This window comes from Camponotus floridanus, unplaced genomic scaffold (genome assembly GCF_003227725.1).
Source record: "Camponotus floridanus strain SB8 unplaced genomic scaffold, Cflo_v7.5 scaffold10, whole genome shotgun sequence".
In the NCBI taxonomy this organism is placed as follows: Eukaryota; Metazoa; Arthropoda; class Insecta; order Hymenoptera; family Formicidae; genus Camponotus; species Camponotus floridanus.
The window spans coordinates 2,405,808-2,518,875 of record NW_020229215.1 but is presented as its reverse complement, the minus strand read 5'-3'; the positions used below and the strand labels follow the sequence as shown (position 1 = coordinate 2,518,875).

At 32.3% G+C, this 113,068-nt stretch overlaps 7 protein-coding genes across 15 annotated transcripts; 5 read left to right on the top strand and 2 right to left on the bottom strand.

Annotated features, from left to right (window-relative positions):
- Positions 1-4,532: 4,532 nt before the first annotated feature.
- On the bottom strand, positions 4,533-6,496 carry LOC105248613. Its single transcript, XM_011253495.3, has 6 exons — positions 6,320-6,496; positions 5,684-5,778; positions 5,445-5,544; positions 4,978-5,165; positions 4,849-4,899; positions 4,533-4,748 (listed from the first exon to the last, which is right to left on the bottom strand). The coding sequence occupies exons 2-6, from the start codon at positions 5,768-5,770 to the stop codon at positions 4,665-4,667; spliced, it is 510 nt and encodes a 169-aa protein (XP_011251797.1). The 5' UTR covers positions 5,771-5,778; positions 6,320-6,496; the 3' UTR covers positions 4,533-4,664.
- A 4,088-nt stretch (positions 6,497-10,584) lies between these two features.
- Positions 10,585-68,893, top strand: LOC105248614 (rho guanine nucleotide exchange factor 17). 5 transcript variants are annotated; one of them, XM_011253498.3, is made up of 26 exons: positions 13,201-14,536; positions 26,260-26,443; positions 27,867-28,502; positions 30,380-30,616; positions 31,819-32,335; positions 35,144-35,602; positions 37,154-37,457; positions 37,777-38,080; positions 51,323-51,400; positions 54,986-55,063; positions 55,939-56,043; positions 56,520-56,636; positions 57,258-57,544; positions 58,421-58,558; positions 58,937-59,031; positions 59,105-59,327; positions 59,831-59,922; positions 60,399-60,666; positions 60,779-60,886; positions 61,026-61,265; positions 61,381-61,448; positions 61,779-62,105; positions 62,568-62,741; positions 63,603-63,886; positions 64,192-64,218; positions 65,052-68,893. In XM_011253498.3, exons 2-24 carry the CDS (start codon positions 26,279-26,281, stop codon positions 63,863-63,865), a joined length of 5,283 nt encoding a protein of 1,760 aa, XP_011251800.2. In that variant the 5' UTR covers positions 13,201-14,536; positions 26,260-26,278; the 3' UTR covers positions 63,866-63,886; positions 64,192-64,218; positions 65,052-68,893. The 5 variants fall into 5 exon arrangements, with proteins under 5 accessions (XP_011251799.2, XP_011251800.2, XP_011251798.2 ...); XM_011253497.3 differs by lacking the exons at positions 13,201-14,536; positions 64,192-64,218 and adding an exon at positions 10,585-10,637; XM_011253496.3 differs by lacking the exon at positions 64,192-64,218.
- A 255-nt stretch (positions 68,894-69,148) lies between these two features.
- LOC105248615 (prostaglandin E2 receptor EP3 subtype) lies at positions 69,149-75,459 on the bottom strand. 3 transcript variants are annotated; one of them, XM_011253502.3, is made up of 6 exons: positions 74,879-75,459; positions 74,172-74,411; positions 71,241-71,418; positions 70,807-71,048; positions 69,969-70,197; positions 69,149-69,660 (listed from the first exon to the last, which is right to left on the bottom strand). In XM_011253502.3, the coding sequence occupies exons 1-6, from the start codon at positions 75,068-75,070 to the stop codon at positions 69,551-69,553; spliced, it is 1,191 nt and encodes a 396-aa protein (XP_011251804.1). In that variant the 5' UTR covers positions 75,071-75,459; the 3' UTR covers positions 69,149-69,550. The 3 variants fall into 3 exon arrangements, with proteins under 3 accessions (XP_011251804.1, XP_011251803.1, XP_011251802.1); XM_011253501.3 differs by having other exon boundaries at positions 69,169-69,669; positions 71,241-71,415; XM_011253500.3 differs by having other exon boundaries at positions 69,170-69,669.
- A 5,171-nt stretch (positions 75,460-80,630) lies between these two features.
- On the top strand, positions 80,631-94,177 carry LOC105257091 (golgin subfamily A member 4). Its single transcript, XM_025409045.1, has 6 exons — positions 80,631-80,820; positions 81,809-81,911; positions 82,043-86,786; positions 91,479-91,578; positions 92,579-92,681; positions 92,830-94,177. The coding sequence occupies exons 1-6, from the start codon at positions 80,800-80,802 to the stop codon at positions 93,966-93,968; spliced, it is 6,210 nt and encodes a 2,069-aa protein (XP_025264830.1). The 5' UTR covers positions 80,631-80,799; the 3' UTR covers positions 93,969-94,177.
- Positions 94,178-94,636: 459 nt separating this feature from the next.
- Positions 94,637-98,683, top strand: LOC112638132. Of its 3 annotated transcripts, XM_025409228.1 has the most exons (4): positions 94,637-94,837; positions 95,738-96,016; positions 96,138-96,455; positions 97,121-98,683. In XM_025409228.1, the coding sequence occupies exons 3-4, from the start codon at positions 96,191-96,193 to the stop codon at positions 98,554-98,556; spliced, it is 1,701 nt and encodes a 566-aa protein (XP_025265013.1). In that variant the 5' UTR covers positions 94,637-94,837; positions 95,738-96,016; positions 96,138-96,190; the 3' UTR covers positions 98,557-98,683. The 3 variants fall into 3 exon arrangements, with proteins under 3 accessions (XP_025265013.1, XP_025265016.1, XP_025265015.1); XM_025409231.1 differs by lacking the exon at positions 96,138-96,455; XM_025409230.1 differs by lacking the exons at positions 94,637-94,837; positions 95,738-96,016 and having other exon boundaries at positions 96,085-96,455.
- Positions 98,684-102,510: 3,827 nt separating this feature from the next.
- On the top strand, positions 102,511-108,282 carry LOC112638130 (uncharacterized protein PFB0765w-like). Its single transcript, XM_025409224.1, has 4 exons — positions 102,511-102,664; positions 103,616-103,718; positions 103,803-103,905; positions 104,037-108,282. The coding sequence occupies exon 4, from the start codon at positions 104,054-104,056 to the stop codon at positions 108,164-108,166; it is 4,113 nt and encodes a 1,370-aa protein (XP_025265009.1). The 5' UTR covers positions 102,511-102,664; positions 103,616-103,718; positions 103,803-103,905; positions 104,037-104,053; the 3' UTR covers positions 108,167-108,282.
- Positions 108,283-110,533: 2,251 nt separating this feature from the next.
- Positions 110,534-112,848, top strand: LOC112638137. The gene is made up of 3 exons (XM_025409244.1): positions 110,534-110,659; positions 111,534-112,514; positions 112,662-112,848. The coding sequence occupies exon 2, from the start codon at positions 111,565-111,567 to the stop codon at positions 112,330-112,332; it is 768 nt and encodes a 255-aa protein (XP_025265029.1). The 5' UTR covers positions 110,534-110,659; positions 111,534-111,564; the 3' UTR covers positions 112,333-112,514; positions 112,662-112,848.
- The last annotated feature ends 220 nt before the right edge of the window (positions 112,849-113,068 follow it).

The following is a 113,068-nucleotide window of genomic DNA, read 5'->3' as shown; positions in this document are numbered from 1 at the left end:
ACACGCACACACATACACATACACGATGTCTCCGCAAACGTATTGTGGTTTCCAAGGCGCTTATTTATGCGCGGCCCGGCGTTTCCGCCCTTTCCGCTTGACGTTTAGGGCCGTTGACTCGCCTGACTTGGTCGTCGTCGTTCGATGAAGCCTCTCTGTCGTCGCTCTTGTGCCGATGCACTGCCGTCACTTTCTCGATCTTCGCGAATTTTTATCGCGAGCAAATCTCTCAGACGCGCGACTTTATAATACTAATATTATTAATTTAAAAAGAAACGGAATTATGGCGAATATAGTGAATTTTATTCCATTTGCCATGAAAAATGTTTGCAATCTGTCAATGCAAAAATAAGATTGTGCCAGAAAAATTCTAATATATTTGCTATGAAAAATATATGCATAAAAATGTCTGCCTAATAAAAATAAAAATAAGATCGTACAAAAAGAATTCGAATATGCATACATAAGAACAAAGAGAAAATAAATACGATGAAATAAGAAAGCGTATTATGGGATAGTGTAATCTTTCAGATTGCGTGCTTTGTACGAGCCTCTAGAGGAACATTCTTCTCTTGCGTTATCAGTACAAGAAGAATGTCCCATTCATACTTTTACACACCGTTTATGGACGCGTTATGCGCCGTATCAGTCTTATCAGCACTTCTAAGCCGCCTGCAATTTAATGCATGCGTATGCGCGTGTAGAGCTATCGGTAGAGGAAAGATTGTGGGCGCAGAAAGCGCTACTTGCGGTGCAACAGCCGCATGAACCTTGAGAATTCGATAGAACTTCCATCAATTATAAGCAAAGCAGAATAAATAGAAATTATTTCAGATCAATATTATTCGATGTATATAGATGTCCGCGATAATTCTTAATATTACATACTTATTAATTAAAATTAAAAGGCTGAAATAATATATAATCGTTCTTCTTCCCACACATTTATCTTGCGCCGTCATCCGCAAGAGTAGAAACGGATCTATTCCGCTGATTGTGTACATCCGAAGTGAAGACAAACGATAACGACTATCGTTGCGAAATATCATATGTTTCAAAACGCTGCCAGAGGCGACGATGTGGACACGCGCGCCGTTATTCGGCGGGAATTTGTCAAGTCCATGAGCTCTCTCCGCGACAGGCGGCGTCGCTAATTAGATGCAAGATACGAAGCTACGTTTTACTAGGACGAATCCATTAATATCGCCTTCGACAGATGGGCACGTGTCCGCAAACCCGGTGGTCTCGAGGAGAGGGAGGATTTCTCGCGCCGTGTCATTAATCATTGAAACAGGAACAGCGGAGCTCGGATCGCTTAGAAAGCGCCTGATTTCTCGCAAAGACATCGATTCGTCCCGAGAATCCGCAATTTTCGTATATCGTTAATCCTGCGATGGATGATATCTTCTACGAGAATTACATATTTATGATATAAAACTTGTACGCGATTTCATTAGTTTGCACGTTGTTGCGGCGAGGATCCATATCGCGCATTGAAATCTCTCGATTGCGCGTAAATCGCGCGACTACTCCATTCAATTTTCATTTTTTCCGATATATATAAAAAAAATAATATGTAAATATAACTTTTACACGTTAATAAGAAAAGAAATTAATTATTTTACGCACATTATTAGTATCTTTTATTTTTCTTCTTATTATACATATTATTATTTTAATAATTTCTTACAAATCATGATCTCTCTATAATAATTCTTCATATATAGTAATACTATCTTTTTTTTAAATATTACTACGTTATATGGTTCATTTTATATATATCTCAATATAATGTAATAACATTTAAAAAATTATTAATGGAATAATGTAAGAAATATAGTATTATGTATAAATGATTAATTATTACGAAATTGTAAATATTTTCTATTATTATAAAATTTATTTTTTATTATATTTATTACACGATTTATCATCCATAGATAAAGTGACTTTTTGATTGACTCTTTTACTTGAATCAAAAAGAAGCCTGAGAGCGGCCATGCCTCCGATTTAAATGGAACTCGTATTTGAAGCGCCTCTATATCCACAAAATGTGGATATTGAATTACATAGTCATGTCCATGAAACTTCTCAAAGTGGTTCTGTTCCGTGCTATGTGCACAAAGTGCCGGTGTTAGGAATGCAAGACAAGTTATATGTATACATATACACAGAGAGAAGCCTCTTTGATATACATATATGTATACATGGAGATTTATATGGAAAATAGCTATATACAATATATAGAAATTTATTCATTATATGATTATATCACCTGAAAATAAGATATTTTTTATCAGACTATTAATAAATAATTTATATATTAGGAGCAGAGAATAAATACTATTTCTGTTCTTATTTCCTGTTGCCTAGCATTGTGCAAGGGTTAGTTTAGGTTTAATTTATTGCGATACTTTGCGATATTTTGGGACGCAGGTTAATATTAATTATCTAGGTATAGTTTAAGATTAATTACTTTGCGATATTTTACAATATCTTGCGATATTTGTAGCGCAGAGTATTAAATCGATGATGATGAGTGGAAATAAAAACTGATGATGATGAGTAGATGAGTAGTTCTGTATCAAAGGGTAGTTTAGGTTTAATTTATTATGATACTTTGCGATATTTTGGGCCGCAGAGTATTATTTTGTACCTAGAGATAGTTTAGGTTTAATTTGTTGCGATATTTTGCGATGTTTGGTATCGCAGAATTATATTCGTTATTTAGGGATAGTTGAGGAATAATTACATTGTGATATTTTACAATATTTTGCGATATCTTGGGGTGCAGACTATTATTCTGTACTTAGGAGTATAGTTTAGGTTTATTTATATTGCGATATTGTGCGATATTTGGAGACGCAATGTAATATTAATTACCTATAGATAGTAGGTTTAATTACAATGCGATATTTTGTGATATTTTGCGATATCTTGGAGCGCAGATTATTATTCTGTGTTTAGGAGTTGTTTAGGAGTTGTTTATTTATATTGCGATATTTGTGGGCGCAGTGTAATATTAATTATCTACAGATAGTATAGGTTTAATTACAATATAATGGGAACACGAAATAAAACAATTGAATTATAATGTAAATAATTAATATAACGAAAGATTTCATGATGAATAGTTTAATAAATAATCAATTAATCTTAATCAATAAATTAAAATACTTCTATAATTTAATATTCCTCGCGCAAATATTTTATATTACAGAAAATATTTCGGCAAAGAGAAAATTATCAATAATATCGTATTCGATCTTCATAAACAGTATCGCGCTATTATTAATATGTTACATGGCTTTATTATCATTCGCACAGTGGTTCTTGAGTAGACGTGAAAGACATTTTACATACCATCAAATTCTTTCTTTATATATTCAACCTTGGCGATAAACAGTATCGCGATTATTCGCTCAGTGGTTCTTGTGCAGTGAAATAGTTCAAATAATTGACATTTATGTAGCGATCAATTTATTATGCAATCGGTAATCTCCCGCATGATAAAAAGATTACGGGTTCCACCTAAATCGGGAGCATGGTCGCTTTCAGACTTCTCTCTGCTTGAATAAAGTGAATCGTTGTGCCATCTATGGCATAACATGAGCAATTGTGTGTGTTAAATATGAAAATTGATAAAAGCATTTTTGTTAGCAATAAACATGCATTTGCAGTTGAAGACTTAAATCATTTAATTGTTATTATATGTTCAGTAGTGTGCGATTTTTGTTACAAAAAAAATAATATACAGAATTATATACTATTTATAATAGTAGGATTAAAATGATTTTGAAAATTCGTTCAATGTTGGTATAATATAAATAGAAATTTATTTTTACATCAAATATTTATTTTTTACATATATTATTTATTTAATGATATAGAAAATATAACTTCTAGAAAAATTGTATAATCTCTATAAAATCACCAGAAAAAACAATAGCCGTATAAAGAAACTTCTAACTGAATTTAACGTGATGCTATTATAATTATTTTAACTTATTTATTAAACGAGATTCTAAGCTTGCAAATAACTTGTAGTTTGTTGCGGTTTGGACGGATATTTCAAAAGGCTTCTCTCAGTCTTTTATTACATTATAAAATCTTATCATTGGCTAATTAATCGTACGTTAATTTGTACATTAAAACTTAAAGTAGATTAAAACTTAATAGAATAGCGATAAGTAGAAAAGCGACACGATTAATGTTAATTGAATTTATATAAATGTAATCGCGCGTTACGTTTGATGCAGCATAAAATTGCTTTTAGAATTGCGATTTTTTAAAGCGTTATAAATATGCTAAAAGCGACGCGTATATTAAAAATATATACATTACGTAAATCTATATATAAAAGTTTGTAAAAGTATATGAGAATTGATAATAAAAAGGCAAAGTTTGTCTGTTAGATAACTATCGAGAGAAACTTTTAAATTATATTATTATTTTAGTTTATATTATTAAAGATAATACGAAATTATCTTATTATTAAAGATAATTTCGTATTATCTTTAATATATCTTTAATAATTTTTAATAGATTCATGTTTTTTTATAGACTATTTGAGTAAATCTAAATGGAGATTCTCTTTTACGTTTCTTCTTGATAACTTTAATGTATACGTATCTTGCTCTTTCGCTTTTATATTGTACTTCCCTTTAAGGCCACAAAAGTTCTATGTTGGGAGACTGCATCTTTGCGAATATTTTGTACATTGATAAAACAACTAGCCAACAATATATCTGGAAAAAAAACAAGGATGCATTTTACCAGAATAAATTACCAGAAATAATTTTAATAATGCATATAAACATTATAAATACACACAAAATACACACTTACATTATAACCCATCCAAAGCCAGTTGCACAACGTCGCGAACACAGAGTCCAACTAAGACAAAAAACATACGCGATATGATTGCGTTTATAAAAGAAGAATTATCATCAAAGAAGAAAAATAAAGACTCACATAAATATAATAACCGCCTAAAAGCCACAGTCCGAAGACGAATTGGAACAAGCAAACAATAAACCATGCAGTAAGCCATGGCAATAACCATCCACGTACGCCTTCTTTTACGCCGTAAACCATGAATAAGGCGCATACGATTAACAGAAACAGATAGAAGATGAGGAAGCCTCCAACAATTTGCATGGCTAAAAATGAGCATTCTTATTTTCTCTTTTTAAAAATATGATAATAAAATTATCGTAAAAACTAAAAGTCATATAAGACACGGATTTTCAAAACCAATTTTCTTGAAACCAAAGACTTGAACAAAAAAAAAATTATTTCACAACTTGGATTTACTTTTACACGAGAAGTCACATTTTGCATTAAAAACGATGCAAGTATATCGAAAGTATCTCCATCAAAAAACAAAATATCATGTATTTATATTTTTACATCTATCACATGACCTGTGTTGTACTTACACAATCTTATATCAGCCTCAAATAATGGATTGTATAATTGCGTGGACTCGCCTCCAGCCATTTGATAGGCTATTAACGTAATTAACACTATAGAAATTGCCTGAAAGAAATTAGAAATCGATTATATCCATATTAAATTCCACATTTTTTAAATTTTGTTCCCTGCTAGATATACTCGAACACTATCAATGCTTCTAATTTTATGAAACTCCTTAATTACAATCAATTAAGGTTCTTACCACAGTATAAAACGCTATAGCATTGCAGCCAGTTTTAACACTGTTGGACCAAACGCATGGTGTCCAAAAAGATTCCACGATCGGCATCTTTCACGCTGAAATGAAAATGAAAATTTAAGGAAACATAAAAAAAACGCGCGCTTCAATTAACAACGGTGATCATTACGAGCGGTTGTTATAAAATTTGGGCGTCGACATGCGTCAGAGTTACCAACATAAATACGTATCGAGAAAATTGCGATTAACCGTAAAATTAAATAGTTTGCAAAATCGTTAACTCGCAAAATTTGACATCTAAACAATTATATTATTGTTTATTTCCGATCAATTTTGAAAATGCGATAAAAATGCGCCAATAATTAACATCCCATGCTACAAGAAGCGAAACGTTTAGAAGACACAGATTGGATTTCTCGCTGCATAAATTGGACGAATATTTCGTTCGATGAAATTAAAAAAATATTCACACTTTATAAACAGATACGTCACTTCTCACTCGAAACAATATCGATAATTTTAACTTGAGGTACAGCTCGCATGTTTTTCAATGCCATGACACACGATGCGGTGACACAGTTGATTCATATGGCATGCCCAGGAATTTTTGAAAGTCGCTCGTTTTTCGATGTTACTTACGATTTTTGTAAGACAAAGTAATTTCAATTGATTTTTTTTATCGTAAGCACGGATCACCGCCACGATCGCCGAGATTCGAGTATTCGAATCGTTTCGAAGTAATAGAGAAACAGGAAAATAATGCCATGCACGCATCGATGGACGCACAATTAATGGCGTCGTGGTCACCATTGATGATCCCCTCCACTTTACGAGCAAGTTACAACGCCGACTATCTCTCTTTTTCTAAAACATGTAACTCTGCGTCGATTTACCGCTTTAAGCTGCGGATAACTACGAATATCATGTATTATAATAGTGTAATTGCAATTATATTTAATATGTAATTAAGTCATCTATGAAAACATTTGTTTTCGAGATTTTAGTAATATTTTTTTTGGACATAATATCGAATTTTATTTTAATTACATATTTAATTTATTTCTCTTTCTTACATATATTTTACATATATTTTAATTACATATTTAATTTATTTCTCTTTTTATATCTCTTTCTTTTTCCAGAAAGAGAGAATCCTTATATATTCTAGTTAATCTTCAATCTTAAAAAAAATTATAAAGTAAAATCTATGATATATTGACATATTTGATATGTAATATAGAATTCTCCCTTTTTTTCAATATTAAAGTAGATGTGACATATTTTCAACATAAGAAATGAAAAACGTAATCTTATTTTTTATCGAAGTCTTATAAATTTTGATAAAAAATTAATCTATTTTTTCTTTATCAAACAATTAAATTTAATAAAATATTGAGACTACAGTGAATAGGTCCGTCAGCTGGTAATAGTGCGGCTGATGATCAAATAGAATTAGGCATCACTAAATGTAGTGTCTTTGCGGCGCTAAATTTAAAATAAAAATCATTTATATGCTTTATTGGATTCTTATAAATTTAAATTTTAAAATAATTGTATTTTGACATAATATATAAATTTAATATTTTTTTAAATAAAAAATTTTACGTTTTAAAAAATTTAATATATGAAATTTTTTAGAAAATTGAAGAGAGAGCGATCATATCTGTAAGAAAATTATTTATAATTACAAATATTAAATATTGAAAGTTATAAGAGCCAGACGTGAATGATCGTGAGGCAGTTTTACAGAAAATTAATTTTTCTGTGAAACTGATTAATGTGCACAGGGCATGGATTTTTCTTGATTAAACTAAGTCAATTTAATCAATTCGAGATACTGTCTTATCCCTCCCCCCTGAGAAAAATTCTCGAATTAAGATTAAATTGATTCATGCCCTAAGCACATTAATCAGTTTAAAAAAATTAATTTTCTATGGATTTAACGCACGACCATCTGCTCTTATAACTTTCGATATTTAATATTTGTAAAATTATTTATTTTTTAATAATGTATTTATTTTTCAATAATGTATTTATAATTTGAACATTATTTTATGAAAAAACTACAACATTTTAAACAGCACACATGTCCAAAAGATGTCTAAAAGACAATTTAAAGTACTTGTCTTTAACACGTCTTTAAGATGTCTTTTAACCTTTCTGTGCTATCTGGGATTTATTTTATATAAAATGAAGATTTTTCTGAAATATTATTTTTAGAGAGAAATTAATATTAGAATTTATAAATATATATATCCTTCCACAAGCATCAGTGACGAATTCAATATAACAGCGTTATCAATCAGTATTTGCAAAGAGATTTACTGTCTATTAATATCGCAGTACAAGGTCAGCTTGGATAGAAATAGAAATGGCCACATTTATATCTTCTATTAAGCTGTGCGTTTGAAAAGTAGCACGGGGGTTGCTTTGTAATTTGCAACGTATTTCAAAGGAAGCTTATAAAGCCTAGTGTCAAGCAAGTGATCATTTCCATGATCTTTATGCGATTATATTCCATGATGCAAAATACTCTTTTTTTAAAAAAAAAGCATAAAAATGGAATCATACAATATTATTGACTATATTTTTAAATATTTTCATAAAAATAGAGCACTGAATAAAAAAAAAAAGAATTGAAGGGCATTTTGACATTATGGTAATATTTTTTTTTCATAAGCACAAGAATAGAACAACGTACAAGTTATAAACATACACAAGTTATTGATTATTTTTAAAATATTTTTATAAAAATAGAGTAATGGGAAAAAAGGAATCGAAGAATTTTTCTCTTGAAATAGTTCACTGTTACCCTCATGTATTACTCAGGCAGTCATGATTAATCTGCGGAAAATGTAGTGCAACGGTTTCGAATTACCTGGCCGCAATGTGCCTCAAAGAAAAAAAAAACAAGCCACCTGAGAGATCGACTTGAGATTTATCGGTGATAAGTCGATGATAAAAATTCAGCTGGGATGATGCAGGAAACGTCCGTGTCCCGTTGGGGAGATCGCTTTATGCGTGTTTCGTGCTTTCACGTTGAGAAACGACGTAATTCAGTCGGGGTAAAATAAGCCAAAAGTGACGTGAGGAAGAAATCGTTGTCAAGGAATCGCGCGAAGAATCTGGACGGACACGTCCGCGAGTTTTTCTTTATAATCGACATAACACGACGATCACAGAATGGTTTGTTGATTGGCCGTCATTGTCGGTCGGCCGTGAGGAATTTCACGGGCCTCTACGAAACGATAAAACCCATTCACCCCGGGGAGGACAGTGTCTACACGCGTCTATAAATCCTCGCAGTCATCGGCAACAACTAACAGCGTAATGGATCCAGACATTCCACGGGATAGCGGTGCTCTAAGGCGCCGTAGATCATCGACATGCAGGATTAACGTCATCGGGATTAGCAATATTATAAGACGCAAGGATATTTCCAGTTGGAAAACGACGCGAAACGGCCAACAAGAAACTGATGATATCGAATAGTCGTAATGGCGAGATTACCGTTGAATACGGTTAAGCAATTCTCGTAATGCAACACTAGTTTCCATAATAATCGCTGTATTTATCGCTTCAGATGTAGGTAATAAAAGTCGCGAATAAATTCTTCCCGGTGATCCTTGGACGATTCTTTCTATCTAAAGAAACTAAACTAAATTATCTCAAGAGACTGAGCTATCTAAACTATTTGAGGAAATAAATATAGTGTTTTCATAAAAATTAATACTAGAGTATAAACCAAAGAGACGATCCGAATGAAGAGATCTATTCACGCACTGAGAAAAATCATTTGATTGTATCAACAAGACTATGATTGAAGGCATTTTGGTTAAATCAAACAAGAATTTCTAGTTATCATGATAAGACTCGATTTTTTATAACTTGAACGTTTAATAAATTTTATTATAAGGATTTGGTTAGTATTTTCCGGTTGGATCTATAAAATTTCTTGTTACATTAATTTCTTTGCTTGCTTCTTAACTTAATTCGTATTCAATATTTGCCATGAAATGTATATAAAGAACTAGTATTAACATTAAATCCAAAGTATATTTTTTTTCTCTTAGCAGTAGTGCCAGAAAGAGGACACTAGCTCTCTGATTGTGTGTGTTTGAGCAGCATCCTCTTCCTGCATCGCTGTTTATCAGTTTAATTTCTAACAAACTGAACTTAAAATAATTTATTCAATAATCTTGATTGAATTTATGCAATAATTGTGTTAGAATTTAAAATATTGAACAGACTTTTGATTAGATGGGAAAAATTTCAGACGATTTGATGCTAGCAAATTTAGTATTATTAACCAGAAAATTTGATAAATTTAACAGAAAGAAATTAATCAGATTTATCTAGTAATTTCTACAAGAATTCTGATTCGTCCATTTCCCAACAGACATACTGGTTGAATCTACCAGAATTCTAATTAATGCAACCAGATTTTTTTCTCAGTGCGTCAGCATTCGATTCAAGTTTCCATTAACCCCGTGATAATCAACGTCAAGAGCAAGAGATGCGTCCTGTAGTCTTTCGATGCCGGCTAGTCGAGAACCTATAAATACATAGTGTGTATAATAGATACACATCCGTTCTCCAGTCTTCCGTACAATTTTCTATGATCGCCCGCTGCCATATCGGTTGCCTGCCGGCAGCGCTAAGCTTCTTAGCATCCGGTGGACCACTGTAAACTGCCTCTCGATTTAGGTGTTGGAGCACCATGCCAGCTGCACGACGCTGTCAACGTTGCCGTCTCGTCGAGGAGGCATCAATGGTTGGAACCAAGACAAGCGATTGCTGGCAACGCCGCGGAATCTTCGACCAATATATCCGGCACGTGGCTCTTTTCATACCTCGATCAAATCGAGCAGATCGGAGTAATCAGTAAGCCCGACAGAGCCGTTCGGTCGCGCCGCTTCTGCAGCAGATGAACGTGGACGGTCTCGAATGCACGGATGTATGTATCGCGCACGATTGCTTACTGTTTATCGAATTAAATTCCCTCGGATAATGCTGCGTTTGATCGCAAACAATATAAACGTCGTCTGGCATAAACATGTCGGGAGGAGGTATAAGCATTAGAAGACGCTACATCATCTCGTTAAATTATAATTATGAAAAGAGAGAGGTTTAACGCTGAATGTTTAACGGATCATGGTACATATAAATGCAATTACTGCAGGTGGAATTCAGACGTTGCATCGTAATGAGAGCGTTTATGACAACTTTAAGATGATTATCTTCGTGATAAGCTGTTATCGCGCTGTCCGCGTCTCGGTTGTTTAATTTTGCAATCAGCTGCTTTCCCTAAAATATTTCGGCGGCGCACATATAGTATCTTTTGACGCAGGAATGTGTTATTTGTTTGATTAGCCGAGCCGAATTTTCGAGTAATATCTCTTGTGTTTACAACTGCTCGAGTGAGCTCGACGTACTTGGTGTACTAGAGCCATTCAAGTTGAACGAAGCGAATAACAGCGTCAAAAAGAGATGGAGAGAAGGAGGGAGAGAGGACAGAGAGATGATTGAGATATGCTGCGTTCGCGATAACTCCAATAACAAGTCAGTCTTGACTTAATCTTTTCGAGATTTAATCTTCATTAAACGTGTAAAAATACAAATATATTAATGTATTTGTGTAAATTAATTTATACACAAGATAAGGAGTTGAAAAAAAATTTTTCTCCAAAATATTCTGTAACGCGAATTCTCAGTTAACGTGAATTATCTGTGAGTTTAAAACTCGGCTCTTTGCATGTTTAGTCGACGACGAAAAGATACGCAGTTTGAATCGAACTGATAACGGGATAAGATTCGCAAGATTCTGCAAACATCAACTTTGTTTCGCGAAATTCAAATTTAAGGCTTAAGGTTGGAATTTGGTTTGGGTAAAGTACTTTTATAAGTTAATAACAATGTTAGTTTTAATAATTAATCATATTACTCCAATATTATGGAGAAAATTGTCTACTGAATATATTGTTAAAATTAATTTTTACAAGTGACATTTTGCAATTATATGCGTCTGGAAAAATATTAAGTTAAAATGTCATTTGATAGGAATTAGAGAAAGCAGCCGGATAATTACTTCTCCGTTAGTGAATCGCAATTGTTAATAAAAGAAAGCGTGTATGTATCAGAACCAAGACTGAAATATCTATTGCGTGTTCTGGATATTCGAATCACGTGCTCCAAGATCGCGTGAAAATCAGTTTCGGAATAGTGACGGCGGTCAGTTACGTGACTAATATCTTAATATATATATCGCGAAATATTTAGCCGGCGTAACGAGAGCAACCACGCGATGAGATGTTTGAATCCGAGATTTCTCCCGCCTAAGCGAAATAAGAACCTCGACTAAGGAACTTATAGACGCACGATCGCGCTGGATTTCTCGGTAGTACCATATACAATTTTAAATAAAATTTAAAAAAAAGTATATTTCCATCAAATAAAGAATATCGAAAATAAAAGTCTAGAGAAAATTAAATGCTCACCTGTATAAAACGTAATTAAAACCTCAAATTAAAACCTTCTTAAGGATGTTTTGTATGTACAATCCCAGCTAAAAATCAATATTGATGAATATATCCACCTTTGGTGTATTTTGAGTAAGAAATTGTGAGGAATATTACAATTCGATAGCTACAGTGCAGAGATGTATTTTTTAATATTTATTGCGTTTTTACTGAAATATTTCGAATTTTGTGAATCGAAATGATTAGCTTTTGGCAGAGAATTTTGCCATGTGACAGATACATGTGATGGTTAATTTCATTGAATCATATTTAACATCTTTTTAACCAGTTAATACTTGTATAATATTATTTGAGCAAATATTTCCTCCGTATTTAAACTTTTGCAAATTTTAAACAAATTCTGAATATTATTTCCATGTGTTTTTGTCATTTGAATCGACGTGGTTATACGTTTCCCATAAGAACACATGTTAATTCGGTGCAAATTAAAATCCTTACAACTTGTGAACGCTTTAGTGAATCGATTTAAAAATTGTACTGAAGATTCTAAACATATGTAAGGACATTCTGTACAATTTTCATTAAATTCTCAATATTTTGAAAATAGATACAAAACATCCTTAAGACAAATGATAGACAAAGAGAGAAAGAGGAATGTGGAGATGCTTATATTAATTAAATTGATAATAAAACATTAATTGTATTAATTTAATTCATATATAATACAACCGATTAAGGAGGGTAAAATTTTCTTTATTAACGAAATTAATATCCCCCTGCCAGCGTGCCTCGTCGGCAAGGACAATCTCGGCCGTAGAATCTCCTTTCGCCGAGGGGGAGTTAGCGCGAAGGAGGCATGGGGGCCCCTCCGGTCAGATTAGGCCCCGTCGGACCCCTCTTGCTCGCTCTCCCGCGCCGTCGAAGCCGTTCCATCGTGCCGGTCTGTGTTCGCCTTGCCTTGCCTTGCCTCGTGCATTCGCGCCATGGTCACTCGCGTCTCGGGCCAGCTGGATCCGGGCAGTCTTACGTCGGTCCCGTCGTCGTCGTCCTCGTCGTCGTCGTCGTCGTGAACGACGTGAACCGACTCTTCGTAACTCTCTGATGTAACTCCCTCCTCTCTGCACCCGTGAAACCGCATCGCGGCCGCCTTGTATCGCCGCGATTACGCACACGGACGGATCGCGCACACACGCGCACGCACGCACGCACGCCTGCGAGAGAGTCGCGCCGAGAGCGGACCCAACGATCCCGTAGATCGCCCGCGAACGCCTGCGACGCGTCCTCGCGCGCGCCGGGACCGATCCGCGCTGATTTCGCGAGAGTGCGGCTTTTGTCGAGGTTCACCCTTGTCGGGGATGAAGGACGTGGGAATCGGCAGGACCTGTGACCTGTGTCTCGCGGATCCTGCTCTGATAGCGACTCGTTGGGTTCATCAAGAATTGACTCCAACCCAAGTTTTAAGTGTGTTATTGTTCTCTTGTGGAAACCGTGAGATCTTCTCTTCTGTGTATGTGTGTGTATGTGTCAAGCTTTGCTTTCGAAGCATGGGAGATTGAGAAAATCTGAATGATAGACTAAGAAGAAAATGTCGTTGATCATCTATTTGTCCTGATAGGCGATGGTTCCTTGGGATGATGATCGAGAGAAGAATGTAAGAACAGAGTCAGGACAGGATTGAAGCAAAGTGGGAAAGTGCAAGCTGCGATTTACCATCGCGAAATAGCTCCCTCGATATGACCAAGTAACGACATTGCTCCGATATATGGATCGGTTCGCGGATCATAACTCACGCTGCAGCATCGTTTCTCTTTGATTCGCCAGACACGTAGAATATTGGCGCAATAAAACTTTCCAGACAATCGGACGGATCACTTTGCGAACTGAACGTTCTCCATTAAGCTGATCGTAAAAGGCAAAATATTGCGGATTTTTGGCGGCGACGATCTGTCGAACCGGAAAGAAACCAAGCTCGTCGGAAGGATCCGAAGGGAAGGAGCGAGATTGGGAGGAAGTGAGAGATATCTAGATTTGTAGAACGGCTTGTGCGTCGAGCTCTGATGTGTGCCACGGATCTATCTCGTGCCAGTGCTCGCGTTTGAGCAAGATCGTCTCCCCGGATCTTTCCATGGTGAATCGAGATCGCCGATCTTCTCATGCGATTGACGCGAACGACGCGCGACGTACCGAGAACGATGCGGTGAGTGCGGACGCACTTGACTCGAGAGAATTCGCGGGCTCGCGGGGCCGCTCAGCTGGCGATACATCTCGCTGACGGATATTGGATCATGGATCTGCGCGTTGTCGTTCAGCGACCGTACTTTCTCAGGTGGAATCGCGCGGAGGACATCGGCGAAAGTATCTTCGATCGTTCACAGAAGTAAGTCTGACTATTGTCCTACAACCGGGACGCGTCGGGTGTACGATTCAAAGATTACGGGAGATGATAGCCCGATTTTATGGATGTCACGAGAGATAAGTTTCTTCAAGAATTTGGAAACGAGCCGGATCCTTAAACGCGGTGAAACGTGAGAGGTTTAAGAAGTGGGATCTTTATATGATGACGATTTTAGAATCCCGAGATTTTAGATTTCTATGAATTCTCAGACGCCAACACATCACGAAAGAAAGAATAGAGTTGGAGGTGCGACCCCGAGATCTCATCAAATGACTCGGATTTTGTATATTTTTAAAATCTTCCCTCATCCTTAATGAAAAATGCAATCTCCGCATTCAATAATTTTCAGAATCAAATATCAAGGCGCCAATATATGTATGGTATTAAGGGTTAAGTCTCTGCTCGAATTTAGACATTTGCGTGAATCCTGAAGACTTGAGGTGTGACAGCTGGCACGAGGCAGATGATAAGAATTTAATATCGCCAAAAATTGGCAGGAATACGCTTTCTTTCGACGAACCCCTCGCGCTTGCGACTCAGCGCGCCTTCTTGGCCCTGAAGCCGGAGCGACGTTCGCCAGTACGTCCTTGATTTTCTCTCGATTAGTATCCATGCGCGCGGCGGATCGCCCGTTATTGAAGGAGGAAAAAGTGCCGGGCGTCGTTCCGGTTGGCCGTTTCGGTTCAACGGCCCGCGCTCTGAAACGGCCTGTATCAACGGCCCGTGCAACCGCCGTTGATACAGGCCGTTGACGCGAGCACACAATGCCGATTCTTTGCACGTTACGTACGACGAGCGTGGCTTCCGGGATTGCTTAGGATTACCTACGCTGAACTTTCACCGATCGGCAAAAAATCGCCATGTTTTCCGCTCGAACAACGCCACGGGACGAGGGAACGTTATATTTATAAATGCCGACGTGATCTTCCCATTGTGCTTTGTATCCGCGATCTGCGATTTTTTCCCGTCCTATCTTTCTCCCCCTGCAGCCAATGTTCGGTATAAAAATAATTCTCTGTACGTATTATTAATTAATTTTATTAATTAATTTTTTAATTCATTTTATTAATTAATTTTTTTAATATTATATTTTTATTAGATATTATATATATATTACTCTTTTTCTCTCTCTTTCTATTTGATTTATCAAATTTATTCTTCGTGAATTTTTTTTTTCAACAATTTATCTCCACAAGATTTCGGGTAGAAGTTAAAAATTTATCTCGTGTATATCTTAATTCGTTCTAATTTTAGCAGAGACCGGTATGTAGATTATCAGGTTGACTGAAAAGAACGCTCTACTCTGTGGAATTTCTAATGTTTGCCACGCTTATCGAATGTTTGCTTTCTTTCCTCAAATTAATTATCGAAACCTACGATGCCGTCGAGCGTGAAGTACGAATCGTCTTGAGAGGAACGGGAGGGTAAACAAGAAGAAATTCCATCGGGCGGCCTACTGCTTCTGGCAGTTGATTATACAAATGGCACAAGTCTTATTTTCTTTTCACTGGGCTTATTGTATTTGTAGTTACGTAAGCGTTCAAGAAATTTTGCGCACAAAACGCGACAGTCAGGTTAATCACCTGATATCTACACTTGTATTAAGACAGGTGCGAAAGCGTGCAATTCAGATTTCCTCCGCTGCAGAATTTTCTTTTTCGTCGTTCGAAAATGATAACGTGACAATCCTTTTCCTTTTTTTTTTATTTTATTACGATATGGCAGCCATATGAATTATTATTATTAATATTAGTGATAAATAAATTTTGAAATTATTTTTAAAAATTTTAACAAACTTTTTGTTTTATATTATACGATGAACATGTCTTTTTTGCAAAATTCAATGCGTATGAGAATTAATTTATAATTTCATGTATTTTATTATTAAAGTCTATATTTTGTATAGAATTAATAATAAAATTATAAATTAATTGATATATATTAAATTTTTCGTAGAATATGCTAGGCATTAATAACGTTTTAATTATATATTTAATTAATTAGTGAAAATTTAAGAGAGAACTTCTACGACATAAACTTCAAACTCTCTTGGATAGTAATAGCTCATTAATATTAATTCCGCTTTAGAGAGTACTTTAACAAAATCCCGAAAAAATATAAGTCTATTAGAGAAAATTACAAGCACACACAAATAGCTAAAGTTGAATATAAAGAAGGAAAAACGGATAAAAGTTTCTTCCAAAACAAGATACAAATTTGTCGACGTAGCGGTAGGACCGACACAGGTACACCGTAATTACTTATCGAAAGGTACGACTGCGTTGCAAAACGACAAAATAAATCCAGGGACGAAAGATCAGATTAGATCTCGCAGTAATCTCTACCACCCAAGAAATGCACGGTGGAACGATGTAACTGAAGAGTAAACCGGGGACAGTTTCGCTCGATGCAGCTGATTAACCCGCGTTTCTCTCTCCCTCTTTCTCCCTCTTCCTTTCCGATCTTATTGCCGATGAGGCTGTTAATTCCTGTTGCGGCGCGCCCTGCGAATTCCAGCGGGCAGTCGAAGAGAATCAATGGCATCCGGTGCGTTTCGTCCGCGGACACGAAGAGGGATGTTCCTGGTCGCGGCCACTGGTTCTCCAAAGGCACGACGTATAAATACCGCTTGGTCGCGAACCCTCCCCCCCCTCCTCCTCCTCCGCCATCGTCTCCTTTCGTCGTCTCCTCTCCTGCTTCTTCCCTCCTTGGCCCGTGGTGTCTATTTAGATAATCTTCCGCTTGGCGGGAGCGGCACTCGATGCCGTAGGGGAGCCTCTCTTCCTCGCGGTGGCTTCTATCAAGGTGGCATCGTGTTCCTCGTTTGTGGATCGGCGATTGTCCCCTCTCGCCCCTCCTTCACCTCCCGTTCCTTTCGCGATCGCCGTTAGTTCCCGGTGAAGCTTTTTGGCATCCGCCACGCCCGTGCGCGAATTCAGATCTCGTGATCCGTGCGACGGCCTTGGGGAGAATCCCGAGGAAAATCTCGAGGAAAATCCCGAACGTGGTGCCGCCGAGAGCACCGAAGAGAACTCGAGAAGAAATCTCGAAGGGAGGTGACGTCTCGATGAAAATGTCGAGGACGCTCTCAAGAGGCGTCTTGAAGAAGAACTTTGAACAACATCTTGAGGAAAAGCACGTGAAATATTTGGACAAGTTTTTAGGAGAAATATCTCTGCATTATTTTTCCGAAATAGAAATATCGATGACAAGAACTTGGAGTCAAATGTAAAAGGAAAGCCATGTAATTTGTAGAAATAATCTTGACATACAATAGCGCACACGGTATATGATTTTAAAGTAAATCTAGCAGAAGAATTAGAGGATTCTTGACAAGAAGTCTTGATAGTAGATCGAAAGGGACTCTCTTTGCTTCTTTCTTCCTCTTAAATACTACTCGAGCCTGACGTGATATCGGGAGTTTTCGAAAAACAATACGGTGAGCATCGAAGCATACGGAATGAGAAGAGATGCTTTAGTTAGCGACTACAGTGCTGATGGCGACGGAGATCGCTGATGCCGACGAATTTATTCTGGGAGGGTATGTACCTGGTGTGCCGACCGTTGACTGACTCGTAAGTTGTTTGTTTGGCGTGAGGCCGATAGGAATATTTGCATATTGTGAAGATAAACGGAACAGTAGCTTCGGCTACTGTTCATAAACTATAGTTTCTCTCTTTATGATTTCGCTCCAGGTTCGCTTCAACTCATTTGATGGAGCAGCTCGTATCTCTCGTGAAATTTTTCACATATTTTCTATTTTTGTACAAACATTGAAACTAAATGGATTGATATTTACTTTCACGATATCGATATTTTTCATACATCGATGCAATTCAATTTAATTCGCATCAATTTTCTTTATATACCTTTCTAGTTAAACATATTTTATAGAGATTTTATAAGATACGTTTCTATGTCAATTTATCTATTTTAATTTTATATATCTCTCAATAAGTTGCATTAACTGCATTAATAAAAATGCTAACTTTCTTAGCGATATGCAAAAAGCATAATGAAAAATAATAATAGACATTTATTTTCTTATTACATGAGCGCCATTTTTATGATTGCGATCAATACTACTGATCCCTATTGATGTTTCTGTAATAATTCCAAAAGAAGAAAAATAAATAGCACCTAGATCCGAGATGTCGATATTAATTGTTAACCAAATATTCGAATTCTCTCAATCGCGATACGTTATCAGGATAATGTGTTATACATGTTCAATAAAGAAGCTACCGACTTTGCGATGATATGGTTTGTCATTACATTAGCTAATTTGCCGAAGAGCAAATGCTTGTTCCATATTTTTTTTGTACTTATTTTTCTGCAAGTTTTCCCTTGTGGTTAAACTAGATTAATACGAGTTCGATACGATTCGAGTGCGTTTACATTAGATACTGCAATTTCTACAATATTAGAACGAAGAAATATAAAGGAGAATTCCTTGTAAAAATATATTTAAAAATATCCATCTAAATTAAAGTATTCCATGAAATAATGTCTTCGTAACGACTTTTTCGGGCGTTATTTAAATACAGTTATTCTTAAACAAGTATTTCATTCGTGTTACTTCCGTCGCCTGGAATGTCCCAACACGAGTCATCGAGCGGCGGCGAGTCAGATATAAATATCGCTACTTCAATTTTCTTAAGGAGAAACACAGTTACTCACCACGGCAAAAATATCATGTCACTTCTCGCATGACTTTAATAAATGATTAATTAATGACGCAATCTCATCGAAAGTGACGCGAGAGGATATAAATTAACTTTTCAGTGCAGCTGCGATCATGCATATATCGCAAACGGAGATAGATACAAGTAAAAGTATTCTCCCATCAGAATTTAAGCATTGATTTATAATGCGTTTGTTTAGACTTAGATCGCGAATTAATTTATTGATCAATGACGAATGGTCGTTAAATCATGAGGATTAGTCTGATTTAAATCGCGTTCTCTTAATTAAAGCAAATAATTGGAAATGTATTTTCAAGCTACTGTCCATTCTTTAATTTTCATTTCATAATTTTTATGGAGAATATTTTATATTTTTGTATAAATTATTTATTATACACATTTATATTTATCATGTTTATAATATTGTTTGTATACATTTATATTTATTACGATTTATTTATGCATATATTATCATATTTGTTTCGCGCGAGGCTAAAAATATTCAATGATGCATCTTGGTCTGTTATTTTTTTGCAATGCATTAATACGGGAGAAGTTTCGCGCGAGCAGATGTTCGGGACAATTAAAAATGATTGACGCGAATGTATCCGGCGCGCGAATCGCAGATTAACCCAGAACAAAATTGATCATGGAACGAGCCAGCGGCCGGGATGTTCTGTGCGAAAGGTTAATACGAGTTTTTCTATACTTAGAAATGTTTCCTCGGGAGAAAGATTTTGAAATCCTCTGGTGAGATGGGGTTTTTTTTGCTTTTCATGGAGGCAAAAAGTATTACGTTGGCGAAGAAGTATGATGTTTGACGTACAAACGAGTAGCAGGTTCGAGGCATTAGCTTACCTCGAGCATGAAAGCTCTCTGATACCTTAATAGATATGAGTATGGAATTATTATAAAAATATATATTAGGGAAATATGAAATTATTATAAAAATTCTATCTGGATAATAGTGGGATGTCATCCCACTAGAAATAATCCTGATAAAAAACAAGCAATTTATATAACAATAAAGCCTATAGGCTTATTCTAAGTGTTACATTTATTTTACTTTGAGACATTCTAATCTCTTTAATATAATTTAAACTTATTAATTTTATAATTTTTATTCATTTGATATTTCTCTCTCTTTAATAATAAAAAAATTATAAAAAAATTATATTAAATATTTCTTGTTAAAATATATATTAAACATTTTATAATTTTTTAATGAAACTACTTGAGATATGTTTGGAAATTTTCCAGTCAAATTCTACAATTATTTACACGTAGTTCTTTATAATCCTTTTACAACTTGTATTGTTAGATTTTGATAAATGTGTCAAAAATTATATATGAAAATTATTTCTATATATATATATATATATATATATATATATATATATATATAAATCATAAATATTTCATTTTTTAACTGTGCTTACACTTATAAATTAATGTACATTTAAAAAACGAAATACTTGTGATTTAAAAATAATTTTCATACATAATTTTGGAATTTACACCTCACAAATCATAGGCCTGGAATAATTAAATTTGGAACGCGACACTCTCTTTTTTTCTCTGTCGTGGAATTTTAAGAGTTTCTTTTGAGAAATGCGTCCAAGAATTCAAATTAGCAAAAGAGTAATTTCTTTTTATTTATTTTTTTTTTTTTTTCGTATCTTTTATATTTTTTTTATTAAGTATAATGTATAAGTGTCTGCACGAAATAATCTCTCTGAAAGATGTATGTATATAAAATATTATGTGTGTACATAAAATATTATTGTACATCAATATAAATTTCATTTCTTATATTAATACCTTTTTATTAAATGCGCTTTCTTTCCTCAAAGAAAGTGTTCTTTGCATCTAAAACGTTAATTTCATCTGAAGATGCCAACAGATAATCGCAACCTTTATATATATATATATATTTAGATCTTTTAATTTAAATCTTATTAACTTTGTAATTAATATGTATAAATCAAAGTTTATGGGCATCTTGACTTTATGGCTCTCATTCTTTGACATTTTGGCGACGTACTGTCGCGAGTCCGGAGCAAAATCGTCAAAATACGCGGGAATACACTTTTCACGCGGATGCTTATCGTTTCGCAAATAAACCTCACGACGTGCTGTGCCGCGTCGCGATGACAAAGCATTGCGAATGTTTATCGGTTATTAGCTCTGGGACGAGTTGCCCCCCCTTGTACAAATAATGTCCCGTGAAATGGAATGCGGTTGCTTCTCCTTATGCGACGCTTTCCTTTTTCGGAATTGAACGAGCCAGTAATGACTGCAAATTTTTGCATTACTTGCGCAAAATTATATTTAAATCCACATACATTTTCCTTGTTATAAAAATAAATTCCAATGAATGTATTATTACGGAAATAATTGGAATTATCGTTTAATATACATAAATATATTTTTAGTATTTTGTTTCATAAAATGAGAAAAAAATTCAATAAAGAGAAAATAAGAACGGGAAGATTTTATTTGCGAACGAAAATAATATGCTCCGTTCGATCGAATGTAAATCTCATTGAGTCGTTCTTTTAATCGAGCGAATTGATTCAATTGAGGAACCGAATGGTTCGCGACACGCGCGTTTATAATAGAAGCGATCCAGCTGGAGGCTGCGAGAGAGCTACGCTTTCGTTTCGGTTTTCTTACGTGCTCCGCGTGCCGGGCAAAACGTGATCTTCCTTTTCTTCGCGATCTTGATCTTACGCCGGGGCAAGAACCCCTTCGATCAAATCGCAACGTGCGAAGATGCATTGCTCGCGCGTGTTGCCCGCGACTTTGTTCTTTTTACCTTGGTAGTTCTTCTATCGCTTCTCACTCTTGCACTTCACAATTTCATTTATATAATGGATGGAAAAATATTCAATATGTGCGTTATATATAATTAATTATAAAAATTTGTTTTAATTAAATATATAAATATTTCTCTTACGCGCAATCGCAAAATACGATTTTATTTCAGTACTTTTATTATATAATTTATGTGTATGTATATGTATACAAATATTATAAAATTATAGGGAGATTTTTAACTTAAAAAAATCTTAATAAGCCTTAAAGACTTTAAAAGAGCATAAGGTATTGTATATGACTGTTTCAGAAATCGCAGTAGAGATAAATTTCGCGGGATAAATATAACGAAATTAATTTGGCCTTGGCATCCATTATTTAGTAGCGTATTTATCGATGCCTTTTAATGAACTATGCAGAATCATCACTACGTTCGATCTTGAGAATTGGCTGAATTTTCCAATCAATTATGAATAATAAATTCTTTCGATTCTTTAATTTTTAAATTTATTAAATGTTATTATTATATTATATTATATAAAAATAAAGAAACTGAAATTGAAAGAGAAACTTAATGAGACTAGAAGAGAACATGTACATCTTTCAAAGTTATTCTATATATTTTTTTTCTCATGGAAATGTTCATGATGATAAAACGCATTAATGTTAAGAATTGAAGAGTTACAAGAAACAATATCTTTCAGTTAAGTTTTCAGTAAGAAAGAAAAATAATTTTAAAATTATTATGGAAGTTAACTTTATTATTCTATAGGGTTCAACGCCGTCTTGAATATTACTCTATATTTTTCTGCCGCGAAGCAGGAGAAACTAATTAGATCAACAAGGATAAAGATAAACGCACACAGAAAACGTCAAGAATAATCTTTACTTACTCAGTATTGTGGACACTGTCGGCAAAGGTTCGCGACTGATTTTCATCGACGAAAATACATTTTCCGTCACATTAGAAAAATTCAGACGCGATGGATGAACGCCAAACGGTGTAACGTAGCTGATAAACACATTTTTCACGTCGACGCGAGGGAGGAACGATTTTTTTTCCTATATTCCATCTTTTCGCACCGCTAGAAACGAAGACAGCATCTTGGCTCGAGTTCAACGACTCGCGACATAGATCCGTCATCGATTACAGATAAAATAATGCAATGAATACCTATCTATGAGAGACTGATACTCGCTGACCTTACCTTACGGTAGCGAGGCACGTGAATAGTATGTAAAAGGCACGCTTTTAACAGACGAAAGTGATGCGCGGCTTTCCTTGAAGAATCTTTCACACATGGATCTCTGATGTCCATTAAACTTGTTGAGGATTATGATATGAAAACACTCGAAGAGATAAAGAGTGTTAAGATAGATACTTTTTTATTAATTAATTTTCTTAATTTTTTATTTTTTCTAATTTTCTTAAATATAGGGAAAATAAAATTCAAGATTCAAATAATTCTCGAACAAATTATTTTGGACAATTGTACAGTTTTATAAAAATTTGCAGTCGCAGACAAAGTTAATTTTGCGTCGGAAGTCTAGTTAGGATGAAAAAAAGCTGTTTCAAACGGAAAGAAAAAATAATTGTGTCGAATACCATTGATAGCTCGAGTAGCGGTGCAATAATGCATGACGATAACTTCCGGTTCGGCGATGTGTCCCGTTTGCTTTAACGGTAATAATAAATTTGGAACGGATGTTTTTTTTTATGCAAGGCCACACGCGCGAATTCCTGCGAATTTTCATCCATTATACCTGTCAGCCGTGGCCATGCTTATCTACTTAAACGTATGTCCATTAAACCGCGGGACTTTTGCAACTCCTCGGATATAAATCGCAATTAAATCTGTATTCTTACGTTCTCGTTGCATGCGCGATAAATTTCGTTGTTTATTTAAGTAGTTGTCAGTTAATCTTCTTAATATCGCGCGGAGGGGCAAGAACGAGGCTTATAAAATTCGAAATGTCAGCCAAGTTACATGTCTAGCATTTCTTAAATTTGAAACTTACAACGTGGATTAAAGAACGGTATGGCACAAATAAAAAATAAATATATATACGAAATGTGAAAAATAAAACCTAAATCTTTCCTGACAAAATTGTGCTTTGCTTCTAAATAAATGACATATTATAAAAGTGCGCGCGCGATCCTTCTTGATATATTTATCTCTTTCTTATATAAGAATTTTATTAGACAGCAATCACACACATACACATTATAAAGCCTCACATTGTCACTACTTGTTGTCTACTGTTCTCCATCAAATTATTTTGTAATGAAAACGTAGGAGGTGCATGTAGGTGGCAGATCGAGATTTATGTAGCTTAATTGCAGTTTTGCTTTAATTACTTGCTTATTTATCCGTGTACGATAAACGGCCAGCAGATGACCTGTGAAACTTGCGCATTGATCCGCGAAGCATCGCGACAATTATGCGTTATAACGATCAGCTGATCCGGTTCGGATTATCGCGCACATCTTCCATCGATTCCAATGGAAAATGCGCAATTGGCTCAATAACACGGGTCTCTCGAAGCATATATGAAGCGAACTTTAGAATAAAATGAAACATGCGTGTAATAAATTGTAAGAAAATATCTGAAGCATAAATAGCCTTTGTATGCAAGTCACCAGGTGTCTTTACGTGTATGTGTATATGTGTAATTTATGTTTTTACATTTAATGCTGAGTGCAATGGCTGCGTTTAAATTCTTTATTTTTGAATTCAATTTATTCAATTTTACAATATTATCAAACAAATATATAATAAGAAATCTCTTTAATGCCTTCTTTCATTTTCTATCGATTATATGATACACATATAGAAAAGAAAATTTATTTAAATAATATTACAAATACACACACACACACTGTATATAATTACATACACTTTTAATGCTAAATTATAATGTTGTGTATCATTAAATGTCTATCACTCATTATCTTGTTAAAATCCTTAATTTTGAAGTTTTAAGAGAGTTTTTAAAACAAGAAGATTAAAAAAGAATCGTACGCGCGATTTGTTGAACGAAAATGCGTGGGAGAAACTTGTGTAGGTCGGATTAAATTCGTATTCCATGTACAGAATTTGAAATTTTTTATTTTTAAATAGAAAGATTCACGAATCTTTCCATTTGAATGATCTGATAGCGACTTTGGATCATTACAAATTCGCTGGTTTAGCACGATTTTTATAGATATACACAACTACGCATTTTGAAAAATAATTTAATAATGGAGATTTTATTGGAATATGCAACATGAGAGCCTGTATGAAAAAAAATCTGCGACTGAATTTTAAATCTGGATAATGTAGGCGAAATTATATATTCCTGTGTAACATATGTTGGTATTATTCAACGAAAATAAGTAATATATTTGATTGTGCCTTATCATTAATCTCACATTTCAAAAAATAGAAACAGAAAGGAGTATAAAATAACAATTTTCTATGAATTATAGGAGCAATTCATATAAAAAGAACATTTCTGAATCGTATTACAAATGAAGGATTTGAAAAATAATCATTTGTTACTTAGCGCTTCCGCATTATTGTCCCGTTTTATTTATCCCGCAATTTATTTTAATCTGCGTGGTCCTCTCGAAATATCTCGTGGCGAAATCGTAAACCTGTTGTGAGTTCTCGCAAATTTTTTTAACGATCCACAGAAATAGGAGACCCCCCTCGGACGTCGTCCTGCTTGTTCTCGGACCTGACGAGAGCCAAGAAAGAATTTCGCGGCGGTACATCGATCTTGCAGTCGCGCCGGTGGCCTCGTCGCTTCCGGTAGCGACTTTGAATGGTTAGCGGCTCGCAAATTCCGGCGAGCTTCATTCATCGGCGATGGCGCACGATAAATAAATAAGATCGTGACCGACAGTTATTGGGGAATGCGCGAACGTTCGCAGTAATTCACGGAGTGAGCCGCATTTTGCGTACGTAAGTGCGTGACGCGTCCGTCGCGCGAATCGTTCGCTCGTAACTCAAACGGAGATCGTTAATATCTCGTATGAATCTCGAATGAGGACGATTCATGCGAACGGCGATATTTTCTCGAGCAACGCAGCGCAAGATTCATCTCGTTTTCTGCTTTATATTTATGCACCTGCCATTTTTAGATGTCAACTCTCTCGACATTTGATTACTTTTTTCATTTAGATGGTTGTCCGGATTGATTTATTCTGTATTTCAGGGTGAGGGAAGGATGAAGAATGCCCCGCGCTGGCGGAGGAGACGGGGGTAGCGGACCCCAGAGGACGGGAGGGGGTGGCTTCGGAGGATGGCTGGGGGGCGCCGCGAGGGCTATGACAGGTGGAGGCGCCGGTGGTGGATATGTCATTCTGGGTGGCACCAGATACGGCCTGCGGATCTCTCAGGTATTGTGCAATCCATTCATTAAGCATACGCTTGTCAGAACTTTTTTTAATTAAAATGTTTTAAAATAGTAAAATGAAAAATAATAATTATAATTAAATAATTTATAATTAAATAATTTATAATTAAATAATTTATATTAAATAATTTTTTTTAATGTGCAAAACAACATTATTAGAAATTAATGAATTTATATTCATTTTTAAGTCATGAAAGAAAATGTATATACATCTCTACTGTAGCTCGATCGTTTCCTAATTTAGGATTTATTTTGAAAAATAAAGTTTAATAAAATATTTTAAAATGATTTGAAATAAGGAAAATTAGATTTATAAAGTATTTTAGTCTGATTTAAAAATAAGATTAAGCGGAATTTATATTATTCCACGAGAGAAATTTGCGTCATTTTAAATTCCTTCTAATCCGGCTATTCTCTTTGAATTTGACCACCGGCAACGACCTTCGATCGAGTCGTGACAGGGACGATTCGCGACAACAAGATTAAGACGTCGAAGGACCTAAACTTAGAACCGATCGCACAAATAGAATCCGCCAGTCACTGACTCGAGCCGATTTTGCGGCGGCTCTTCACTTCTCATCTCCGCTGTTTGTTCCGACTTTACGCCTCTCTTTTCACATTTTGTCCGAAATAATAAGCATCGTTGACGTCACACTCGACACGTACGACTGACATGAATCTCATGTGACACATTCGCGCGTTATTCTCTACTGAATCCTGTCGTGATCTATATAAATCGCTTTCAATTATTTGTCGTCATCTGAATCGATGACGTCACGATAGATTCCGACCTGCTGAAAATATTATCCGGGATTGATGATATAAAAGAGATTGGCCGGGATTTAGAAACAACGCAGAGAGAAACACGCTGCATCCTCAACAATCAAATACGCAACATCTTGTCGTACGTCATTTTTTCACAAGTTTAAAAAGACGAGATGCATTTAAGACAGCGAATGTTTCTGATGTAGAATATTTCTGACTCAAAACACCGGGATATGAAGAAGAGAAATGAGAAGAAACGAGGAAAATGCTTTACCGGAGATGGAAAAATAAAATTATGTGTTTACAAAGTACAAAGAAGTAGAATAAATAACGAAAATACGAGGCACCTTGAAAAAAATTGCAAACCAAGTCTGCTCAATATATATTCCAAATTAAACTTGTAAGGGTAAACTTTCAACGAGTTCGAAATTCATAATGTCGACATTTTACCAACTACTCTTGAATATAAAAAAAAAATGTATAGTGTACTCTATTTTTAAAATATCTTATAATAAAGGACAATATTATTAGCCATATTTCTGACGGAATAAATCAAATTCAGGCAAACTGAAAAAATTCGCGGTAAATTAAGCAACGATGGGGAATCGCTTTACGAAGCAAGATCGGCCGTGTGATTCCAGGAGAGCCTGCCGCCGGCCAACTCCGGAGAGGACTCGCAGGAGCATCGGCGAAAGCGGGAGAGCGATTCGCGGGAGCGGCTGACCGAGAAGCCGGCGGAGAAGCCGCCGATCGATCTGGCCGGCATCGCCGATTGCTGCTGCATCGGGCCGCGATCGCGGCTTCCGCTCCCGCGGATCCCTCCGGCCTCGATCCCATCCTCGATCGCGTCCTCGATGACGTCCGCGACGCCTTCGTGCCCTTCGACTACCGTCGACGGCGGCTGCTCGCCGCCTCTTCCTGCTTCTATCGCGAGCGTCGCGGAGACGACGCCGACGTTCGCTAATAATAGCCACGGCGCGGTGCAAACGTCGGTGGGGAACACGAGCAGCACCAGCCAGCAGCCGCAGCAGAGGCAGCAGTCACACCACCACCAACATCATCACCACCACCACCAGCATCAGCAGCATCACTACCAACAGCAGCATTACCCGCAAGCAGCGGCAGCGGCGGTAACGTCGTCGTATCCGCCGATGACGACGCCGACTTCACCCTCGACGTCGCTCGGCTACTCGTCCGGCATCCCGACGACGACGCAGACCGTCTCGGTGCCGCGGCAGCTCGCGCAGTGGACGAAGCATCAGACGCTCAAGCTTCAGGTACTACTCGAAATCGATCGATTCGTTCTCGATTCTCTGGGTCTAATCGGCTCGTTCGGTTCATTCGACTGATGTTTCTCGGCCGTTACATCGTTCGCGAGTGGATCGTTTCTTTTTTTCCCCGCGATGGCCGTTCGATCGCGTTCACCTGGAATTTGCGCGAGGTTCGAGCTTCGTGCGTAGACTGCGCGTGAGGTGCGAAAGATCGTCGCAAGGGATACAAGGTGGAGTGGCTTAGGTCCGGAAGACTCTGTGTCAGCAGTCCCGAGGTAAGTCTCAAGGTCATCGCGAGAAATTTAATCCCCTCGTAAATACTACCGATGGCGGACGTGAAACTATGTCTTCTTGAGAAAACAGATGATTATCTTGTGTCGAAGATATTTTTTCTCAGCTCCTCCCTGTCTCTTTGACATTATGATTAAAGAAATTAATAATGTTCAATTGAAGAAAGATTCCTTAAAATAATAAAAATAATATCTTTCTTCTTTCAAAGCATTCGAGAGATCTTTCAAGTCTCCATGAGATGATGTAGAGCTGATGATGATGTAGAGCTGATGATGATGTAGAGCTTGAAAAAGTATATTTATTATTATTATTTTAAATTTGTGTGACATAATTTTTTTATGCTCGAGGGGGCTTTATGATAAAACTGCTCCCTCCATCGTGGACGAGAATCTTTTTCTCATTTTTACGAGACTGTCAGACGCATCCTCTCACTTCGCCTCGAAGCACTCGCGGTCTCTTCGTGCCAGGAAAATTCGTCGGCTCGCAAAGAGGCTGCCAAAATTCACGCTTGATCTTTCCGCGCACATATTCCCTCCGTCTCGGTTTCTTCATTTACTTTTTAAAATCGCGCACTCTCGCGCGTTCGCCCGATTTTTGGATCGCCTCACGCGCAGCGGCACGCCGCCGTTTCGAGGGGGAGAAGATAGAGGCGACGAAAATAGAATATCGCTTCTTTTTCGACTAGACACTTACGTATGCGCGCATACGAGATGTCCTGGGCCTGCCACTTCGTCGAGATTACGTCCTCTCGCAAGCACGATGCGCGTCAATCGTAGAAGCGCGATGCACGCTCTGGCTTTTGTCAGAAATTTGCACTGATTTGCTGAATAAATGTAATGTTTGTTTTGACTATTGAAAATTAGAGAGACACTAAAAAATATATTTCTTTAAATTACAATTATTTTTCTTAGAGAATTCAATCAAACAAATCGTTTTAGACAGAGTTCGAGAGTAAGATTATTTCTGATTCAACGCTAATTCAGTCTCTAAATGGAAAATATATTTTACAAACTACCAATTCAATTTCAGACAATATTGTTATGAAATTTCGTTCTTCGCGGAATTATCTGTCTAAGATTTATTTAGATTTTTCTTCAACAGCATTACGTTATTAATAAAATTAATAAGATTAGTTTAATAGTTTTGAATTAATAATTTTTTAATATCAATATCCTCTCCATTAAATGTGAATGAAAAAATATTAGAAGAAATCGTAGAAACGAAATGTTTCAATCAAAATTTTGTTCCGAAATGGAATTTATATATATTTTATTTTAAAACGATTGTCCTGCTCAATAAAACTGCAATATAGCATTACATTCCTCGAATTTTATTTCTTATAACTGAATATAAATCCAAAAAAACATGGTAAATTAATTCTGTTTCGGATAGTTTGAATTTTTGAATAATTAACGCTATTCAAAATTAAAGATTGATTAAATTAATTTTATCGAGATTTGCTGATATTGTCTCGTGTCGTTGAAAATGAATAAAAAATAAACATGATCATTTACGTGTTTCACGAGCTGATTTCGTCTGTCTACGCTTATCGAAGCTGTGAAATTTATTTGTTTTTCCCTGCCCGGCTACAGGAACCAGCCGTGATAGCGGTGGACCGACTGCACAGGTTTCGCTGGAGCGGGGGCGGAGGAGGAAGTGGCAAGAAGTCCTCTTCCGGCCCCCGCAGCGAGAAGGCCGAGCGCCTTCGTGAGCTCACCGAGAAGCTCAAGGGACCGGCACCGGTTCCGCCACCCAGAAGACCGTCGCGGGTCCAGGCTTCCTCCCCTCCTCCGGGCGGATACCAGCCGTCGTCTCAAAATTATCCACAGGTGAGGAATTCCAAACGTCACGGTGACGAGGGCATGACGCGTTCCGTTGCGCACGAACGAGCGATATTTTTCGCATCACTATTTTCTCTTTACATTTTCTCATATGTTTGCTTCAAATACACATATTGTCAAAAAAAAAAAGAAAATATCTACTGTCATCATATAAATGTTGTAAAACATTATTTTATTATGAAATTAATTATACGAGAAGTTATTTAAAAATTATAAGATTTTCCTCATAAATTGTCAAAATTATTAAGAATCAATAAATAAAAAAAAAGATAGTGATTTATTTAGTTTATAAGATTTTTTGCATCGATAAGATACTTATTTATTATTAAATTTCTTTATATTGCATTTATAGTAAGATAGTATAATTATCTTTTTTTTTAATTTTATCATTTGAGATAATTAAGAAGAATATTAAAATTAATATTAAATATTTGACTTAATATATTTGATTCTTATCATTACAAGAGAGAATAATTATATTGAGATCACTTTGACTAAGAAGTAGCCGATGTATCTACTTCTCATTAATAAATCTCAATGGCCATCTTGTCGCTCGTTCCAAGAAGAGTTTTGCTGAAGTTTACGATTCGTGAGACACCTTTGTCACGATTTCGCTGAACTCGGTGCATTCCAAGACGCGTATAATGATGATCGTTCTCTCGTAATCTACATAAGAGCACACGCACAACGAATAATATAATTGTCATGCTGCTCGTGATCATTTTCATATATTTCCTCTGTTATCCTTAAATAATTTCTTTCCATATAAGATCGTAACAATAAAACAGGACTCAATAAAACAATATAAAATCAGGTTAATTTCAGTTCAATAAGTCAACGTTTATTGAATATTATTTGCTTGACTCGATGTCATCGTTCATTAATTCTTGTTTAAACGATGTAATAACGGTATCGCTGATATCATATAGCAAGGTATTTATTAAGGGTGGCAGAGAATAATAGAGGTCAAAGGTTACCGAAATGATATTTTAATGATCACGCATCATATATAAATCATTATCTGATTTATTGCCTACGTAACATTAGACATCTAATTAAAATCCACCCACAAATGAAGTGGGCGTACCTATGTACAATGCACACGAAGAGCATCTGGGTTCCGCTAGATTTGTAACTCGACGTAATGCAAGAAGCTTGATTGTACAGAAATTTCTCTGGATCTTTGTCAGACGGACTCAAATCCAGGTCGCTACGATGGTCGTCCGTCTCATCGCAGCTTCACCTACAGCGAGGGCGGTCAACATGGTGGCAACAATCAGCAACCACAGCATCAGCAGCACCAGCAGAAGGATCATCCGAAGTCGATCGTCCGTAGTGAGAGTGTCAGTGAAGAGTGTCTCAGTGATCGGTCAGGGAACGACCCGTATCGAAAGGCCTGCCACGACTCGAGGAAGCCCTCGAGAACGGGCAGACCCGAGAGAAACAGTGGTGACGTCAGTGACCTCAGGAGCAAACAGAACGCCAACGCGGAGGCGGCGAAGCACTTGAGACAGTACAGTGATTCCGTGGTGGACAGTGCAACGAGTGTGGACGATCTGTGCGATAACCTGAACGCCGCTTCCGTTGGCGGTGAGGGGGAGGATCGGGATGCGGTAACCACGCTGGAGCCGCGTGGGTTGCTCGCCTATCACAGGACCGGCGTGCCCTACAGGAGCGCCTCCTTCGGCCAGGTGGACTTTAATCAAGGTAAGCTTCCGTGACCGGCCGAGCTCGTTAAGGACGTCCCGAGGTCTAATTAAACCAATTACGCAGAGCGAGACTGATGCAGATTATGTTTTACCGTAAGATTTACTTCGTCGTCATTGAAGTAGGAGAGAAATCGGAGAGCGTCCTCGTCCGCGATTAAGTCTTGTAAATTGTTCGTAAAAGCTTGATGGTCCTGCGTTAATATTCATTGTCGTGCTACGATTCGTTTTTCTTCTTAATCAACAATTTACGCGGATTTTTACATGATATCTCCCGCGGAATTAAAATAACGCCACGTGATAGTCTTATATTAGATTTCAACCTTGAACCAAATAATAGTTTTAGTTGCATAATGGAGGACTAAAAATAAGAGAGGCGTAAGTGCGCCTGTCAATAAAGTTCGAACTTCTAATGACAGATTCAATAACATAGTAATACGGCATCACATGTTCTTGACCCGTACATATATGCTATTTGCTTACAATTAGATCATCGTAAAACTTTTAAAATCATTTCACATGCTATTTTTATCCGATCCAAAATATCTTTGACAAAAATTTCTCGACCCAGAAAATATAGGATATTATTGAAATAAAAAAAAATGAAGGGAATTTTATATTTATTATATATTATTATTATATTTTTTATATTTTTTATATTTATTATATTTATTATATATTTTTATTAAATATTTATTAGATATTTTATTATTTATATTAGATATTTTATTATTTTTATTAGATATTTTTTATATTTATTATATATAATAAACTAATTTTATTGTTAAAATACATAAACATTATTAGAGAGGAAAAGTTTTATTATTGAAAAAGTATCATAAATTAATTCTGCGGTTAAGAAATAAATTATTAAAAAATATTATTAATCGAATAACGATGTGTAAAAGTCAGCAAAAGTCCAACACTTGAAGGCGCGAAAACATGACGTTCGGTTGGCGAGCCGGAAACACTTTACGCTTCCGAAGCAACAAATCTTTCGAGACACCTTTTACGCACGAAAGACGGCTGCTGCGAGCGCGGATAACCAGGTGCTCCTGAAATATCGTCGCCAGGATTTTCGCGCTTGCCTAACTCTCGTCTATCCGCGATTGGGCGTGTAAGCCAAATCTATTTATCTGATGCTTATACTGTTTACGTTATATGTAGGTAAAATATTATAAATCTCGTCGAATATTAACGACACGAATGTTTACATATCCGAAAGTGTCGTTTTGCAATTGACATTATTTCAATTTAAAGTTACAATTATTACTACTTTAAACGTCGCGTTCCAAGTCAACTGTCGAGCGATTTAATAAAATTATTTATCGCGAATAAAAATATATGTATCATGAAAATATAAATTAAGAAAAATGTTTTTCATTTTCTAAATAAAGAAAATACAGGAGGTTATGATTTGACTTAACGAACGAAATCTGGATAATTTCAACGAGTTTGTACTTTCGTAATTTCAAAACTTCAAAATACATAAAAATGATATGTATATATGTGAGATTGCGAAAACGACATGTACAAGATATATCTTCTAGTATTTACATAATCGAAAAACTTAGCGAAATTATATTCCACATTTCTTTATTTCTATTTCTTTATTTATTGCTCGATTTCTTTCCTCAGAGTGTGCAGAATAAAATTTCGTATTGTACACTTCCCTTTTAATCGGTCAGCGCGTTCCCCGGAACTTGGCCAACAAGACACGCGCTGTTTCGCATCTTCGAGATCTCCTCCCGTCTTGTAGATCTGTTTGTTATTATTGGAATAGTCCACACACCTCCTCGACCTAAGAGCGCTGCCAAACTTACGTGACACTCGAGGAGGTAATTAGGACTTCCTCCGATGCTCTCTCATCTCGCGGCTGAAAGACTGTGTTTGTTGCTCGGTGCAAGAGTACTCGAGTTATTATTAAAAACGATCGCGCGTAATACGCCTCTGAAATACGTCAGACGAGTAGCATCTACGGAAATCGTTTTTATACCGAATTTTATATCGTATTTATACCGTATTTATAGAAATTTGCCTTTTTTTTTAAATTCAGTCAAAATTATTAGTAAAGAGAAGAGGTTTAAGCCTCGATTGCACCAACATTATTTTGGCTTTAAGCGAGACTTAAGTATATATCTGTCTTTATTTAGTTAGAAAGAAAGATAAAGATAGACACACATATTTAAATATTAAATCTAAAATAAAGTTGGTGCAACCTGGTCCAAGTCTCTTTCCTTTTTTCGTTATTTATCTCTTAAATTTTATTATTAGTAAAAGTAAAAATTCTGTTTTACAGTTAATTTACATTGCATTGCTAGAAAAAATTTTATAGATACATATTTTTTATATACATATAAATTTAATTACAATGCATTATATTTATACTTTAAAGTTTCCGAGATAGAAAACATATTTTTTAAATATTACAATATTATTTTAATTCGGAGAAAACAATTCATATTCTCTAGATATTACAATATTAATACTTTATTCTCGTATTTTTCCAAATAATTTAAATTGAAATTGAAATTTAATTTAAATTGAGCTTTTCACAAGAAAACTTTCAATTTCTTAGTATTTTTCTTTTAATAATAAAATTATTATTAAATGTCTAAAAATATAAAAGATAATTTTCCATTTATTATTTTCTACTTTTTCATTGACATTGATATTAATATTGATTTCGATGAATATAAATCGTTCGATATTTTCTTTCAAAATCTTTCAATATTAAGAAGCTTGATAAAATAAAACACAAATGAAACAGAGAACAATCTTACTAATTTCTCATGAATTTCTGCAAAAGATGCAGATTTTACTTTCAGCACGAACCCGCACTTTCCTCTTCCAGTGACCCGACAGAAAACTCAGCCGATCGCGACGTCCAATCGCTCCGAGATCAAGGACGTTCGCGCGAGCACATTGCCCCGTCGTCGTGGCGATGTCACCCCAGGTGGTTCGACGCCCCAAAACAGCCCCAATCGACAGAGCCCGAGGACGTCGACGCCCAGCGTCGACAGCGCCGTCGGTTCTGCCGAAGGTCTAGGGGTATCTCAGCAAGGGAACCCCGAGGAGATCCGACCCAGAAGCGATGGCTCAGACAGTCTGGCAACTTCCAGCGCACTCACCAGCCCGGAACCTCTGGTCCCGGAAGTGAACGAGCCGAGGGTCGATCAAACGGACGCGGCCGCCGTCGAGTCGATTAGTCACGAATCGGTTTATCCGATTGTCGAAGGAAACACCGTGGAGGAGACCGTTCAAAAAGGTTAGACTTCAAGAATATGTGTATCGGTATCTTGTGTTTAGTTTTGAAAAAGGGCTGTTTATAGTTTGACGATATAGGGAGAATAATTGGTTTTAATATTTAGTTTTTAAAATGGGCTGAATGTTTATAGTTTTGAGGAAATAGGGAGAATAATTCTCATTTCTTATCTTGATTGTGTAGAAATATATGTCATTTATTTAATTTTAAATATTTAGAGAAGAAACTTAGCATAATACAATTATTTTATTGTTATCCTTTATGGCATAATCTGTTTTATCTCAATTGAGATTTGACTATGTTAGCAGATATCGATTTTTAACTTGCTTTAACAAGGAGCGCTCTTAGCATCTCTCGGTGTAATCTGTCGAAGGAAAGGAAAACAACGGCGGATAGTTCGGAATCCCAAAGTTGTTGGAGAGCAAAGTTTCCGCCCGTCATAGTGGATCGATTGTGTGCGTGAAAGATATCTCAGTGGGATATAAAACGGAAATACACTCGCGTGGGAGTCCGCGTGCGCGAGCAAGGGATCTGTTTGCCTGAGTGTTCGCTTGCGTTGCTCATCAACGGGGGAAACAAGCGGCAGGAAACGGACGAACAAGGCGAGGAAACGCGAGTGATCGGCATATCGTCGTCATCGGTTAAGAAATGCGCATCGGTTCATCATTTATTGTGAATAGAGAGGGAGAGAGAGAGAGAGAAAGCGCGGTTCCAGCCGCGTGAACGCGCGAGCGCACGTGAAGTCATCAATGGAGATGGCTATAACTCAATGACGCTCAAACGTCTATTTCCACTCTCTGGCACCCACCGTTCTGAAAATAGTGCCGCGCAAAATAACATGGAACTTACGTGCACCTTTGTACCCGTGCTCCTGTCGATGCACCCAAAATAGTCCTCGTTCTCTCTCTTGGCTTCTCGACTCTTGCTCCGCTTCTCGTTATCCCTCGACATCGCGAAATACATGGTCCATTCGATTCGGCCGTGAAATGAGCCCGATCGAATTCACGTCGATAAATCTCCGCGCGAATCAATCCAATCTGAATCGATTTTAATCGATAAAATGTTGAAACAATTTTGAACTTTCGTCAAATATTCTTTAATTCTTAAAGTTTGGAAAGTCGAGGAAGTAAAATGGATGGAAAAAATGCTGATTAATTTAATAAGATACCTCTTTCGTTAATTTTTATGAATTAAATTCAATTTTTACAAATTGAATGAAAGTTCGCTGATTTATATATTATTAGAAAGGGGTAAGAATTTTCTAAAGCTATCCACTTTTTAGGCTCCTAGCAGAGCGAGTGCATATCTATTCTTGCGCGTCCTAGTCTTAAAATATATATCTTAAAATATAGTTTCAAAATAAACAAATGTTTCGGAACAATCTCACTTTACGACTCTGCACAAAATAAATTTGGCTCGTTAAAAGTTTGGAGTTTGAAGCCTGACTTCGAGCCCTTCTTCAATTTCAACGCAATTATCTCTCTCTGATGAAGTATCAATTTTAGACAAGCGGTAGGCAGATAAGAATGATAAGGACACGACGACGGTTTTTAGAGACCAGAATAGAGCCGCACGAGGTGATCATCACACCACCCCCGGAGGAGCCGCGTCTGAGTCAAGCTAGCGAAGGCAGCGAGGCGCCGAGCGAGACACCCTCGGAGACGTCCTCGCCATCCGGCAAAACGAGACGAAACCGGGGCGACACCAGCAAGAGGAGGAAGGGCGTGTACATAACTCAATGGCCGGAGCCCTTGGACGCGGACAGGAACAAGCTGTCGGCTCAGAGCAGCGAGGAGAGAGACGAGCCACCTGCGACGCCCAGCGATCTGTCCGACTGCGAGGGCCACACGCCTCGAAGGTAACCGGAGAACCTACGCTCGGATCCATCGAAATAGAACGGAAGTGCGCCTGATACGCAGACGCGCAGATCTAACGTGCTCGCAAACTCGCGTTAATAATAGCCTTAACGAAATAATTACAGTTTCACGTGTAAAGTCGCGCTTCGATCTTTTGCGACTCGCCTTCTCCTCTTCCTCCAATCTTCTCTTATTTTTGAAGGAAAAGGCGTGAAATATTTATTCAAAATTTTAATTTTATTCTCTTGATTTATATACCTAGAAATATGTCAATCTTGGAATATTACAAAAAAATGATATTCTTCCTTATCTCCGACCAAGGTACAGCAAGAGACCCCTTCGCGGGCCGTACGGGCAGATGCTGGAGGCCGAGATGGCGAAGCCTCGTACCGCCGACATCGCGCTCGACGAGGGCCTTCGTCCTCGCAGGAAGATCTCGGCGAATCTCTCGTACAACGCGAGCAGCAACAACAACAGCGGCTCCGAGCCGCCCACGCCCTGCCACCACCGGACGACCTCCAGCCCGACGAAACTCGAGGGACTTCCGGGGCCGAGTCCCGAGCTGCTCGCGGAGCTCCTGAGAGGGTCCTCGGAGAGGGTGGCTCGCGCACCGGCGCATCGAAACGTGAGTCAGATTATCTCGCTTCGATATAAATTGCCGGTTACAATGCCCCGGCTACATTTCGCCCATTTTTCGCGATACGAGGGAGATAAGCGCGAGGGAGGGCCGTAAAGTATCCGCGCGGTTTGTGCCGCGCATTTGTTATCGAGACATTTGATGCATACACAATGTGCGCGGTTCCCTTGATTAATGAACGGGCAATTTTTTTCGGGAAATTGCAACTTTTTTTGTCCGCGTTGAAGAGACAATGTCGTCGCGTCTCGTGTGATATATAGCAGTTTTTTTAAATTGAACGCGATTAAAAAGAGGAGAAAAAAATCCGCTTTTGAAACCTGCACCGTGGTTTGTAACGTAATTTCTTAATTTAATTAATTACAAAAATAAAATATGCTATGGGATAAATAATCTTTCGTAATATTCTTAATAGAAAAATACTCTAATATTCATCGAGAAATCATAAACATTTAATAATAGTTAAAAAACGTGAATACTCATTTATTTAACATTCTTAATTCCGTGATATCTCTCCTTTAAGAGGACGTAAATTTATATTTATATTCCGTATTCACAAAATTAGCTGTAAATGTGACTAATTTCTCGGCATACACGACAAGCTCTCTTGGTATTAAGTAAATCCTCCGGATGACACACATTTCGCTCGAAATACGAGGCATGAATACGAGCCAAAGAATTTTGATTCTGTTCCTTCCTCGAATTTCGCTTCTCTTCTAAATACGAAAAAATGCCGATCGGGGTTATCTCGTCGTATCTCCCTGGCTCGCGCATCAGCGTTGTAACATCTGGCCGAGAGGAGCCACGCGAGGGAGGCGCCGGTCGAGACTCCGAGAGATCTCCGAACGCCAAGCGGAACGGATGGCCGCGCTTGTTCGACTCCAGCGCCGAAAACATAATCTAATAATAATGTACGGTCATATTTCTCGGATGAGTCCGTGCCTTGGCCAGTGCACTCGAGGTTGGTGTAGCGTCCCTACGCGATTCTGGCACAGCGGGGGCGTATTACACGCGGATATTCCTGGTGACTTCGGGCGTATCTGGGGACCTACGTCTTCGACGTCGACGTGATGATTCGACCGCCGCGATCATCTCGATGCAATCTTCGCGACCTTGCGCGGTACATGTGCTTATCATTGCGATTTGTGATGTTTCCCTGGGAAATTCCCACAATTCTGTTTTCATTGACTGAAAGACTGGGAAGCTTTTAGTCAATTTTTTACGCTCGCGAAAGATTTTTGGAGAAAATTTCACCTCGTATCTCTCAAATATTTTAATATTGAGTCATTCTTATAATAATTTTTATTTACCAATTTATTTTTAATTCTTTATTAAATTCGTGTTCACTTCTTGAATAAATAGAATTCAATTTATTATAAGTATGAAGATTATATGAAGATTATATAGGTATATTATTTGTTATGATATTAATTATCATTTTTTTTCATTTAATATAATCACTTCTTTTTTAAAATATGCTCAAAGTATTTGTAGCAAAAGTTTAAGGAAATTAAAAAAACTTTGGGATTTAAACTGCAAATATCGCAGGAAAAAATAGAAAACAAGACAAATATTAGAATGTTTATCAATTTGTTTGAACAGATATTATATCAAACTGAACTTAAATATTTGTTTTATATTTTAACTCTTTCGTACCTCCGGGACATATATATCCCACCTACGAAAAAAATCATAACTTTTAAACAAATAACCCTATCAACTTTTGACTATCGACCTTGGCTTGTTTTAAAAAAGAAAGTTCAAGCTACATGTAAAAGAATCGCGTACTTTGAAATGTAATATTTATAATAAAATGTAATTACCTAAACTTTTTGCAAAAAAAATTACACTTTTAGATAGTGAAGAGAAATCATATATTATGTCAAAAATTTATAAAATTGATGCTAATTATAGCATATACTTGAAGTTTTATGCGAGATCTGCAAAAAAATGTATAACAACGCCGCGAGTGTGTATGTATATTTAGAAAAAACATAATACATATTTAAAAAAATAAAATCCAAGCTTATATTTTAAATATGTCGATATTTCAGTTTTTCATGACCGCTATTTTGAATTTAAATTTTGATAATAAATTTGGAATCAGCACTATAAAATTGTTTTTATACGAAACGCATCTCTTTTGGGAAAGCCGGAGATACGAAAGGGTTAAGAAGAAGAACTTAAGAATCCAAATTTTCGCGACGAGAGATAATATTTTTCGAAATTATATATCTAACATTTTTAACAGCTAAATTATCCTTGCACCGCTTTTTTTTTGCGGCAGAATTTTATGCAATCTTAATAAGCTTATACAATGCATATATCTTTTACCGTTTATTCATCGTTTATATGCAACAAAAAACAAAGAGAGCGGTAGATTTGTTTTATTTAAGTCCTTTGTAACTTTGCAAATATGTTGCTTAAAGATGTCGCCATAACATAGTCACGTTCTCGCAAAGATGAGAGGCAGGATGGATCTTCACGACGCGATTAAAAGATTCATTTATGATCGCAGGATACTGCGCGTTAAAACATTTAGCTCTTAACGCGAATTAAATTAATCTTAGCAGCTTGAAATATTACGCAAATGATGAAACTTAATTTTTTTTTCCATGAAAGTATTTACTTACAAAATACATAGAAAAATATAAAGAGGAGAAAACATGTTGAAGAATTTATTTATGTTTCTTGCCGCAATACAAAATAATTTTCACGTAATAAAAATATCATTAAAGTAATATCTAAAGTAATATCTAAAGTAATATCTTGCTTATGCAAGATAATAAAAATATATTTGCAAATACAGTCGATTCAATTAATGAGGATGCGTTTTCCTTGGAGAAGAATTTATTTCGCGAATTTTTCTGCTGGGCTTTAAAACGAATTTCGAGGCGAGATGAAGATTAACGAGGCTATGTTCGAGGAAATTTCTATCGTATTGTGATGAAGGCACACGTAGCGGAAATTAGTCACGGTAAAAGAAAGCAAGGTAGTGTCATTGAGAGAAAGCAGAATTGTTTATGTAACGCGAGGTGAAATGCATTTTCGACGATATATCTTGGTACGCGCCAGTTAAAGTCATCGCAAGCTGGATTTTGAATTTGGCCGGATATTTTTCTCTCTTTTTGTTTTTTTACGTATGCAGACAAAAATGCGGACAAATCCTTAATGCGGTGAATACGCGACGTTTGTACGCAGTCGCGTTCCCGTCAGCGGAGCAGCGACCTATTTCTTCCGCGGATACGGGAGACCCTCTGTCGACGTCATGTTTACCACTGACGTCATTACACCCAGGCACATCGTGAATTTGCGTTCCATTCATGAAATTCCCGGACGTAGAGACTGACGTAATACTAAACTACACCTACCATCGTGTTAAGCTTACGAAAGCACGAATTCTTTCGTAAGACTCTTTCTAATTTTTCGCTTTAATAAAGTTTGCTCTTTAAACACACTGATTGCATTTTTGCATTTTCTAGTTGGAGATAAATGATTATTATGATGTAAGGGTACGTGAAAAATTTTGAAAGATAAAGTATCCAATCTCACGACCTCAGAATAGTGATATTTTTATTATGTAATGGATTTATTTATATTATTAATTTTTAAATTTATATTATTTTATGTATTGTGGCAAGAAATATAATTTTTAAATAATTTTATATAATTTTACTTTCTCTAACTATAATGTATAATTCGTAAAAAATTTATTTTGATAATACAATGCAAATTACGCACCTTAGTAATTTCAAATTTAAATTCATACAAGTCGTATACGGATTCTTTTTATTTTATATTTATTTAAATTCTTGCCCCGACATGAACCGAAATTAATATTCAAGTTGTATGACATGTAATTTATATTTCAATATTCGTGTCACTTGATCAATGATAAGCACTTCAATTATTTAATATTGAAATGCAGCAACAGCGCGTTTAATAAGTATTCTGACGACTCAATTCTTAAAGTAGTAAATTCTCCTGCAAACCGATGAAGTCGCGTAGAGATTTTTTTATTTGTTTAAATTCTTGCCGACGTAATAGACGAATATTCAAGCTGCATGACATATAATTCATATTTCAATATTCTCTTGATCAATGATAAAGACTTCAATTATTTAATGTCGAGACAACAAATGCGCGTGTAATAGGTATTCGATGGCTCGATTCTTGCGGTAGCAAATTCTCCTGTAAACGTGATGTAGCGGGAATGCAAATTTTCTGCTTTATCGGTGGAAGTTGAGAGAAACTGTGGTCCAGACAGCGGCAGAATTTCGACGCGTGCGAGAAAGCGTGTCGGGGCGAGAGATACACGCCGCGAAGTAATGAAAGGCCCTTCGGCCGGCCATAAACTTTCGAACAATAGCGTAATCGTGGTTCCATTGACTGTTAAGAGGTGCGGACGCGGCTGGGCACGTGGGTGGTATCGGTAGGTACCGGCGACTTTTATTGCCCGCCGCGCTTGTGTATCAGTCTCTCTCTCGGTAGACCGTAAAGAAATCTCGTGCACGCGCGATATTAAACGCAGTTACGTCTATACGATACAACGGTATGCAAGCTCCTCGACAAGAGCTATTTTAATATCGAAATGGCATAAAAATGTCGCAGACTCTTTCGGTGCTCTCGTACTCCTCTCACGTAGGCTCTCTAGCAAGGCTCGGTTACTTATCTCAATTTACGACTTCCCTTGAGAAAAGAGGAGCGAATAAGAGCGTGAGCCGTCACATTTTCCTTATTTTTAGATTATTATTAAACACACGCGTTTCAACGCATCTGCGATGAATCTCCAATCATGCGTCTTAGGAGAAAGCTGTCAATTTGGAGCCGGATGTTACGGAGTCTGACTTGAGTTGATTTTTCGGGGCGAACGGGAATAGGAGATCATAAATCAGGCGCTTTCGCAACATCTCGCGACATCGCATTTCGATCGGATCGAAGAACGATCGCGAAACGATGCGAGATCGTGCGCGGTGGACCAGGATGCTGGCGGATAATCTATGAATAAACCGATGAACGCAAAACAGTTGCACCATATTCGCCGCGTGCCACGTTACCGGGAAATATTTAAATATTTAACTTACACGAGAGATGCGTATATATGCATATATATTATATATATATAAACCACTTGGCCGCGACTGATGCCTACGGTTTCGCAAGCATTCTTGCCCCTCGTGTTGCGCGATATTTAATTCGATCGAATCGACCTTAAGATCGCGTGCGAGGCGATCTTCTGCTCGATGCGAGTAAACAGAATTGCATTTCCGAGTCGTTCGGACCATTGCCCGTCCCGTAAACGTACGCCCGTAACTTTATTATCGTACTACGAGCATCTATTACAAGCTACTTGTTTGCTTGTGCGATATTTTATATTGTTTATGCGCATATTTCTATAAAATTCCGAAAGCGAGTACGGTTTTACGTCGTCTAAATCCGAGACACGGACCTTCGTTTACTTAAGCTCGTTATTTTCTAAAGTGTAATATCTTATACATATATATATGTCATAATATATTTATGGATAGCAGAAAAAAATGTTGAAAAGGTTTCAAAACAAGGCACTTCCTTGGAGACTGCAAGGAATATCTTTAATTTATTATATTCTTATTAAATACCTCGTAAAATTACGTAGATAAAATAATTTCAAAAATTTTGAATGATGTAGGTATTTTTTTACATTGAAAAATAATTCATTTTATTTAATAATTATTAAATAATTCTGTAATATATATAATTTTATATAAAATTATTCTAATAAATAAAATATAATAAAATTAAAATTAAATAATTCTATAATATATATAATTTTATATAATAATTATTTAATAATTTTATAATATAATAATTAATGATTCTGTATAATTATTAAATAATTATTTAATTATTTAATATTTAATAAATATTTATTTAATAATTCATTTTATTTTTTTTTACATTAAAGATACTTAATAATTTAGAAATAATTATATATATCAAAAGAAGCTGCGTACATACATACGTAAAATTAATTTTAACAACGGCTTGAATGGAATTGAACGATGCATTCTGCAGCAACTTGACAAACTTAAATGCACGTTGGAAAAGTGCGCAGCAGATCGGGGCGCAGACTAAACAAGCGTCGTCGAAATAAATATGGGTCGTGGAATGTTGCAAAAATGCGCTCTTATAGAATAATTCAGAGAGTGTGCATGCCAAGTCCCGCAACAGCCATCGCATTCCGCGGCGTCCCGAAGAAAAATCATCGGCTTTTCAGAGACATCCATCTCGATGGCACCTACGTTGACCTTTGATGTTCCTTCCTCCATCACGTGACGTTCTTGCGATTTTTTCTACTTAATCCTTGTAATCCGCATGTGTCTTGCTTTGGGGGAGAGAAATTTCTCCTCTAAAATTTCTCATGCGGAATTAAAATGATTTAACGAAACACATGGTGTAACACATTGTGCATTTTATTAGTCTCTCGCCATTATTTTTAATTAACTTTATATTTAACAATTTATATGGAAATGTGTCGCTCTATCTTTCCCTTTATCTCTCAATTTGCATATTTATAATTTTCTTGCAGGCGAGTAGAAAATAAAAATGTTTACGGCTTTTATTATTTTTGACAATTCTCTAGACTTTTTCAATATTCGAAAAATTAAAATAAATATTGGAGTATTGAAAAATGATGGATCTCTCCTTTTCTTCTATTTCGGTAACGATTTTCATTAAAAAGCGCGGGTGGCGGAAATTGATGCTCGTTATCGAGGAGAGGAGCGTAGCCTTAATAAACGTCTGCTCGTGTATTCGAGAAATGAATTCACGGGGCTTATCGATTCTCGTTCGTTCGCCACGATGGTAAACACAAAAGCGCGTGTCCTCGTAAAAGGACAAAACCAAACCGGTCATTGTTCTCGTGCACGGTATAAATCGTGCGTTTCATTTATTTAACGGGATCCTCACGTGGACGAGTTTATTCGGGCGTAAATCTACCGCCATGTGATGAGGCGAGCAAACGTGTGAGCGAAGCTTATAAGCCAGAATGTGCTGCCCGTCTACGTTACTCGAAAGAATAAAATCACGCGCAAACGACTTAAGAGCCTTAGTCCCGCTCGAGTTTTATTGTCATAAAATCGAACCATCTGCCGATGAACGTGCGACTTAAATTTAAATGCGACCATCTGTTCGTTTAAATAGTTCGCAAACTCTTGCGATACTTGCTTCACTTGTATTAGATATTTTTTTTACATTTAATTTGAAGAAATTAAAGGTTGCCTACAATTTGCACGAATTTTTTTCAGAAACGGATACATTTTAATCAAATCTCTATCGTACAAAAATGTTGTACAATAGAGGATTCCCTCTCTCTCTTTCTTTGTACGAGGGAAAATTCAGAATGATTCCAGAATGTGGAAAATATTTTTTTCAATAAATTCCTCGGATATCCTTCTGACGTTTCGGCAAACGCCGATAATTAGTAAAAAATCAATTTCGGAGCAGTTTGTTCCTTCGCTTAAATTTGACATTAGAAACCTGTTGCATGATGGCAGGGTTCGAAAAGGCTAACCCGGCATTTCGATGCAAGGTCGCGCCGCGACAGATCCCCTCGTGGGACGAGGAGGGGGCGACAGGAACGGCGGCACCAGGATACAGGGGAGAGCGCGTGTGAAATCCACGTGAAAAGTACGCGCCGGCGTCCTGGCGCGCTCAGCTTCCGTCCTCTCCGCCGCCGCTTTCCTCTTGAGCATCGATCAGCTTCCTGGTGGCTGTGCGACGGGTCGTCAGTTTCAGGCGTTACGCCGCGTCTAGCTGTTGCTCGTCGTGGAAAAGCCGCAAGCTTGCGGAATCGCGATGCCGTCGCGATAACGTGTGTCGCTCGATAACGTGCACCTGGCGAATCGGACGTGTACGCCCGCTAATATTCCGAAAGCATTTTTTAGGTCCTTCCTCTCTTCTCTCATGACGCTAAAACCCTAGTAAACTAGTAATAATAATAATCTGTGCCGTGTGATGCTGCGACAGCAGGTAGCCCGACGCCGATCATCACGAGTGTCTTGTCTTGTCTGCCAATTTTAAAGGAGAAACACGCTTTTTCGAAATAAAATCTTTTAATCTCGATAATAAATATCGATAATAAGTGTTAATAAAAATATTAATAAAAATATAATATAATATAATTACGCGCGATGTGTGCGACACGGATTATTTCAAATTTATGACCGCAATTAAGATTGGATAAGTTATTCGTTTGGGGATATGGGGGAATATAAATGAGTCTTAAAAAGAAAGCCTCGAAATTAACTTTGGATTTTCCTCGTGCGAAATATTTTGATGCTGTTTATTTCGCGCGCATTTTAGCACGAATAATATTTCCGTCGAAAACAACGATTCTTCTGTTTACTACTTTCGCCATAATATTATACAATAGAGCAGTTAAAGTGAAATGCTCGGGAATTAAATAAAAGTCCTTCTTCTCGAATTGAAAATTCAGTTTTTAAATAAACAAAATTGTGGCACTTGTGTAAAAATATTTCGCAGAGTGAGAAAATAAAGTAGATCTCGTGTATTTTTAGCGAAATTCGAAATTGTATTTTTTTAGGAGGGTAGAAGCAAGAGACAATCATCTCGCATCCATTCTCGATCGATATAGTTGCCTCGTGCGTTAAATCATCTCTCGAGTCGTTCGATTTCCAGCGTTATGTCATCTCGATGTTATGTTATTCGTTTGTCACTTTAGGTTGAAATAACGACACGGTGGCGAATTCTTATTATTATAGGTGTAATATCTCTGTTGGAAGGAGGGTCTAAGGATACTGTGGTTTCGATTTATGCTCATCTTTCTCTTTTTCTCTCTCTCGCTCTCTTGACCAAAATTCAAGTAGCGCGGCAATTTTATATCTGTTACAGACGTGTCGCGACGCTTCCGTCGCGTGTAACAGGTTGTAATTTCATTCGAGCCTCTCGTCGACGAACAAACTCGTGTTGAAAGTGTTTACTCGCGATCGCGTGGCATTCTAGGGCGGCAGGGAGGCACGTGGATAAGTACTTGTAAGTACGTGAACGATTCTAAACAGGACAGGCCGTTAACGGTTCGATGCATTTAATGCGCCTCGTTATATTCAATCATCTATTGTATCTCATTTTTTTTTCTGCTTCAAACTTTCCTTTTTCAAAACTTTTTTTCAAATTCTTCGGCTACTTGGAGATTGATTTTTTTTTTGCTTAGGAACTTGACTCAACGTCTTTCTTCTTCTCATAATTCTGCAAATATTAAATATTAAATATTTTGTTGGTTGCAGATTTTTTTATTAAAATCCTGTTAATATATAAATAATATACAAATAATATAAATTTTATTTGATCATAAAAAAATTACAATTTTGTTATATAATATATTATACTTATATATTTGAAAGTCTATCTATTTAATTTTTCCATAACTATCAAATTATAATGCTATTTTGATAAAATTTGCTTAAAATGAAAAAGGAAAGTCTTATTTTTATCGATGAAATTTAAAAATTCATAAAATTTTCAAAGTTTGTTAATTATTCGGGACATAATTACATACTACGCATTTGAATTTAAGAAAATTTTAAGTCTATATACTATTTTCTAACAGAAAACAATTATATCATCTCTAATGATTGTGAAAAAAGAAATGCTATATTATTATCGAAACTATTATTATTAAAATAGATAATTATTGCAAAAATCGCTTGTGCAACATTTTCTGATTTTTTCTCGCTGTTACTAAAGATGGTTGCTGATAAAAGCTCTTAACCATTCCGTGCGTATAAGGGACAAATTGAATAATGTCACTTTATATCGCTTGAAGACTCTATTACGCTCGGATATTAACTTTACTCCCTTTATTTGACAAATTGAATTTAATTTTCGCGCGTATTTCAGTTCACCTCAATGATGCTGCATATAAAGCTTTAAAAATATATTAGCGTCGCCCAAGTCTAATCGAAGAGTCGTCGAAATGCGTTCGGATGCCAGGACCATCTGGTTTCTCTCTCGACACGTTCCAGTATCAGGAAACGTGTGTTTCCTCTTCTCGATGTCACGGCCACCGAGTACTTCTTCCTGACCTTGCCTCGTCGAATCTACTGAGAACCTTGCAAAATTGATCATGCCATCGCGAAGTCTTGTCGCATCTTTTACGCAGATTATTTAAATCATTTTAAAAAGTCGCATATTTCTTATCAAAAAATTAATCCACTTTCTATATAAAATAACAATGTTAATAAATAAAAATCTATAATATTCACAAGGCTTATCTCTCAAACAGCAATTATCAATGATATTATACGCACAATTAGTAATAATTAGGCAGCAAATAATTGGTTTGCGAAATTATGTTCTATTTTGGCTCGAAAATATTAATTAACAAATCTCGACAAGCTCTTCTGTCTGCAAAATATTTGCCTTTCATACATTATACACACATGCGTTTATTTATATAAAGCATTAGCTTATGTAATAGAATTACGCGAGTACGATAATAAAGCTAGTTGCAATTGTCACAAATGCGATTGGATAGCTAATAAAATATAAAATAATTGATTTTTTCTATTACACAATTATATTACACAATAGAACCTCGAGCAAAATCTCAGTTTATAATTTTATTCCGAGATAGATACGCAGGTTTGAAATTCAATCATGCTAATGAAAAAAAATTCTATGAAACTTCCAAGACTAAAGAGAAAAGTATAATAAAAAAAAATTTAATAAACAATGCAAATAAAATAAAAGAAGCGCGCAAATTTCGGGACACCTAGTGTATTGTGAAAAATTCACACATAGCTTATCCGCTGAAGGATATTGATTTTAATTACGCGCCCTCCTCTTTCCCCGATATTAACATGAAGATACCGAGTCTAAGACTACTTAGGGATGAGGATAAACCGCGGAGAACATTTATGACATAACTCCGCGTTAATTAGCAAAGGAAGTTGTGTAATTAAGCGATCGCACAGTGAATCGTTATGCTCGCACAACGGGATCAAGCAAGAAGTCATGATCGATCGCGCGCAATCGATTTTGTAATCGGGCGCAACTCGGTCGCACGAGGAAAAACCGTGGAGCGTGGAAAAAGCGAGAGAGACAGAGTGCTATGGATGAGAGCTTGCAAGCTCAATCGGCCGGGGGGAAGCGAGGGTCCTTAGTCACGGCGCTAAATATAACGGGCGGTCGGTCGGTTCGTTCGTAAACGAACGTACGTAAAAGCGTTCGACGCGCGATCGTCTTGAAAGCCCCGCTTCGCGCAAAAGCTCCACGAAGCTTTTAAAGAGGCGCTGTCGGGTTTTTTCCTCGACGCGCGCATTATCTTTGGATGCGACGCATGTACAAACTACGACGTCCTCCCCTCATTTGCAAATCTTGAGAGCGGGAATTTGTGTAACTTGCAATACTTGTCGCTGCTCGTTCGCCATGTTTTGGTTCAGAGAATCGAGAAAATCTTTCTCTCGGTTAATCTCGGTTTTCCCTAGAATTGAGAAGAATCTTTCTCTTCTTTGATTTCAATTTTTCCTAGAACATATGTTTTCTAGAATAAAAATTTCGCGAAAATTATTTATCTTGCAATTCTTGTGTTCAAAATGAAAAGTAATAATATATAAATTTTTATATGTGACGTAAATTTTTAAAATTCTTAATAATTAATATAAATTGAAGGTATAAAAAATATTTACAGAAGCATCTGTTTTTAATTTCTTAACAAATTCGTCATTAAAAATGCATTTTTACGAAAATGACTTATTTGAACATTTTTATCGATGACGAGGAATTAGAAATATGTGACAGATTGCCAAGAGTGATCACTCGTGATGATCGATATGATTTTTCTTTTAATTCTAAAAACTTGATTATTAGAAAAGTTTATAGAAATTAGAGGGAGTGAGAAAGGTGCAGTTGTAATTTATTTCGAATACTTCCAGACGTATAAAATCGATGAAACTCATGAAATTCATAAAAAGAGTGCGGACATAAATTACATAATTGCTATTCTCTCGATGCAGTTGATCGAAACGAGGAACTCTTGATCGAGGAGAAACTCGTCGGAAGAATCCGAGAATAAAACTCTTTCGAGGACGGCGCACATTTGCTTACGGAAACTGTAAGAGCTCGGCTTTGGTTTCGCCGTTTCCGCCAAACGGAGCAGCTATCGAGGCCGATAGACCGGAAACACGCGAGACGCGAGTGTGAATATTTTGCGCCGGCCGCATTTCGCGGCCCATCGATTTCGCGAGGATGCTACGCGAGTAGAGTGCACATCCGCGCTCACGAAATCTCAAGTACAGGTGGCCTACGAGGATGACAATGAACGCCGATCGCAAGCTCATCAATCAGCCGTCGGTGGACAGCGAGAATAACGAACGCGTCACCTCCGAACGCGTGGGTAGTTCTCGTTTTCGACGTTTATATAGACTAGGCAGGCAGCTAATTCTGAATGAAAAAACATTCCGAGTACCGTGAATAAGCGCGTCGAGTGTTGTTCTTTTGACGTATTTGACACGCGTCGCAAAAGTATTTCTATAAAATAAATCCCGAATGTTGTATTTAAAATCAGATAGACTTTTTCCGTCGTACTTTTTGTTAGTTCTTTCCCATACCTTTCGACGAAAAAATATATTTTGTACATTTTTAAATATATTTTATATATTTTATACATTTTTAAATTCGTAAATTAAATGATGAATTAAATGTAATGCAAGAAATATGGGAAATTTTTCGTTTGCGAATTAGAGATATAAAATACATGAAAAAAAAATTAATGTAAAAGAAAAAATTAATGTAACTAGAAAAAAGAGACTTGAAAACGTCAAAAAAGCGCTTAGGAGATAAAATGATAATGGCGGAAGATTCTGGGATGGATCGCGCGTGATTCATTACACTGTGCATCAGTAATCCTTGATTAAGTCTTTCATCGGCGTTTCTCGATGCTAAAATAATCTCGGTATCGACGCATCGTTCCTATTATCCTCCGCGATGCGTATTCCCAGGACGCAAGATCTTCCGGCTTGTCGTTCACATAACGATCATAATCGAGCCCTTCACACACACACACACGCACGTGAGGTCTTTCAGAAATGCACGTGCGAGCTTTATCGCGAAACGCGACGCAATAATCAAGTGACAGCTGTGAAGCAGCTTCCTCTCTTCCTCGCTCTGTCACTTCCTTCTCTTCGAACGGCATTCAACGATTATTTCAATAATTGTCTCCTCTTTACGTTACAGGACACGAGAACTCACGTGGTCGTGGAGCTTTACGACACGGAACGATCCTACGTAGAGGCGCTACAGATACTAGTCAATGTGAGTATTATTGATTCTAGATCAGAAAAAGGGAAATAATTCAATTCGAAATAAAATCAAATTTTTTGAAGAGAAATAAATATCGTTAAAAACTATTTTCTGTTTGATGTGCAATGTAATTAAGTTGTGAATAATAAGTTTAAAGATTTTCTTTAGCTTACGCTTAACAGAGATATTAACCCACATAATTAAATACAATCTTTAATATTTGGTGAAATTATCCAAATGTAATACAGATTTTTACTCTTCGATTATTTGATTATATTTATTACTGAATATAATATTTATAATTAAGGTTCTTTGGAATCTTTACTAGAGCATATAAAAAGGAGATAAGCACAGACAAATTGATTTTCTCTAAAAGTATTATTCTCGATTACATCGGTTAAGAAAATTGCATCGGTCTTTCCCAAGTCGTTATAACGTCAGAAGAAACGGTGTTGAATCGATACATGTCGGAAACTGTGATTCGTCCTTGCATCTTGTAAACAAACACCCCCGTCCGTTTATTACTTGCTCCGCTCGAGCGAGCTGTTGCTAGTTTGACCCAAGCGCGCCGTCTCTCCTCGGCTTGTTGTTTTCATCAAATTTCCATTCTTAACTTCATAATCATTCTTCGTTAAACACCGGAAATAGACTCGAATACCAGGTCGTGGTAAATAGTTACGGGAATCGGTCTGTTTGCATAATATTGCACTAAGACCGCATTCGCGATTATACACGTATCGTTGCTCTTAAAAAACTGAGAAGATCAGATCACATCAGATGGCGACGCAATAGTAATAAATTTTATATCGCGATAGCAATTTTTCTGCTAAAAATCGTGATCTATTGTCTAAATCCATCTTCGTCTAACTTTCTTTAATACTAAGGACAAATTTGAACGAAAAGAAAATTGTGAAAAGTCTAAATAAATCTAAAGAAAGATATGTATATATATTTATTTTATTAATTAACAAAAAAAGATGTAATTAGAATCTCTCATTCAAAATAATTGAAATAATGGAATTATGCCTCTTTACGTGAAGATTTAATGCATTTTTATTATTGCGCAAATTGTTGTTAGAAAAAAGAAATTCAATTTTTAATTTCTAATTGTGCAATCGTGAAATGATAAATTAATATTACATTAATAAACTAGTAACTAGTAATTTTTCATACTATTAAAAAATCAACACTATATGAAAAACGTTAACATAACATTCAAAATTTGCATAAATTCCTAAGAGAGAGTTCGTGACAATTAATAGTGTATTCCAAGGTGGCAATAAATGTGACACAAAATTTCGCACCTTCTTACCTCGGACTCGCAATTTGATTTTCAGCGTATTGTTTGTGTCCTTCGTTCGAATATTTCGTTTTAACGCATCTGATATTTGTTGAAGGGCGCTGCGCAAAGTTGATTACTGGACGACGTGTAGAATGAGTTTGCAAATAAATGCACATGTCAAGGTGTCGCTATCCTGCGAAATGATAATAGCGTTACTCATTTAAATCCAATTTCCGACGCGGATATTCCGCATGCGGAATAGTGTTCCAATTCACAGCTGTCTCTGCATCATCTCTTTATCTCTGACTCTACTGAAATTCAAAGCTGGAAATAAATCCCACCAATAGGATCTCATGGCTTGTGCGATTTTTCAAAATCACACAAATATCAATTTACGGCAAGACATACAGAATGACATACAGAATTGACATACAGAAGAGAACGCACACAAATGAGACAGGATTTTGCGATACAAAGATGTGATAATTAAAATAAAAATTTATATAATTATATAAAATTAATATTTATAGTTATATTTTTAAATTATATAAAATAAATATTTACATTTTGCATTTATATCACTCTGTGTAAAAAATGCATAAAACGTAAATTATAAATATATGTGATGGATTTAAAATTTATCAAATTTTAAAAAACCGTTTAATTTCCTCGAGAATATACAAAGCCTGTTACGTTGCTTTTCTCTCGATGTCTTTCGAAATTTATAAAACTCTTTCGAGCACGTGAGAGTCGCTCGTAACCGAAAGTGCGCCAGTTTAAGCACGTGTGCAGCGCAAGACGCGTGCTCCGTACAATTACATGGCCTGTAGTTGAGGTTTTAATAAAAGGTATCTGGGCAAACATTGGGTTGGAAGACCGATGTTGAAACTGATCTTTGTTTTAAATAATTAAACGTGTTATGTGCCGCGCTAATTGCATTGCTGTTTTGCAACGTGGCATAACCATTGAATCGAGCAATTACGATAATTAATACAGGCGATAAAGCTATCAGGAAATTAAATATTACTTTACTGCATGATTCGCCTCTCGTTTTGCCAATTATCAGCAATCGTTATAAAACGATCATGTTACGTAAGCTTTCAAACGAAAACATCGTTTCTCGATTCACCCCTTTGACGATAAGAAAACCTTCCGCGAAACCTTCCTCTTTCGAGAAATATGGATAAATAATTTAAAATATTTTAAAAGTACGTGTATTTTTTAAATTACACACATTTCAATATTATTCGACATTCGTTTTATATATTTCTTCTCTCGTGTATATTTTAAATTATTTTTCAATTATCATAATGAAAAAAATTTTTTTGTATAATTTTATCATTTTTAAATATTAAAGAACAAAGTTAAAAGAATTGAAAGGACAATACGCAATATTTAAAACAAGCGTTGAAATAATTACTGAGTAAATTGAATTGAATTTAAAAGTAAACAGATATGTATTTAATATGTGACAAAATATATATAAAATGTATATAATATCTAATGAAAAAGGATGTACTTATATAACAATATGTAATGAAATATATACATACATATTTTTTTTAATATTATATAAATATATAATCTGCTATCACATACATACATATATATATGAGATGTGTAGTCAAATCCAATTTATACTGCTTACATTCCCAAAGGGCGCGTGCTAGTTTACTCGAAATTCAGAGACGACTTTTTAACTTGTATTATTAGCCCATGGATTTTCAACATTATTGTAACAGCGGATACAGACCGACTTGATTGTTATATTTTATAAACAACACGGCTGTGCCGTGAACTGTTGTCGGCATGTTTGCCGATTATTTAACAATGGCCTTGGAAGCGACAAGATGCCCCGCATTTTTCTACGTCGCCGACGTAGGAAAAAATATAATGGGAATGGTGTCGGAGGAGTTGCACAAATAAACTGCGAGACATATTTCCCGCCGCAGTCGATTACGTATCATCGTGCGTTTAAAGTTCACGGGGTCTCCTTCAACTCGAAGGACGTAAGGATCAAGCCGAAGGTTTCGCGGTAAATGCGCGCGAGACTACTTTCTGATAATTTATATCCTGTTATCTCGTCATCGTTTCGTAGGAAATTTCTTTCGTTAATTGACACAATTTTTTAGCACACAAATGTGTGTGTTTTACTTCTTATTTAATTAAAAATATTATTAATTGTGAGAAAAATCTAATGTCAGAGACATATTTTTAATTTTGTTGATAGAGAATTGAATATAGAAAAATTGTTACTGCCAACGCATGTCTGTTTAAAAGACATATTATAAACGCAGTATTTGCATTGGTTACAGAAATACCTACAGCCCTTGAAGAGCCCTGAGAATGCTGGCTTGGTGGATGCCGGGACGGTCGACGAGATATTTTATCAGGTAATACGAAGTTATCATCCTACTCAAGATCAATTTTTGTTTGAAAAAAAAAATATGTTTCATCTGTTTTAAAATATCGAAAAAAAGAAATATATTATTATTTCAAATTGTGTCATATAAATGTATTATTTTTCTCAATCTTGTACATATATGCACTATTACTTTGTCAACAAAAGACATATTTGTTCCCTTCATCGCATCGTAAGTCTGTATCATTTAATTGAACGATTTAATATTCGAAAAGTTTTGAAGAATATTCTTTTCGCGCTTTTCAAGGGATTTTTAAATTATGCCGAATCATACATTAAATTTAGAACGAGATTTCAACCAATATGAAATTGGCAATCATTGATTGTAGAACGTTACTCTTAAGTCTTTGACATATGCTCGAAGCAGCAGTTAATTAGCAAATTGTTGACTGTTAATTAGCTGTTGATAAATTACGTCTCTGAAAACTAACAAATAATCAATTATCAATTGATCAATAATTTACAGCCTGGTAAATAGTTTATATATATAGACTAATATAATTAAATTGACATTTAGTTCATCGAATACTGGTATTTGGAGTTAATAAAAGATGCATGAAAAATATGTCTATTATGTTAGACTTTTATAAAAGAAATATTAAAGAAATATTAAAATTATAAAATTATCTATTTTTCTTTTATCTTTTTTTAATATCTGCATTAAATCGATAACTCACAGTAAAATTCACAAAAGTTACGGCACTTTGCTTGTCAAATTCGATGCGTTGCATTTTGAATAATCGAAAATTAACTCGTATTTTTTATTCGACCTCGTATAAAGCATTATTGAATCTCGCGTCATTTGATTAATGAAGTTGTCGAAGGGAAATGCTTACGTTTTTTCAGATTCCTGCGCTTCTCAGCCATCACGAGGTATTCTTGGAGGAGCTGCGTAGGCGACTGGACACCTGGGAACTCAAGCAGACGATCGGCGATGTCTTCCTCGATGTGGTCAGTTTACATTGTTACTAGGCGCGCAAATATCTTCGGGCTATGTGTGTGATAGATTAAGCGCATAACAATATATTCGTTTCTTTCCTGCCGTTTAAGATTCTAAAATACTAATTAAAAATCGACAGATCCGCTGCATTAATTTGCGTCCCCCTATTCGGTCCTCCTTAATAAATTAATTTATATGCCCCGTAGCCATATCGTCCGCTTTACGTAAACACATGGGATGTTTCGCAGCCCTTGAAATGCGATTGTTTGCGCTCTGCATATTTTCCCCGTATTATGTAACGAATATAAATTCGCGATGACAATTTTGCGACGTAATCGTGTATTTCAGCCTTAACTCATGAATGCTTAAATAATGAGTTAGCTGGAAATAACGTATTTACTTGGAGAATTGCGTTTTATCTACGGAATATATTTTCATTGACACGCAGAGGGATAAACATAAAGGGACCTTGTGCTGTGTTTTGCAGTTCACGAAACCGGTGGTGCTGGAGACCTACACTCTGTTCCTGGACAATTGGAAATCCGCGAGGAAGGCGATAAAAACAACGTGCCAAGCGAAACCGGCCTTTGCACGATTTCTCGAGGTACTATCGCTGTAATTCCTTCTCTTTTTTCTTTCTCTCCTCTTTATATAACTCGACAGTTATTATTAAATATACGAGACTTTTTTTATTCCACTCTCTCTTTTTAATCGCGATCTTGATTGTTTGCACAATTTTATTGATACAATTTAATTTGTTACTTTGATGGTCAGTATCACTTTCGTCTATTTACCGCATAGAATCTCTCAAGACTACATCTTTGACATACTCGGTAACTTAGGTCTTGGAATGCGGATTGTCAACCACTTTAAACGCTAAACTGCACTTAGCATTTTTCAAGAAAGAATTTATAATTTTTTACTCTATTAAATTAATAAAATCCAATATGTTTTTGAAAACATTACATGAAATTATAGTCAACGAAAGACTATTTATTAAGCTAGTAAATTAGTTTAATAAAGTAAAAGTACAAAGGAATAGATATTTGGTATAATTTAATCCTCGAAATTATCTTGCTCTCACGATATTATTATAATTATTACCGCTTAAAATATCTAAATTGCGTGTCAAGATAAATTTTCTCTAACCCGGGGTATAATTTTACCCGAGGTAAATTATAAAAAAGTCTTGAGTGGTTATAGATTGACACTTTGTTATAATTAGACGATGGAGCGCGAGCACAAGGGTAAACTGGGCCTGGACCAGCTGCTGATCAAACCCGTGCAAAAGATCCCGCGGTATGAGCTGCTGATACAGAGATTGCTAAAGCACACAGACCCTACGCATCCCGATTACGAGTTGCTGCAGGCCGCGCAGAAAGAGGTACACGAGCTGGTCGTGAAAATCAACTGCACGGAAAGGGAGTCACTCGAGTGGGAACAACAGCAGACAACGTTAAGGGAGGTCCAGGCCCTCGTCGAAGGCCTCGCCGGGATCGTAACGAACGACAGGTATTAATGGCCAACGAGTTTTATTTACGATTTTTGTGACAGTCGAGGATGATCTTTACTGATAGCAAACTGACTGATCTGAACGATTTTTAACAGAACAATATATTTGATCACCTGGTTCCGATGGCTGATCTCGAATTTACCTTCGATTTACAATCATTTTTCAGCATAATATTTTTGCGTCAATAAAACGCATCTACTACAAATTATTTTTTTAATTAATTAATTTCCAGCAAAGTGCGGAAAAATAATAGAGTGAGAGTAGTCTTGATTAAGATGTGGAAATTGTAATTAATTTTGTTCAATTTATAGAACGTACTCAAAATCATATTTTGTCATATTTTTCAACTCATATTTTCCTGGTTTCTAAATATTTGAGCATCAAGTGTTTATTTCGAGCTATATAATAATGAAATATATAGATTGCGGTTGATATTTAACACAGCATTGTGTAATTTAATAAACTAAAGTATATTTTAGTTTCATAATTTAATTAAATGATATAAAAATGTTGTTACAGTCTGCTGTCGTTATATCAATCTTTTAGAATAGCCGTTTCAAAGCAAATGTTTAAAGGCGTAAATGATCGGGAGAAAATGCATGTATCATAAGTGATTGAGAAACTGTCTCGTCGCAGTAACATTTTCCAATAAATTGTCGGTTATTGCTGTGACAGAAACATCGTTCCACTTCACGCGCTTTTCTGTGCCAATCGCGTCGCACGCGTTACATCGTTTTTCCACCGGACTTATTTAGCCGTCGGAATCGGGGTATCGATTATCAATAATAATGTGTTGTGGTGGAAACTGGCCGCGACGCGACAAAAAGATTCATCGAATTTATCGTGTGACACGTTATCCGTTTTTCCTCCCGTAGAGCTTTCGTACGACACGATCTGGTCACCATAGCATCGAATCAGGGCACGCGGAAGGAACGGGCTTTATTTTTGTTCTCCGATCTCCTCGTCATCACCAGCATCAAGCGCAGAAGCGGCACGATAAGAAAACCGTCAACGTACGTATCCTTGACAAGAATATCTGAAATATATTCAAATGAAAAACATAGTATAAAATATTGCGAATTTTCTCTATCAAATAAGGATTTTTCAAATTTATTTTTTTTTAATTTAACTAGATTTTATTCGGCAGATAACATTTTTCGAATAAAATGCGGATGTTGTGGCAATATTTGTAGAAATTTTTTAAAACTTATTTAGAATCAATTTATTTTAATTTTGACATTTTTATTAAAGATATGAAATATTTTTAATTTAAAATTGTATAAATTATATAAATTTTACATTACATGTTTTGATTCGTAAAAGTAAATAATTTAATTTAAAAAATAAAAGAGAAAATTTTTGTGACAATAATAAAGGATAAAAATTCGCAGGAGCACGTGTCCAAACAGCCTGGTTGGTCTACTTGACGCGAACAAATACAAAATGCTGATGCGAATTTCACTGGATGATCTCGAAGTGATGAAAGGTATGATAGAGACACCGATTTACCGAATTACTCGTCATTTTGGAATGAAACTATCTTAAAATCGATTTTCCAGCCAAAGACGAGAATTTAAGGCGAATGGCGCGCGAAGTAGACTATCTTCGAGAAGACTGCACGAAATTAACTCAACTTCAGGAACTCGCCGCGACTTTGCATGGTGCCAAGCAGCAGTTGGAGGATCTTATCAAGGATATGCTGAGTCAGGCTCAACGACAACTAGCAGAAAGAAATGCGGCGCATTCGCAGTTGGCTTGCTTGGAACTAACACTCAATACTCAGTAAGCACACGAGAGAAATTTTATTTTATTTTATTTATTTGGATTTTCGACAAATCATCTCTCGAGAATTAAATGAGAGAGAGAGAGCGCCTAAAATATTAATTAAGATCTGACACACTCAGGTCTTTATTTGTTGCATATTTCGAGAAATTATAATCTTTGCATGAATACAAAATAAATTCTGATATGGAGAATCAATCTGCGATTGGACATACATTTATTTATATGTTTGTTGTTTTATAATTATGCATGAGATACAAAATAAACTAGAAAATTTATGATTAAATCGATTCAACCGATTAAATTTAGCTTGGTTGATAATCAGTTGAGGATAGCTAATTTTGCAAGATTATCGCTCGAAATCCCTTAATCTCTGCCGCGTTTTCCGAGAATCGTTTTCGATCACGTTTCCGCTACGTATACGTGTTGAGAATTTCTAGATCATGATAATTTGATCATGATTGCAACGTGACTCATGTTGTACTTGCGTACTTTATTTACAGAGCCGGAATTGAGAATATATCTGTTATGTTCGCGAAACCTGACAAACGTGCGAGTTGGGAAGAGAGTTTCAACGAAGCCAAACAGAAACTCGGTGAGTAGCTTTACGTCGAGCTTTTCATATTTAGAAAGTCACTCTTAATGAGAAATTTCAAATTAATGTATATGTATATGTGCTTTAAAAATTAATATACACTTTGAAAATAATATTTTTTCGATTTTTTTTAAACAACATTCAGTAGCAATATAGTAAAAGAATATCGAATATTACTTTCTAAATGAATCATTTAATCAATCATAACGTCTCTTGAGAGAATTTTCACAAACAATATCTGTTAAAAATAAAAATTTGAATGAAGGTAATTAAATAAATAGTACGTTACAGATTAAATTACGATCCTAAAATAAACATGACATTTTGTTTATTAAGATTCAACGTTGCCACGCGTATCAACTTGTAAAATCTTGCTATACACATATGTAAAATCTCTATTTTTTATCCTTTCAATTTTTGAATCATAAGCTCACAAGTTGGAGAACATTTTAACCATCTTGCTATTTCACGTGCAGCGCTGTCGGCTGACAGGAGGCCGTGTCCCGAATTCGTGGGACCTCTGCCGATCAGGAAAACGCGAGCTGGCCTCCAGTTCACGTGTGCGGCACCGACGTTGGTGAACGGACAGGGATCGAGGGACGTCTGGGTCTGCAACAGCGATGGTTACGTCGGTCAGGTGTGCGTTCTCAGTCTGAGCCCGGAACCACCGCAGGTCACGTCGTGCAACGGGGTCTGCAACGCCAGGATACTCTGCGTCGCCGGGATACCTGCCTGCACGCCTGGGTAAGATCAACGAGATGAAATTTTAGGCGAGGAGTTGACGAGAGATAATTTCGAGCACAGCTTATGCGGTCGAGGTATCGAAGACACGAGTTTAAAAACGTTGTCTTTTCAGCTCCAACTCGTGCACGTCGAACAACAGTCCGTTCATCAACAGCAAGAGCGGTATAAGCATATCGGTGCAAGACGTGGATGCCAGTGGCGGTAACATACAGTTAGACAGGTAATTTTGTTCCCTCTCTTCATTTAAATGTAACATCTCCAGTTTTATTCAGATGAAGAATCAATTTGATTCAATTTTTATTAAAATATGGGATAATTCATGTGCATCGGTTTAACACATTTATCTTTACCTTTTGCAGTAGCTCGAGCTCCGACGACTCGGACTCGGACGACATTCCATGCGCAGATACGGGCAGCGTGACATTGAGCGGTGACGTGTCGAGTATTGACAATACTACGACGGAGGAGGACGCGAATCAGCCCACGATGTGGCTGGGAACCGAGGACGGTTGCATCCACGTGTACAACTGCAACGACAATATCCGGATCAAGAAGAACAAGGTGAAGATCCAGCACGGCAGCAGCGTGCACTGCATCATGTAAGAACCTTCTCCTAACTTTATTATTATTATTATTATTATTATTATTTTCCATTGATAGTAAATGACTTTTAATGATCTCCATCTCTTACGTAATGCAATAATAATGTTTCAGATACTTGGATAACAAAGTGTTCGTCTCTCTCGCCAATGGAGACATCACTGTTTACGTTCGGGACCATAGTACGTATTGCGATATTTTTCTAATAATGTTTTTTTGGATTTATAATAAAAAATGATGTTTAAAAAATTATCTTATTATATTATTTAAATTTTTATTAAATTATGAAATTTATTTAAATTATTATTAAATTATTAAATTTTTATTTAAAAAATTATTAAATTTATTATATTATTATATTAATTTATTATATTATTCTTATTTTATTTTATTATTATATCGTTATTATATATTATTATATTATTATATTATTATTATAATGTTATTATATTATTATATTAATTTATTATATTGTCAATTATAAATCTGCTTCATTTTCCATTGTATCGCAGCCGGTGGATGGAACACACCGGATCCGACGACGGTATCCGTTGGGACGGTGGCGTCGCCGGTGACCAAGATGCTATCCGTTTCCGGGAAACTTTGGTGCGGCTGTCACAATAGCGTTAAAGTTTTAAACACTCACACCCTGGACATCGAGCACACGTTCACGGTTAGCAGTGACACGAGCCGCGCCGTTTCTTGCATGGCGAATTCCGGGGGCTTAGGCGTCTGGATATCCTTACACAATAGCGCTGTGCTGAGGCTCTTCCATTCCGGTAGCTATGAATGCCTAACGGATATCAATATCGCGCCGGCTGTCACCAAAATGCTTGCCAGTAAGTCTCAACTCTCGAACAACTGAATATCCCCATCATTGTCTTAAGCATCCTCTTAATTATTTCTATTATTTCTATTATTTCGTATATTGCAAGATTTCCACACTTCTTCTTCATAAAATGAATTAAGTTAGAAAAGATAAATTTTAAGATAATAAATATAGTGGGTAATTTTTTATATATTTACCTAATTGTTATAGCTTCTGAGAAATCAAGCTGGTTTAAAATCGATCGGCAAAAATTCTATTAATTTAAAACTGTCCCTTTTCTCTAATCTTGCCTAATAAAAATGTTTGCCATTAAAAGATACAATCAAAATGCATATAACAAATTTATCTTTCACAAGTTTGTTGAAAAATAAAATCGTGTTTTATTCTAATTCGCTTGATCGACGGCAACGGGGCTTCAGGGCCTTAAGGGCGAGATTCGGCATTTATTTTAACGGAAGCGTTAAATTTGCTGCAGGTTGCGATGACATAATTCGGCAGCACAAGGCCGCGTGTCTCAGGGTTACCGCACTGTTGGCTTGCAACGAGCTGCTCTGGATCGGTACGAGCGCCGGCGTGCTGCTCACCGTGCCAATTCCCCATATAAAGCCATCCACTCAGAGGATGTCGCAGCCACCGATCGTGACTGGTGCGTATTGACGTCACATTCTCGTCACATTCTGTCGCCGTTATTATTGCGCCGTGATATAATTAGAAAGCTGGCCGACATCCCAAATCGCGCCCGATGCCCGTCCGTGCGGAAGGATACAGAAGCGATCGATCAGTGTCAAGTTTTCTTTTTTTTCTCCTCCCCTCGGCGTAGGACGTAACACATTAATCGTCCATTTTATATACAATTAATATATCGTATATACAGGGTGTCCCATGACCGAGGGTCCATACTTTAAGGGCGTGTTGCTGATGCCATTTAGAGTAAAAAGAGTTTGATAAACATATGTCCGCAAATGCTTCCTAACAGAAATACAAGTATTGAAAGTTATAGAATATTTTAAAAAAGAAAGACATTTAGGAAAGAAAAGAAAGACATTTAATTTAATTTGTTCATTTACGAATTCTGTTCAAAATGACATCTTGCAGATTCAATACAAAGTCTTGCCTTGCATAAAAGTGATCTAACAGTTTGCTCCACCATTCCAGGAGAATTTTTAATTTGTTGCCGCATCCATAATTTTGTTAATAAGTTTATCCCTATTGTGAGATTGTTTCGCATAAACCATCGACTTCATATGCCCCCAAAGAAAGTAAATAAAAATGTAAACAATAACAGACTAATAGAAAATGTTTGTTAGGAAGCATTTGCGGGCATATGTTTATTAGACTTTTTTACTCTAAATGGCATCAGCAACACGCTCTTAAATTATGGACCTTCAGTCATGGAACACTCTGTATAGTATTTCGATAAAAAAGTTCGTTGTCGATTATTGGCGCTTACACCTGGATCCGAAATCCTTCCGATCTGTAATAAGGAATTTTACTTCGTCCCGCGCAGGAATCCCTCATGGACACACGGGACACGTGCGCTTTCTCACCTGCGTGGAAACCCCGAGCCCCTCGAAACCCGACCCTCGTCCGAAGGTGAATCGTTATTCATTGAAGTCGAGCAAAACGCAGCAGAACAATATCAATCGCGGCAAACTCCTGGTGATATCCGGCGGAGATGGTTATGAGGACTTCCGTGGACCTCAGGCATCCGCGGAGCTGCAGGCCGGTCGCGAGGACTCCACGAATCATCTGCTGTTGTGGAAAGTGTGATATAATCTCGTACGACCCGAGGTAAAGGATAAGGAAAATATTTAAAGAGAAATTTATTTAAAATATATAGATTATGCCAAAAATGTGTACATAAGCGACATTAATTATACATATTATTTTAAATGTACGTCGTTATTTGTGGAAGAGATGAAATTTATGGAATATTTATAGTCGTAGAAAAATGCAGGACTTTGTCGTTTCTACAGAAAATTTGTCACTTATTTTAAAATGTGCTTCTTTCATTATCGGATACAATCTTTTTTCTAATATTTTTATTAACACCTTATGTTAAATAATATTTTTTTATCATGTTGAACAATGTTCAGGATGATGCAGTAGCCACTTTACATCTAGTAAGTATTACACCGTGCACACACATACATACACACAAATACACATACACATATACACATACGCAGACACATTATTTTATTGAAAAATTTTAAATTTGATATCCAACTTGTCCAGTAGAATTTAGATATATATAGTTTGTCACTTATTTACGCACATATTTCCTGTAGCAACTGACTTTATTTTTTATTGTATTAATTTTTTACTATAAAATATTGTCCTTTATTGTCTTTTTTAAAAAAAAACCAGAAAACTTTCATTTCTTCAGACAGATAAGATTCTTATATTTTTTAAAAAGACTCTTTAAATAACATTTATTATATATTACTTTTGCAGGCATGCTTATATTTAATGTGACAAAATTAAAACAAAAAGATAACAATTTAATTCCATTGCAAGAAATATATTCAATGTAATTTTTATTGTATTGAAAAATTAGTTCTTTCCTGTGATTTTGGTTGACAAACACTAGTTTTAGTCTCCATTTAAATATCAACCATTTTAATATCAAAATTAGTGACTATAGATCTACAATAATTATTTATATAATTATTTTATCGATAAAATATAATTTGGAAAAAAAAGATATAGGTAAAAACAAGAAATTCGCGATAATTATCGTGATGCGAAAATACGTAACAATTATTATTAATTTTAAATAACTATTACTATATATAATTCATTATCTATTCATGCGAATGATAGTGAATGATAGTGATCAAGTTTGCTTCGGAGAGAGGCAGTTTTAGTTGAACATGCTTGATCTTGGATAGATCTATAATCACCGCGAATTATCGCGTGGAGGGACAATTTGACAAAATTGCTTGCATTGTAGGCAAGGGTCGCGGTAAACGAAAGCCGGCATGACACGCCGTGGGAATCGTTGTTGTACGCGCAGCACAAGGATGGATGCCATCGTCGTCGTCTGATCGTGGCCGATCAGGACGCGCCGACAGGCCGGGTTTTCAAGGAACGCGGTAGGATCCTCTGGCTGATACTAGCCGAATGGATTAAGGGCAAGATGCGGGAGCTGCACTACTCCCAGGATGTGAGGAAGTATCGATTATAGTTCGCGCGGGAGTTCCAACTCATCGAGGACGGTCTCGGACCATCTCTTTTTATCTCGTTTTTACGCGATCCACGAACGGATGTTGTCCGTCGTTGTTTGGCCGTCATCAGTCGCACACATTTGGTGCAGAGTCTACCAATGACAAGTGCTCGATGGCCAATTTTTTTATTATATATATATATATATTTTTCTGAATAATAATATTGTGAAACAATTGTTGCATAATATCTAGAGACTTGAATGTTTGTGTAAAAATTTTACATATATTTTCCCTCACATTGTAGATTATCAAGTTGTTAGCAATTTGTTTTATATTTATTTCGATGCTGTATTTGTAATATTTATTACGTAACATGACGAATTTCTCTGCATTGAGCACGTGTCTTTGGTAAATAAAAGCGGATACATCGCGGATATTGAATGTTATGTTGGAAACTTGATAGGATCTGATTCTAAATGTAGTTCTCGATGTCGATGTATGTTTGCCGTATATACAAAGACGGGATTTCAAGCGTGGTCCACGTGGTAAATTAACATACTCCCAAACGACACGAAAGTTGAAAAAACAAACTACAAACTTGCTACATCTTTTAAATAACGAGTGTTTTTTGAACGTTTGTGTCACTCGGGTTTGTTCTGCGAACACATGTTTTCTCTTAGTTGCACTTTTTAATATCTTATAAATCTAAAACACAGAATAAACGTACAGCTTCTAAAGGAGAGGAAGAAAGAGAAAGAGATAGAGAAAAATATATTCAAAAAATAATAAAAAGTGCAACTGATTAAAATATGTGTGTTAACGGGCTGACTTATGATCAAAAATAATTAAATCATCGACATCGATAAATCGACGATAGTGAAGTACCTGGCAGGGCGTTGAATCGAGCTTATATATGTGTATATGTATCAACACTGGCCTAAATCAATTAGCAGATATATAGAGATCTATAATTTGTTATGATTACTAAAAGTGCCAAAAAATAAAATAAAACGAAAATTTACTCCCCGTTTGTCGATCAAAAATACTGACGTACTTGATTATTTCTACATACGTTGTATAAAATGTAACTCGATGTGTTCGTGTTAATTGTTGAGGAATTTATCGGATCTATGTACATCAAAGGCGTAAAAGCTAGATTAATTTGATACAAAAATTATTTATTTATTTGAAAGGCGAGAGAAAGAAAGAGACACTTAAAGCTTTCGCTTAGAGGTGAATATTTTTACATTTTATCTGGATTTTATTACTTTTATTATTTTCTAGTTAAGATCACAAGTCAGTGAAAACAAGTTTATATACTGCAAGTCAGTATAAGTGCCAATAAACCTTTCCTGAATTTGTCATCATGTACGCGTTTTATTATATTTTATTCGTCTTTACATTGTTTATATAAAAGTTATTACAAAATTTTAGAGTCCAGTTTTAAATTTACACAAATTTAACTTAATTATAACAGATACTTAGAGGCGATTATCTTCAAATTTCTGAATTTTCCTTAATATTTAATTTATGCATGAGAAAATTGTGTTAAAAAGAGTAAGAAATGTCAACTTAATTATACATTCTTTGGTAGACAGTTTCTTACTTATTTACTCTTATATAAAAATACATCATCTAATTTATAATCGGAAAAAGTATTGTAAATCTAATAATACAAGAGAAATTTTAAAAGGTTGTGCACCACTGCTTTTGTACGATCGTGATAATTAATAATTTAGTCATTTACACTCGCTGCTTCTGCAGGAGCTCTTTGCAATCAATGTCGAATAATATAGTAATTTGGAAGCACATTTAATTCAAAATAAGAATCTGATAATAAAACTTGCAGCGCATTTAACAAGAAAATACGCGATAATTTATCGCGTCTATTAATCTTATGTGATAATATTAAATATTCGAAGAATTAATTACCATTTTAACTTTTAGCTAAAAACATGCAACATTGATTGCTATAAGTATGCAGTCGCGTGTGATTTAAATAAAGTTGACAGTCTTTAATAAAGTATACGTACGCCTGACAATAATTAAATGATAATGAACCTCGAATTATACACGAGACCAACCGAAGTTGTATGTATATAAAAGTCATCAATGTTTCTGCTTGTAACATCCTTCGTTGTTCATGAAAACAAGCGACTGTAAAAGCAACGGCCAAGTAATTATTCCAATTATCCGCGAATGTAGTGATTTACGTGGTGTTGAATTTAGTTAATATTTAATTAATGGTGAGTAAATTGCTTGCAATATTTGCAGCGAAAAAAGTATGACAAATTTATAAATTAAGTACAATGGATATTATTATATTAAACGTCAGATGAAAAATTGTGCGTAACTTAAAGTTTATTATCATCTTACGCAGCGTTTTGGCTTTCACGGTTTATCATTCGAATATATACTCAAGACAGGCAGATCTTTTTAGATAAAAAAATATAATATTTATCGTTCTACGCAATCTCTTGGTCTTTCCATTTCTAATGTTCGACGATTCTATTTATGTGTGTATGTCGATTATAATGTCTGAATCAGGATTTGGCGCACTTATTTAACGCATAAAAATCATATTTTGTCTCTCAAAAGAATATATTATGAAATTATATAAATTTTTCGAATTAAGGCAACTGAAAATACATGTATGAATGTGAACGATATGTAATCTAAGTATAACACTTCGATCTCCAAGAGATCGTTCTTGAAGCAAATATACACGGTGTAACGTTACGGAATGTAGGAAAAATGTTGAGATATTCATGCGCTTTCAGGGAATTGTAATTTAAATTAAAAGAAAAAATTGTATTAGAAATATGTTTTATTGGAAACAATACATGTCGACAATGCTAAATAAACAGAAAAATCTTTATTAGGAGTACATATGTAATATTTTAATGTCTAACAGAAACGTGATAACAGATGACATAATTTAATGCTGAAATATATATTGCATCTTTCTTTTATATTATAAATAAATTATAATATATAAGAGAGCAAAAACATATACGCAGAGAGCGCAATCAATATAACTTCTGATTGACGTTACATGCTGTATACGCACTACACAATGTATACATAAATTTTAATTAAACTTGCATTTGTGAGAAATGTATACGTTTTTCGAGCGAGACTCCGATTCTTTTTCGATAGTGAGTACATAAGTTATATTTTCAATATTGTCAGTGTCTATGGGCGAGTTATCTGCTTCGACACACGTGATTACATTTGTATCATATATAATGTCATTCGATACTTCTTTTGGTTTATTATTAATTATATCTCGCTGCGCTACATCACTTCGAATATCATAATATATAGCAGGTAGCGCGCGACGTGGGACGATACCTTAGATTCTGCACAAGGAATGCGAAGTGTATGTTTGCATTCTACCCCTTTTGTACGTGTGCGAGAGCATTTGTGGATGTGTGCTTGTTCCGGAGACCGGAATCGTGATTTAGAGAGAATTTCGAATTAACATTTATTATTCCAAAATTGTTGAACGCGCGCAAATACTATGCGAATACCGTGCGATATACGCAAGATATTAACATATATATGTATGATACTATGTACAAATAACAATGTTCGTTTAAAATAAAGCCGTTTACAAATATACTGACGACATTGCTACGCTCTACGTTGCAATGCTACGTTGAATATATATGTATAATTTTCGTATAATTTTATTTTATTTTTATTTCGTATAATTTTTTTTAATTTCGTATCATTTTTGTTGCGTTGAAAAACGTTTCGGACGCATGATATAAGAATGCTTGCTAAATGATAAAACTACATCTTTTATTTTATAAATATTCTGAATTAGAAAAAAATTTGTAAGAACATATAGCTTAAAAAAACTAGATTCCTTTCCCCTTAAAATATACTTTTCAATATTCTATTTTTTTTTAATTTCCATATTTGGAGAATACATTTTTTTCATTCAACTCTAAATGCATTGCATTTTGATTGCCTGCGTAATTAATACGCTCTATTACACAGGCAACTAATAAATCCGTCATTTATTTTATTTTATGCTTATTACTGACTAGAAGCTTACATAGACATGTATTTAAGTAAAAAATCGATTCATCATTTAAATCGATTCAAGTATATGTTTTATCTATAAACTGAAACTCTTTCTTTAAGTAATTTTGATTTTGTACGCAAAAAACTCAAATTGCACTGCGCAAAATAATATCTCCCGGTATCGAAACGATCCAAGAATTGATACGTGATTTTTCAATCGCTTTAGAAAGATCATTCGCACAGGCCGGTCTCAAAGAGATGCCGATGCCATGACGAGATGCGAATTGTGCTCCTCGCTGACAGGTGTCGATGGAGCCTCAGTAATCGGCGTGGGTGGATCACCGCTGCTACATTGATGATCTGTTGTTCCTTGCATAAAATAAGTTTCGTGACAATTATGCGAAATTTAATTTTTTTTATTTTGTCTTACCAATAATAATATCCCACATCTTTAATTACACAATATACTAGTCGCAGTTAAATATTCTATTTTTTTTATCTATACATGATACATATTAATCATGTAAATTATACTTGCTTATAATACAAGCAATTAACTTGTAATTAAAATAAAATTCACATATTTATTCAAGTATTATCATGTAAACTCTTGGCCACGATAAAAGGATATTCTCGATTCTTTGATATTCAAATTTTGGTCATCTCACCTGTAAACGAATTGGAACGGCTCCGATCCGGCCAACAGATCCTACAGAGCGGTTTTAGCAATCGAAATCTCGGTCGTGGTACTCGCAAAAGAACATAAATATACGGATCCAAGGTGAAGTGAATACATAAAAGAATGTCGGCTATGATATGGAAGATACGAATTAACTTCCGTGTAGTGATCGCTGTTTGTGGTAGCTGCATCACCAATTGAGCCAACGGAATAGAAATCTATGAGCGAAATTTAAAAAAAAAACATAAATAATTTCTAATAAACGAATGATAATTGAAAAAAAATATACATATAATAAAATATTTACAACTTTGTATTATAAAATCTTTCCTTTCAGAAAAATTTTTATAGGTGAAATATAAATTCTATGCATTTTTTAAATAACATATCTGTATATTTTTTTTATTAAATTTAATATAAGGAAGAAAAATGTTCAAATATGTTTCGAAAGCGTAGAAAAATTATTTCAATTTTTTTTCTATCAAATTGCGATTTTTCTAAACACAAAATTTTCCGTCATCTAACAAAATTGTCAACAGGATAAAATCAATTCAATGACTATCAGAATACTGGCTCGCGGATGTCTCGATGGCTCGTACGTGAAACTATTTTCAAATATTCATTATTCGTTCCTGTTGACCTTCGTCGCTTTTAAAGCGGAAACGTACGTATTTTTTATTTGTTTTGATGATATATAAATAATTACGATTATTGTTTCCGGCGAGAAGATTTGCTGTGTAAATCAATTAATTTAAAAATTCGATTCATTGTTTTCTTTTCACACAATTTTATCATAAATTAAAACTAATTGAATTCGCCAAACTTACCATATGTGGCATCCAGCAAATAACGAATGATATCGATAATACAGCCATCAATCTCGCAAATGCCTTTTCCTCAATCGTAGCAACTTCTGGTCGATTCGGAGGCCCGGCTATGGTTAGCAAGGGTTTTGCTCGCGATGAAGCTTTACAGATTCGCCTGAGAGAACCTGCGCGGCGACTTATTCTATTCAAAGCTCTAGAGACCGCCAAATTGCACCAGACAATGGACAAACATAAAACTGTACCTAAAAAGTCAAAATAATCAGTATAATATAAAGATGATGGTCTTCTAACATTCTTTTTGCTAGAAACAGAATCATAATTATGTAATTTTTCATTTATATTCAACAGTACATAAATATATATGTGTGTGCAGCTTTTTTTTAACAAGTTTTTTGCCTAATTTTGAACAAATTTTAATGAATATATTTACTGACCGAAAACAAACCATACGTAAGCATAAGCAATGTCAGTCGGCTCTGTGGCTTCCCTATAACGGACGCAACGTTCGTCTTTATAGTACAATCCAAAGCCCATAACTGGAAGACTGGTCGTCGCCAGCGCGACCAGCCAAAGACTCAACATACAACGTACAATTACCGGATACGTCACCTGCTGGAAATACATGCGTGCCATCCATTAAGATATCAAAATATTACGATGCAAGCATCGTTTTTTCGCTTGCATGACGCAATGATTAAATATTGAGATACCCGAGGAATCAGTTCGATTGACTCTACAACGTAAGATAACTTTTTTTCTCCAAATGCTTTAAACTTTAGAAGTCAAATCTAAGCACGATACACAATTTATCCCGTGACAGACAATTATGTATTAATCAGGGTCGCTAAAAGTGACAATTCTTTTGTTTGGAGCTTATACATTTTTATTGATTTATTTTCTTCTATTTTTAGTGTTCAAAAATAATCTGATCTCATCCTTAATGAAAAATTTTAATCAAAATATCTAGGGAGAGAGAGAAAGAGAAACTTCTTAAAAAAAAATTAATTTATATTTTTATGAATCAAATTTCTGTCCCAGAACTCATATTATTATCTTTTCTTCTAATGATTACTAGTGCCATAAAAATCAAGTTACCAAGCTTTGAGATCTATATGTGAGATTTTTTCTAAAGCAAACTCTCAAGACATTAAATTTATTACCTCCCAATAGTCGCGTAAATCGTTATTACTTCTTCTTCTACATGATTGGGAATTATATGCCCCTTACTCTCTGCTTCAGCAAGATCAAAAGAGGAAAAATATGAGATCTAATAAACGAGAAAAGGAGTAGTTCAATTTTGTTTCTCTATATTTTCACATGCGAGTCTCTCATTTCACATTATAATACATCGTGCTTTGCTTCGACGAATTGCGTCATTTCGGGCATTTCGAGAGTATCTTTTCTAAATTTTTACAGAATTTTTAAAAGTGATCATGCAATTTTGAGATCCGTGAAATTAATATTCGAGATCCCATATTAAAGTATGTCTTTAAAAACAGTTAAACCAATATCGATAAATTGATCGATTCTTTGACGGTTTTATATCAGTTTTATACAATCATTTTTAGGAATATCGGAAAAATCGGAAGTACTATTAGAAGCGAAAAGAAATATCACCTTTCTTAACAAATTTTTAAAATTAATCATACATTTTTTCATGAAAGATAGATATTTCATTTATACAAAGAAGCAAATTTTAAATTTCTCCTTTTCCGATTTCACGATAATATATTTATATATATTTCGGAATCAATATATAACAGATTATTAAAACAATTTTAATTTCAATCTTTTTAATTTATTTTAAATTACTATTTTCAAGAATAATGTAAAATAAAATTTAATTTAGACAAGATAATATTATAAAATTTTTAACTATTTAATAAAATGCTTTTGACTATTTAATAAACTATTTAATAAAATACTCTAACATATTATTGTAATATTGTTCATGCGTCAAATATATAGACAAGTAATATCATAAATGTTATAGCGTAGAAAAAGGAAGTAATAAAATTCTTACTTACATGTTTGTTCTTATAAGTGGTATTGATTAACGATTAAGAGACATGATGTATTGAAAATTACAGTTCAATCTATTTTTGGAACAATAAAGTGATGTGTGCTCTATACATTAAAAATCATCGATCGTGAGTTGAACAAAAAACCTATATCGAAATGTTTAAATATTCAAAGCATTATGTTGAAAATCAAAATTGAAATAAATTTAAAATTTAATATAAGTTTGAACTTTTAACTAATTTAACTTAATCTTTCTCTCCACTAATTTCTTATTAAATTTCTAATTTTTATGACTATAATACTTGTTGAATTAAATTGTTAATTTAAATTCGCGTTAATTTATCATAATTGTACTTATTAAATCAATATGAGTTGCAAATTATTACTTGATGATATTTTTGAGAAAAAATATCCCAGATTAAGTTTTTTTTAGAAAAGTTAATATCTTGATAGTAAGTGATATAAGAACAAGATTAATCATCTTCAATTAATTGCAATCTTGGGTACTGCTTCTGTAGATGATCACAGTGTATACATTGACGTTTTATTATTAGAGTATGAAAAACATCAACCTTATCTATTCTGCGTTACGATCGATACCTTCTTAATTATAGTGCTTCTATAAAAAGAAATTCTAGAAGAAATTGTTCATTTATTGAAATTTGATAATTTAAGTTAATGTTTTTGTACAAATAAATAATAATAATTTAAAATAATAATTTACGAAAATAGTTCCTACTCCGATTCGTCAATCAATTGCAAATTTTTTACGCTTTTACCTCTTCATCGTAATATCTTTGACCACTCTATAAACGTCGTAGAACTTTAAAATATTTCTACGGCACACGTGTATAAATTTTCTTACGCACGCCAGCTCATTCGCATAAAGCGAAAACATGTCATGAATTATAACGTGCAGTTTACTTTAGCGATGTGAGTAATCTTGTTAACTATAGGTTTATTAAAAGAATCTATTTTTCTAAAAAATAATTACATAGTTTTTCTGTTGATTCAATTTATTCTGTATGAAAAAAATTAAACCGTAAAGATAAATTAAATAAAGTAAAAATTTTTACTTTATTTAATTTATCTTTCTAATTTAATTTTATAACTTAAAATATTAGCAAAATAAAAAATTCCTTAGAAAGAATACAAAAGATCCGTAACAAAGATTTAATTCAGGCTTAATATTTAAAATATAAATCTCAACATATTCTTTGGATTAATTAATAATGATTTAAATTACTCGAGAAATGTCGATGGCGAAGAACAAACTGCCTCTGTGAACCTCCGTATAATTAGCTTTCCTTTAATTACGTTGATTATCCTAAAGCTAGGCTCACCTTTTGATACAAGAAGGGTCTAGTCAAAGCCAACCATCTTTCTGCTGCCATAACAATGGCAACGCAACCGCTAAAAAGTCCAAAAAGTCGCCAAACCACACGTAGAGAGCAAAATATTCTCATGGACGTTGCACCAGCTACATAAATAGTGACATACATTTGTACCAACATCCCTAATAATGCCACGAGATCGTTGGTTGCTAGACAACGCAGCATTAGCAGATGCTTACGGTTTCTTCTCTAAAATAAAATGATAAAATGAAGAAAATTAATGTAATAAATCTTTAATTTATAAAATAATTCAAAATAATTGAAAGTAATTAAAAATAAAAATTATATTTATATATTAAGCTATTCTAGAAAAGCTAAAAAGCTTTAGAAACAAAAGCTTTAAGATTTTAATAAAAAAACTTACTTGTTATCTCCGAGATTGACTTAAAAATTATTTTCCCGAATTTATAAGTCAAAATTAATTAACAAAATTTTAAGGATTATTTATTTCATAATTAATTGTGAAAGAAAGCATTTGTTACATTTCTATTATTTGTAATAAGTAATTTTTTATCTATAATATTTTTGTATTATTAAGCAAATTATTGTATTTTAAATTTAATAATAATATGACATTATAATTTATGCAATATATAAAGCATTTCATTAATTAATTAATATATGAAGAAGAAAATAATCTTATATCGTTGAATTACCTTATCTTTGTGGAACAGGATAACCAGAGCGGATATGTTGCCGATGACACCGGTTATATAAACTAATGTTAATACAAATTGCGAAACGAAAGACACGTGTCTCTTCGGTACAATGCTAGCTATTGCATCGGGCATCATCGTCGGCTTAGTAAAATTTGACAAAGTATAATTCTGCCAATTATCCGTTAACATGATTGTAATTTTTACAATAATTTCCGGGTTTAAAAATTTAGCTCTTCTCACTTAAAGTTTGCTTGTTCGAATTTGTCGCAAAATTTAAACGCGATCAAACACAATATAATAATAACAACTTGATGTTATTGTTTGCCAACTGGTTTACATAAATTGTTATAATTTGACATAAATTTCTCTTGGAGTGTCGATTAGCAATTATTATTTTCCAAACTTAACGCAATTGTTTAGAAACATCGATTAATTTAATCATTTGACGTATATATTTTTCTTTTTCTTGCTTTTGTTTTTTGATTGATTTAAGTTATAATAAATTCAAAGTAAATCCAGATAAACTTTTCTTGTCACATAAAGCATGCGAGTCATTTATATTTATATAGTTTCAATGCGTCGTATTCTTGTTTTTGTATTTTCAGATATAAATGTTACATGTTATTGCTATTCACATGCATATATTTTTAACATTTAATACAAAAAGATGCAGTAATGCTAAACGAGAAACTCAAAGTCAAATTTATGTTGAATTTTAATAAGACTAATTCTAAATCAGTGATAAAAAGATGATTTAAAGAGCTCTTAAATGATTTTAGATAGAAACTTGTTCATTAATTCTATATTGAAAGAATACTCTTTTTGAAGAAGAAATGGATGAGATATTCGAAAACAATTTCTGCGCAAAATTCGCAATAGTAATTAATTGCAAAAATATTACAAAATAATTAATGATAAAGATAATTAATTGTGAAAAGAAAATATTAAAATGAAAAATTACTCCAAATTACCAATATTAACTAGTTGAAAATAACAAGAAATCGTATATAAATTTCAAAGTATATTAATCTTAAATCAATCAATCATGCTGGAAATAAGAATTACAGAAAAACTTTACAAGATTTTTTCTTGCATTTTTATTCATTTAAGAATTTTATAAAAGAGAAGCAAAAATTTCGACGCGGCAAAAATTACGAAAATTCAGAAAATCGCGATCGTTTCTCTGCAGATTCATTCTTCGAGTCGATCACTCTGTCTCGTGATACTTAGGATTCTTCAAGACGAGGCTTGACACGATTTTACCTAAATCGTAGTTTATCGATCAAGGTTGTTGATCTGATCCTTATATCGATAAGAAACGCCGATCACTCGTCGCGCTCTTCTCGTCGCAGGTAATCCTGGAGAGTCAACGATCGACGAAATAAACCTGCGAATCTCCCGGTCAAAGCTAAACACAGAGATCTTGAATTAAAGATTTCTATAGTATCTTGAAGGGTAGAGTATTCCTTCGAGCGGAGTCGCCGTCTGACTGATTGATACCACGCGGTCGGATCTGGTTTTGTTTACTCCCGTAGGACGATTCGATCACAGCGGCGCCTGCGCGGGGTCATCAGGAGCAATCATCAATCATTTATTATTGCTAAATTCATCAAAGTTATTAGTGATGCAAATAACGGTGTACAAACAAATTTATTTTTAAAAGTATAATTATTTTCATGCGGAAAGAAGCTCACATATTATTATAATTATATAGATAGAATTTAAAACATAGGTAATTGTATTTAAAATTTGACCATAAACCGAGATTATGATTCTGTTTTAAAATTGAACTTTAAGAAGATTGTATAAACTCAAATTATTAAATTATCAAATTATATAAATAAAGTTATGCATTAGTTTTGCGTGACCAGAATTAGATATACTTTGCAATTTATGTAATATTTTATAATTTGCTAATATTTATAATTAATATTTATAATTAATATTGCCATAATAATGAAAATTAAATTAATTAAAATAATTAATTTTACACCGGTGCAAATAAATTAATGATACCGAGAGAATACATTTGCTTTTCGGTGCCTCGCAACGATTCGCGCGAATTTTAATTCGCTGGCATGTGGATGATTATGAATAATGCATACTACATGTGCTTTTCGTATACAAGACAGCACGCTGGTCGATAAGTAATTTCAAGCACGGGAAAGATAATGCGTTAAACAAACGCTCCGTTCCTTCAAGGATACAAGAACATAATGAAATGCATTCTCAGCAAGGAATGGCGATGAACTTTGTACGGATTTGTCAAGATCTGGATTTGCTATAATGATTGTGGCAAGAATAGAAAACTATCTATTTTTGATTATCGGCCAAGAATCAAATCGACCAATGAATTAATGTAAAAGAATTTATCGATCAAGTTTAGTCAGACGAATAAATGCATAAAAAATGCAGGTCGATGCAATTGTGTTGCTGCATTAAGATCGCGATACGCTTGATATGTTGAAAGGTGAACGAACTATTAAACATCTGTCGATCACGTTTTCTTAAGTCTCAATAGATGTCCAGATATTAATATAAATGTCAGATATAAATGTCCAGATATTAATATAAATGTCAGAATTTGCTTTATTTCAATATATTTTACGAAGAAATCACTTTATATTTACGTTGTAAGAAAATAATTACAAAAAAATAATTACAAATATAAATAATTTTACTTATAATCTTTATTAATCTCAAAAACCGGAAATATATATGCTATATAAATAAGGAATGTTCTGTAAATCGCGAAGAAGGAAAATTATTACGCGCGGAACAAAGCGACCATTGTTAGTATTGGTTAAGGAGAAGGTTTTTCTCTTTAATGTATGAATGCACTGACTAACTCGAATCACGTGGTTTCTGAGAGTTACGAGTATTGACCTGAAACGATAATTACACTGATGAGATTAAAGCGATACAAAGTCGACAATTATATAAATCCGGGAAATGAATATTTTTTATTCAAAGAGCGATGTGATTGGAGTTCAATGTCAAGTAAAACGATTTCAAGATTTATAAGAGAAATTCTTGGAAAACAAACTTTTAAAATTATTTCGCTAATTTTTTTTCTCATGTTTAATTTTGTTTATTTATAATTACAATTAAATTTTTAGATAAATATTATTTCTTTTTATGAATATACATATGAGATTTATATTAAATTTGTTAGCTGCCAGAAACACACATGTATTGACAATCTTTGATATGACAACATATTTTCTCTTCATCGAAACATGGATCATGGAACATGGATAATCTCTATCATTCACAAGATAATTATGAAGGAAACGTATTTATGTTGCGCAAGATTGTGCGCAGTTTGCATGAAAACGTCATGCAATATGAGCCAATTTAAACAATATCATCTATACTGAGAAATATTGATCATTTTATCGTTGTTGTTACAGAGAGATTTCGACGTCATTGCACCAGCCAATTCATTTTTCGATAAGACAAATATTGAATCTTAGATATAACCTGAAGCAATGGCGAGAAATGTATAGAGCAACATGTTATTATTATTACATGCTATAAAGAAATAGAAAATAGAACACGAATTGGAAAGCTTTTGATACAATAAAGTTTATTAAAATATATTAAAATATGTTAAAATTGATAAAAATGAAATAACGAAACATAATTTATTTAATTGTACGAAATGCATAACAGGAAGAAATTATAAAATAAAATCGTCATAACAACAGAATGAACGAACATTATTAAAAATATATTTACAATGATGTAATTTTTGTTTTTTCTTAATTTTATTATGCATTTCTTTTTTTATGCAACTGGCAATATCGAGACGCATTCCTTGGCAACACGAACGAATCATCTGTATTCCTATGAGCCAGGATGCACTGTTTAATAAAACGAAGGTCCATCTCTACATGGTGAGCTATAAACATACAATAGCCAATACCGAGGAAGCTAACGAAGCAATTAATTTAAATAATGCAGCCGCGCGATTGGCGCCATTCTTGCATAACGATTACTCGAATTGTGATGCATATGACGACTTTGCGATTCGGCGAGATCATTCCTGTCCTCTCACTGCAACATGTCAAATTAAATTCGATTATTCATTATCGAATTAATTATTATCGCAATAAATAGATGGATGATTGTCTTCTCAGGTTTCGACCCGATAGTTTACTGCTCGACAACAATGCTTATTACTTAACAGAATATGCTGCCGATACCGGCACCACAGATTGCCGTTCGAAAGGTAATGTGACTTTTGAAGCTGGATATAGCAATACAGGATCGTTAGCATGAAAAAGTAAGTGGAAATCCTTTCCAATTAATCTTCTATTCTAAAGATTAGAAATGCTGTAAGCTTAACGTAATTCGAATTAACATTCTTCGAATCTTGTATAGCATTGCGTATATTTCGCTATAGTTGTGTTTATATAGAGGTATATAATATACTATAAATTACACAGCAATGTTTTTTGTAAATTGATATCGAAAATATTTTAAGAATATCTTTATCTTGATAAGTTAGTATTTAAAAAAAATAGTTTTTACATGTGGCATCTTCTGAAATGTACATATATATGTACATGTATATATATATATATATATATATATATATATAATATTATTTTTAATTATTTCTTATTATGTGACAATTATGTGTTACAAAAATATATAAAATATATATGATAAATCGGAAAGATAAATTTTAATAAAAACTTTAACTTTCTTATAATAATTTCTTTTTTAATTAAAAAAAATAATCAATCTTATAAGAAATATTTTTAAAAGATGCTTTTAAAATAAAATTTTCTTAAAGACAATAAGAATATTAAATTTTCTTTAAATGTGTAATTATCTTAAATAGGTTAAATTGTAAATATGTTAACTTTTTTAATATAAATGTTTTCTTTTATAATTAAAATCAACACTAAGAGCAAAATGTGTGTGTGTGTGTGTGTGTAGAAAATATTTATATATAAAACATTAAAATAATATATATATATATATGTTTTTTATTATACTGTTTTAATTTCCCAATATTTACTATTATAAATTTGTATATAATAACTTTTGCTATGTATTAACACAAATGCATTTACACACTATGTGAATAAATAAATTTACTATAAATATTTTAAGCATAATTTTCTACAATCTTCTATTATTGCTCCATAGTTTTGTTTTAAGAATACAGGAAACAAAGCAATTTATTGCAGTTAACTTTTTCTTTGTATCAAGAATCATTAAAAAAATTGATAAAGAAAATTTACTTTATTATACATATACACGCATGTATATATTTTATATAAAAATATTTCTATGATATAATTTATATCATAGAAATTAAAAATATTGTCACATTCAATATAAAAAAATAAAGAAATATTATGTGCAACTAATAGAACATATTAATATATTCATAATATTGCTGTATTTCTGATCAATTATGAATGTAGCACGGACACACACCAAACGGAGATTTTACCAGTAGCATCAAAAAGTGGCTATGTAGTTCCAAACAACTGTAAAGTAGATGTAGAGACATTGCTAAGCATTTAAATGACTTATCAAAAGAGAGCCGCTTTCAAGCTTCTCTCTGATAAAATAAAAAATAAGAATATAAAATTTGATATTCGAGTATGAAAAACGACATAAGAATTACTCGAATATAAAAAATATTGAAAAGACAACTGATCTCTTAATGAATAAAAAATAAAATATCGATTGATCGATTAATTGTTTCCACTTGTAGTTTCGATAATTGGGGTGCCACTACTATCGAGTTGTTGTTATGCCTAGACACCATGTGTTTTCTTTTTTGTTTTAGGACACTGTAATGTACGTAAACGAGAAAAGCTATTGGAAATTCATTAGTTTGGTGTATAAAAATCTATCTTAAACAAAAAGAACAACACAGTAAGATCAAGATCATGGAGCAAATAGAAAATCAGGTAAGATTCGTCTAATTCAATAACAAAATTAGGTATTATATTATTAAATATTATATTATTAAGCTACATATAGCACATATTATTAAAATGAAAAAGAATTTTATAAAATATAAAATTATGGATATAATTCAGGACTAGAAATTAACGCGTTTTTTGTAATTGTTAATATTATAGTTATAAAAAAAATTTTTAATTAATTTTCGTTACAATTTTTTCTTGTTAACTGTGATCTTAATAAACTTTCAATTTTTGTACTTTATTTGTGTTATATAACGAAAAAAGTAAATATGATATATACTTTCGGCAATAAGTAACGAATACATAATTATTATTATTATTATTACTTTTCAAATTAATGCGGTAGTAATGTTTATTCATAAAAATAAATACATATGGAAAGATTCAATTCAATTAAAAATTAAAATTAATATTAACGGTATTAATATAATTTTCCAAATAATAATCGATATAATTTAACAACTATAATTTTAAATTAAATGAGAATTCTTATAAATTATTGTATATAAAAATGAATTTGATTTGTTTTCCAGAATTTATAAATTGTATAAAGTTCACAACAGAAAAGGTCATGAAACAAGAAATGATTTTCGTGAAATCTATTTAGAAAAAGCTATAATTATAAAAACATCTTTATTCTTATTTACATTTGTAGAATTTAGAAATCTTAAGAACAAATTTTTTTAATGTTCTTGAAAAAAAAATTTTAATAAAATTTTAAGAAAAATTAAAAGAAAAGAGATATTAAATAATTATTAAAGTTATTATATCAATAGGCAATAATAATATCAATATCAAATTCAATAGTAGTTTTTTATATCAGTAGCAATTTCAGTAAAATTATACGTTATATGTATAATTGTTCCTACTAATTTTAATATTAAAAAATATTTAAAAAATGTATAATATAAAATATATAAATTTTATATGTTTACATTTATATGTTATGTACATATATATTATTATATAGGATGCCTCGGAGAACGAACTCTCATTAGCATGTAAAAGAAAAATAAAAAAAAAAAGAAGTATTTCGATAAAGTTGGGCAACCTCTCATTGACATATAAAGAAGGTAAAATAATTCCATAAGTTACAAAAGTTTTTTTCCAATACATTGTAATCGCGATATTTATTTTTAAAGTTAAAATTTGCGAATTACTTTTCCCAAATAACTTGCAATATCATTTTTTATGTAAAATATAGAAGCAACGCCACAGCAAATGACAACGAACGTACAAGCAGTTGGCAGCGAGATGATCGATGACTCAAGTAAAGAGGATTATATGCACAAGTCCATTTTTAAACAGGAACCTGAAAATGTTGCTACATTGTCCGAGAAGAACGTTAAGAAAATTAAAGTTGTTCGAAAAAAATTAAAACAAAATAGAAATGAAGAGGAAATGAAAACAAAAAATAAAAAGAAATTAAAAAATATAGAAGTAATTCAACAGCAAATGACAACGAACGTAAAAGCAATTGGCGATGAGATGATCGATGATTCAAGTGAAGAGGATTATATACACTGGTCTATTTTTATAGAGGAAACTGAAAATTCTGCCACATTGTCCGAGAAGAACGTTAAGGAAATCAAAGATGTTCCAAAAAAATTGGAACAAAATAAAATTGAAGAAAAAGATGTAAAGATAGATGAAAACAAATTAAAAAATATAGAAGAAACGCAACAGCAAATGACAACGACTGTAGAAGTGTCTCACAACAATATAATTACTGAGCCAAATAAAGCTGATTGTATACGCGTACCTGTTTATATCCGGCAATCTGAAAATTTTGCCACATTGTCCGAGAAAAACGTTAAGGAAATCAAAGATGTTCCAAAAAAATTAGAACAAAATAGAAATGAAGAAAAAGATGAAAAGATAGATGAAAACAAATTAAAAAATATAGAAGAAACGCAACAGCAAATAACAACGACTGTAGAAGTGTCTCATAATGATATAATTACTGAGCCAAATAAAGTTGATTGTATACGCGTACCTGTTTATATCCGACAATCTGAAAATTTTGCCACATTGTCCGAGAAAAACGTTAAGGAAATTAAAGATGTTCGAAAAAAATTGGATCCAAATAAAAATGAAGAGAAAATGGAAAAGAAAAATAAAAAGAAATCAAAAATTATCGAAGTAACTCATCAGCAGATGACAAAGAATGTGAAAGCAGTTGGTGGCGAGATGATCGATGACTCAAGTAAAGAGGATTATATGCACAAGTCCATTTTTAAACAGGAACCTGAAAATGTTGCTACATTGTCCGAGAAGAACGTTAAGAAAATTAAAGCTGTTCGAAAAAAATTGAAACAAAATAGAAATGAAGAGGAAATAAAAACAAAAAATAAAAAGAAATTAAAAAATATAGAAGTAATTCAACAGCAAATGACAACGAACGTAAAAGCAATTGGCGATGAGATGATCGATGATTCAAGTGAAGAGGATTATATGCGCTGGTCTATTTTTATACAGGAAAATGAAAATTTTGCCACATTGTCCGATAAAAACGTTAAGGAAATCAAAGATGTTCCAAAAAAATTGGAACAAAATAAAATTGAAGAAAAAGATGTAAAGATAGATGAAAACAAATTAAAAAATATAGAAGAAACGCAACAGCAAATGACAACGACTGTAGAAGTGTCTCACAACGATATAATTACTGAGCCAAATAAAGCTGATTGTATACGCGTACCTGTTTATATCCGGCAATCTGAAAATTTTGCCACATTGTCCGAGAAGAACGTTAAGGAAATCAAAGATGTTCCAAAAAAATTAGAACAAAATAGAAATGAAGAAAAAGATGAAAAGATAGATAAAAACAAATTAAAAAATATAGAAGAAACGCAACAGCAAATAACAACGACTGTAGAAGTGTCTCATAATGATATAATTACTGAGCCAAATAAAGTTGATTGTATACGCGTACCTGTTTATATCCGACAATCTGAAAATTTTGCCACATTGTCCGAGAAAAACGTTAAGGAAATTAAAGATGTTCGAAAAAAATCGAAACAAAATAAAAATGAAGAGGAAATGGAAAATAAAAATAAAAAGAAATTAAAAAATATCGAAGTAACTCATCAGCAGATGACAAAGAATGTGAAAGCAGTTGGCGGCGAGATGAGCGATGACTCAAGTAAAGAGGATTATATGCACAAGTCCATTTTTAAACAGGAACCTGAAAATGTTGCTACATTGTCCGAGAAGAACGTTAAGAAAATTAAAGCTGTTCGAAAAAAATTGAAACAAAATAGAAATGAAGAGGAAATAAAAACAAAAAATAAAAAGAAATTAAAAAATATAGAAGTAATTCAACAGGAAATGACAACGAACGTAAAAGCAGGTGGCGATGAGATGATCGATGATTCAAGTGAAGAGGATTATATGCGCTGGTCTATTTTTATACAGGAAAATGAAAATTTTGCCACATTGTCCGATAAAAACGTTAAAGAAATTAAAGATGTTCGAAAAAAATTGAAACAAAATAAAAATGAAGAGCAAATGGAAAAGAAAAGTGAAAAGAAATTAAAAAATATCGAAGTAACTCATCAGCAGATGACAAAGAATGTGAAAGGAGTTGGCGGCGAGATGATCGATGACTCAAGTAAAGAGGATTATATGCACAAATCCATTTTTGAACAGGAACCTGAAAATGTTGCTACATTGTCCAAGAAGAACGTTAAGAAAATTAAAGATGTTCGAAAAAAATTGAAACAAAATAGAAATGAAGAGGAAATGAAAATAAAAAATAAAAAGAAATTAAAAAATATCGAACTAACTCATCAGCAGATGACAAAGAATGTGAAAGCAGTTGACGGCGAGATGATCGATGACTCAAGTAAAGAGAATTATATGCACAAGTCCATTTTTGAACAGGAACCTGAAAATGTAGCTACATTGTCCGAGAAGAACGTTAAGAAAATTAAAGCTGTTCGAAAAAAATTGAAACAAAATAAAAATGAAGAGCAAATGGAAAAGAAAAGTGAAAAGAAATTAAAAAATATAGAAGTGACTCAACAGCAAATGACAACGAACGTAAAAGCAGCTGGCGCTGAGATGATCGATGATTCAAGTGAAGAGGATTATATACACTGGTATATTTTTATACAGGAAACTGAAAATTTTGCCACATTGTCCGAGAAGAACGTTAAGGAAATCAAAGATGTTCGAAAAAAATTGGAACAAAATAAAAAGGAAAAAAAAGAAAAGATAGATAAAAACAAATTTAAAAATATAGGAGAAACGCAACAGCAAATGACAACGACTGTAGAAATGTCTCAGAACGATATAATTACTGAGCCAAATAAAGTTGATTGTATACGCGTACCTGTTTATATCCGGCAATCTGAAAATTTTGCCACATTGTCCGAGAAGAACGTTAAAAAAATCAAAGATGTTCCAAAAAAATTGGAACAAAATAAAAATGAAGAAAAAAAAAAGATAGATAAAAACAAATTTAAAAATATAGAAGAAACGCAACAGCAAATGACAACGACTGTAGAAATGTCTCAGAATGATATAATTACTGAGCCAAATAAAGTTGATTGTATACGCGTACCTGTTTATATCCGGCAATCTGAAAATTTTGCCACATTGTCCGAGAAGAACGTTAAAGAAATCAAAGATGTTCCAAAAAAATTGGAACAAAATAAAAATGAAGAGAAAGAAAAGATAGATAAAAACAAATTAAAAAATATAGAAGAAACACAACAGCAAATGACAACGATTGTAGAAGTGTCTCACAATGATATAATTACTGAGCCAAATAAAGCTGATTGTACACGCGTACCTGTTTATATCCGGCAATCTGAAAATGTTGCCACATTGTCCGAGAAGAACGTTAAGGAAATCAAAGATGTTCCAAAAAAATTGAAACAAAATAAAAATGAAGAAAAAGAAAAGATAGATAAAAACAAATTAAAAAATATAGAAGAAACGCAAATGACAACGATTGTAGAAGTGTCTCACAACGATATAATTAATGAGCCAAATAAAGCTGGTTGTATGTGCGTACCTGTTTGTATCCGGCAATCTGAAAATTTTGCCACATTGCCTGAGAAAAACGATAAGAAAATTAAATATGTTCCAGAAAAATTCGAGCAATCACCGGAACAAGTAGACAAGAACTCCCTGACAAAATTGTTGACAGATTCTGAAGAGAAAATGAATAAAATATTAAATAATGAGACCAAAGCAATAAAGTTATTAGCAGATATTGAAACGAAGGATGAATCGATTATCATAAGAAAACAAATTCGAGGTGAAGATAAAGACATTTCATCGCCAGTAATATATCGACAAGAAATGATGGAAAGTAGAGATTACAATCATATTACGTTACCGACAACGAATATCACCAATATAGAAACTGATAGAGCAGTGGACAACCAAGTAGTTCCAATGTTGACTAAAGACTTAAATAAGTTGAACGAAGCAGATGAATCACTGGAACAAATAGATAAGGAATCTCTGACCAAATTACTGATAAATGAAGAAAAGACGAATAAAATGTTAAATAATGAGACTAAAGCAATTAAGTTGTTAAAAGATATTAAAACGAACGATGAATCGATTATTATAAGGACACAAATTCGAGGTGAAGATAAAGTAACAGATGCTAAGATAGAAAATGATGATGTAAATAACAGTTGTCAAATTTCTGTAAATAATAAGAGTAAAGAACACGGATATACGTTGAACGAAATCGTCGAAAAAGTTCAAGTTATAAAGGTTGTAGAAGAAAACGAAATCAAAGAAGTTGAAAATACGGGTCCAGGTACAACTAGTATCGAAACATTATCTTATGGAAAAGTTGTAATTTTGGAAAACAATAGTAAAATGACTAATGAAACTTTGATGGTAGAAGATATATCTAACGTCGCACATAAAATTGATAAGCAAATTGTTTGGAAGAATTGGAGGACTATTTATATAGAAAACATGTTTTCACGACTATCATTCTTATTCATATTATTGTTATTATTTTTATTATTCTGTAATTGTGAGTAAACATTATTTAGATAGCACGAATGATATTTCGTTAAAGAGATCTTGGCGAAACTATTATTATAGACATTGAAAGGTAATTACACATATATATATATAGAAGTAAGGCTTCATAAATCAACATTAAAAGTAACAATCACAAGTTAAAGCTAACATTAAATTAATATCGTATTAAATTTATAGATTAATATATTTAAATAAAATACTAAAATTTAATAATTTGAATTACAAATTAGACGAATCAAACCAAAAGTGATGACTTTATATCGTTAAAATTTTAATTTTCCGATCCTACGCAGCATTTTGAATAAATCAAATTATTATTATTTTATTTGTTTTGTAAATCATGTTTTTATTATTTTAGAAAGGAAAAAAAGAAAGAAAGAAGTAAAAAATTGATTCTGGCATGTAATACGATTTTTTATATGATGATGTGAGATATCTTGGTTACTCCAATAATGTAGAATAATGAATTGCATAAAGTAATGAAATAAATTATGTTTAAGATGAAGGAACAAATATTGTTGATCAATAATATCTTTTAAGCAGTATTAGTTTGCGAAATTTCAAGATTCGTAAAAAAATCATATAACTTTTTTTTCATAATCTGATCATCTTATTGTGCATAAAAGCATGTTATTAAAAAAATAGAAATAGATATGAAATAATATTTATTTAGTAGATATTTTTTTGAAGATATTTATTCATTTACGATAACTGATTGAATATTTTCACGCTAATTCGAAACGACGATTCTGAATTAAAATATTTAATTCTTGATGATGTTTTTATAAAAATATCGATTAATCGTTAATCAGTTTGTGTAAAGAAAATGCATATAATTACATTTACATAATAATAATAATAATAAAGATCATATATCACTACATTATATTAGTTACATCTTTATCAAAGTTCTTTTTAAAGAACTTATCAATCGATTTTCTTACACAAATATAAAATATGAAACATTATAGATTATTTTTCCTAATATTTTATATTTTATACACATACTAATTGTAAGATAATCAATTTATGTTAAACAAGTTATTATTGAAATCTTTCGAAAACTTTTTCTAAAAAATTTATTGACCAATATTTGTACCTGCATGTTAATTCATTCTTTATGTCAATAGTTTTCGGAGTAATTTTATTGCAATTTCATTGCAATTTTGTCTCTCGTTTCCAACTCATATTCTTTTTGTTTCAATGATTATAATTATGTCATTGACTCAATGACTATAATTATGCCAATAATAGAAATATCTTTATATCTGTTACTTTTTTAGTTATTTAAGATGAAAAATAATAAGAATCTTATTTGAATGATGATATATTGTAAGATTTCCATTAAATGAAGATTCATAGATTTTCATTAATTAAAGATTCATAAATTTTCATTAAATGAAGATTGAATCAAATAAAACAAAAAAAAATATTAAATAAAAACTAAAATTAAATTATCTTAATGATGAATTATATGATGCATTATAAAGTTTTAAGGTTTTAAATTATATAAAGAATGCATAAAGTTTTTTAGTTACCTTCTTAAATATAGTGCAATGTGTAAAATAGTTTTATGTATGAACAAAATGCATGATATATGTATATATAACTAAGATATATTTCTATTGTGAATGATTGAAGAAAAATAAAGATTTGTAAAATTTTTTTAAGCAAATAAAAAATTCAAATTTTTTTTTCAATGATTTTCCTATTGGTTGCTCATATTATCACGACTTAATTAAGATGACAATCAGATTAATCAAATTAATCTTTTTTTATGAAATGTAGTTTAATGTTTCATAAAAAGAAATAAAATTTGACTCCTCTCTCACTCTTGATATTTGCGTGATGTAAATGTATTACTTTATTAATTTAGGTAGAATCAAATCAACAGATTGAAAGTATATGCTGTGTTCAATGAAATATGCTCTTTAATGTATCCATCGATGTATAATTTGCACGAAATACTAAATGTAAATAATATGTTCAATTTTCCTATTGAGTTTTCCTCTCTGCGAATTTACGATGTTGTTTCGCTCAAAAATCAATGCAATTGAAAATGTTATATCATTATACAGTTATATACAGGATCAAATAGTATTTTACTACAGATTTACATCTAGAAATGTAGAAACAAGATTCGATTTATTCTAATTAGAGCTTTTTCGAACAAGTATCCAGTCAGTGTGATCGATTTGGTTGTCTTTGAATGAATGAATGTCAATTCCGTTTCCAATTATCATTTCCGAGTCATCGGCATCTCGTCAGGATTATCTTGCGGCTGTGCCGCGCGTTTACACATTGAATGAGTACTTCTAATTTTATAATAAAGAAATCATTAAATAAATTCTTGTAAAATTTTCTGATAGTTTCTTTGAATATAACACATAAAATAGTGAATTAAGAAAACATATAAGGAGTAAATCAAAAGAATTGTATCTCATCTCCAAGTACTAAATTTGCAAAAGTAATGTAATATTCATATTTTATTTCAAAATATAAATAATAACAATAAAAATCAATAATAATAATCTAAAATATGAAAATAATAATTAATCAAAAACACAGACAAAAATAAATAGAAGAAGATTGGTGAGATAAAAGATGATTAGAATAATTGTTTACATATTTTATTATTATAAATGATAAAAGTCATATAATATTAAATTTTAAATAATGCATTTTTACGATATGTACAAGTTTCAGTCTTTTAGAACATTGCATTTTATATAAGACATCAGATACGTAAGGCCTGGATAATAGCCGATCCTAGAAGGCAGATGAAGTTTAAAAGTACTTGCCATATTTATGTGTTATTAATATCCATGGGATCAAGTAACCTGTGTGCTGCATGTTTTTCATCGTTCATCATTTGTGCAGCAAGAACAAACTCGATTAGCTTGCAAACAAATTCTCTTTACGATGTTCCGTCATTTCTGAGAAAAGCTGCAAATATCATGATCATCTTCATCTTTTAGAATTCTTAAGTAATTTCTCTTTTATTTGAAGAGTGACAGTTAGTTCATTTATTTCATTAGTTCAGTTAGTTCATTTATTTTTTAAAAAAGAATATATATATATGTATATGTATATGTATATGTATATTATTTAATTCTTGTATTTTTCTGAACATAGAATTGAAATTTTAAAAAATTTTATATTTAAATTGCAACTGCAAGGGTTTTGGCTTAAAAAAATAGAGATAATCACTGAGCCAAGTAAAACCAATTACGATTTTTAAAAATATTTTACTTTTTTTCTTTTCTTATTTCGATATTTTTTTAAACATTCATTTCAATAAGACTGCCGTAAACTAACCTTTTTCACTAGGGTTTTTAAATATAAGATTATCTTAAGAGCTCATTTGACTGGATTTGGTAAAGACGAAACTTAATGTAACATTCTTCGAATCTTGCTATAGTCGTGTTTTCAGTGCTTTATAATATGCTAAATTACACAGAAATGTTTTTTGTAAATTTATATATATCCTTTTCATTATATTGTTTTAATTATCTAATATTAACTATTATAAATTTGTACATAATAACTTTTACTATGTATTAAGGATGCATTTACACATTGTGTGAATCTATAAATAAATTTACTATAAATTTAAAGCATAATTTTCTATATTGCTTGATAGTTTTGTTTTAAGAGTAAAGGAAAGCAAGCAATATATTGCAGTTAACTTTATATTAAAGCATAAATCATTAAAAAAATTGATAGAGAAAATTTACTTTATTACACACACACACATACACCGGGCGCGCACATGCACACACGCGCCACGCAACACACACACACACACACACACACACACACACACACACACACACACACACACACACACATATATACGCACGTATAGATAGTATATAATATTATTTTTTTATAATATAATTGGTATCGTGTTCATGATATATAATAAAATAAAGAAATATTACATGCAGCTAATAAAACGTATTAATACATTTATAATATTTCTGTATTTCTGATTCACACAATTATGGATGTAGCACGGATACACACCAAATAGTGATTTTATCAATTTTACCAGCATCAAAAAGTGGATGTGGCTATGTAGTTCCAAACGACTGTAAAGTAGATGTAGAGACGCTGCTGAGCTAGGCATTTAAACTTATCAAAAGAGTTCCGGCAGCCAGTTTCAAGCTTCTCTCTGATAAAATAAAAAATAATAATATAAATAAAATTTAATAATATCGAGTAAGAAAAACAACATAAGAATTACTCGAATATAAAAAATATTGAAAAGACAATTGATCTCTTAATGAATAAAAAATAAAAAATCGATTGATCGATTAATTGTTCCGGCAGCCACTTTCAAGCTTCTCTCTAATAAAATAAAAAATAATAATATAAATAAAATTTAATAATATCGAATAAGAAAAACGATATAAGAATTACTCGAATATAAAAAATATTGAAAAGACAATTGATCTCTTAATGAAAAATAAAAATATAAATCGATTGATCGATTGATCGATTAATTGTTTCCACTTGTAGTTTCGATAATTGGGATGCCGCTACTATCGAGTTGCTATTATGCTTAGACCATGTGCTTTCTTTTCTGTTTCTGAACACGTGTAATGTACGTAAACGAGAGAAGCTACTAGAAATTCATTAGTTTGGTGTATAAAAATCTATCTCAAACAAGAAGAACAACACAGTAAGATCAAGATCATGGAACACATAAAAAATCAGGTGAGATGCGTCTAATTCAATCATAAAATTAGGTATTATATTATTGAATATTATACTATTAAGCTACGTATAGCACATATTATTAAACTGGAAAAGAATTTTATAAAATATAAAATCATGGAAATAAATCAGGATTATAAAAACGCATTTTTTGTAATTGTTAATATTATAGTTATTAAAAAAAATAATTTATAATTACTTCTCATTACAATTTTTTTTGTTATCTGTAATCTTAACAAACTTTCAATTTTTGTATATAACGAAAAAAGTAATTAGGATATATTTTTTCGGCAATAAGTAACGAATATTTATAATAATTATTATTATTATTCTTCAAATTAATGCGAATTTTCATAAAAATAAATACATATAAAAAGATTCAATTTTATTAAAAATTAAAATTAAAACTAATCTACTAATATCTACTAATGATAAATTAATGATATAATTTTAAAAATAATAATCAATATAATTTAACAATTATAATTTTAAATCAAATAAGAATTCTTATAAATTATTGTATATAAAAATAAATTTGATTTGTTTTCCAGAATTTATAAATTGTATAAAGTTCACAACAGAAAAGGTCAATGCATAAAACAAGAGATGATTTTGGTGAAATCTATTTAGAAAAAACTATAATTATAAAAACATCTTTATTCTTATTTACACTTGTAGAATTTAGAAGTTTTAAGAACAGATTTTTTTAATGTTCTTGAAAAAAAAATTTTAATAAAATTTTAAGAGAAAGAAAAAGAGAAGAGATTTCAAATAATTATTAAAGTTATTGTATCAATAGTTAATAATATTATCAATATCAAATTCAATAGTTCATAGTAGTTTTTTCTATCAACAGCAATTTCAGTAAAATTATATGTTATATGTATAATTGTTCCTACTAACTTTAATATTAAAAAATATTTAAAAAATGTATAATAAAATATATATAAATTTTATATGTATATATTTATGTGTTATGTACGTATATATTATTATATAGGATGTCTCAGAGGGCAAACTCTCATTAGTAAGCAAAAAAAGAACAGGAAGTAAAAGAAATGTTTCAGTAAAGATGGACAATCCCCCATTGACATGCAAAACAGGTAAAAATAATTCCAAGTTATAAAAGTTTTTTTAAAATACAAAAATTTTTTTTTAATATATTTCAATCGCAATATTTATTTTTGAAGTTAAAATTTGCGAATCATTTTTCCCAAATAATCCGTATATCATTCTGTATGTAAAATATAGAAGCAATGCAACAGCAAATGACGAACGTAAAAGCGTCTTGCGACGAGATAATCACTAAGTCGAGTAAAGCTGACTGTATATGCATACCTGTTTATACCCTGCAATCTGAAAATTTTGCCACATTGTCCGAGAAGAACGTTAAAGAGATTAAGGATGTTCGAAAACAATTGAAACAAAATAAAAATGAAAAGGAAAAAGAAAAGAAAAGTAAAAAAAAATTAAAAAATATAAGAGCAGCGCAACAGCAAATGACAACTGTAAAAATGTCTCACAATGAAATAATCATTAAGCCAAAAGCTGATTGTATACGCGTACCTGTTTATAACCTGCAATCTGAAAATTTTGCCCCATTGTTCGAGAAGAACGTTAAAGAAGTTAGAGATGTTCGAAAAAAATTGGAACAAAATAAAAATGAAGATAAAAAGGAAAAGAAAAGTAAAAAGAAATTAAAAAATATAGAAGCAGCGCAACAGCAAATGATAACGACTGTAGAAATGTCTCACAATGAAATAATCATTAAGCCAAAAGCTTGTGTACGGGTTTATACCCCGCAATCTAAAAATTTTGTCACATTGTCTGAGAAGAACGATAAGAAAATTAAATATGTTCCAGAAAAATTCGTGCAAAATAAAGAGGAATTAAAAAATGCAAAAGTAATACAAGAACAAATAACAACGAACACAAAAACGGCTGGTGTTGAAATGACTCTTGTACCGAATAAGATTGATGATAAAAAGTGCGAGCTGATGAAGCAGGACGCACACCTTCGCACTAATCGACTGTACGTAATTGAGAAGATGAAACAGAAAATGAATGAAAATGACGTATCATCTTACACAAAAAATACTTCAAAAATTTCTAAAGTTGTTAAAGTTTCTAGGAAAGATTATATTACATTACCGTCAGTAACATTGCAAATGATAAGAATGAAAGAAGAAGATTATCATATTACGCCACCACCGATAAATTTCGCCGGAAAATCAGATAAATCAATGAAATTATTGAAAAAAACTAAAGAATACGATAAAGACTCTTTGATAAATTTGATGGAAGACTTTGATAGCATAAAAAATATGATAAATAAAACTATCATTAAAATGTGGGAATTATTAGAAGATATGAAAACGAATGATTTGTGAAATCGGCTGTGTGTTGTAGAAAAATAAATTTGAGATAAAGACAAAGTAGCAGATGATAAAACAGAAGAAACTAAAGAAAAACGATATTTTTTTAAAAGAGTTTAATATTTTTACTTAAGTATCACGAGACAGTACTTTCTAATGCTACAAAAAAATCACAGCAAAGAAAATATTATCCACAAAACATATCAACGTCAACCGCTTGAGGACTATCAATTATTCGAAGATTGCTGTTTATACAAAAAAATCTGATGATGTCATTTTAACAAAAAGATAAAAATCAACTTGACATTAATAATAATAATGCGAATATAAATAAATATTTTAATTATCCAAAATATATTTTATTGTGATTTAGCTATGGATGTTCCAAAAACAAAATACAATAATACAAATGATGATGTAAATAATGAGTTTTTAAAATATAAAGCAAAGTATTCAACTTTATTTCTAAATATTAAATGCTATAAATATTAAAAGTTATTAATTATACACGAAGTAATCCCATTTTTAAGAGTTCATTGTCACTTATCTAGTCATCATTAATTGCTATTGAAATTGCATTTATCTCAATAATATATTTAAATTAATCTAAAATCTTTATTACAAAGAGATTTAATATACTATAAAATTGATATTGAATTTAAAACTGGCAGTTCTTCTTAATAATAATTTCGATAGTTTGGTCGTTAGGATGTTATAACCACGTATTTATTTTCTACTGCTTTGCTCAACACATTCGTGTGTCAAAAAGTGTAAAGGACATTCGTCAGAGTTTCGTTGGTCAATATATATCTATCACGATTAAAATAGATTGTTCTCCAGAATATCGATCAATCGAATTTGGTAAGCAACAAATAAAGAATAAGGTGAGATTCTACTTTTTTATTATTATTTGTCAGTTATTATGAACGTACATTTTATAATATTATTTGTCAGTTATTATGAACGTAGATTTTATATTATTAAACTGAGTTTTAATTTTGTGAACCGAATAGAGTTTTTATCAAATTATCTCGCATTGTCGCGATCACATTCCTGCAAGTCGTATTTCATCTCTTGATTCATGATTTGACGCCAGATAGAATATGTATAACCTCATCGTATAAAATTTTCTAATGTGGCGATAAAATATTATTTTCTGGCAAAATTTTTGAGAACTCAAATCTCTCTCTTTCTTTCTCTCTCACATAATGCTGAGATATTAGTAACAGGAACAGTCAATTGATTAATATAAAATTAATTCGTTGCAAAAAATTGAAATTTAGATTTATCGATATAATATGCTTAATCCATGCAAGGATTTTAACATCCTCACGATTTTCATTTGATTTACAATAATTTTTAATGAAGCTCAAGATAAAAATGCGTGTGCGTGAATTAATATAATTTTTTATAATATTATTGTATTCTCAACATTTTAAGCTATAATTAATAAGATAATTTTTTAAAGCATTATCTTTTCTGTTGACTACTTATTTTCTTTTAATTATTGTACTTTATGGAAAAAATAATATATAATTTAATAGAATATAAAATAATGGAAATATATTTTTTATTTTACAACAAATTATATACAAATTATAATAAATATATTAAGATATATACTTTTTTTAATTATATTTTTTAATTATATATATTTTATTTTTTAATATAATTATAATATTATAATATAATATTTTTTATATAATTATAAAATATAACAGAAAAATTTTTGTGGATAATTAATGTATAAGCATTATATTCAATTTGAATTCTATAACTTCCAGATTGCATTGTCCAGGATCTATCTTATAATACGCAATTTAAACCGCTGAATTTAACTCTGCCGAATAGTCTCAATGCAAACAAAGTAGATTATAATATATCTTAAGCATCACAAAATTTACCAGTGACAAAACGCGTTGAACAGGAAATACAGTTTTAAGGAAAGAAGTGATATTGATCCTGATCAAAATATTAGTGCGAATGGAGAACGGAAGAATATTTGCGATACATTATAAGGAGAATTGCAAACAACAAATAGCGCAAGCTTACAAGAAGAAGAGGTAAAGAAAAATATATTAAATAAAATTGATTATTATATATATCAAAATCTTATTGCGCAGCAATCTGTATATGATATCACGATGTCTCAGAAGAGTGTTAAGGAAATTAAACTTGTTTAAGAATTCGAGTGATATGAAGAAGAATTCAAATATGCAGAAGCAGCGCACCAGCAAATGTCTAAAAACATAAAAACGTCTAGTGTTGAAATATCTAATAAGAGTAAGGACGATGATGAAGAGAATGAGCTGATGAAGCAGAGTACATATATTCATCTTATGGCAACAAAGAATCATGAAGAAATTAAGAGACTCTGTCTTCATAAAACATTTTATAAAATAATACTTTGTAATAAATATAATATGTCAGATGAAGAGTTGAAAATCCCGCGCACAGATCCCGTCGAGCAGTACAAAACGGACAAATTTTTGAATTTGAAAGGTGAGCTGCCAAAATTTATCTAGAGAATCAAGAGTACATGAAGATGATTGGAAAATTGTGTTGCATCGAGAAAGACATACGTGTTAAACGACAAGAAAATGAATAGAAAAACAGTAAAAGTCAAAAGATTAAACACGAGGAATACGAGTCTGATATACACATAATGCTGCTGAGGATAATGGAATTATATACACAGGAAAAAGGACATTCTTGTTTTGAAAATATATTTAGTTTTAACATGAAAATCTTGAAATGAGATTATATCGTGTTAATTAAAGAAAAATATAATTATTATAATTGAATAATTGCTTACTCGAATGAAGCCATTTTATATAGTTCAATCAAAAAAAATATATTCTTATGATTTAAGATTTAATTTTCTTGAATGGAAAAGAAACAATGTTAGATAGAAAATAACATTTTTAAATCAAAGATTATAATTTTCTTAAAGTAGAATTAAATTTTATATTCTTGAGGTGACAATTACAATATTAAAATAAGACTATAATATTGTTAAAATTTAAAATTATTAAATTCTTCTAAGAATATTATAAATTATTGCGTATATACGAAACAATGAACGCGTTAGTTTAAGTATATAAGTTAAGTATATTAGTTTAAGTATATAAGTTTTAATTTGACACTTGTTTTTTTTCTGTGTACAGAGGCTGAATGGTTGCAGCAATGTTTTGCAAAATCTCAAAGCACGTTGGTAGCAGTGATGATCGAGAACCAGAAAAGAGAGATAGAGTCAATGAAATTGGCCGATAAAGTAACCAAGCTTCAGAATTTATGCAATTCACTCGAAAAAGAAAAAATAAATTTATTATTACAACTAAAGAATAAGAATAATAAGACATCTGGGGCGGAATCATTCAATGCCTCGACACTGCAGAAGAGTAGCCTTAAGGAAGAAAGCCAACAAACATTAGAAATAAATAACATATCGTCGAACCTGCAAAACGTGAAAAAGCAAGTGGCTGGAAAGGAAGTTCCTAAAGATTTTGACGAAGACTACATTTCATCGCCAGTAATATATCGACAAGAAATGATGGAAAGTAGAGATTACAATCATATTACGTTACCGACAACGAATATCACCAATATAGAAACGGATAGAGCAGTGGACGACCAAGTAGTTCCAATGTTGACTAAAGATAAATTGAACAAAGCAGATGAATCACTGAAACAAATAGACAAGGAATCTCTGACCAAATTACTGATAAATGAAGAAAAGACGAATAAAATGTTAAATAATGAGACTAAAGCAATTAAATTGTTAAAAGATATGAAAACGAACGATGAGTCGATTATCATAAGAAAACAAATTCGAGGTGAAGATAAAGTAACAGATGCTAAGACAGAAAATAAAAGAGACGATACAATTTTTATAAAAAAATTAATTTTTTTACTTTCGTTACGTCCTAATACTACAAAAGATCAAAAAATTATAAAAAATATTATGGACAAAGCATACCAACCGCCTGATGACTATCATTCGTTGGAATATGCTTATAAAAAGTTTATTGATGCTTGCACATCTCAACAAAGAGACAAAAATCAGCTTGGCGTTAGCGATGTAAATACACATATACGTAATCGTATAAAACATATATACTGTAACTTAGCTGAGGACATCCTAAAATTAAAATATTATGAAATGAATGATCATGTAAATAACATTTGTCAAACTACTGTAAACAATAAAAGCAAAGAACACGGATATACATTAAACGAAACTGTCGAAGAGGATCAAGTTATAAAGGTTGTAGAAGAAAACAAAATCAAAGAAGTTGAAAAGAAAACGAAATCAAAGAAGTTGAAAACGAAATCAAAGAAGTTGAAAATAGATCCAGGCACAACTAGTAATGAAACATTACTTTATGGAAAAGATGTAATTTTGGAAGACAATAGTAAAACGACTAATGAAACCTTGATGATAGAAGATATATCTAACGTCGCACATAAAATTGATAAACAAATTGATGTTTGGGAGATTTGGTGGACTGTTTATATAGAAAACATTTTCACGACTATTATTCTTATTCCTATTATTGTTATTATTCTTATTATTCTGCAATTGTGGATAAAGATCATTTAGATAGCACGAATGATATTTCGTTAAAGAGATCTTGGCGAAACTATTATTATAGACATTGAAAGGTAATTACACATATATATATAGAAGTAAGGCTTCATAAATCAACATTAAAAGTAACAATCACAAGTTAAAGCTAACATTAAATTAATATCGTATTAAATACATAGATTAATATAGTTAAATAAAATACTAAAAAAGTTTAATAATTTGAATTATAAATTAGACAAATCAAACTAGAAGATTCAAAATTTATAAATAAAATCCTATAACTTTCTTTTCATAATCTGATTGTCTTATTATGCATGTAAAAAATATATCATTAAAAAATGGAAATAGATATTAAATAATATTTATTTAATACATATTTCTCTCATATTTATTCATTTACGATAACTGATTGAATATTTTCACGATATTCTGAATTAAAATATTTAGTTTTTGATGATATTTTTATAAGAATATCGATTAATCGTTGATCAGTTTATGTAAAGAAAATGTATATAATTACATTTACATAATAATAAAGATCATATATCACTACACTATATTAGTTACTTCTTTATAAGTAGGTTGGCAGCAGTCGGGAGTAACAAAGATCTTATTAACCGATTTTCTTATACAAATATAAAATATGAAAATATATAACATTATAGATTATTCTTCGTAATATTTTTTATATTTTATATTTTATACACATACTAAGATAAACAATTTATGCTAAACGAGTTATTATTGAAATCTTTCGAAGACATTTTCTAAAAAATTTTATAGATCAATATTTGTTCTTGCATATCAATTCATTTTTTATGTCAATAGTTTTCGGAGTAATTTTAAATTGCCATTTTGTCTTTCGTCTTCAACTCATATTTTTTTTCCTTCAATGACTATAATTAATTACGTCTAAATAATCGAAAGATCTCTATATCTGTTACTTTCCTAGTTATTTAAGATGCAGACTAATGAGAATTTTATTTGAATGACGATATATTGTAAGATTTTCATTAAATAAAGATTCATAGATTTTTTATTAAATGAAGAATTTTAATGAACATTTTTATTAAATGAATAAAATAAAACAAAAAGAACATAAAAAAATAGAAACCAAAATTAAATTTTCTTAATGATGAATTATATGAAGAATTATATAAATTTTCAAATTATATGAAAAATGCGTAAAGTTATTTAGTTACTTTTTTAAATATAGTGTATGTTAATGTGTGTAGTATATTAATGTGTGTAAAATAGTTTTATATATGAAGGAAAATGCATGATATATGTATATATAATTATTAAATGATATATTTCTATTGTAGGCGATTGAAAAAAAATAAAAATTTGTAAAATTTTTTTCAGCAAATAGAAAATTCAAATTTTTTCGTCAATGATTTTCTTATTGATTGTTCATATTACTAATTGAAATTATTATTCATATTGACTGATTGTTCATATTAATGTTTCGTAAAAAGAGTAAAATTTGACTCTTCTCTCACTCTTGAGCTATGCGTGATGCAACCACTTTATTAATTTGTAGATTAAAATCAACTGAATGAAAATACATATCGCGTATAATAAAATGTGCTCTTTTAATATATCCACCGATGTATAATTTGCATAAAATACCAAATGCAAATAATATATTCAATTTTCCTATCGAATTATCTGTATTCCTATGAGCCAGAATACACTGTTTAATAAAACGAAGGTCTATCTCTACATGGTGAGCTATAAATATATAATAGCCGATATTGAGGAAACTAACGAAGAAATTAATTTAAATAATGCAGTCGCACGATTGGCGCCATACTTGCATAACGATTACTCGATTTGTGATGCACATGACTTTGCGATTCGGCGAGATCATTCCTGTCCTCTCACTGGACTAACATGTCAAATTAAATTCGATTATTCATTATCGAATTAATTATTATTGCAATAAACAGAAGGATGATTGTCTTCTCAGGTTTCGACCCGATAGTTTCCTGCTCGACAACAATGCTTATTATTTAACAGAACTGCCGATACCGGCACCACAGATTGCCGTTCGAACAAAGATGATGCGACTTTTGAAGCTGGATATAGCAATAGAGGATCGTTAGCAAGTAAGTGGAAATCCTTCCCAATATTTTATATTCTAAAGATTGGAAACGCTGTAAGCTTAATGTAACATTCTTCGAATCTTGTATAGCATTATGTATATTTCACTATAGTCATGTTTTCAGTGCTATATAATATGTTAAATTACACAGCAGTGTTTTTCGTAAATTGATATCGAAAATATGTTAAGGACGTCTTTATCTGGATAATTTAGTATTAAAAAAATTGGTCTTTGTGTGTGACATCTTCTGAAATGTACATATATATTAATGTACATGTACATATATGTATATTATATTATTTTTAATTATGTTTTATTATGTGATAATTATGCGTTACAAAAATATATAAAATATATAAAATATGATCAATCGGAAAGATAAGTAATTTTAATAGAGGCTTTAATTTTTTTTTATAATGTTTTCTTTTCCAATTAAAAAAATAATCAATCTTATAAGAATCTTATAATTTAAAAAAAATGTTTTTGTAAAATTTTCTTAAAGACAAAAAGAATATTAAATTTACTTTAAATGTGTTAACTAAAATAGATTAAATTGTAAATATGTTAACTTTTTTTACATAAATGTGTTATTTTATAATTAAAATCAACACTTAGAGCAAAATGTGTGTGTAGAAAATATATATGTATAAAACATTAAAATTATATATATATATATATATATATATATATAACATATAAATATATAAATATATATATATATATAATTTTAATGTTCGACATATATCGAAGTGCGCGTACTACACTATCGAGCATTCGCGGGACGTGTGAAATAACTAAACACTTTTAAGAACAATGTGAAACTTTCTTGCGGAACACAGAACACACATAACGACGAATTATAACAAGAAACATGATAACAATTCGTAAACGCGTCCGCTCAGCCTAACAGTTAGCTCCAGACGACGGCATGCTCCATCATTTAACTCCAAATGACGGCAGCTTCATCAACAACTGCTTGACAACGAGATCTTCTTCCCTTTACAAGACAGACTCGACTCAAACCAAGGACGTAACACTATATATATATATGCTTTTTAACATATTGTTTTAATTATCTAATATTTACTATTGTAAATTTGTATATAATAACTTTTGCCATGTATTAATGCGAATGCAATTACACGCTAATATGAATAAACAAATTTTGCTATAAAAACTTAAAGCATAATTGCTCGATAGTTTTGTTTTAAAAGTACAGGAGACAACGCAGTTTTTTATTACAGTTTACTTTTTCTTTGTATTAAAGCAAGAATCATTAAAAAAATTGATAAAGAAAATTTACTTTATTATACATATATAGGCACGTATATATTATATATAAAAATATTTCTATGATATAGTTTATATATACGTTGTCACATCCAATATAATAAAATAAAGAAATATTATGTGCAACTAATAGAACATATTAATATATTCATAATATTTCTGTATTTTTAATCCACACAATTATGGATGTAGCACGGATACACCAAATGGAAATTTTATCAATTTTACCAGCATCAAAAAGTGGATGTGACTATGTAGTTCTAAACTGCTGTAAAGTAGATGTAGAGACGCTGCTGAGCTAGGTATTTAAATGACTTATCAAAAGAGATCCGGTAGCCGCTTTCGAGCTTCTCTCTGATAAAATAAAAAATAATAATATAAATAAAATTTAATAATATTGAGTAAGAAAAACGACATAAGAATTACTCGAATATAAAAGATATTGAAAAGACAAATGATCTCTTAATGAATAAAAAATAAAAAATCGATTGATCGATTAATCGTTTCCACTTGTAGTTTCGATAATTGAGGTGCCACTACTATCGAGTTACTGTTATGCCTAGACACCATGCGCTTTCTTTTCTGTTTCAGGACACGTGTAATGTAAACGGGAGAAGACTAGAAGACTTCTACTAGAAATTCATTAGTTTGGTGTATAAAAATCTACCTCAAACAAGAAGAACAACACAGTAAGATCAAGACATAGAGCAAATAGAAAATCAGGTGAGATTCGTCTAATTCAATCACAAAATTAGATATTATATTATTAAATATTATACTATTAAGCTACATATTATTAAAATGAAGAAGAATTTCATAGAGTATAAAATCATGGAAATAAATCAGGATTAGAAATTTATGCGTTTTTTGTAATTGTTAATATTATAGTTATCAAAAAAAATTTTTTAATTACTTTTCGTTACAATTTTTCCTTATTAACTGTAATCTAAGTAAACTTTCAATTTTTGTATATAACAAAAAAGTAAATATGATATATATTTTCGGCAATAAGTAACGAATACATTCATAATTATTATTATTATTACTTTTCAAATTAATACAGTTTCTCATAAAAATAAATACATATGGAAGGATTCAATTCTATTAAAATTTAAAATTAATGATATTGATATAATTTTCAAAATAATAATCGATATAATTTAACAACTATAATTTTAAATCAAATAAGAATTCTTATAAATTATTGTATATAAAAATGAATTTGATTCGTTTCCCAGAATTTATAAATTGTATTAAGTTCATAACAGAAAAGGTCATAAAACAAGAGATAATTTTAGTGAAATCTATTTAAAAAAAAAATTATAATTATAAAAACATTTTTATTCTTATTTACACTTGTAGAATTTAGAAATCTTAAAAAATTTTTCTAATGTTCTTGAAAAAAAATTGTTTAATAAAATTTTAAGAGAAATAAAAAAAAGTGATTTCAAATAATTATTAAAGTTATTATATCAATAGTCAATAATCATATCAATATCAAATTCAATAGTAGTTTTTTATATCAATAAGTAATTTCAGTAAAATTATATGTTATATGTATAATTGTTTCTACTAATTTTAATATTAAAAAATATTTAAAAAATGTATAATAAAAAATCTATAAATTTTATATGTATATATTTATATGTTATGTACGTATATATTATTATATAGGATGTCTCAGAGGGCAAACTCTCATTAGTAAGCAAAAAAAGAACAGAAAGTAAAAGAAATGTTTCAGTAAAGATGGACAATCCCCCATTGACATGCAAAACAGGTAAAAATAATTCCAAGTTATAAAAGTTTTTTTAAAATACAAAAATTTTTTTTAAATATATTTTTTAAATATATTATTATATAGGATGTTTTGGAGGGTGAACTCTTATTAGCATGTTAAAGAAGAACAAAAAGAAAAAGAAGTGTTTCGGTAAAGTTGGGCAATTTCTCATTGGCATATAGAGCAGGTAAAAATAATTCCATAAGTTAAAAAAGTTTTTTTACAATACATTTCAATCGCGATATTAATTTTTAAACTTAAAATTTGCAAATAATTTTTCCCAAATAACCCGTATATCATTTTGTATGTAAAATATAGAAGCAACGCAACAGCAAATGACAACGAACGTACAAGCAGTTGGCGGCGAGATGATCGATGATTCAAATGAAGAGGATTATATACACAAGTCTATTTTTATACCTCCTCCATTTAAGATTGAAAGGATCGATGATTTATTTGAAGAGGTTGTTGCACCTCGGGCCATTTTTATACCTGAAAATTTTGTCACATTATCTGAGAAGAACATTAAGGAAGTTAAAGATGTTCGAAAAAAATCGAAACAAAATAAAAATGAAGAGGAAATGGAAAAGCAAAATAAAAAGAAGTTAAAAAATATAGAAGTAACTCAACAGCAAATTACAACGAACGTAAAAGCAGCTGGCCTCGAGATGATCGATGATTCAAATGAAGAGGATTATATACACAAGTCTATTTTTATACCTCCTCCATTTAAGATTGAAAGGATCGATGATTTATTTGAAGAGGTTGTTGCACCTCGGGCCATTTTTATACCTGAAAATTTTGTCAAATTATCTGAGAAGAACATTAAGGAAGTTAAAGATGTTCGAAAAAAATCGAAACAAAATAAAAATGAAGAGGAAATAGAAAAGCAAAATAAAAAGAAGTTAAAAAATATAGAAGTAACTCAACAGCAAATTACAACGAACGTAAAAGCAGCTGGCCTCGAGATGATCGATGATTCAAATGAAGAGGATTATATACACAAGTCTATTTTTATACCTCCTCCATTTAAGATTGAAAGGATCGATGATTTATTTGAAGAGGTTGTTGCACCTCGGGCCATTTTTATACCTGAAAATTTTGTCAAATTATCTGAGAAGAACATTAAGGAAGTTGAAGATGTTCGAAAAAAATCGAAACAAAATAAAAATGAAGAGGAAATGGAAAAGCAAAATAAAAAGAAGTTAAAAAATATAGAAGTAACTCAACAGCAAATTACAACGAACGTAAAAGCAGCTGGCCTCGAGATGATCGATGATTCAAATGAAGAGGATTATATACACAAGTCTATTTTTATACCTCCTCCATTTAAGATTGAAAGGATCGATGATTTATTTGAAGAGGTTGTTGCACCTCGGGCCATTTTTATACCTGAAAATTTTGTCAAATTATCTGAGAAGAACATTAAGGAAGTTGAAGATGTTCGAAAAAAATCGAAACAAAATAAAAATGAAGAGGAAATGGAAAAGCAAAATAAAAAGAAGTTAAAAAATATAGAAGTAACTCAACAGCAAATTACAACGAACGTAAAAGCAGCTGGCCTCGAGATGATCGATGATTCAAATGAAGAGGATTATATACACAAGTCTATTTTTATACCTCCTCCATTTAAGATTGAAAGGATCGATGATTTATTTGAAGAGGTTGTTGCACCTCGGGCCATTTTTATACCTGAAAATTTTGTCAAATTATCTGAGAAGAACATTAAGGAAGTTAAAGATGTTCGAAAAAAATCGAAACAAAATAAAAATGAAGAGGAAATGGAAAAGCAAAATAAAAAGAAGTTAAAAAATATAGAAGTAACTCAACAGCAAATTACAACGAACGTAAAAGCAGCTGGCCTCGAGATGATCGATGATTCAAATGAAGAGGATTATATACACAAGTCTATTTTTATACCTCCTCCATTTAAGATTGAAAGGATCGATGATTTATTTGAAGAGGTTGTTGCACCTCGGGCCATTTTTATACCTGAAAATTTTGTCAAATTATCTGAGAAGAACATTAAGGAAGTTGAAGATGTTCGAAAAAAATCGAAACAAAATAAAAATGAAGAGGAAATGGAAAAGCAAAATAAAAAGAAGTTAAAAAATATAGAAGTAACTCAACAGCAAATTACAACGAACGTAAAAGCAGCTGGCCTCGAGATGATCGATGATTCAAATGAAGAGGATTATATACACAAGTCTATTTTTATACCTCCTCCATTTAAGATTGAAAGGATCGATGATTTATTTGAAGAGGTTGTTGCACCTCGGGCCATTTTTATACCTGAAAATTTTGTCAAATTATCTGAGAAGAACATTAAGGAAGTTAAAGATGTTCGAAAAAAATCGAAACAAAATAAAAATGAAGAGGAAATGGAAAAGCAAAATAAAAAGAAGTTAAAAAATATAGAAGTAACTCAACAGCAAATTACAACGAACGTAATAGCAGCTGGCCTCGAGATGATCGATGATTCAAATGAAGAGGATTATATACACAAGTCTATTTTTATACCTCCTCCATTTAAGATTGAAAGGATCGATGATTTATTTGAAGAGGTTGTTGCACCTCGGGCCATTTTTATACCTGAAAATTTTGTCACATTATCTGAGAAGAACATTAAGGAAGTTAAAGATGTTCGAAAAAAATCGAAACAAAATAAAAATGAAGAGGAAATGGAAAAGCAAAATAAAAAGAAGTTAAAAAATATAGAAGTAACTCAACAGCAAATTACAACGAACGTAAAAGCAGCTGGCCTCGAGATGATCGATGATTCAAATGAAGAGGATTATATACACAAGTCTATTTTTATACCTCCTCCATTTAAGATTGAAAGGATCAATGATTTATTTGAAGAGGTTGTTGCACCTCGGGCCATTTTTATACCTGAAAATTTTGTCACATTATCTGAGAAGAACATTAAGGAAGTTAAAGATGTTCGAAAAAAATCGAAACAAAATAAAAATGAAGAGGAAATGGAAAAGCAAAATAAAAAGAAGTTAAAAAATATAGAAGTAACTCAACAGCAAATTACAACGAACGTAAAAGCAGCTGGCCTCGAGATGATCGATGATTCAAATGAAGAGGATTATATACACAAGTCTATTTTTATACCTCCTCCATTTAAGATTGAAAGGATCGATGATTTATTTGAAGAGGTTGTTGCACCTCGGGCCATTTTTATACCTGAAAATTTTGTCACATTATCTGAGAAGAACATTAAGGAAGTTGAAGATGTTCGAAAAAAATCGAAACAAAATAAAAATGAAGAGGAAATGGAAAAGCAAAATAAAAAGAAGTTAAAAAATATAGAAGTAACTCAACAGCAAATTACAACGAACGTAAAAGCAGCTGGCCTCGAGATGATCGATGATTCAAATGAAGAGGATTATATACACAAGTCTATTTTTATACCTCCTCCATTTGAGGTTGAAATGATCGATGATTTATTTGAAGAGGTTGTTGCACCTCGAGCCATTTTTATACCGAAACCTGAAAATTTTGCCTCATTGTCTGAGAAGAACATTAAGGAAGTTAAAGATGTTTTAGAAAAATTCGAGCAATCAGCGGAACAAGTAGACAAGTACTCTCTGACAGAATTGGTGACAGATTCTGAAGAAAAGATGAATAAAATGTTAAATAATGAGACCAAAGCAATTAAGTTATTAGAAGATATTGAAACGAAGGATGAATCGATTATCATAAGAAAACAAATTCGAGGTGAAGATAAAGTAACAAATGCTAAGACAGAAAATAAAAGAGACGATACAATTTTTATAAAAAAATTAATTTTTTTACTTTCGTTACGTCCTAATACTACAAAAGATCAAAAAATTATAAAAAATATTATGGACAATGCATACCAACCGCCTGACGACTATCATTCGTTGGAATATGCTTATAAAAAGTTTATTGATGCTTGCACATCTCAACAAAGAGACAAAAATCAGCTTGGCGTTAGCGATGCAAATACACATATACGTAATCGTATAAAACATACATACTGTAACTTAGCTGAGGACATCCTAAAATTAAAATATTATGAAATGAATGATCATGTAAATAACATTTGTCAAACTACTGTAAACAATAAAAGCAAAGAACACGGATATATATTAAACGAAACTGTCGAAGAGGATCAAGTTATAAAGGTTGTAGAAGAAAAAAAAATCAAAGAAGTTGAAAATACGGATCCAGGCACAACTAGTAACGAAACATTACTTTATGGAAAAGATGTAATTTTGGAAAACAATAGTAAAATGACTAATGAAACCTTGATAGTAGAAGATATATCTAACGTCGCACATAAAATTGATAAACAAATTGATGTTTGGAAGATTTGGTGGACTATTTATATAGAAAACATTTTCACGACTATTATTCTTATTCCTATTATTGTTATTATTCTTATTATTCTGCAATTGTGGATAAAGATCATTTAGATAGCACGAATGATATTTCGTTAAAGAGATCTTGGCGAAACTGTTATTATAGACATTGAAAGGTAATTACACATATATATATAGAAGTAAGGCTTCATAAATCAACATTAAAAGTAACAATCACAAATTAAAGCTAACATTAAATTAATATCGTATTAAATACATAGATTAATATATTTAAAGAAGATTATAAAAATTAATAATTTGAATTACATATTAAGCAAATCAAATTGTGACTTTATATCATTGAAATTTTAAATCTTTGATCTCACGTAGCATTTTGAATAAATCAAATTATTATTATTTTATTCATTTTGTAAATCATGTTTTAATTATTTTAAAAAGAAAAAAGTAAGAAATGATTTTTAGATGTAATACAATATTTTACATAATAATCTAAATCTAAAATATCGTGGTTACTCCAAGAAGGTGAAAAAATACGTAAAGTAATAAAATAAATTATGTTTTTCACGAAGGATATTGTCGATTAACAATATCTTTTAAGCAATATTATATATAGTTTGCGAAATTTCAAGATTCATAAATGAAATCATATAATTTTCTTTTCATAATCTGATCATTTTATTATAAAAAATTGTAAAAAATATGTCATTAAAAAATAGAAATAGATATTAAATATTATTTATTTAAAAGATATTTCTTTCAAGATATTTTAAGATTTATTCATTTACGACTGAATATTTTCACTCGATATTCTGAATTAAAATATTTAATTTTAAATGATATTTTTGTAAGGATATTGATTAATCGTAGATCAGTTTATATAAAGAAAATGTATGTAATTACATTTACATAATAATAAAGATCATATATCACTACATTATATTAGCTATATAACAAAGCTCATTATATTAACTTTATAACAAAGATCTTATCAATTTTCTTATACAAATATAAAATATGAAACATTATAGATTGTATTTTGTAATATTTTATATTTTATATACACATACTAAGATGATTAATTTATGTTAACGAGTTATTGGAATGTTTCGAAAACTTTTTCTAATAACTTTTGTTGATTAATATTTTTTCCTGCATATCAATTCATTCTTTACGTCAATAGTTTTCTGAGTAATTTTAAATTGCAAATTTTGTTTCTTGTTTTCAATTAATATATTCTTTTTCTATTATATTCTTTTTCTTTTAATGACTATAATTAATTATATCCAAATAATCAAAAGATCTCTATATCTCTTATTTTCATAGTTATTTAAGATGCAGGATAATAAGAATCTCATGTAGATGATAATATATTGTAAGTTTTTTATTAAATAAAGATTCATAAATTTTTGATAAATCAAGATTGAATAAAACAAAATAAATACATAAAAAAATACAAATTAAAATTAAATTATCTTAATGGTGAATTATATGATGCAACAATGTTTGAAGATTTTAAATTATATGAAGAATGCGAAAAGTTTTTAGTTACTTTTTTAAATATAGGACATTAATGCATAAAATAATTTTATGTATAAAATAAATAAAATAGTTCTATGTATGAACAAAAATGCATGATATATGTATATATTATTAAGATATGTTTTTATTGTGAATGATTGAAGAAAAATAAAGATTTGTAAAATTTTTTTTCAACGATTTTTTTTCACGACTTTCCTATTAGTTGCTCATATTATCACGATTTAATTAAAATGGCAATCAGATTAATCAAATTAATCTTTCTTTTAGAAATGCAGTTCAATATTTCACAAAAAAAAAAAATAAAATTTGATTCCTCTCTTACTCTTCACATTTGCGTGGTACAATTATATTAATTTATTAATTGTGTTGAATAAACGAAAGAACGACTTAATAAGAACGATAAAATGAAGAAAATCACCGCCGTCGCCACCACTTATTGCAATATAATGACAAATATTCTTTAAGAATTAAACTTGTCAATTATTTAATCGTCGCGCCAACATGTCATGCTTTTTATCACTATCATCCATCATAGAAAATAAAGTATAATAGAAAATATTCTACTTCATTTCTGAATATTAAAAATATTAAAAGTTATTAAATATGCATGAAGTAAACACTGTAAGGTAAGCAATCATCATCCCGAAAAGGAGGTAATAATATATTTCGAGACTTTCGAGTATCGACATAGAATACCATTTTTGAGAGTCGATTGTCATTTATCTAATTGTTATTAATTACGATTGATATGAATATTTTTTATTTTATTAATATATTTAAATTAATCTAAAATTTATCACAAATTCTAACTTTAATAGAATATAAAATTGAATTTAAAACTGACGGTTGTCCATAATAATAATTTCGATAATCAGGTCGCGCTGGTGTTGTTATTATCACGTGTTTATTTTCGATGTTTTGCTCAATACGTGTCCGAAAAGTATAAAGAATTTCGTTGACTGAAGATATTTCTATTACGATTGAAATAAGTTGTTATCCAGAATATTGATCAACCTCAAAAGAATTTGGCACGCAATAAAGAATAAAGTGAGATTCTATTTGTTTATTATTATTTGTCAGTTATTATAAGGATACATTTTATATTATTAAACTGAATTTCAATTTTGTGAGTAGAGTTTTTACCAAATTATATCTTGTATTGTCACGAACATTCCTGTAAGTCGCATTTTAATTCTTCGAGATGTGCGATAAAATGTATATAATTTCATACAAAATCTTATATAGTGATAAAATATCATTTTCTGACGGAATTTCTGAGAACTCAAGTCATATAATGCCTAGATATTAGCAACAGGATGTTCAGTGGATTAATATAGAATCGATTCGTCGCAAAATAATTGAAATTTAAATAGATATAACATGCTTATTCTATGCAGGAATTTTAATATCCTCGATTTTAATATCCATAATTTTCATTAGATTCACAATAATTTTTAATAAATCTCAATCGATAACGAATGCATCCATGCAAATTAATAGTTTTTTGTCATATAATTATATTCTAAATATTTTGAGCTATTATTAATAAGGTTTTCTTAAAGCATTGACTTTTTGTTGATTATTCATTTTCTATTAATTATTGTATTTTACTTTAAAAATAATATATAATTTAATAGAATAATTTTTATAAAATAATGCAAATATTATTTTTCTTGTTTTACTAATATTATCTTCCTTAAATTCTCGTACTTTATCATAATAACATAAGAATTCTTTAATACATTATAATGTATTAAATATATTATATCTTTTAATACATTAAATATATCATAGATATATTTTTTAATTATATATATTCTATTTTTACATATATATACATATATATTTTATTCAAATATAATAGAAAATTTTTTTATGTATAATTAAAGTGAGCATTATATTCAATTTGAATGATTTGTAGAAACAACGTAACAGCAAATGAGATTACAAACATGGAATCGCCTAGCAAAATGATTAAGATGGATAAGGACAATGATAAAGAGAGCGAGTCCGTGAAACAGAATGCATATCTTCGCTTCATGACGAATGATAAGGAAATTATGAAGAATCATGTAGAAATTATGAAGAATCATAAAGAAATCATGAAAGTTCATGAAAAAATCAGGAAGAATTATGAAAAGAAACTTTGTATTCATATAATACTTCATAAAATACTTCATGATAAACACAATATATCAGATAAAGAGTTAGAGATCACGCGTACAAATTCCATTACACAGAATATAATAAAGAAATTTTTGGAATTGGAAAGTGAGATATCGAAATGTGTTTTTGAGAACCAAGTATACAAGGTGATGATTGAAAAGTTGTGTTGCAACGAGGACATACGCGTTAAATGTCAAGATGAAGATAAAAACATCGATAAAAAGCAAAAGATTAAACACAAGGAAGACAAGTCTGACATGCACATCATGTTGTTGAATAGAATAATGAAATTATATACAGAGATTGAATGGTGGCTGCAACGTGTTATAGAAAATCAAATCGCGCTGATGACATTGGTCATCGAGAAACATAAAACAGAGATAGAACTAATGAAATTGGCCACGAAAGTGATCAAGCTTCAGAATTTATATGAAAATTTATATAAAAAAGAAAAAACAAATTTACAACTAAAAAATTTACAACTAAAGAATAAGAATGATAAGACGTCTGGAATGGAATCATTCAATGTCTCGATAGCAGAACGTCATTCTTGAGGAAGAAAACCAACAAATATCCTCCAATACAGAAACGAACAACGCAATCGAATTACTGAAACAAATAAATAACTCTGAAGAAAAGATGAATAAAATATTAAATAAAGAGATCAGAGCAATAAAGTTATTGAAAGATACAAAAATCGAATGATAATGGATTGTTACAGAAAAAGAAATTCGAGGTAAATATAATAAATGCTAAGGTAGAAACTAAAACAGATAATACGATTTTTACAGTAATTTAATATTTTCACTTCCGTATTACGAATCATTATGCGTTTTAATATTACAAAAGATCAGAGTATTATAAAAAATATTATTTTTCACAGGACAGAGCATACAATGTTAACCGCCTGATTAATTATTATTCGTTCGAATATTCCTATTCGTATAAAAAGTTTAATGACGCTTGTACATTTCAATAAAGATTATAAAATTATAAAAGTGGTTATAAGATAACAATCAAAATGAATTGAGGGAAACAGGCAAAAAAAACCACAGCGCTAGGATAATGATAGCTACAATTAAAAGAAATTTTTTTAATATATAATAAGTCAACGCATGTAACTTATAAAATTATCAGTTGACGATTAATTACAACGACAGACGCGCGTTTCGATCCCGTTCGGATCATTATCAATGTTTAACAGCAAAAATTCAAAATTAACGGAAAATTATAAAAATAAAACATAAGTCAAAGTCGCAATAAAGTCAATATAAACAGAGATCTCACGGA

Coding starts and splice junctions, on each gene's coding strand:
- LOC105248614 (XM_011253497.3), top strand. CDS start 26,279: ATGCCCCGCGCTGGCGGAGGAGACGGGGGTAGCGGACCCCAGAGGACG. Junction 38,081..51,322: donor GCGCACCGGCGCATCGAAAC/GTGAGTCAGATT, acceptor TTTACGTTACAG/GACACGAGAACTCACGTGGT. Junction 59,032..59,104: donor TGATCTCGAAGTGATGAAAG/GTATGATAGAGA, acceptor TCGATTTTCCAG/CCAAAGACGAGAATTTAAGG.
- LOC112638130 (XM_025409224.1), top strand. CDS start 104,054: ATGACAACGAACGTACAAGCAGTTGGCGGCGAGATGATCGATGATTCA.
- LOC112638137 (XM_025409244.1), top strand. CDS start 111,565: ATGGAATCGCCTAGCAAAATGATTAAGATGGATAAGGACAATGATAAA.
- LOC105248613 (XM_011253495.3), bottom strand. CDS start 5,770: ATGCCGATCGTGGAATCTTTTTGGACACCATGCGTTTGGTCCAACAGT. Junction 5,166..5,444: donor TGAGGCTGATATAAGATTGT/GTAAGTACAACA, acceptor GCTCATTTTTAG/CCATGCAAATTGTTGGAGGC. Junction 4,900..4,977: donor TAGGCGGTTATTATATTTAT/GTGAGTCTTTAT, acceptor TTTTTGTCTTAG/TTGGACTCTGTGTTCGCGAC.
- LOC112638132 (XM_025409228.1), top strand. CDS start 96,191: ATGTCTAAAAACATAAAAACGTCTAGTGTTGAAATATCTAATAAGAGT. Junction 96,456..97,120: donor CAAATTTTTGAATTTGAAAG/GTGAGCTGCCAA, acceptor TTCTGTGTACAG/AGGCTGAATGGTTGCAGCAA.
- LOC105248615 (XM_011253500.3), bottom strand. CDS start 75,070: ATGTTAACGGATAATTGGCAGAATTATACTTTGTCAAATTTTACTAAG. Junction 70,198..70,806: donor TTTGCTGGATGCCACATATG/GTAAGTTTGGCG, acceptor TTTCGCTCATAG/ATTTCTATTCCGTTGGCTCA. Junction 69,670..69,968: donor CCGTTCCAATTCGTTTACAG/GTGAGATGACCA, acceptor ATTTTATGCAAG/GAACAACAGATCATCAATGT.
- LOC105257091 (XM_025409045.1), top strand. CDS start 80,800: ATGGAGCAAATAGAAAATCAG. Junction 81,912..82,042: donor CTCATTGACATATAAAGAAG/GTAAAATAATTC, acceptor TGTAAAATATAG/AAGCAACGCCACAGCAAATG. Junction 86,787..91,478: donor ACTATTTATATAGAAAACAT/GTTTTCACGACT, acceptor TACGTAAACGAG/AGAAGCTACTAGAAATTCAT.